Raw genomic sequence first — 123,707 nt, forward strand, 5'->3', positions numbered from 1 at the left:
AAGTTGGGTCGGAAAAGCAGCATTTAAGTTTAAAAATCGAGTCTGAATAAAAAACGACGTAACATAGGAAATCAATTCTCCAATTTATTCCTATGAAAGAGGGCTACAATCTATCCGATTACCCTCCCAGCCCGTAGAAATTGTGCACTTTCATGGAGGTCAATCAATACGTGAGAAAATCAGTATGGCTTATCAGTGCTATAGCCTTAGACTTGCGTTTGGGTGCAGTTGGGTCGCATTGCACGGAAAAATGAGTCACGAGAGGAGGTTTTCCATTTGACAAATATATTCCGCGTCCACGAATAGTTTAGAGTGGTCCAAATATGGACTCAAATTTCATTTTTTACACTGATTTGTCAATGAAGAATAAAACTTGTAATCTCTTCGTCTCTGCGATGGCTTAATGTGACTCATTTCCTTTTAGTTGAGCACGGTTAAGTTCATCATTTACACCGAGTGTCATGGATAAGAAAACTTCAAATCTCTTTTACTCTGTAATAGTTTAATTACTTGGTACCTGCGGCCTGATTGCTGAAATTTAGTGTTTGTCGACCGAACAAGACGTGATTAAGGAGAATGGAGTTACGTGATTAGGCGGTGCTCTATGAGTTGGGCGTCTTCGTCGTAAAGGGTATGCTCAACGATAAATAAAGGCACTTCTCGAGTAGGCGATAGTTTATCCATCCTTTCAAATCTCACCCTAATCAAATCCGTACGACTCAGAGCACGGACCAATCATGTGACTCCATTCTCTTTCATTTTGTCTTAATCGATCGTCGAACACAAAATTTCAGGCTGCTGTTTATGAAACTGGGCTCCAGAGGAAATTGTTGACGCAGTCGTCACATCAAAATGAGAATAAAAACAGAATCTTCAAACACCGCGATGCTTGGACGTATTTTCAACTCAAGCCATCGATTTGCCGGTCAGCGAAAACTTTTAGGAGTAACTTGTGCGAGGAACTATGTCTATCTCCGCCTAAACGCGGAATCGAATTTCCGGCGCATTCCCTCGAATCTCATCAACGATCGGCAAACTTGGACGCCACTCCATCACCAATACAGTCTTACCCCCAGCTCCCCCTTCCACCATGCCCGCCGCTCCTGGTAGTCGGATGCACCTCCCATCGGTTGCGCTTCCCGTATCCTGCCGTCCTACGCAATAACCCCGTATGTGCATTGAAATGTTGCCGTATCTCTTCTGAAAAAACAAATTCTCTGGGAATCTTGAGTATAGTTTTCCCTTGAATTTTCTAGGTTGTTTCAGTGGCAACGGGTCTGTAGTGCAAAGAAGACACAGCCAATTAATCGGTTGGACATTACGCTTTAAAATCGCATGGAAATCACGTTATGCATTTACAGTTCAGAGACCCCACATTCGCTGATACATTCGGTCGGGTGCGTGACTTTGGCCCTTATCTAACCTCCCTAACCTATCCTAACCTAACCTAATCTAAACTAACCTAACCTAACCTAACCTAACGTGACCTAACCCAACGGCTGGGTGGATGCATCGCAGGTGGATGCAACGTCCTGAGCCCCATTCGGTCCACATTCATTAGCGGATGTCACACAAACAAACCGTACTATCAATATATCAAGGTCAAATGCTGTGATTGGTTCAAGTAATCGAATAAACCAATCGCAACACCTGACCTTGATGTCTTGATCGTGTGACAAGGGCTATTCGACGTAATCGGGCGAGGCAAGAGTTAAGTTAAGCATCAAGTTTGCCAAATGATGACTGGTGAAAGCCTGGGTGGGCGCTTTGCCATGGGCGATTTTCCTCTAATTAGGCCAGGTTTGCTGAACCTGGTGATATCGATGACTAATTTGAAACACGGCTATGGACGTTATTTAAAGATTTCGAAAGATTATTATCGACATGATTATTTCTTAATGACTAGTTTAGAGACTGAAATTTTGATTTTCTTAACATATAGTCTACCTAATTTTGAAATTTTGAATTATGTCCCGTACCCAGAATGCATTGCGCCAAAGTCGAGGATCCACCTTGAACAGTCAGCAGGAATTTGGGGTTTTTGAGGTTCACCTTTTTTTTCTTACCTCACTTCTCTGGAAACTGTGGCGTGCCATGCTTTGCAATACATCGATTGATCTGCCATTTCAAGCTATTAAAAAGGATCGATTAACACTGAAATAATCGATTCTTCACCACAACTTCGAATGGGGATATAGCGATAATCGATCATCAATACCTCGCCCTTGCTTGAAAATTGATGCCTTATGGTAAGAAATGCGGCAACGTCTGGCTGTTGATACGCCGTTTCTCCACAGCACGGCAGTATTTGAGCGGCAAAGAAAGAAACCGAGATCAAACTGCTGTTTGCTGAACGTGAGGGGGGCCGCGGGGTAAAAGATGGGGGATGAAATTACGACGGGGGGGAATTGCTTCCTCCGCTGCGGACGCGACGCGACGCGGTGTCGCCGAGGGGGAGGGGGTTGGGGCGCGGGGGGTTTTGATAGGGGGAGAGGCGGACATACGAGCGACGAGCTGTTCCGTTGTTGGGTGTTGGTAGACCTGATTCGGAAATGCAAATACGACGCGACCGGTGGAGGCAGTGGACAGTTTGCTGAAACGAGACGAGGACGAGAACGGACGCCGCCATCCGCCATCCGGCATTGCCAATTGGACGTATTTATGCTAAAAGGAACTATGTTGCACGCAATCCCTATGTACATAGGTCCTTTTTGCCATCGATGCGTCCAATTTGAAACAGGGAAAGAGCTTGGATAGCACACTCAAAAATGAGTGGCTTGGAGGACAAGGCGCTGAAGTGCAGTTTTTGAAAAGATTAAGATCGCTGAAAAAAAACCCCGGTAGATTTTACCATACTCTGACATGGTGATACGAGTATGGTAATAAACACCAGACTCTATAGTAGCAATTATCATATTATGGCAAGTATCAGTAGAGTTCTGTCGAATACCAATATAATTCTGGTTATTTTCACTAAATGGTATCACTGTGCATAAAGAAGCAAGTAGACTTATAGTTGATGTTACCATACTTTTTTTTTACAATGATAGTAATAATTTCAAGTAAAACTAGTCCCAATGCATATTCTGCGAAAGTTTCGCTCAAAAGTGCCAATTTTCAAGCATCAAAAAGTCAGTTTGAACTTTCTTTCCGCCACGTGGCTCCATGCGTTTTCAAAACTTCAAACACGTATTTCTCGAAATGGCACAAACTGCATTTACGCGCCTTGTCCACCAAGCCCCTCAAATAATCACTTAATGCCGTGCCGGCTAGGGGGTGACCGAATTCGTATGCTAATGGCATTAGCAGGTCGCAAAGTTGCATTTGAAAATGCATTCCTTCACTCAAAGATGTTTGTAAATATTCTTTTGAAATTGTTCGGCACCTTTTGGGCGATTTCGACCGCGCAAAGCAGGACCAAGCAAGGAGGAGTGCGTTAAGCAGAAAGGAACTAAGCCGCATCAGCTCTTGCCAAATTTAAGTGGGCAATTTAATTTTTACATATCAAAACGGTTGTGCGGATTTCTGTGCATATTACAATGCATTTTCTGCATAGTGCGAAGCAAATTCTTTAAAATTGTCGAAGGAATCCACTCAACAGTTCTCTCATAAAAACTGAAATTGCCAAATTGACTTTGGCAAAAGCTAGTGTGGCTTGGTTTCTTTCTACCGAGCGCAGTCCAAATAATCACTTAATGCCAGTTCGGAGTTATGAGAATTCGCGTGTCAAATCACTATTGGCTTAAAAAAACACATATTTGAAGAAATCGTTGTCTCAAGGAAGTGTTCGTGCCTGACTGACTACTAGGATACGAGAAAAAAACGCTTGGGAAACTGCCATTTTTGGCGAAAACCCGTGAGACCACCAGCCAAATGCGCTGTAAAACAAGGGCTAAACTTCTCTGCACATCCAATTTAGGATTTAAGCCTCACAGACCGGACACTCCAGAGCTACAGAAGACAATTTTTTTTTTTTTTTGGGGGGGGGGGGGAGGGAGGGGGTGTAAAATTATTTTTAAATTGAATCCTCACGTGGGGCAGAGAATGTCTCTTGACGGTGTCCCTCTCTGAAATATTCAGTGTTAAACGTAGACTCGATAATGAGCTAAAAAGTTAGGTAAAACTCTGGAACGATGTAATTAAGCACTTCGGCCGATCCACCCCTTGATTTATAGGCGACGCCCCACCGACGGCAAATCCGTCCACGATGGGAGTGATCCTCGCTTTTAATATGTGATACGTCTTAACAAGTCAACGGGCACGCGATGAAGATTCTTGTCACGATCTGAAAGGAGGATGTTGTAACTCATTATTCGCAACGAGGCAAAGGAGGGATCGTCAAAGGGTGTGCAGGGAATCCAAGAGGGATATGATACTGGGAGCTCATCGTATCCCGTTACGAATTGTAAATATAACATGAATTCGTCGCTTGGCTGACATGAGGGTGTAACTACATTCTGCAATGAACCCTGCCCTCCATAAAATTCAATGTTTTTCCGGGCTCATCTCGATCTTTGGTTAGAGACGAATTACGGGGAAAGAGCCCCGCTTCCCGCTATACCGTTTGATCTGCAGGTTAGAGAGGAGCGCGATACTAAAGCCACTACAACGTCAAAGGGTTTTCCCGGGAATAACGGAAAAGTACCCACTTTTATCGGAAAATTTTTCGCATCTCGGTTTCCTACACTGTTTCACTCTGCCAGGGCCGCCTCCAGGGTAAATTCGTCGTCGCCCGGACGAAGGAACCTAACGGTGCCGTTGCGTGCATTGCAATATATCGATTGATCTGCCATTTACTCCTATGGAAAAGGATCGATAAACAGGGTGTTCGCAACGAACACCGCAATAATCGATTCTATACTATTAATTCAAATGGGGAAATATCGATAGTCGATCATTCACGCCTCGCCACTGGAGCGTAACTCCATTCTAAGGTTGCTAAATTGGCTTAAACAATTAAGTTATTCTATAGTAATGTACCTGTTCAATTTTCATCCAAAATTTGTCTTATTTTTACATGAAATCTGAGGGAAAATCGGTGAAATTTTTAGTTAGAAAGGCCCAAAATCAGCCCGGTTATAATACGCTAACTATGAGGGGAGATTTGACAAAATTAACATTGAGTTACGTTCGTTGGGGAGAAAAACGACGAATTGTCACCCACACAAGCGGCGAAATGGGACACCCCCCCCCCCCTTCGTACAAATGAAAAGAGGGGGGGGGGGGGAAAGAAGGAGGAAAAGGAGAAAAAGGATGAAAAAGAAGAGGAAGAAGAATGAGAAGATAAGAAGGTAGCAAATTAAGTAAAATCATGAAAAGGAGAGAAACATAAAGAGAAACAGAGGGGAGAAAAAAAGAGAAAGATCAGGAAAGAATGGAAAAAGAGGAGAGAGTACAAGAAGATAAGGAAGTAGCAAAATAAGTAAAAGCTGGAAAGGAGATAAAGAAAGAAGAAAGCACATTCAGAATAGGACGGAACAAAAGAAAGGAAAAACAGAAAGAGGAAGAAGAAAATGAGGGATTAGAGGAAGAGAAGTTGAGAAGTAAGGATAAACAGAGAGTAAGATGCAGGAGGAAAGGAAGAATGAGGAGAATGAAGACAGAAAGAAGGAGGAGGGGAAAAATTAATAAAAAAGGTAGAGGAATGAAGAAAAATCAGGGTTGGGAACATACGAGAATCACCCCTGGTTAAGACAGATAGTAAATCCAACGATATCCGTCCGTCCGCCCTTATCAACATCGAGTTGAGAGTGGTAAAAAAGCCAAGGAATAAGATCTGCTGCCGAGTAGCGAAATGCGGGCGTGCGCAAAAGACATAACTCAACGGAAAGCCGGCTTTCTCAACTCCAATACTTCACACTTTTAAAGTCGAAACCGATAATGGAGAAGACACTCCAGTTGTGTTGGCAGTAAAAAGGAGAGAGAGGGGTGGAGGAGTTGCAGGATGCTGACCGAAAGATGGAGAAAACACGAAAATTAAAGGGGAGCTATGAAAACCCTGGCCAGAGGAGAACTCATAAATATCGCCCTGTAAGGAGTTGAGATATTGTTCGCCAGGTTGTCGTGCAGGGCTTTAGTACCGGGTTTAAAACCGCCAATGGACGATGTTTGGAGGTGATCAATATGAGCATTATGGGGGAAAACATTCTAATGTGTCATTTATCGATGCCGAACTGCGACGCATCTCCATTGCGATGTTTCAAAATGTCCGTTCCGTTTCTATTTTTTCGGAGAGAAACAAGCTAATTTATACAGAATATTCTGCCAACAGAGGAGGAAAATTAGAGAAGCTTTTAAAACGTTACGGTAATCTAAGTAACTTTTCAAAGAAAAAACAATGTACAAAAAATGCTTAATGCCTTTAAATGCTTCAATTATTATATATACTTAAAAAAATTTGGAGCTGATCCATATGCTCTGGTGCTATTATTGGCTGTAGAGACCGAGTAGTTAATTAAACGACGCACAGTGGAGCGAGTCAGTCAGAGAGGTCGGACATGAAATTTTCGACTAAAATTGCAAATTTTGATGTTTACTTCGTCACATTTTCAACTTCAATGGGTGCATCTAGAAGGAAATTTCACAAGGAAACCAACGGAACCACTTTTAGAACCTCAAAGATGTGTATAAACGGAGTTATGAGCGCTTAAAGTTTCCAAATTCTGTCCGACCTCTCCTATTGACTCAATCCACCGTGCGACGTTTGACATCATCCATGTCATCGCTTGTGCATTCCCTTAAGTTTTTCGTAAACATCTTTAGGAAAGATTAAAAAATCCTTACAAGTCAAGTACGGGAAAAATGCATTTTCATCGACGAATTTCTAAACTTAAAGAGGCCGAAGCCCGGCGCAACGCGTTCACTGTTGAACAGAATACAACTATTTGCGCATAATGGATGCCCGCATTGCATATTCAAATCATTGAAGGCGTTTTCGCTTTCCCAACCTTCTATACATTTCAGAAAGCGACAGAAAGCGTATCTCAGAAATACAAGTATTTGGGCTTGCAAGGTGTCCGTGTTGCACGTTGCATGTCCAAAATTGAAGGCGTGATGCGTGCGTTCGCAATTTTTCGGTCTACGCTCTTTGCTGCAAGTGGAGCGTCGCCTCTATTCGAGAGAAAAGATGAAGAATGAGGATAACGTCTTCTTTCCCTATGTCTGTGTTGCCCACGTAGCCGTTGAAGCATCACTGTAAATAAGACCATTGGAAATAGATCGAGGGAAAGGACCCGCGTTGATGACGGCGCAAAGATGCAACTATTTGTGCTTGATGGATGTCCGTGTTGCATGTGCAAAATTGAAGGCACCAAGGCATGATGCATGAGCTCGCAATGCTGTGATCTAAACTCTACGCAGTTAGTATAGAGTTGCTCCTATTCAGAGAAAAAGAAACTAGGCAGTATTACGTGTCTTCTTTCCTCGACTGTGTTGCTCACTCATTGTCAGTCTTTAAACTACCACTTTAGCGGGCCGATTATTGAAATTGATCGACAAAACTATAGACAAAGAAAACAAAAGGGATATGGTGGAATTCTATCGGTGGAAGCGGGTGACTGCAATGTACTAAGGAGCTAAGTGGTAGATTAACTAACGGAATTCGGCAAGAGACCCGACAGTCAGTCCATCATTTTCTCCCTTAGTCTGTCAAAACCACCAGTTGCAACCAATAGGATCGCTCCATACTCCCTATGTCTTCTATGTCTGTAGCTGTGTATATCAATTCAAATGATCAGTCTGCTGATACATATAAGACTAGCGGAAAGAAACACATAATGGGAACAGAACAAAATAAAGACGCGATGGCGATGATTGATCTAAGATTACAAAAATACGATACAGCTGCATTTAAAAGCAAGGGAATACTACGGGTTACGTATCCTGGCTCCTATACCGCCCGATCCCCATAGAACGATTCGCGCGTCTTAATGAGGTAATCTAAAAAAAGCGGGCTCATTTAGAGACTGTCGCCCGTCGATAGCAGCAAAAATCATGGAAATCGGCACAGTAAGTGGTAGGACTAACTGTGCCAAAATGTAAATTGAGGCGTTCAAAAAGCTAAAAGTAATGGGCACTAATAAATTTCTTTCTCATACTAAAAATGAAATCTTCTATACACTTTCCTTGTATTTATCTTCGAATATTTCGCAAAATTTGATGTACGATTTATTTCAGTGTGTCGGTAAGTTTTGAAGAAAAATAACTACAACTTTCCTCAAAAATAAATATTTTGGCGGAGGCGCGAATTTTGTAGCCTAGGCCGTAAAATAAAAAGTAGGCATTGCGGTTAACTCCCAACTTCCAAAGCAAGAGATTTGCGATGTGTTTTTTGTTCTTCATTCAGAACTTTGTCTCCTCATCCGTGACTTATGCTCATGTCGAGACGGTTGGGGTTCAAACCGATAAAAGTCTAAAAATGGTAAACCTAGTAGATTTTCGGTGCAGGCCAGTATCGATTAATCTGCCATTTAAACCTATGGAAAAGGATCGATGAATAAGGTGTTTGCAGCGAACACCTTCATAATCGATTCTTTACTGTGGCTTCAAATGGGGATTTCGAAAATCGATTATCACGCCTCTTCACTGTAGCAGGCTCTTTCTTTTGTTTTAGAGCTTCTCTTAAAATTTCGAAAACGAGAGCGCTCGGCAGTTGAGCATCACGACTGAATTGAAGATAAGGCAAACGTGACGTTCCGTTTGTCGAGCACTTTGCATTTTTGCTGAATTGCCTTTCACCTGCTTTCGTATAGCTTCCCTCTAAAAATACCGTAAAAAGAAATCGCAGCGGGTCGTCCACCCCTTCCCCCTCTCGCCATTTAACCACCCCCGATTTCCCGGCATCCATCGGCGAAGCACCCTGCACTCTGGATTGTGGTGGAAACTGAATCGCTCTCTCAGAGATCAATCCAACTGCTACGCGTAAACTTCAATGAAGAAGAAAGAGAGGACCACTAGAGACGGGAACCAGGGAGGCTCTTGGATGATACCCTTGTTGTCAGTCCAGCAAGGACCGTAAGTTAATAAGGGATGAATTAATTGTCATCCACGCAAACAGCAAAGCCGCCTCTTTAACAAAAGAAAGGACGGAAGAAGAAAAAGATAATAAGAAGGAGCAGGTAAAGAAGAAAAGAAAAAGCACACAAAAAGGAGAAAAAGAAGCAGAAATAAGAGGAAACAAAAAAACAGGAAATAAAAGAAGAGGAAATGAAAGAAGATTGGGAAGCGAAAGAGTAAGAAGATGAAGAGAAAACAGAAGACGTAGAAGGAGAAGTAAGGGAAGAAGAAGAAGAAGGCGACAAAGGGGACGAAGCAGAATTAGAAGAGGCAGAAGATGCAGAATTAAAAAAAGAAGGAAAGAGGAAATATTAGAGGAATAAATATGAGAATCTCGAAGAATTTGAGCAAATAAAAAAATGTGAGAAATTTTGGCGACTGTTTGGTGCCCCCCGCGAGGAACGCTTTTTATGCCGCTCGGAGTCCTGCTTCGGTGGTTCTACATTTCCAGCCTCGATAGAGATAGAGAGACTCTCGCCTCGGAAATTCAAGCGTACTTGCGCCACTGCATAGTAGAGATACGTATCTAAATCTATAATTCCAAACATTATGAGAATCCTTCATGCTGAGGTAGTTTCCAAGAATTTTCAGGGGCCGAGTATGTAAACCGCAACTTGTAGCCGAAAATTTAATACGGAACTTGGAATTTCAGCTTATTATATTTCTTCTTTTTTTTCCTCCAAAATTCCGAAGTCAAATTGTCAGACCTCTTAGGAGTTAAATGAGTAGACGCTCGATTAGATAGCACGACGTTGGCAAGAAGGGGGAGGGTTGAAGAAGTCGTTACCTTGAGGGGCGCAGATTTTGTGGGTTAGAGGCCGTTCCTAAATTACGTGACGCCGTTTGTCAGCACTTTTGACTCCCCCTCCTCCTTGTAACGTTTTGTGACGTACGTCCTCATCAGTTAACGGTTAAACATTAAGTGGCGTAACGCTCTCCTCAACCCCCCCTCCTCCTAGAGCGTTACGTAATTTAGGGACGGGCCACAGAGGGTCGAGTCAACAGGAGACGTCGGACAAAACTTGGAAACTTTAAACGCTTATAACTCCGTTTATTGTACGGTGGCTAGTTGCAACTTAGTGGCAAATCGTGATACAGTTTAGCGGTTTTCAGGGGTCAAAGTAGATGACATTTTAAGAGTTTTGAGTCGAAGAGGCATTTCGAATTTAGTGGCAGATCCAAGATGGCGGCCATTCAAAATGGCGCCCGGGCGCGTACTTTGAGCCGCTATAGATCGAGATCCACTGAACCGATTTAATTTTTCTTTTTTTTTTTAAAAGATAATTTAAAGGTAAATATAAAAAAATTACAAAATTTTTGATTTTGACTATGTACAGGGTGTTTTTTTCACAAAAACCGGTTTTTCAGAAACCCAAAAATCGTTTACATTTAAATAACTTTTCAGGATGGGCGTATCAGCAATTTAAGATGTGTTTATTCTGAAAGTGCTTGTTTTTAGCTTTCCAACGGTATATTACACTATGGGTCTGTAATTAACAGTTTGCGTAATATCTTAATCCGCGCGGCGGCGGCACGCGATGGACCTCCGAAATAGCAGTGTAGCGCATACCCCATATCGCTCTAGTTCCGCTTCTACTGAACTGATTTCAGATTTTTTTGTTTTGTTCGGAAGGAGTATCAACGGAGAAATTTGAAGATAGCTAAGGAGGGTCTGAGCCCCCGACTCCTTTTTTATTCAATATAGAAAATGTCTATTTTTGTGCTATTCAGTGTTTTTTCCTTCTGGTACGTTGGCTTAGTGCCAAAAAAGGGCAAAATGCTGCAAATCGTGTTATACCACTTTAGGAGGTCAAACAAGATGACATTTGAAGAGTTTTGAGTCGAAGGAGCATTTTCAAAATGGTGGCAGATCCAAGATGGCGGCCATTCAAAATGGCGGCCGGCGCGTACTTTGAGCCGCTATAGATCGAGATCCACTGAACCGATTTAATTTTTCTTTTTTTTGTTTTAAAGATAATTTAAAGGTAAATATAAAAATATTACAAAATTTTTGATTTTGACAATATACAGGGTGTTTTTTCCACAAAACCCGGTTTTTGTGCATTGATAAAAAAGCTTTTAACCCATATATCTTTTAAAATCGCATTATTAAGGCCCCTTTAAATACTCGCCATGTAAAAGAGCGTCTTTTGAGCTTTCCAACGATATATTACATGATGGGTCTATAATTTAAGGTTTTCGCACCACTGCGATCCGCGCGACGGCGGCACAGCGCGGGCCTGCATAAATTAATCCAGGGGCATATGTTGAAAAGAAGCCTCCCGTGGAATAGTGAATGGAGCAAGTGTGAAAAGTGGCCTAATCTCTTCTTTTCGATGTGCAGAAAAATAATTTAGATGTTGTCTAGTTCAATTTTGCGTCCAACCCCTCCAATTCAAGATGGCGGCCAAAATGGGGGCTCGGGGGTTGAAGATGTTGGAATTTGTTTTTGATGCCATGTAAGGGGTCTATCACTATGTAACTCTGGTCGTAGAGTCCGAATTTGAGGTCCAAAATTGTCTCCGGCTCAAAGGGATGCCCAAAATCCAATATGGCCGCCAAAATTTCCACGATAGGGTCAAATCTCCCAAAGTTGCGTAAAACTGCCAAGTAGTATATCTTTCTTAGGGTTTTCTGGGTCGTAAATTTCACCGATGAGGTCAGAATTTCACTACAGGTTTATTGAAGCCCAGAAATTTCAAAATGGTGGCCAACATGGCTGCCGCTCAGATAGTGAGAACGGTAGAGAAGTTACCATGCATACAATGATGAATTTTCGTGCATGTTATGAACCCCGCTGATTCTGTATGTAGTCATCAAGTACATTGGAGTGGTAGTGATAGTTGTCTGTAGTACATCTAGGACATGCTCAAGAACGTATTTCCTGATTTTTCCTAAAGAAGATACTTTTCTCGCTTGAAGGACAAAATACACAATTCTGAATACAAAAGTTACCCTTGGGAGTTCAGCGGACAAAGGGGGATTCCAACTTTGGAGAGCGGGATTCTCACCACGATTTTAATTTTTTTTTTTTTTTTTTTTTTTTTTTTTTTTTTTTTTTTTAAATAAAATCAGATAGTAAGCTCCGATTTAAGATAAATCGATACCAATTCCACCATCAGCCAATCCCGCAATGACAGAAAGGTAACTTCTCTACCGTTCTCATTATCTGAGCGGCAGCCATGTTGGCCACCATCTTGGTTCTTAGAGAACTTTTATCGGCCTTTTTCGCTATTTGGACCTCATTTGTGGAATTTGCGACCCAAAAATCCAATGCAGGGGCACCTCACTCGAGGATACGAGCCTCAACAAAATATTTCACTCCGCAACGGCAGCCATATTGGCCGCCATTTTGAAATTTCTGGGCTTCAATAAACCTGTAGTGAAATTCTGACCTCATCGGTGAAATCTACGACCCAGAAAACCCTAAGAAAGATATACTACTTGGCAGTTTTACGCAACTTTCGGAGATTTGACCCTATCGTGGAAATTTTGGCGGCCATATTGGATTTTGGGCATCCCTTTGAGCCGGAGACAATTTTGAACCTCAAATTCGGACTCTACGACCAGAGCTACATAGTGATAGACCCCTTACATGGCATCAAAAACAAATTCCAACATCTTCAACCCCCGAGCCCCCATTTTGGCCGCCATCTTGAATTGGAGGGGTTGGACGCAAAATTGAACTAGACAACATCTAAATTATTTTTCTGCACATCGAAAAGAAGAGATTAGGCCACTTTTCACACTTGCTCCATTCACTATTCCACGGGAGGCTTCTTTTCAACATATGCCCCTGGATTAATTTATGCAGGCCCGCGCTGTGCCGCCGTCGCGCGGATCGCAGTGGTGCGAAAACCTTAAATTATAGACCCATCATGTAATATATCGTTGGAAAGCTCAAAAGACGCTCTTTTACATGGCGAGTATTTAAAGGGGCCTTAATAATGCGATTTTAAAAGATATATGGGTTAAAAGCTTTTTTATCAATGCACAAAAACCGGGTTTTGTGGAAAAAACACCCTGTATATTGTCAAAATCAAAAAGTTTGCGATTTTGTTGTATTTACCTTTCAATTATCTATCAAAGAAAAAAAAGAGAAATAAAATCGGTTCAGTGGATCTCGATCTATAGCGGCTCAAAGTACGCGCCGGCCGCCATTTTGAATGGCCGCCATCTTGGATCTGCCACCATTTTGAAAATGCCTCTTCGACTCAAAACTCTTCAAATGTCATCTAGTTTGATCCCTGAAAGCCGCTAAACTGTATCACGATTTGCCACTATTTGCCCTTTTTTGGTAATTACCCACCGTACTATTATACAAAACTTGAGGCTCGAAAAGTGGTTTCATTGGTTTTCCCGTAAAATTTTCTTCCAATAGCACCCCTTGAAATTTAAAATATGTTGAAAACATCAAAATTTGCAGTTTGAGTAAAAAATTTCATGTCCAACTCCTCTAATTGACTGGATCTACTGTGCGGCCCCATTCCTGCCCTGTAAATTTAGGATTGGCTCATATGTTTGAAAAGCCTTAGATCTCGGCGAAATTCAGTGTCGAGGCCCTGGCGGGAATAATATTCAAATTAGGGAACAACGCCGATGAGTAATTATTGATAACAAACTTTGGCTAAACTGCGACGGGCGGATCATCATGATAAGTCCCGTCTTGCGCCTCATTTTGCCACTGTTGGCGTCATCACTGCTAATCCAATTTCCCGCGCTACAGTTAGCACACCTCGGAGCGAACGCCGCCATCGTCTCCGACATCTCAAATCAAACCTCGAGCTTAATATAACACGCAACGTAAACGCTTTATGAATGAAGTCGCCGAAAGCGCCTACAACCCGCCTCAAAGTCCGCTCTGCTGACTCGCCAATCAGTTCCAGCCTGGGAATTGCGGTTTGTGTTTCACATCGTCGCCGCTAGACGCGCACCGAAAAAAAAGTGGAATTTCCCACTTCAGCAGTTATTTTAGCAATGCCAAGATGTAAAACTAAATGCTGCGGCGGGTAATTCAGCATTTTATAAGTTCTCGCACACTTTTTTTACATCCTGAATGTTATATGGACGTATTGCTGTCAAACGGAACTAAGCGGCATAGGGGGAGGAAGGTAGAGGGGGCAGGGGGGCTTGGATTAACGGCAGAACCGGGCGTCGAGCTTATTCGGTCCTATACTCGCAATGCTTTTCCATGGCGCTTAGTTCCGTTCGACAGAACGCGCTATCCGGCATTCTAAATTCCTCAAAAGGAACTCAAATTGGCGCTTAGTTCCGTTTGACAGAAATACGTCCATATAACATTCAGGATGTAAAAAAAGTGTGCGAGAACTTATAAAATGCGAAATTACCCGCCGCGCGCCGCAGCAGTTAGATTTACATCTTGGCATTGTCAAAGTAACTGCAGAAGTGGGGAATGGACCACTAGACAAGGTACGAATTTAAGCATTCTGATACATGTGTCTTAACCAGAATTTCACGTAGAACACGGTTCGCGCAACGAAAATTACTGAGACCAACTCCTAACGAAGCTATTAACATTTTTATTTTACATTGGTTACGAGGAATTTTAACTGCCCGCTCTCAAGAAACTCAAAGCTCTACGTGAGTCAAATCGCGCACTACAACGGTTTCAGCAATCTTCTCAATCGAGCAATGTTCATTTCCTACCATGTGTTTTTCAAACTATAAGTAATTTGCTACTGCTGAGCCAAAGTGTCAAGTTTGAGTTTGCCAGGTAATTTCATCGCAGAGATGTTCATGATAACATTTGCGAGCGATGTGAATCACGTAGAGCATTGAGTTTTCATGAGCGGGTGGTTTGAATTCACGCACCAAGAATCGTTAATATCTTTGGAAGGAGTTGATTTTGGTAATATTCGTGTAATATTCGTCTGTGCGCATCGTGTTTTACGTGAAATTTTGGTGAAGAAACATGTTTCAGAATGCTGAAATTCGTACCCTGTCTAGTGGTCCATTCAGCATTTGAAATAAGCTCTCGCACACTTCTTTTACATCCAGAATTTTAAATCAAATTCACTTTCTTTTCGGTGTGGAAAGATACTCATCAAGTTGTTTGCGTTGGTTATAAGATAGTTTTCCAAAGGTTTAACGAAACATGCAGCAAAACGCAACAAATCTCTTGTTTCACGTGTAAGATAAAAGGAAAAAATTGAAAATTAAATGCAAAAGAAGAGAAAGAAAAGAAGCAGTTTCAATATGTGAGTGTTGACGGAGGACGCGCTCATAATTTTTGAAGTCTGTATTAGCTGAGGGTAAAGTGATATTGGAAATGAACTTAAAATAAATACATATTTTGTTTACAAGGATAATTACTTCTGGAATACCCAATACGACACTCCAGGCTACGTCCGTTATCTTGAATTTAGGAACTTTAAAAATTTGACTATAAATTTGAGCTTCCCGTCAAAAAATACCCCCCGACACCGAGTTTCACAAAAATCGATTGAACAGGAGCCGATATAGCATTTACTTGCCAAACCTACAAACTGACGAAAATTCAAGGAGAATTTGGAGAAAAACAATTTGATGTGTTTCCATGTAGGATATATCTCCTAAAAAGTAATCCTGAGATTTAAAAAGAAATTTTTTCTTTGTAATACTAATTGAATATGCCCGAGTTTTATAATTCTGATCGGTCACAAAGCTCGGGGAAGGATGACAACAGAGTCAGGTTGGGTTAAGTTAGGTCACGCAACTAAACTAACTTTCCGGCAAAGCTGGAAGTATCACTCGAATTGAAGGCGCCCCAATCCTGAGCCTGGACGCATTATTCCGACAACCTCGCTCAATAGAACTTTTTAGGCTCCTTATCTCTATCAGTACACTATGGGCAGCCATGCTACGGAAAAAACCGCTACGGAAAATGCTACGGAAAAATTATGGATAATTTGACGTCTTATGTGAATTTCTCCTGATCGCCGTAATCGGTCCGATCGTGACTTTTAAATACAACCGACGAGTGTCCCTCTCTGACCGATTTTAACGAATATTTCGGTTGCAACTTGTAACAACTTAAAAAGCACCAGAGTTGGCCAAGGAACGTCGCCAGACCTTGAAATCGTTTTGTTTTTCGTTACCGAGCAAGTATCAAAACAATTCCTGATTGGCCGTCTTGTCTTGCATGCGGAGACAAATCTGTCCCTTTCAATTTTATCGTCACAGGTAAACTTTTGAGCGTTTCTGAAACGCTCCGAATTGAGACGGAGAGTGATGTGTGCTACATTATGCAATTGGAAACCACAATTTCTGGCTCAGTTTCGAAACAACGTACCTACCGTTAGTTCCCCTATGCACATGCACTTTTTTACGGATGAGCCAGAAACTGTACAGGTCCAGTTGCACGATCAAATTAAGCCATCAAACTGAAGCTCTGATTGGTGGAGAAAGACCTGAGGTGCGAGGATGCGACCAATGAGAGGCCCAATTTGATGGCTCAGTTTGATCGTGTAACTGGCCCTTATTTACAAAATGAATTTCATTTCATGCTGAGAGAAGACAGACGACTCACCCTGAGAGGAAAGACGAGCGTGCGTGTTGAGTTCTGGGTCCAAACGACCGAGCCGGTAGGGAGCGCGGGCATCTCGCAGTTGAGCGCCTGGATCTTCTCGTCGAGCGGGCTCACGGGGGGCTCTGGGGGGGCCTCCGGGGGCACCGAAACCCCCAACACGGTTCCCGTTTTCGGGGCCGCCGACGGCAGCTCCGCGGTCGTGGGGGCCCGCGTTCCCTTCGTCGGCGTCGTGGCCTCCACCGTGGCCTCTTTTGTGGCCGCGATCGTGGCCGCTTTGACGTTGACCGTGGCGTGCGACGTCAACTTGGAGACCAGGAGTGGAACCTGCGTGGATGCCGTCGAGAGCGGTTTCCCCCCCTGGGTGGACCCGGGTTGCGGCGAGTGAGTCGTGTGGTCGACGGCGAGTGAGCAGTGGAGGACCTGAGTTAGTAGGAAGAGGATCGTGCGGCCGTTCATGGCTCGGTATTTGTCGACCTCCTCGGATTCCCTCCCGAGGCGATTCTCTCCGATAGTGCGCCAACAGTCCCCTCTCGCACGACCTGGAACAAACATTTAAAAAGCTACAAAATGTGGCCCGAACTGGATGTTACAAGGTGGTAAAACGGACGTATTTCTATCAATTAGAACTATAAGCAGGTGAGAAATATAGGGTGAGCTCTAGAAAGCTGGATAAGAAACAACGTGGTCGGTGTGCGTGATTCCCTTTGAAGAATTGGAAAAGCGGGATTTTAAATTCAGCAAAGAGAACTATGTGCCAACTGAATGCGGGACTCATGAGCCGCGGGCATGCGGGACGAGAGCGCTGCGGACAGGGTTCATGAGTTGAAGCGCCGCACGATCGGCAGCGGGCGTGGCTTTGTTACCGCTGACGTCACTGGCGCTTATAGTTCTCATTCACGACTACGGCCAGAGAACTAACGAGCACACTCCATATTTCTCACCTGCACATAAATCTGTTTGTTAGAAATACGTCCCAATAATACTGGGTTTACACTAATTTGTAGAGAGAGCAAGGCCAGAAATTTCTAAAAGTCCCCCCCTCCCCCCCCCCCGGTCTTATGCTGATACTCATTTGAGCTCAGAACTTTTGACGCTCGTGAAAATTTCGGAACTTTCTGGCCTTGCTTTCCCCGCAAAGCAGTGAGGACCCAGTTGGCATCGCTGGCTCGTTGATCAGAGGGTCCGTTCTACATAAACGTTTGACTGGGATAAATATATCTTGGAGTGTTTCAATTCGCACCCTGTCCAGTGATCCATTGTTACAAGTGAGGAAAGGGGGTGAGGCATAAACTCTTTGGGAGGAAAATGTCTTAAGGATACTTGAACGCTCTCTACCGGATTTTCTTCAGCTTTTCGCAGTGATACAAAACAAGTGTGTACACGTGAAATTCAGAGAGTGAACGTGACTCAAGCTCAAGTCGTAAGCACTTAGTTTCCCGGGACAAGAGCATTTAAATTTCATGAACAAGGCGCCTGAGTTAGCCACATTCACTTGTATCTGTTTCTTTCACTCAGAATGCGGAAACACTCTGCCAACGTCAGTGAGTTTGATAGTTTCAACTGAATCGTAGGAGGGACCAAAACCACAACTGCGAGGATCGTTATTTTTTTTTGGGGGGGGGAGGGGGGGCTAGAGATCCCTAATTCATCCCTGACGACGTTGTTTTCTCTCAACGTCATGTTCTTGGCACTGCAACCTTCAAGCCGCCATAATTCCGATGTGGAAAAATGTGTTGACTTTTTCACTCCCTGGAGCTGGACTTTTAAAAGAAGTAGATCCTTTCTTTCGATTTACGTCGTGGAAATCGGTGAAAATAAAGTACGTTTCGGCAACCTGATTTCCGGATAGGTATCGGACAAGGGCAATTCATCTCGAGCGCCGTGCCTACTCTGCGCGAAGAAGTTGCAAGTGTGCAAACATTTTATTAATTCTAAAACAATTAAAAAGCGACACAGTTTCCCGCAAGTTCGTCTTTTGTTCGGTGCCTCTCAGCTCGAGATCTTGAGGCGACCCACCTCTCTAGCGGGCTCTTTTCGAGGAGAAAGCAGAGGGAAAAAAGAAAACTCAAAAAGGCAAAAGAGTGAAAAGAAGAACTCACTAATTATTTCAAGAGCGTTATCGACCTCTCACATGCTAAAATGGTCCTCCACCACAATTCCTTACCAGATTGTGCGCGGTTCGTCATTTTTAGTGCACTTATTTTCAGATAGAAATAGTTATATTCATTTTAAAAATGAAACTTTGCAAGTCTATTCTCACAGTTGCCAACTTTCATTGCTTCGACCTCAGAAACTAGTCGACTATTAAAAGTTATCCGTTTCTTTTTTTTAAAATTGGCAATCTTCTCGTTATTAGCTAGTAGCAGGTATACTACTACATCGTTAAAAATGCATGCTGATGCACCTTAACAGTTCTCTTTCTACCGATGAACATTATTCTGAATCCATGGGTATCTGTTGAAGCGTGCTCATGATTTAACGGACCTAATAATTTACATTTTGTCTCATAATTTCCGCGCTAAAATTTCTATAAAACATCAGGAAAATCAAACAAAACCCATATTAAATCAGTAGATTTACAAAACCATTTCATTGCATTCGTTGAGATTTTTGTTTGTTTGATTGTTTGTATGGTTGTGTCAGTAATTTTCTCCAAAGTAAGAGCATGAAAGACTCTTAGCATTAGGTTTGATTATCCGTTCCAAAATATACGAACAAAAAAACTTATTAAAGTATGACAACTAAAATAACAAGTAAACTACCAAATCGAAGGAGATAGCGCCACATGATGTATACGAGAAGGAACTTATTTATTAACATTTAATTGTTTCACAATTAGTAAATTTTAACATTCGTAAATAGAAAATTCGGAAAAGTTGGCATATACAGGCGTTTATTTATCCATCCATCGACAGCAATGTGAACATTCCTTAGAGGTACCTAAGTGTCACAATTGCAGATTTTAGTGAAAGTTACTAATTTTCATTGGAGGCTGCGTTATTATAATTGAAATATTTATTTGCAGAATTTAAACAGCTGAAGCCAGAGGTTTTAGTTGCCTATATTTACGACGTTATAAGGTTCAGGTTAGAAATGTTCTTTTCGTTTTTTGTTTTTTCCTCTTGCGAATTTGCTCTGTAATTTGACGAAAGTCTCCACAAAATTTCTCTGTAAAACATGCACCCGCCTCTTATAGATTGTGTAAAAAATGGTCAGATCAATCCTCCAATTTTACTATACAATCAAACCTCTGCCGTTTTAGATCCTATCAATTCCATTTTCAGTCTCGTCAGATTCATCTTTGTGATTTGAGAGCAATTTTTCCTTAAATTGTGTGGCAAAAAAATTTAAATCGTCGGTGAAATCATTCTTTACTCTTGATATTTTATCAGTCGGCTCTTTACTGTTTCAGAGGAGGAGCTAAATTAGTGTAGGTAATCAAGTGGTTCACTGTGATTGCTTAAACGACGAATTTCAGAGGAAGGAAGGCACCGATTGAAAATGTATTTAAATTTGTCTCTTGAGGAGGTTCCTGCCGACCAAACAAGCAGTCCTCTGATCTTCAAGAAAAAAAGAGAGAAAAAAAATTGGGTCCCTTTCACTTAACACAGTCCGCTTCATACGCAGTTTATCAAAAGGACCGTGAACTGATTAAACCACATACCTCGGTTTGCGATGCTGCAAATTTACTGTTCGACGGGACGATTCTTTACAGTCATCACTAGGGAATCGCTGCAATTTTACATTACCCTATCAAGTATTTCCTCCGAAAATCTCGTGGAAACCTGCGGGAAAATTTCAAAACAGGAAATGTGAGCGGGAGCTCAGAAACAACGGAATCGGGATACGAATCCTCACTGTTTGAGGGACTGATAAACGTGGTTACGTACCGAGCGCTGAGTTAGCGGGATCTCAGGGACATCCGGGACGCGTGGCTGCCAGAGACGAAGGGACGCCCTGAAACACGGACCAAATATCGACTGGCCGGCTCGCTTGGCTCACGGGACCCTGCTCAGCCCTGCTCCGCGATGCTCAGCTCAAGACACACTGCGACTGCACAACCCTCCCCCTCCCCCCCCCTCGTGCCCCCTCCCCGCAACCCATCCGACGGGAGTCTGTTCCTGCTCCCCCACTCGCCGCGGGAAAAGTTCGTCCGGAATTTGCTTTCATCGCAAAGTGAAAAAAAGGCGAATTTAAGTCCGGAACTGGGATTTTATATCAGTCGGTGATTTTGGATCAGAGCCAGGAGTGTCGTCATGGGTGGGGTCAGGGGTCAGAGTGGGGGGTTATTCCCGCTACCCAGTTGAATCGGAGATTACGCATTTTTTCTGGCAGGTTGTGATTTTGCACTCGTTTTTTTTTTCTTTCTTTTCTTTCTTGTCTTGTGTTTACTTCTCTTAAATGTATAAAGGCGCTTTCATAGCGCTCTCTGGCACTCTGCGATACCTAGCCGCCAAAGTCCCCTGTCCTCCCAAAGCCCTTCAGGGAGTTGGCAAACCCTCATTTTTTCTATAACCCCCTATCATCACCCTTTCACTGAGCGTCCCCTTCGTCTTCTCCCAGGAGGAACCCGATTAAGCGTCTTCTTCGGCAGCCTTTCGTCCGTCATTCTATTGACATGGCCATGCCAGACCAGCTGTCTGGCCATGACGTCGAATATGATGTCATTTTCGACTCCCATGATCTGACGCACTCTTTTATTGCGGACCCGATCTCTCCTACAAATTCCTGCAGACCTCCTCCTTTTCTTTTCCCAAGCTATCAGCAAATGTGACTAACATTCATATATGATATCCATGAAAGGAACGTGACAAGTAAAGTTCAACTCTCGAACTGGTTTTGGATATCAGGACTTAATGAATTTGCTGAAAGATTAAGCGTTCAAACTTCGCATCCACTCTTGTCAAGGGATTTTGTATACTCAAAAAAAGAACGAGAAATTTCAATTGCGAAAGGGCAGTTTAAAATTCGATACTCTTAAAATCTTTAAAACGCGCTTTATTCATTGAATAACCTTTGTCTCTGACTGGTTGTTCCAGCGATGTCAATGAGTTCAAACTAATTAAATCATGACTGTGCGGGCGAAAATGCGGGGAGCTGGGGGGGGGGGCTGCCCCCTCCCACTTTTCTTCTCTTCCCTTCTTGAGAAATGTGAGATATTTTGCTAAGTACCTAATAAGTGCATGACTTATCTTTCATCTTGGAAATAAGAATTGGACCAATTGTTTGGTGACAAAATGTCAAAATTGCTCCTGAAATGACTCGATTTTTCAAAATTTTCCGGGTCAGGCCCCCAAACTGTCTAATGGAGCTATAAAAGTGTGCCGTATATGCAGACAGACCCCCCCCCTTAATTGAACGTTTTCTATGCCTCCTCTGACCCCCTTGATGAAGCACCACTTTGGCCCTCCGACAAAAAGCACCTAGTTTCGCCCATGGCTTCTTGTAATGATTCTTGTGAGGCAAGTCTGGCTATATTCTCGGATTTTTCATTAGCCGCCACGCATGTAGAGAAAAGAGTCGTTCTTTCAATGCCCGTCGTGGATTTTAGGTCCCACCTACTTCTCTAATATGTGGCTAAAATGTTATTTTTTTGCTGAGAAATAGCATACCAATGGTGAATTGTTACCCGCAGTGAAATAATGGAGATATTGCATGTGTGAGGAATTTGCGATTTAACTGTTGATTCTTTTGTAAAAGTTCGCGAGAAACTTGGTGCCACTGGTTTTCTCTGAAATCAACTCCCAAGCTCAAAAAAACTCTCAAGTTGAGGCCAAAATGGAGGGGATATCTCACCCTACCCTGAGAGTCCACCTCTACATCAAGACAAACTCTCCATGCAAAGATATGGAGCAAATACATTGACAGGGCTACCACTTTATTTGGGGAATCTAAAACTGAAAACACGGCAACCCTGCTAATGTATTTGTTCCCTATCTTTGCATGGAGAGTTTGTCTTGAAGTAGAGGTGGACTCTCAGGATAGCGTGGGATATCCCCTCCATTTTGGCCTCAACTTGAGAGCTGTTTTTGAGCTTCGGAGTTGATTTCAGAAGAAACCAGTGGCACCATCGTGTTTCTCGCGAACTTTTACATAAGAATCATTAATTAAATCGCACTCACACATGCAACATCTCCACTGTTGCTATAAATGTAATGTTGTAACTACTACCAGAAAAGTATGCGAGACCTTGGACTCGCCACGAGAATCGTAGTACCAAAGGTTATTATTTCTCCGTGTGGCTCCTCCACAAATCGTCGCTCTCCTGACGTAAGGGCGTACCTCGGTTTCCACATGAACCCCAGAAAGCATGGATTTATAAGGAAAACAGGGCTCACGTCGAAATTGAAATACAACCTTACGTCAGAGAGACGACGAAATGAAGCTTGTGTCGACACCTAACATCACCGCAACTGTTGAAGTTCACTTTCAAGGTACTTTCTAACGAAACCGTGAAAACTTGATTTTGTGTTTAACCAAGTTAAATTAACTATCAACACATTTGAAATAAAATAATCTGTAGATAAATGTTGACCCGTTGTGTTAATATTACCACCTTCTGCATATAATTTTCGAGACGGATCAACAACGTTTTGAAAATAACTTAACAGTACTAGGGCACTGACTGATGTTGACCACCCGTGTTTGTCAGTGTCGTTGCATCAGTTGAGATTGAAGGCGATTCATGTCTCGTGAGAAATGAAAAAGAAACCCAAGCAGTGGCTACCAAGCACAAATGGAGCGGATCAAATCAGTGAAACACTATCATCAACATATATCACCAACCGAGACCTCGAGTTCCACCGAGACATCTCACTATTCCTAATGTACGCTGATCTAATGAACTCACTTTTTCACCATTTTAGTTAACCGGTTGCAACATGAGAGTGGTTTGTACATATTCATTGAAATGTGATTGCGAATGTCACAAATCACTTATCTCGATTGCAACATTTTAAAAATTCTGCTTTTGTTGGAATTTTAACAAAATACCGGGCATAACAGGCTATTGTTTGAATTTCGGGATGGGGATAGGATCAGTAAAAGATCCAACTAACAATTTTTGTTGGTTTTCCTTTGACAAAATACAATTTTCTTGGAAATCTGCAACACTGCATATAGAGATACGTATTATGCATATGCGACTTTTACTATCGCATTGTAAATAACGAAATTATCTTACAGAAGAACTCTAAAAATACATGAGGATCTTCTTGACGTTCGAGGCAGGCCCGCCACATCCCATCTCGGGCCCTGGTACCAGTTTTAAGGTCCGGACCCCAAGCACGGAGGGGGGGAGGATCCGAAGGGCATCCCCCGAGAAATTTTAGAATTTATCCGACTAATCGGACGCATCTTGAAGCTTCCATAAAGAATTTTTCCATTAATTTCTGCGGAATAATTATGCTTTTTTTCTACTTTCAGCACAAAATACATGCTAATTGTTGCATTCAAAACATCTGGAAAATTTTTATTTTTTGGGGGGGAGGGGGGAGCAAATGATACTAGTTTCAGTTCTAAGAGGGCCAGGCCCCCCTGGACTCCCCCTTATTCGTTTGTCTATGGCAAGGGAGTTGAGCCATGAGCCATTGAAGATAAACATTTTCCAAGAAGTAATCTTCTTTGAAAATTTAAGACGAATTCTACAGTGCCCCAGCGTGTTTCTGAAAATCTATTCACCTTTTGCGAAATTTTTAGGGTAAATTTTTCACTTTTTCCTACGAAACAAGGGTTGCAAGTAAATTCGTAGTGGTTTTTCACGGGTAACACGGGCTCCATCCGGGGCCCGGGCCCCGGTATCAGGGACCCAGTATCCCCCCCTTGTGGCGGGCCTGCCTTCATGCACGCTGGGCTTGTCGATTTCCTCTGAAATTTTTACAGTGGTGAATGCATAGCTGAAGTGCGCTTCAGCTAGAATTGTATTTACAAATGGGTGGTTTTTCTACGAGGATTAAAAATAAACAAGTGGCACGGAATATAACAAAAAAATATGAACCATGCAAAACGATAATCCGGGTAAAACGCCTTCAAACGTGGCGTGATACCTCACGCATTCCGGAGAGTTCAAATAGTTGTATCATTGCGCCTCAGATATGCGACGGAAGATTACAATTGAAATAGCCTTCATGCACGCTGGCCTTTTCGATTTCCGTTAACATTTTTGTAGTCATGAATGCGCTTAAGTGCGCTTCAGCTAGAATTGCATTTAGCGAATGGGTGGTTTTTATAGGAGGATTATAATTAAAAAAGTGGTTAGAAATAGAAACAAAATAATATGAACTATGCAAAACGATAATCCGGGTATCGGAACTAAGGTGTTTTGAAAACGCCTTCAAATGCGGCGTGATACCTCACGCATTCCGGAGAGTTCAAATAAATGTATCATTGCGCCGTATGAATGTGACGGAAGATTACAATTGAAATAGCCTTCATGCAGGCTCGCCACATCCCATCTCGGGCCCTGGTAACAGTTTTAAGGTCCGGGCCCCAAGCACGGAGGGGGGGGGGGGGCCGAGGGGCATCCCCCGAGAAATTTTAGATTTTATACGACTAATCGGACGCATTTTGAAGCTTTCGTAAAGAATTTTCCCATCAATTTCTGCGGAATTTCTGCGGTGTTTCTGAAAATCTATTCACCTTTTGCGAAATTTTCAGGGTAAATTTTTCACTTTTTCTTACGAAACAAGGGTTGCATGTGAATTCGTAGTGGTTTTTCACGAGTAACACGGACCCCGGTACCAGGGACCCAGTATCCTCCCCCCTTGTGGCGGGGCTGGTTGGAGGTGAGGTCTGCAACCGAACCTTAAATTTCCAGATCGTATTATCTAACGTTACCCTATAAAATTAATGCAAATTGTTTAGTTTTAGTTTTAAGCCATGCAGATAGATACAAGGAAATACTTGTAGTAGTCACGTTATATTTATATAAAATTCCTTTAAAAAAAATTCCAGTTAGGGTGATATTTTTATGTTGTTTCGAAAATTTTACAAGAAAAAAATCTCCTGATTCAATCGGATTTTTACTGAATCAAAAGGAAAACCCCTTAAATTAAAAGGCTTTGGCTCTCGAATCAAGAAAAAATCCAATTAAATCAAAAGTAATTTTTCTTGTAAAGACTCCCAAGAGTCTGTACTTTGGATCCAAGAACATTTTTTTCTAGTGCGTTTTTGAGCAGCTTGCATTGCTTATTTTAGAATTGAAGGCGAACTGGTTAGAATGAGTGTGAAACAGTGCACTATTATTAGACAGTAGTCAATTAACAAGCGTATATTATTATTATTTTTTTACTAAATCAAATTTTTGTATTCCTGAGGGAAATTTAAACAAATATGAAAAATGGAAATGGTCAGGTGTGTTTCCCAAATTGTTTTTCGGGCAATGTTTACCTCAAAACTTACTCCTTTGTTACATCTCATCCCATTCTGATATTTTAATTTTTTTTTTTTTTTTACTCTTAAATTAAAAAATAATGATTTATGTTTATAGGTACTCATACTTGAATGTTTGTATTGTTTTTTGTATACTTGTTTTTTCATTAATAAATACGATCTTGGTCTTTAAATGTATTTAAAGTATACTATACTTGCTCACGACACAACAGAGATACCTCATTTATTCATCAAAAAGTTGCATTTTATATTCTCATTATCCAGAATCTGCATTAGAATTTCTGCTTTAATTCCTTGTTTCTTTAAAGGAGGTATTCTGAAAAAAAAAGGAGAAAAAAAGTTTACTTGATAGAGGAAAAACGGATGACCTTTACAATTCAGCACTAAAAATCCTATGCCAGTCGCCATCTGCGATCCTTTTTTCATTTCTAATCAATGGGCCTGTTGCGCTGGTCTTAGAATCGTGTTTTGATGCTTGATTCTTGTAGATTAGCTGAAAATAAGAAGATCTGTCTAAACCGCAACTTTCTACGTTCATTATTCATAGAGATATTGCCCTTTAAAAGATCGGGTTTTTTACGTCATCCACCGTGGTAGTGACGCCTTTTGTTTCTTCCACCATACTTCCATCGAAGTTTCACGTTGAGAAACCGGTGCAAATGTGTGTCTTCCGGAGTGATGAAAGCATAGTGGAAGAAACCAAGGGTGCCACTACCGCGGTGGATGACGTCAATTACTCGACATTTCAAAATGCGATATCTCTGTTAATCAGGAAGTTGCTGTTTGGACAGATTTTACTATTTTTTAATAATCTACAAGAATCAAGCACCCATCAAAACACGAGTCTATGGCCAGTGCAACCGACTCATTGGTTTGCATATCTAAAATGTTATCACCGTAAGAGGAAAAAATAAAAATACGTCATTCGCATGACGTGTATTCCATGTTGATCAGTGTTAAATGTGCATGTTAATATCTCGCTTGGGAATCGATTTCCGAACCCTCCGTTGCGTGAATCGCTTTCCACGTATTTTGAAGAGGAAGCATAAAACGTAGAGTCTCAGCTCATATATTGTCTAGTGGCCCATTCCGCATAGAACCGAGTGGAATCCAAAATCTTCCTCGCTGATTCACAAAACTCCATACTGCGAGCAATCCGTCGACTATTAATTGTGTTATTATTGGAAAATAAGTTCCACTCGGTTGCTCGCTCCAAGGAGCCGAGCGCAGCGCCTTGAGTCACTGCCCGAAACAGCTGTTCCGGGTCGACAAAGGCCCGCAAGAACAGGGACAAAAGCCCACCTCTAATGGCTCTCTGATAGCGACTCAATGGCGAGAATATCGCACCGGTTCCGAACTAAAAGTCAATTCGGAGTCCATTCAGCTACTGGCACACGCAACGCCGGGACCTTTTTACGTCTATCACGAGCCTATTTAAGTTTAATAAGGGGCTAATTAGGTAATGGAGTGGAAGGTGGAAGGTGGGCTCCATCGCAGACAGGCATCCACGACTTCGAGCATTGTCACAATCGTCGCGATAGGTTTTTTTGGGGCTGTCCATTCGATTCTTCCGCGCGATGTCGACCGTTTTCTGAAAAAAGAGGGGATTATAATAAAATCAGCCAATCCCGTGTTTTATTAAAAAAAATAAATTAAACAAAAAAAAAATTGGAATGAATTTAATGCCGCGCTGTGGAGGAACACAGTACCTATGAGCTTTTGAGTGTTGCCAAATTTCTCTAAATAAAATAGTTATTATGAGGAAAGTTTTGAATATTTTTTCTAGCAATATTCGGGAATTGAAGATGATCAAGTTGCAAATAAACCTCTCTGCAGAAAAATTAGGGTATCTATTTTTGTCATAGTTTAAACAGCTAATTTAATGTTAACAAACGACCGTGAAACAATGTTTTTTTTTTTGTTTTTTTTTTTTATAAATTCCAAGAGTTATTATTTCACCGTCAATTCTTCGTCGTCGTTATGTACCTACGTACAATTTTGAAGATCTTTAAATAAGTATAATCATCACTCGTCAGCGGTCATTGAAATGGCTGCCAAATTGGCAACGCTGTGTTTCATGGTTTCAATTTTCTGCAGGAATTTTCAGGCACTAATGCAGAAGATGAAATTCGTCAATTTTTGAACACAGAATCTCTAATGTAGCATTTATCTGGGCTTGTTTCCGGTAAATGGATTTTTATGAGGCTTTTTCAGAATGCACAATGGAAATTCAAGATTTACTATCGGGTAATGTTGTCTGCACATGTCACATGAAAACAATACTTCATGGCTGAAAAGTCGGGAATAACTCTTACTTGCGGTCGTGTGCAGACGGTCTTCCTGTGCGAGGAATCTGCCTTTCTCATTTGAAGGCAAATGATCTTAAATCGACTGATGAGACTTTTTGTCAAAATCATTGTATGGCAGGCACTTGAAAGATGACAAAATTCACTGTCTCAGCAATCTCAGCTGACGTCGCGTCGGACAAAATTTCGAGCGATTACGTTGATCAGTATACCTACTAATAGACAGGGTTGAATTGAAAGCCTCAAAATGAATTTTCTCCTCTAGAGTGCATGCATGGGCTCTTATCATCGAAAATTCCAAGCATCGCGCATTAGTGAAAATTTGACGTTTTTCGTCTACACTAGAATTGGTGAATTTAGACTACCCGCTCGCAAAAAAATTAAATTAACGCAGGTGTGGTCGGCGTCAGTGTTTGGTTCGACAAAAACGTTCTTAGTCTCTAATTTGTAAAACTCATGATCCACTGGGGAAAAAAACACATTGGATTTAGAGTCTAGACTCTTAAAAACATCGACAAGGAAAAATACTCTTGATTCAATCAGATTTAAGCTTAAATCAAGAACCCAGCCCCTTAATTTGAGAGGATTTCCTTTTGATTTAAGCTTAAATCTGATTGAATCAAGAGTATTTTTTCTTGTCAATGTTTTCAAGAGTCTGGACTCTAGATATAATGTGTTTTTTTCCAGTGTCCTTTCAAGAATTAATCCGCTTACAGAGAAATAATCGCTCCATCATAAAACGCACTCATATTAATGTAGTGCTATGTGTGAATCACGCGGATTTACGTTTTTTCTACGAGTGGGACTCATAAATTGCTGTGTGTATTGCGGTCAGACCTTGTTATTCAATCCAACCCACGTTTGACCATGCACTGGAAAAAGAAGAATCTTAAATTTGCCGCCAAGAAGTATTTCTTCTTAAATCAAGAATTTTGCTGGTTAATATTAAGCTACTTTTTTGCTTTACCCGAGTATTATTTTTCTTGAATCAAGAAAAAGTCAGCTTAAAGCAAGATGAAGAAAATTCTTGGCGGCAAATTCAAGAATTATCATGCTTGATCCAAGCTACTTTTTTTTCAGTGTGGTATCATTTGAGAAACTTACATTTATGAACAGCCAGTGACTTTTTCAAGCCTGAAAGTTTGGCTAAAATTCGGGGTTTTACCGTCGTATGGGAGTATTAATGGTAAAAGAAACTATGTTGCACATAAAAAAATATGCATTTAGTTCCTTATAGCGTGAGTACGTCCATATTTACGTCAAAAAGCCTATGCGCAATAAGATTTGGCAGCCCAACCAACTTAAAAAAAAAATCGCTCCACTTTCTGAAGCTCCATGCACCGCTTTCTTTTTTAAACTCAATTTTTGAAGTAATTTACATGACCATTGAATCAATCTTTCTACTACTGTAAACCGTCACGAAGGAGAAATTGCAGGCATCTGAAGTTTTGTGAATTTTGTGTCTAAGTGGAAACTACTGAGTGAACTGAACACAAGGATACCCTTGGTTCATAAATTGAACAATTATTGGAGCAGACATGACAAAATGACATTGTGTGTTAAAAGGAGAAATAATGCCAGATGACGTCTTTAGGTGGTGCATTTTTTCACTTTTAAATATATTTTTATACTATTTCCCGTACCAGAAAAAAAATTATAAAAAATACAGCGAAATTAGTTCTTTGATTGCTCTAAGATCAAGGAATAAACAATATCTGCGTGCAAATTCTCCATTTTAGCCTTTAAGGTTATGCCTAAGTTAATTTAAATGCCTCTTATCTCCAAAAAAAAAACCTTAAAATTTTGATATCAGGCACTGAACTTTCGTTCGCACGAGCCATTAAGTTTCCGGTCCACGCAACTGAAGTTTTTGGTCCATGCAACTGAAAGGTTCAGTTGTAAATACAGAGCTTCGGTTCAGGAGATTGAAGTCTCCTATCGAAATACACTGATACTAACAGAATTTGCAGTTACCTGAACTGCAATTTGGACCCGATGACCAAAATCTTCGGTTACCTGTACTAAGAACTTCAGCGTTCCGTATGAACCGAAGTTTTCTCTTCGTGCACTGCCAAGTAAAAGGGGTAAAATGTTGTTCCACGTTCAGTAAGAGGGAGGAAGCTGAGGAAAGAAGAGTATTATATGGACTATATTTTGTTATTTGGAACTATAAATTCTAGCTCGCTTTAAAAACAACGCATGTGCCATTAGTTTCCCTTTGCACATAAGTGTTTTCCCAGAAGAGACAGAATGTATAGTACCAAGTTGCAAAATGCAGTCCATATGATAGGACACCAGAGGCGAGGCGTGAATATCGATTATCGATTATCGATCTTTCCCCATTTGAAGCTATGGTAAAGAATCGATTTTTAAGGTGTCCGCTGCGAACACCCTACTTATGAATCCTTTATCATAGGTTTACATGGCAGTTCAATCGATATTTTGCAAAGCACGCCACGCCACTGTAGGACACCCTCAAAATAAATCGAGAGTAGCCTTCAAGAATAACAGCAACTGCGGCATCCTCAGAAGTCCTGCAGAAGCGTGGGAGGGGTGCTCTGCAGTGTTGAGGAAGAACGCCGTGTAAACATTCGAAAGTTGCCAAATTTCCACGAATTACACTTGTTTTTGAGGAAATTTATTCATATTCCTCCATGAAATTTCCAGGTATTTTAGATCAAATTGTGAACCCAACTGTCTGAAAAATTTGAAAAAAAAAAAAAAAAACATTCAAAATATTCCGGATAAAGTCGCCTTTTATCGAGGGAAATTTGGCAACATCGGAAGGCTCATACGGCGTTCTTCCATAGTACGGCAGTCTTATTGTTGGTGCAGGTTATCTCAGGTCAAGATGCGTGACACGCGGCCAGCGTTGCGCCCCCGGAGGCGCTCTGGCAAAAAAAGCGTATCCTAGCGGGATCTTGAAGCAGGGTTAAGCGGTTTTGGGTTCGAGCGGTATCGCTGGCCGTGGCCTCCGAGGGGGCATAAATCCTAGCGGAGATAGTGTTAAATAATGGGCCTTTTGAGTACATTCGGGGGTATTTATCGTATAATGGGAGCAGAAGAATTCGCCCCTACCTGCCGAGCCGCGAGATCTTAGAGACACCTTTTTCGGCGGATCGGGCCGGCTCCCGCGCGTTTTGTGTTTGTGCATCCACCGACTCATTAGTTTCTGATTGGTTACGTTCCATCCCAGAATGTGCCAAGACGATGTTGCCGCATTGCCCGAAAAATTGCGCACCAAGGAAATTGCACTGGTCAAAAAAATTGTCTTTTTATAGATTCGCGCAATTCATGGTGATCGGTTCGGGGTAGATTTTTAGCGCTGATTCCGAAAATCACCTCCGTGTTTCCGGGTCAGCTCAAGTTTCCCGGAAAAATCTGATTTTTTCTTAAAAATGGAGCTTTTACAGAGGAAAGGTGGTCATTTTCGGGATCAGCGCTGTAAATTTCGCTGAAATCAGTCGAGACATTGCAGGCAAATTTACTCGTATTGGCCAGTGTTCCATCGTGTGTCCATGTGCAAGGGGTGCGTAGTATGAGATTCGTGGTATTAGATGCGCAGTATGGTGCGTAGTATGATACGTAGTACGTCATTTTAAATGTGCCACGGCACTTACATGTATTGTCAAAAGCGCCAACAGGGTGTCTACAAGTCCGGAATTTCCGGAAATAGTACTGATTTTTTAAGGGCGGTCCGGAAGTATTGAAAAAGTGCGAAATTCCGCTAGAGGGTCCGGGTTTTTTTTTTTTTTTTCATTTTTTGTCATTTTGGTCGCAATTTGAGCGAGAAATTTAAATGTTTGAAATTTTCCGAATTCCGTTAATTGGAAGTACTGACAAAGTACTGAATTTTTCTGTTGAAGACGTCCTGAATTTCTTGGGTATGTACTGAAAAAGTACTGTAAAACTACTGATGTTTGGGCAGCCTGTTTTAGTAAACACCCTGGCTAATTGCGGCTTGTTATTTGTGCTAATTCAGTCCGGAATGTTTTTTCCACTTAGAATTCTTTTTTTTTTAAAAAAAAAAGAATTCTAAAGTTTTCTTTTCTTGAAAATTTGAAAGGCTAAAGCATGGATGGTCCAATCCCGTGACGATGTCTACTGACACTAAATAGAATCTCTAGACGGCTTTATTCCGAATCGGAACAAAAGCCCATTGATCAGCAATGAAAAAAGAGTACATAAATTTAAAATCTTTAAACCTTTTGTTTCCTTCAACTTTCCTTAAAAACCTGCCTTTTCATAGACAGTGTCGCATTACTTCAATTTTTACCTTACCCGGCGGTGAGCCGCAGCACACGGAGAAAAAAACTTCCTGCATGGGACCCGAAGTTGAGGTCATATGGATCTCTGAAGTTTTCTGATCACGCATCCGAAAACTTGAGGTCGAGGTGCCGAATTTCGGGTCAGACATCGAGGCACTTTCGGTATGTACCGGGGTACTTCAGATGTGTGACCCGAACCCTTCCGTACTTATCGAAGTACTTCAGATGTCTGACTCGAACTTCGGCAGCTGGACCACAAGTTTTTAGATACGTGATCCGAAAACTTCAGAGATCCATATGACCTCAACTTCGGGTCCCACGCACGAAGTTTTTTTCTCCGTGCACAAAGCGGCAACCTACTTCGGACGGTCCCTTTGGCTCATCGTCTTCCTATTTCTCCACTTAGCCACTCTCACGCCAGGTGTGTTTGCCTCTGGTAGGTGTGACCCTCATTCGTTATCCTCGAAACAGGATCCCATCGATGAGTAATTGCGCGATGTTATTGTATTTCCATTCCGTCTTCGTATCTTTTTCGGCTCGTTCCAACGCGATTCTCCTCTCGTAATTTATATTTTTAGCACCCCCGATCCCCGACCTCCCCCCCCTGCGTCCGAATGCAATGAGCCGATGGTTTATCAATTAAGGGTGTATCGCCCGGTCCTCCTCGCGCCCCTATCAATCCGCTAGGTGATGATGCGATGACGCCCACTAAAAACATCGCTTAATCACCATTCGGATGCCCTCAAGTTGTTCCAATTTCACAGGAAACGAAAATGAGCATCAACACATCTCGTATTTGAGGCAAAGGCCGAGGTCACACCATCGATGTTTCCGTCAAAATCTCAAGGTTATTTCTGTATAATTCAAAAATTGACGTATTTAGATCTAGAGGAATTATATCCACTCTCACATGAGCCCTGAGTGCATGTGTGAACTTCAGAGGCTGAAATTTTGAATCTAGACCCAAAAAACATTTTTTTTTCGTTGTGGTGTAGCAATAAAAATCTAAACTAAAATCTTCACACTTTGGCGATCGACATGTGTGCACTTTGGAGGCTTTGAATCTGAAATTTTGAATCTAGACGAACAAAAATGACATTTTTTCCCGTTGTAGTGTAGCAATAAAAATATAAACTAAAGTCTGTGGATCCACTCTCAGAGAGCGCAGGCTCCCGAGGGTGAAGTTCATTGTCAAACTGGAAGGTTCATTTGCCGGCGTCGATAGTGACACCTAGGGATGAGCGCCAATGTCCCGAAAGCATCTCCAGGTGAAATTCTAATAAACGGGACAAATAGCCGAAGATACAGGACCGAAGAGGCGTCGATAATCCAACGAGCATTTCGAACGTGTCCAAGCGAACGTGATCGGCTTTGCGCGCATCGTTTTCTATTTTGGAGCGTCCCCATCCCTGTCGACTATCCCGACCATCCGCTCATCGCTGGCAACTCACCCAGAAGCCTGTATTATCTGCAGCCACTATCATACAACGCTACACACGAGCCAGCGCCTGCAATGTTAAATCGTTACCGGTAAATACCATCGCTAATAAATATATAGGGTTTTATATCCAGAGATCCAAACCATGTGGCCAAAGGATTTCATGTCCAAAGGCATGTCCAATGTCCATGCGTGTTCGAACTGTGCTGATTGATATGGATAATCCAATAATTAGTTCTGTGATTATTAAATTATATAACTATTCCTGTGATTAATAAAATTATAAAATATGAAATGAAGTGGTTGTCTAGATTGTTCAATCCTTTAATTTTTGTCTCATGCTTTATCACACTGGAAACAAAACACATTGGATCTAGAGTCCAGACTCCTAAAAACATCGACAAGAAAAAATACTTTTGATTCAATCGGATTTTTGCTTAAATCAAGAACCAAGCCTCTTAATTTGAGCGGATTTCCTTTTGATTTAACCTTAAATCTGATTGAATCAAGAGTATTTTTTCTTGTTAACGTTTTCAAGAGTCTGGACTCTAGATCCAATGTGTTTTTTTTTTCCAGTGCATATTCCCCGTTTTTTAAAGAATTTTTCTTCAGTCCATAACGTAGCGGCTCGATTGTTGAATAGATATCGATTTACCATGATCGATAGAAAGCATTGCTAAGATATGGATTTATCCGTCAGAATCATTCGATAAACGACTCAAAAATCGACCCACAGGTAACACTTTTTGTGGTCTCCTCCTGTTGTTTTCTCGCGGTGACAAAATACACCGCTACTCTCTTCTGCCTAATCCCACTCTACTCATTGACATCCCCTTAAGAAAACCATATCTGTATAGGCCTTCGGTGGCTCTGGGCATGACTGAGTGGGATAAGTGAACCGTGCTAAATACTAAAAGACACGAACCATGACACCTTCTCCAGTTCTCGGGCCTAATTTTGGCCCACTTCCACTTTCGCCTGATTACACAGACCTCAACCAGCTGCTTACTAAGATCTTTGAATTTCCTAGTAACTACGAGACGAGGGAACTCAGGCGAGAACTACACGAGTTCCTGTTTTTTTACATGCGCCAATAGTAAAATATCTGCTGGTATACCGCATCGGCTCATTTGCAAAATAAAAAACTCAGCCTCCGGTCCGCAAATCCAGAGGAAAAGTTTAGATAAGATCTTTCTTATAATGTCATATCGACGGTGAAAGTCGGCAATCACATAACTCGGTTTGCGACGTCGCAGACTTCCTGTCATACTTTATTTTTTAAACGGAAAACCACTCAACGGTAATTCTTTGAAACTGCCATGATATTTCTTCTATGTGCGAGGAAAATTCTGTAAAAACTTCAAGGAATCATGTCCATTTGTTCTCCTTTAAAAAATAACATAGTTGCGGAGATTTTCAGACACCGCAAACGAGTTATGTGATTGCCGACTTGCACCGTCGATATGTACGGTACAACAATCAAATTACATTATTTTTAAAATTTTTATGGAAATAAGCACGAAGTCTCTGAAATAATGGACATTTTGGGCATCTTTTTATTCTGTAAAATAACAATCTGCAGTGTTTCTTGAGTGACATTTCAAAGAAATGAGATTTTCTGCAATCGATGTAACCACCTTAGTTGCTTCAAGCAGTCAAGCTTAAGTGTGTTATTTTCCCTTTCGATCCGTTATTTTAAGGCTATATTTATCAGCTTAGAGTTGAAACAAAAGTTGAAGATACAACATCGCAGGAGCATCTGAATGGGATACTAAAATTTTTATTTCACAATAAAAAACATTTATTTTTGAATACAAAGAACGACCATTGAATATTTTTCAGAGAATCATTCCTTGAATCAACTGGAACTTGAATGCCACCGGACACTTCCGTATTTCTTTTACAAACGACTGTGATTAGCTTTGAAACAATCTCAAATTATTCAGCGGAAAATCTAAATTAAAATCTACTAAAGTGCTCCATAAAAAGTATTAATTATCTGCTTCGACCCGTCTCAAACTTTCACTCTTATTGATATTATATATACCTTAATTATTGATATATTATACACAAAGAAACGCTGCAGCGAAAATTCGCCTTAAAAAAAGTTAATCACCATTAAGCGACCGACCATCGTTACACTTCACTGGTCATCCCAAAGTATATTAAAAGTTACTTCGAGAGGGAAACAGCGTTATAGACAGAGCAATTGAAGGAATACTCAGTAGATAAATTCAAACGTGATCATTATGTGATCAAGTGAGCCAACAGCATGATTTTCCTTTTTTAATCAGTATCTTATTTTAGGAGTAGAGAGTTCTCTCTTCTTATTCATTTGGGGCCGGTAAAAATATGGCACCATGCTCTATGGTGTGAGGTCAATAATTCTGTTGCTAACCGAAGTCTCTGTTGCTAACTGAATTCTTTCCCTCGCCTTTCTTGATGAGTCACCTCAAATCAATAATGTAGGCGCCGAGATTCTTCATGCGATGACAAATTCATGTCCTGCGCTGTCAAGCGTCCGAGATGTTCCTCAGCAAATCTCGATGCGCTCTTGACTCATTCTTATTTTATCCTTCTTACTTAAAGCATCTCTGCTCCAAACCCAGGGTTGTGCCCTCAAGCACTATGCCACAATTTAGTGGTTCCGATTGAGTCTCGTTAAGGCTCCGGTTACCAATTTAGTAACTGCGACGGAGTTTCGTTACAACTCAAACCTCGACGGTGTTACGTACAACACAAATAGTCCGAGTACTTTACACTCACTTCGTTTTACACGCGTTAAGTGTTAATTCGGTGGTAACACGTAAGTTACATTCGGACGCGTACGTTACACGCAAATTCGACAGCGTTCGTTACACGCAAATCCGGCCGCGTACGTTACACGCAAAACTTCAACATCTTCAGTTTATGGTGCGCTAAGGTTAAAACATCTCATCATCCTAAAATCCTTCATTATTTCCCATATCTTTCCTCTACCAATTTTTCCATTCCAATTTTCATACTAAAATTTCCGTAACCAATTTATCTGTAAAAATCATTAATTGTAACTTCATTTATCTTGTAATATCTGTAATACTAAATCTGTATTTTCCTCAATATACATAGCCGAAAGACTTCAAACGTACTGAGTCCGACTCTTCATTTAATTTCCCTTGAATTTCCTTTATCTAGAATAAATTAGGTAAGAAGGTGAAAGTTGTTTTGGTTGCAGTTCATTTCAATCCATCATAAATTTCTATTAAACTCATCATATTAATTAAAGGCAACCCAAACATCTTCTCACAATGGGACGATGGAGGGATCAAACCTCAAGTAATAAGGGAAGGCGCGGTTTAAGAGGAGGTCATTATGAGTATGTAGAAATCAGTAAAGATCCAATTTGTTTAGTGAAGAGAGGAATCTAGAAAAGCGAGAGGTAATTTTTCAAAGGAGTGAATGCAGTTGTGATAATGCCCGGTAGAGAGGAGAGAGCTATATCCAGAATTCCAAATTCAGCCACGAGTGATTTATGAATAACCACTTCATGCGTACTTTTGCCCGCCATTTCGCATGAGATTCTTAACTATAGAACAAAAAACGGCCGCGAACTACGGCCTTTCTCAAATTTTAGAATCAGTTTGGCACCTCTGAATGGTGTATCAAACACAAACGGACAATGGTTTGTCGTAGCTGCAAATACAATTTTATAGACCTGACTAATTCGAGGACGGTGACGTCGAACGGTTCATTATATTTTCCGGGGCCTTTTCATTGACTCGATCTATTTTGTGGCTGTTAACCTTTTGACAAATATTAGCCCGGCCTTTTGTCATCCAGGGAAGTCACTCGTGGATTCCGTGACTCATTCATTCAAGAGGAGCATCTGCTGTGGCCGTGCGCCAGACGAATCCAAAAAACCCTAAATAATTCCGATGGGCGAGAATTGCAAGATGAATGTATTATTCTATCTGTTACGGCAACCTCGTCTCTTGACTTTCCTTTCACGGCCACGAGATGACCGCTTAAGAAAGAAGAGGAAGTTGGAACTCGAATTCTATTTTTCGCGCTCCGCCCTCTTAGTTTCTCATCGAAAAGTCGACCTTTTCAGGCCAAGAGCATTCAAAAATAGGAGCTATTGTGCTAGTTTCTAAGATGCAGCCTTTAGCCTCACGATTGCCTCTTGTCATAACTGGTTATGAGCTCCTAAACGTGCCTCTTGTCGTCCAATTTCGAGGGAGCAGTCGATACGCAGGCATGTAAAAGACTGCAATAAATGTGTTTGTGTGTACTTAATGAGGTGTTTAACAAAACTCACGACTGTTCATATGGATATCTCCCGAGTTGGGGGTGCATTTAAACTTCTCAGAGCTTTAAGACCGAATTCATACTTGTTCCTTTGAACAGATCCTCTCCTTAGGAGGCACTATATGGTTGCCAGTGATTTGAGGAGACCTTAAGGAGATCGTCAACAGAGCATCATAAAAAGGACAATTTTTGCAACCGTCGAGTAAAATTCAGTTGCGTTGGCGGATCCAGCAAATTGACAACATTTTTTATCTCCATTTAAACCTATGGAAATGTATCAATTCTTAGAGGGGCCAAATGCTCCGAGAAGAATCGATTATTTAACATAGATTTTAATGGAGGGAATCCGGTGTTGCCAAATTGCTGGATCCGCCTCTGTTCAGTTGTAAAACTCTGGAATATGGATTCTTGCGGAGGATAACAACGATTTGCCACTGCAAAAAGCGCACTTAATAGAAAAAATTTTGTGATTTTGAAAACTTTGAAGCAGGTGCGAACCTACCTTTACATTTACAAAACTTCCAATATATTTTCCTACGTATTTTGTACTGACCTCTGAGCATTTACATAAACCCGCCTTATAGCCATGTAGAGCCTCTTAAGGAAAGGAAATTTTTAGGGAACAATTATGAATATGGCCCTGAAAATCGATATCTTTCAATGGCAGATCTAGAGAGAGGCTGTGGAAGACACTGTTAATCTCCCTGGGTGTACTTCGAAGAAGAAACCTCTTCAGTAAACAATTATTTAGAAATTCAGCACGTTAACTCGTTCTCACTTTAGTTCGTTGTTTTGGTGGAAATTTCCGCATTTAACTCTTTTGACCGAATGTTTTTCTCCAAAATGCAGACTCATGAAACGCCCGTAAATTTTTTTTACACATTTTACAATTTAAAATTTTGGAACTTAACTTGTAAGATTTTTTTTAAGGAATTTTATTGTACGTTTCTTTGGGATTTTAAACAAAAATTGGAAATCATAAAAATAAACTCTTTTATACCTGTTGTATAAGTTCTCTACCAGTCATAAAATTTACCAGTATTTGACACGTGCTTCCAGAAGTTTTACACAAGCCTTCGTAATGAGGAATGTGTTACAAAGAGCAATCGTAATTGAAAGATCTTGACAAAGAGCAAATTGAGAGGAACTAACAGTTTTTTTGAAATTCTCGAGAGACTCAATTTCATTTTGCTCTAAGAAGAGGAGGAGGAAGAGTGCGGTGGGTCAACATTTTTGAATTTACATACATACATATGAGTCGCTTTTACAGCGCTCTTCGGCGCTCTGCGACGCCCAATCGCCACAAAGCTCGGTGTTCCCACAGGTCATCAGGAGTTGACACTCCCTCATCTCACTCAACACCCCCTGTCGCCAACCTCTCACTGGGCGTCCCTACGTCTCCTCCCAGGAGGAACCCAATCAAGCATCTTTTTTGGCAGCCTCTCTTCAGTCATCCTATTGACATGACCATACCAGACAAGCTGTCTGGTCATGACGTCGAACACGATGTCATTTTCGACTTCCATTATCTGACGCACTCTATCATTACGGACCCGATCTCTCCTAGAAATTCCTGCCGACCGTCTCCAAAAATCCATCTCCGTTGCTCTTAGCATATCCTGTGTCCGTTTCTTCAGCTGCCAAACTTCACATCCATATGTTAATATACTTTTGACTACAGAGTTGTATATCCTCCTCTTGTTATCTTTGGAAATCCGCTGATCCCAGAGGATTCCATTTACATCGCTATAGCCTTCCTTGCCAAGGTGTTCCTTTCCTGATAGCTTGATCCGTCCTTCCATCCTGGGTCAACCGCACTCCCAAGTACTTAAAGTGCTCGCAGCCTTTGATCTGCTGCCCATCCTCCAACTCAATGCTTTGCTGATCACCGCCAAAAGTCATCTTCTCAGATTTGGATGTGCTGACTTCCCAAACCCCACTTCCGATATTCTTCTACTAACTTGCGCATCATGTACTCCGCGTCATCTTGATCTTGAGCAACCACAACCTGGTCATCAGCAAAGCACAGAGTGAACAGAGTTTCAAGATCATCCAAGGGGACACCCATACCAGAGCACTTCCGTTTCCATTCCTTTAGCACACACTCGAGGTAAATTTTAAATAATGTTGGCGACAAACAACATCCCTGTTTTAAACCCTTAGTCACATAAAAACCCCGCATAATGTATAATAATGTATAATAATAATGTAAATGTAAATGTATAATAATGTATAATAATGTCCCCGTATAATGGGGATCAACAACCTGACCTCTCGTCAATCGTTAACATCTCTGCACCGCAAATGAACATTTTGCAATGAGGAGGCACAAAAAAACTCGCCATAAAAGCACCTACTTACATTGGGAAACTAATGGCGCATATTTTTTTTTCTAAAATAAGGCAGATCATCATATCGACGGTGTAAGTTGGCAATCACATAACTAGGTTTGCGACGTCGCGTCGCAGACTTCCTGTCATACTTTATTTTTTAAACGGAGAACTACTTAACGGAAATTCCTTAAAACTGCGCCGTGATTTTTCTTCTCTGTGCAAAGAAAATTCTGCAAAAACTTCAAAGAATGACGTTTATTTGTTCTCCATTAAAAAAATAACATAGAGGCGGAGACTTTCTGACACCGCAAACGAGATATGTGATTGCGGACTTACGCCGTCGATATGTGTTTCATTCTCAAAATTTTGTTGCAAAGCCTCTGCTCTGTGAGTCTGTGATCCTTTTTTAAATAATGGATTCGCATTCATTTGAAGAGAGTATTCGGGACGAGTCAAGAATGCCTGGTAGCCATCGAGGCAGGAAATCCTAGGCCAAGGCGACCATTACAAAAGCGAATTTCTTGCCTGCGGCGTATTTATCTGCGGAACGACGCGCAAAAACGCTACCCTTTTGGGTGTCATAATCCTTGCCGTATTGTCACCCGGTAACAGATGAAAACGACACCCGAATCTTTATCTTTCTACAATCGCCGGTCAACCCTACCGTGGTCCTCATCCACTGCCAAATTCCTTGAGAAATTGGTACATTTTGGAGGATCAGGTCCATAAGGAGTACTTCAATAGGAAGTACCTCACCTCTAGAGGCTCCACGTCCGCGATTTTTAAGGTTTATGATGAAGCTCCAAAGATGAAAAAGGGCCTTGCTTGCATATATTTCAAGAGTGCAAATAGAGGCTTCTTCCGCACAGTGGTGTGGCGTGAATTGCGATATATCGATTTTTATGCCATTTAAACCTATGGAAAAGGATCGATAAACAGGGCGTTCGCAGCAAACACCCTAATAATCGATTCTTTACCATAGGTTTAAATGGCATAACAATCGATATATCGCAATTTACGCCATGCCACTGCTTCCGCACCATCTGGAGACGTCGCACAGTGGATCGAGTCAATCAGATAGGTCGGACATGAAATTTTTAGCTAAAACTGCAAATTTTGATGTTTAAATTGTCACGTTTTCAATTTTGAGGGGTGCTTCCAGTAGAAAATTTTAGGAGAAAACCAATGGAATCGTTTTTAAAATCTCCAAGTTTTGATTTAACGGAGTTGTGTAAGCTTTTATTGACTTGATCCACTGAGCGTCACCATTTATGTTTATCTTCGCAGTATCCACAAGACTCAGAGCCAATACATTTCCTACTGAGGTACTTACTCTTCTGAGTCCCCTTGGGCAACGCCTCTGAATAGCTCACAAAATCGCGAAATTGAATTTTTGATGAAAAAAAAAAAGCATCGAGGAGTTTCTATAAATTCTTTTGGACAGAGTAGGCCTAAAAATTTTAAGCCAAACCAAGCTTCGGTAGTTTGAAATTTACAAATGAAAAAACATAATTTCAAGAAAAAGCTATATGCGGGATATCCATAAAGTACGGGACGCTCCATAGGGGACGAGGGATCCTCATAAGTCTGTGACCAAACGTCACATGGGTGAGGGGGTGTAAAGTGTAGCGTTACGTAGAAGCACGAATATTTGATTTGAACCAGTACGTACTATTACGTTTCCCCCTTTTTTTTTATAAAGTTTTATAAGCCAGTATTTTGTCTTACTCTTTCGTGGTTCTTGAAATGCAGATCCCGTTCTCAGGTGAAAAAGAGGTTGGTTTTTGAAGCAAATGTCACGTATTTATTTTAGAGGTGTCAGGATCTGGACCAACGTTACGACCGCGTCACAAGGATAAGTAGGTGTCAAAAAATCGGAAAAATTGCGTCACGTTATTAAATATGGACAGCCCCTTTAAATTCTACTGTATTCCAAGGCACGTTGTAGGTGAGTTGTAATGCATAATGCAACTTTCAGCCTTTTATCAGCACCTGGTAGGCTAAAAAACCTCACAATTTATCCTATAGTAGAATGTAAGTGTTGTAAACAGGCCCGCCACATCCCATCTCGGGCCCTGGTACCGGTTTTAAGGTCCGAGCCCCAAGCACGGAGGGGGGGGGTCCGAGGGGCATCCCCCGAGAAATTTTAGAATTTATACGACTAATCGGACGCATTTTGAAGCTTCCATAAAGAATTGTTCCATCAATTACTGCGGAATAATTATGGTTTTTTCTTCTTTTTTTTTCTACTTTCAGCACAAAATACTTGCGAATTGTTGCATTCAAAACATCTGGAAGATTTTTATTTTTTTTTTGGGGGGGGCATATGATACTATTTTCAGTTCTAAGAGGGCCAAGCCCCCCTGGACTCCCCCTTCGTTTGTCTATGGCAAGGGAGTTGAGCCATGAGCCATTGAAGTCGAGGATGCCCTGACTGGAGACTCTTAGCATCTGACGACGGAAGAAAATGAAACGCAGTTACTAAAAATATCCCTCTGTACTAAAAATCTTGAAAATAGATAGAAATGTTCCAGGAAGTATACTTCTTTGAAAATTTAAGAAGAATTCTACAGTGCCCCAGCGTGTTTCTAAAATCTATTTACCTCTTGCGAAATTTTTAGGGTAAAATTTTCACTTTTTCTTACGAAACAAGGGTTGCATGTGAATTCGTAGTGGTTTTTCACGGGTAACACGGGCTCCGGCACCAGGGACCCAGTATCCCCCCCCCCCCCTTGTGGCGGGCCTGGTTGTAAATCTCGCAACTGAGGATGCCGATTGGGAGTTTCTTAGTTGAGAGGATGAAAGGGAGCGAAAGGACCCCCTTCGTGTGGAAGATATCATGGTGAGAGGGGGTGGAGGAGCGGCACCCTTTCACCCAAACCCTTCCCGCAGCTTTGTTCGCGTTTTTGGCCGGCTCCGTAAACCCGCTCGCATACTTCACATAGATCACGTATGCATCTTATCTTAGAGATACATCACCGAATGGTTGCTCAGTAGCCTAATACTGCACCTGATGACCAACGACTCGCAAGAAGATCGATGTATGTTGATAAGGAATGTTTGTCTTTTGCGTGGCTTACACGATAGAATTTTACTCTTTGCCGGTACATCATGCTATAAGCAAACTTTCGTTCGCCAACCGTTTACAAAATCCGTAAATAGTTGTTTTGCGCGTTGACGAAGTTGGTAATTTCATCGACCAGTCAAAGCCCGCTGGCCTGTTTACGAGACTGTTGATGGGTTTCACTCCCTCAGCCAGAATCGTCAACAGGATTGATAACTTGGTCCGGAGCACGTTTACGAAATTGTAAGCTGTTGACGAAAATTAAATTACACTTAATCACGGGTGATTTGGCGGGGAAACCTAGGCCACGCCCATTTAATCACAGCCGGAGAATGAAAATTTGTTTTGATGACGTATTTCGTAAACTGTTTACGGATTTCGTCAACGCTTAACGAACGAAAATTTGCTTTTCCTCGTTGATTACTCCATCCAAAGAACACAGACAAAAGAAGGGAATAACACAAGAACGAGGCTGGTAACAAAAATTAAAGATAAACCCGATACGTTTGTGCAAATTTCTCCTGGGCATTGACCACAGTAAAGTACATAGTTACGCCCCGTCGGAGAAATTGCCCACCAGCGGACTGCAGGCAACTTTTTGCCCCGTTCGCGGACTGGCCACCCCCGTTGCTCAGCCCCCGAACTGTCCGATTTTCTTGTCCAGCCCATGAACTGGGCAGCCAGTCGCAGGACTGGCCGGTTAAAAGTCTGCAAATTACGCGATCGGTCATTAATTTTATAAATTCATCTGTACGCCAACCGACCGATGACCCTCTATGACCGATTTCTAACGAATATTGATTCTCGACGAAACTTAAAATTAACAAAACAATTTACAGGTTGTATGAAAGTAAATTTGACGATTTACATATTTTTTTATTTTTCTCAGGAATGTTTGTTAAAAATATACGAGTTGTTTTTTTAATTTTGCTTTATCTTCAGCATCTTTGATGCGTGTGTTGCATACTTAAAAATTGAAGGTGCCTCCACTGCCCTCACTTCTCCAATCTTATTAGGCATATTTCAAAAGTTGGAAATTAGAAAATCCAAGTAAGGCTGAATATTGTCAACCAATCAGAGTGTGGCACTTGTATACTAAAAGTATTGAGCGATGCCAGTGATTTTCTTACTTGGACACTCTGTTCAAGTGCTACAAGTAACAACTCCCGACTCCCGTGTATCTCTGAAAAGGCGAGGAAAGCAAGGGCGCCTTCAATTTTTGAGCATGCGACATGCACATCCGTGAAACACGATAAATGCATCAAGGCACAATAAGCAACTTGATACAAGACTATGCTAAAAAGATCAAAACTAAATACCCGACTCAAGGCGATTGAAGCCTGAGGGTTTCTGCGCATAACTTAAAAGTTCTCAAATAGTGTATTTATACTCAGTTGTTAATTGTCCTTTGTATCCCTTGATAAAACTAGGGGCCGGCTGATCTTAGCGCCGGCCGAGCCTTTAGATAGCAAGTCAGCCGAGGCTAAAAAAGTCATTATATTTTTTATGTATTGAAAATACTTTTACTATTTCATTCACGTATTGTGTGGAATTCTGTAATTTTTTTAACGTACAACCACTATAAGCGCGAGACATATTTTGAAATCAGTTTTTTGCGTCTTCATTTCATTGAGTTGATTTCGTACTTTACTTAAAAGGTAAAAAACTTATATTATTAATTATTAGATATATAATGATCAAGATTATGTTCATCTTATGCTGGAAACTGGTTCAAGTACGGTTGAATTCAAATTGGACGTATTTAGGTATGTCAGAAAGAACTAAGTAGATATAAATAAAATAATCACTTTAATGCGAAGGAACTTTGTAAGTACATACAGTTTGTGCGCTTCATGATCCCTTTTAAGCTATTAATACATCCCACTCTTGCAATTAGTTCAACAGCCATGCCTCGTATTTTTCATCACTTTAAGTTCGTGATAAATTGGAGTCCCACTTATTTTCATAGTTGATCTTGTTTGACACGTACGTACATGTCAATTTTCACTTAGGTACTGCAAGATGCAAGGCTTGACGAGAGCACTAGGTACTGCTTACTTTCCTGTCTCAGCTGGCAACTTGAAATCATATGTCAAGCTCTCTTTGAAGGTTGCTTACATTTAAATTTTGACTGTATTATGTTTTTTTCTCTCTTCCTGCGTCACTGAACTTTATTTTTTTATCGAATCGCTGAGTTTGGAGGAGGGAGAGCACAAAAATGACGCACTCAAGAATAATTTCGTCTTCAAAAATCAAAATCTTAATAACCTACAATAAATTGTTGAAGACAAAATTTAAGGTTATGTAGTGGCCTTGGAGACCATGAGTGAGCTGTGCAAGTTTGGTTTGTTTACCCTCATGGTTCAAGAAGGCATCACCTCTACTCATGGACAAACGATCCATCATCACATTCATATTGGATATTATCAATGTGAGTTATTGAATTCCTTCCTTTTCTGACCGTCATTTTGTGATCTTTCTTAAGATTCATAGGTCGATATGTATGGACAAATTTTGCAAGTTACTCGTTCGCGGTCAATCCAAATGCTACCTCATGGCTTAAATTTTATGTTGTTTGTCCTGAGCCACCACGAAAACTTGGCCTTATATCGAAGGCCTTTGAATTTGAAAAACGAGGAGTGCCATGAATTTGTGCTATTTTGTACCGCAAAAAATTCGCATCAAATTTTATATGAAAGAATAAGGCATATGCGCTTGATACAAAACTAATTTGAATCGAGACACGACATATAGAAATGGCACAGGTCCAAAAGCTCATGAGTCCTGGATTTCGTTGTGAATGACTCCAATGGCGTGACTCATGAGGTTTTTTTTTTTTTTTTTTTTTTTTTTTTTTTTTTTTTTTTTTTTTACTTGCGCCCTTTCCACTTTTCTTGATTCATTTACCTAAAATGTGCAACTTTTTTGTCGCGTAACACTAGGCTGAGAGTAACTTCTGCGTACCCATTGTTCTTGTTCCAGGGAAGAGTTTTCTAGTTCAAGGCGTTGAAGCTGTCACAAATGGGACATATTGGGCATTCGGAATCATCATACTTGGTTACTTATTCTATCTGATATTCGTGAGACAGGTAAATGAATCATCGGTCTGCATATCGTTAAAACTAAACTCAAACAACAGATTCATGTGACTAAGCGCTCAATAATTACTTTGAAGGCTTACTTTGTGTATAATAACAGTATTGATAGATCAAACCGCCGCACAGTGGATCGAGTCAATGGTAGAGGTCGGTCATGGGCGACGAAAAAAAGTCGGATTTTAAATATTTTTTCTAGGTTTTCTGGTAGTTAAGCTTCTAAAATGGTATCCATGGTTCAAGGGTCTTTGAACCCTTCCGCTTTGACATGCGGGTTGCCTAAACTGACATTGCACGTGGTATCAAATTTGCCGTCTGACAAGGTTTTATTTCGCTTTTGCATGAGTTCTGTGGCAGATAAATCAAAATTTCAATTAAACATGCTTATTCTCCTTCCCTTAAGGATTATTTTGGTATATCATTAATGTGCATTGGCATATTTTTAGGAGGACCAAAACCACCTCCAAAACTTGCGTTAAAAAAAACTCAAAAAAATGTTAAGATAGCTCGATAAAAAAATGTCCACAAGTGTCCGCAAAATCCTTTGTTGAGTTGCTTCCTGTACACTATCAGGAAAGATATTGTGTAATAATTAGCCGCTAATATCCGCTAATTTGCGAAAACAGTTCATTTGAATGATAGCAAGTCACGCCTGCTGGGAATCCGATCTTGCTCTAATGTCGTCAATAAAATCGTGCATCACACGATATCCTTCAATCTTGGTAAATTTTCTACTGATTACTGATTTTGGCTGATTTGTTAATATTTTTACGAGACATTAACCTCCTGTTAGTCTATGAAGCTAATTCGATCAGTGTTATACTGTGTGATGAAGTTTAAGGTGTATGTTTTGCGCATTGTATATTTCACGTGTTCCGTTTCTTGCAAAATTTCTTCAACATACCTAGGACTCTTCCATGAGCTCCATACAAATAAAAATCGGTTGTGGGTTGAAAAAGAAGAACTAGACATTTCTTCAAGAGACATTGGTCCTTCTCAGAGGTTCTTCAAGGGAAAATCCATTTATTCTCAAGAAAACATACATATAAACATTATTTCATTCAAAATTCGGAAATCTGTTAACTGCACGAAGTCTGGCCTTCTGAAGAGCTACTAAACTATGAAATTTTATTTTATTTATACTTTTGCGTGTCTTTCCCATTCAGGTCGTTGCTAATTTATCCGATACCAAGAATCCCTTCAAAAGGCTAGAAACACCACTCGAAGATCCGAACGTGTCTGCCGATTATGCAAACAGCACATCATCTTTTTTCACACCTGATTATGAGGCTACACCATTCACCGTTCCCTATGTTCCTTCTTTCACGCTCAGGTGAATAAATCCACCCAATAATGTGTTACAAAAGTAGTCTCTTTTAGCATGACATAAACAATAAAATTTTAGTTTTCTCGGCATATAAACATAAAACGCACACAAAAATTAGAAACGACCATACGCAAAACAAGATATTGTAGAGAAACTAAAAATGTTCTGTGAAATGGGTCCCTGGTTCGAATTCATGGTTGCTCCTTGAACAACTTTTCACTCTTGATGAAAATCATCAAGAGGACAATTTTTGCGAGTGAAATTCATCATTATGTGTTTGCAAATGGAATCCTGTAAGGAGGGGATTAAAATGTTTTATCGCTTCGAAAAATACGAAATATAGAAGAATAATACATTTCGGGGTTTGCGAATTATGAATTAGGCCACTCGAAAAACGTAGACCTTCTTGCTTACTAGTTTAGTACTTTCCAGAATGGTAATCATTAAGTAGAATTCCTTTGAACGATCCATTTAAAAAGCAAAACTGCTTGGTTTTACGCAAGATTTGATCCAGGATTTTTGATCCTGGCGGAGCTCCACGATGGCTGTTTCATATATGGACGTATTTATGCTAAAAGAGACCAGAGATGGGTAGGAAAGAAGGGGTGTGCTCGTTAGTTGAGGGCCGTAAGAATGAATGGGAATTTTAGGGCATCAGTGACGTCAGCATCGACGCCCGCGGATCTCTTTAACCCATGAGCCCTGCCCACGGCTCATGAGTTGGCATTTGTTGGCCCTCAGCTCCTTTTGATTGAATGTATAATCCCACTTTTCCATTTTGACAAAAGGAATCACGCTCACTTTAACATTGTTTCTGACACTGGAAAAAAACACATTGGATCTAGAGTCCAGACTCTTAAAAACATCGACAAGAAAAAATACTCTTGATTCAATCGGATTTTTTCTTAAATCGAGAACCAAGCCTCTTAATTTGAGCGGATTTCTTTTTGATTTAAGCTTAAATCTGATTGAATCAAGAGTATTTTTTCTTGTCAATGTTTTCAAGAGTCTGGGCTCTAGATCCAATGTGTTTTTCTTTCCAGTGAATCCAGCTGTAACGGGCAAACCCCATCTTTCCCACCCTTTTAGCACAAGGTTCCATTGGACTGCATTTTGCATTTTGAGCTCTGCAATTTCTGCCTCAGTTTATAAACCACCATACCAAACGTATTTAACATTAGTTTTCCTATGCTTGTAAGTGTCTTTACCGATTTGCCAGATATTGTAGTTCCGCACTGCTAAATTCAGTCCAATTGTTTCCTTCTCAATTTTCGCAGCGCGGAGGATGCGAAGCTCATGCGACCCTCTTTACGGCAAGTTTGGTCGTTCGCCCGCGAGCCAACGAGGGGGCCGAGCGCTCTGGAGATCCTCAAAGCGGAGATCCAGGAGTCGCGGAGACTGCGCCACCAACTGGAGAGCGACCTCGAGAAGATCCTGCAGGAGAACGAAGGACTCGCCACGGACAGGTCTGATTGGGCCGATCACCTCCTCCAATTCAAAGTCAACAGGACAACGCTCGCGGAGAGGCTCACCGCCAGCAAAAACAGGTAACACTGCAGTGGCGTGGCGTGAATTGCGATATATCGATTGTTATGCCTTTTAAACCTATGGTAAAGAATCGATTACCAAGGTGTTCGCTGCGAACACCCTGTTTATCGATCCTTTTCCATAGGTTTATATGGCATAACAATCGATATATCGCAATTCACGCCACGCCACTGTAACACTGTCTTCCACGGGACGGGATTTGCCCCAGGGAAAAATCTCACTTGCAAAGTTGGGGGAAAATACTGAGCTAGACAATACTAATCATAGTATCAAGCAGAGCCCTTGTGGGATCTTAGGAGCGATTCAGAGAGAAGGAGAGGAAATGTCAACGTCGCAAACGGAGATACGTGGTTTTACACTTTGGCCGTCGACACGTACAGCGAAACATAGTCACACCAGAGCGTATCCACGCTAAAAGGAACTATGTGTATAGAGTTTGTGTGCAGCATAGTTCCTTTTAGCAGAAATGAGGCTTGGTGTGTAGAAAAGGCATTTCATGGTTGCAATGCTTCGGAATCTCCAGTGCTAATTTTTATTTTAGGGAGGAAACCATTGGTGAATTTTCTGAACTGTGCGTTTCCAGCACTGTAAAAATAAAAAGAGTTTTCATTAAAAGTTACAACAAATTGCATACCTTTGCTTTCATCATAATGGATGAAACGTTACCGGAGATTTTGAGAGAATGCAACCAAGAAATGTCCTTTCTGCACCTAGCGATTCTAATACGTCCATCAGTACTGCCGTGCTAAGAAAAAATGCCGTATGAGCTTTCAGATGTTGCCATATTTCTTTCAATAAAAAGTCAAGTTTACCGGGAAAATTGTGAATATTTTTTTTCAAATTTTTCAGGAAATTTTCCTCGCGATTAAATCTTAAATATCCCTATACAAAACTTTTTTCACAAATAGATGTTTTATTCGAGGAAATTTGGCAACTCTCGAATGTTCATACGACGTTCTTTCTTAGCATGGCAGAGTAGTCATCATTCATTGAGAAAATGACTCTTTGAAAATATATCAGCGGGCCGATTATTGAAACTGATAGACAAAGCTATAGACAAAGACGACAAAAGGGATTTGGAGGGATCCTATTGGTGGAAGAGGGTGGTGGCAATGGACATAGGAGGTAGGTAATGGACTAACCAACGGCAACCCACTAAAGACCCGACAGTTGACAGTTGACTAAAGACCCAACCATGTCAACCAATAGGATCGCTCTATATTCCCTAAGTCTTCTTCGTCTATCGGTTTGTCTATCAGTTTCAATAATCGCCCCCGGATTTTCTAGGCTGACGGCATCATCAATCGCGGACCACAAAATTTTGGAGCACCGCCTCGCCGCATCCAAAACCGAAATCCAGGAGCTGCAACTACAAATCGACGAGCTGAAAAGCGAGAAGCAGTCGGCCATCGAGATGGTCAGCAAGATCCTCTTCCGACCGAACTCTCCCGGCCATCGCCTCATGCTCGGCCAGCACGGGTACCACCCTTCCGGAAATTACCGCAACTTCGCCGACGATGACTTCCGCAACTCCCACCCCGGCGCAGGTGCGCCCAAGTCCTCCATCTACTTGGGCTCAACGTCATGCGTCAACTTCACAATTTCCAACATCACTGAGCCCCCGCACGAGAACTGCTCTGGTCAGTTCTGTAGGAGCTCGAAAGTTCCGGAGAACGGCATGTCTCCGGATCCGCCTCGGAATATCGATCCGGTTGGAGTGTATGGTCCGAATCATACTTGGAGACCACATCCGAATCTACTCCGGAAGAACTCGGATGGTCCCGAAATCTGCGTCTCTCCGAATCCGCTCCGGAACCGTGTGAACTTGAAAGTTGCAGAAAGCGACATTTCTTTGGATCCGCACGCGAATGGTGCTGCTTGTCGTCCGGATCCTGTCGGTAGCTGTTCTAGCCGGAGGCAGCTTGGATATGGAACCATCAGACCGCAGATTTACACCGGAACAACTCAATCCTTGAGAATAATCCGGATTTGTACCGGAGCGTCGAAAATATAAATGTTATCGTTAACTCTTCCGGGAACTCAATAGAAGTTGGAGGAGCTGATACGGCGCGGAAACAGCTATTGAGTATAGTGGATCCATCAATGTCGTTTGGGGTGGAGAGCAGTGCCTTGGGCTCAAGTTTTTGTGCAGAGTTCTGCTGCAGTGAGAGCATCGTCACACATTCTTCGAGCTCTGAGGAGCCTGATCGTCCGACTGGAGAGGGATCTGTCCAAGGTACGATGTTATTCCTACATGGGTCAGCGGGCTAATATTTTTTTTCTTTCTTTTTTATTTATTTATTTATTTATTAGATACATGGGGGGCCACAGAATATATACGTATCAATCCTATTAATCCTAACGTAAGGGCTAATAATTGAAATTGATAGACCAAGTCATAAACAAAGAATACAGAGAGAAAATGGAGTGATGGCGACAAATGGAGACAAAAGGGATTTGGAGGGATCCTTTTAGTGGAAGCGGGCGATTGCAAGGGACAAAAGAGGCGAGTAATATAGACTAACAACTAACGGCAACCCACGAAGGACCCAATGGTTAGTTCATTCATTCCCATTTGTATATAAAAACCACCCGCACTGAAAAAAAATTCTCGGCGTTTTTACCAAGGTCCGTTGGTACCTTTACCATCTCACTTTTTTACCAATTATTGGTAATTTTACCAAGACAGACTGGTAAGCTACCTTAAAACCGGTATTTTTACTGTTTTTTCTGGTAAGAATACCACTTTTATTGGTAATCAATTCCCGGTAACTTTGCCATTTTATCTCGGTAATTCCACCACAGTCGATAAAAGATATTGGCGTTTTTACCAAGATCCGGTAAAATTACCGAGAAAGTTCAATAATTTTACCGAGATTTCTCGGTAAAATTACCAATTCCATAAACGGTAATTTTACCAAGAAAAAACTGGGATCAAATAGAATCCTGAATTCTTGGTAATTTTACCCTTTTCTTAGTAAATACACTGAGATTTTTTTTTCAGTGCGTTTGGCCCAATAGGATGGCTCCATTTTCCTGTCGTCTTTATTTGTAGTTTCTTTACGTGGAGTCATGAGGTCGAAGCACAAAATGTCTCGTCAGTATCAAATTATGTCTCAGTCGTGGTATACGTTTTATAAGGGGGGAACAAAAACAAAACAAAAAAGGTGCATTTTTAGAATCGATTATATTTCATAAATTTAAATAGCGAACAGTTTTGCCAACTTGCAAGAATCGCCGCGTTTCCTCGAGAGTATTAGTAAAAAAAAACCCACAATGAGTCAAAATAATTTTCGATGAATATCGAAAATCGCCTGATTTCAACTTTTATATTTAATTTTCTTGATAACCCGATTGATTTCCAGTTGATGTACGAGAAACAAAAGCAGACACTCAACTCGAAAACCATCCTCGGGAGCAAGAGGGAAATGATCCATCTTCAGAGGTCATTGGGGACGGTGTGACCCCTGAGAGACCCCGTACTTGCTCCGGTCCTGTCACAGGATCTCCTCTGTTTCAGCAATTTCTCACGAGCTACGTCAAGAATGCTCCACCAGAATAAAACATGGCCGGCCCAGTTACCTTCATGCCATTTCTATTGGCAATACTTCAACATCCGCCACCTGTTCACGAGTTTTCTAGTCACTGTGTAGTAAAAAAAACTAAGCCAAAATCGATTGTTTTTATTTTATTTCTTTTTCCTGCATGTTATCACTTTATGATCCATTCCGGGAAGAATCAAAATGCAGGGATCACTTCAGAGACTTTAACACAAGGGAAGAAAAGTAGGCACGCCGACAATCGTAAGTTCCTTAACGCATGGAGACATTATTATTTAAAAATTTGATTATGCTGAACCACACGAGGGATCACCAAGATAGCAAAATGCAGGAGTCACCTCAGAGACTTTAACGCAAGGGAAGAAAAGTAGGCACGCCGACAATCGTAAGTTCCTTAACGCATGGAGACATTATTATTTAAAACTTTGATTATGCTGAACCACACGAGGGATCACCAAGATAGCAAAATGCAGGAGTCACTTCAGAGACTTTAACGCAAGGGCAGAAAAGTTAGCGCACCGACAAACGCGGGTTGCTCAACGCATCATGGAGACCACATTAATATTTGCTCATCGTACTGAATCACACCAGAGATTCTTAGATCATGGTACACATTTCGTCACCTACCGGCCAAAGTATCACCAGCGCCATGCGACGTTAAAAAATTCCCGCCGCCATTTTATTTTTTTACCGAAAAAATTGTTCAACGAAGCTGTTCGGAGATTTCACTGAATTTTCCGTGTGCTGCCGACAAAATTCAGTGAAATTTTCAAACATATTCAACCAGCGATTTCTCAGTAAAAAAATAAAATGGCGGGGAAAATTTTTAAACGTCGTATGGCGCTTGTGATACCTCGACCGGATGGTTACGATTTCCTTCTTGCCCGTAACATCGATCGAGGGAAACATGATTTGCAATGAGTGCAACTCGTTACAGCTGCAAATGTGGCAACTCTGCGACAGAAAAAAGATTGTAAATATTTTTTAAAAGAAAACTTTGCTAAGCATGTAAAATTACGCCAGACAGTGTATCCGTAAACAAAGATACTTGACGGTAAGATTTTATGCTTTGCGTGTAACTTCGATCGGCGGAAAATACGATTCGCAATGAGCGCGACTTGTCATGGCTGCGAATGCGGCAAAGTTGCGAGGTGGAGGCGAGAGGAAAACTTTTTAGGGTGAACTGTGCTAATTACGTGAAAACACCCAAAAAGTTGTGTCCATGGACAAATTTTCAGATCTTTGGCGGCAGGTCTTCGTGCCTCCGGTGCCACTTCGATCAGCGAAAAACGCGATTTGCAATGAGTATACACCTGATTATACAGTTAATGGCTTCATTGAAAAATAAAAAGGAGTCTTCGGCAAATTTTTCGGAGGAAAACTGTGCAAACTACGTGAAACTTTGATAAAAGTTGTGCATTTAGACAAATTTTCAGACTTTTAGCCGCACGCGTTCATTCCTTGCGGGCTCTGTCTAGTCGCCCCAAAAAGCAATTTCATCTCAAGTCGATAGTCGGAATCTGTAGAAATCAGAATCATTCTTTGGACTTTTTCATGGGCTTAAAACACATCGGAAAGAATGCGCTGGGCAGTAATCGTTTTCTCAATAAGCAAAAACGATTGAGAAAATCAACTTTTTCCGAAAGCTTCCAATTTCCTGCAGCAAATTCAATTCTTAAACATTATAATTAATTTCGGAACCTCAAAAAGTGCTCCAATTGCGAAAAAAACTGGAGAAAACTTTACATCAGAGTCCGATCCGGCAGGGTTCATTCATTCCAGCAGTTAATCAAAATATCAACGCGCTTTAACCCTTTTGACACCAAACGAGACGAAGCAACCAAGGAAAGGATGCTGGAGCTGCCCAAAATTCTGGGAAAAGACTCAATTTGTACGGAATTAAAGTATTTTCCCCAGCCGTTACGCATGTGTTCCTATCAAGAAAAACTACAAGGTAAAATTGACGAAAAAATTGTAAAAGGGGAGACAAAAATGAAATATAAATGCTCAATGCGGAACCTCAGAAAATTAAAAACTCTAGATGCAATTTGAACGAATGTTCATCAATTTACCCTTAAAAATATCCTCTCTAGCCGCAAACGATTCCGAGGAAATTTTTTTTCTCGGCCCACCCTATTGTCCATGCACATCAATTGGTCTTTTCAAATCACCCAATAGCCAAGTGTTCTACTTTCTTAAAAATAAAAAAAAGACGAAGCACAGCTGAAAATCCATGACACGGCGGGAAGTCCTAGTGGGTGGGTGTCCCTCTGTCCTTTCGGGGCGCCTCGCTGTCTGCTGTGTCCTCGACGAAGCGTGACCCGGGGATTTTTCGGAGGTTTTCTCCTCTTTATCTTCCTCCCAGGGCAGGTGGCCGCGTGGCAGTCACGCCTCATTCATTCCCTCTTTACTCAATCCTCATTCATTAGCTCCTCCATTCATGGATCGACTCTTTTAACCGCTCATCGGGCGATCGGACCGCCAACTTCCCGATGCGCCGGAAACTCATGGACCCTGGCTCCCCCTTCAACGCGCGATCCCAGGGCTCACCAGTTTCCTGAGCTTGGGATCGTGGCGCGAGACCCACCACCGCGCGGCTCGGTTTTGTGAATGAATGAACTCTTACTACGCCCCCCCCCCCTCTTCCTGCCGACCGTTGCTCTTTATCAATTATCAATCGGCTCCCGCGTTTTTTGAGGCGGTAACTCCATTATCACATGAGCCCTGGAGAGCGTGGAGTGGTATGTACCGCAGGGTGTACGTTCAACGCGTAGTGACGACCTTCTGCGGGCGCATAGGTGAATCGGGTACCTGCTTTCCATATTCTCTCGTGCGAACATCCAGGCTTTCAGGTGCGTATTGTTTAATCCTCTTCCCCTCCCCCTCATCCTTCCTTTGGTTGCTTCGACTCGTTTGGCGCCAAAAAGGCTAAAGCGCGTCGATATTTTGATGAACTGCTGGAATGAATGAACCCTGGCGGATCCGGACTCTGTGAAGGGCGATGAGGCAGTGTTGCCGACTCCCATACTGCCGTGCTTAGGAAGAACGCCGTATGAACCTTTAGGCGTTGCCAAATTTCCTTAGGTAAATTAAGAATTTTCGCGAAAAGTTGTAAATATTTTTCTTCCAATTTTTCAGATAATTTTGTTCGCATTTTTACCTAAAATTCTTGAACAATTTCTCGGAAAAATATTCATAACTCCCCTCAAAAATAAATATATTTTCGAAGGAAATTTGGCAACTCTCGGATGTTCATACGGCGTTCTTCCCTAGCACGGCAGCATAGTCCTACCCAGCTTGAGGAACGAAAAAAAATTCGGCTGCATGTAGTTTAAAAATCACCACTATCACTATTTTCACTATTTCTATTTTTTTCTGTACTATAATCAGCTCTCTTCACCCCTAATTTTTCATGTTTAGTTCGAGTCCGTTCTGCCGTACTACTTGGGCGATTTCCGGTTTTTTTTTAAAATTGTGGTTTTTCTATTAATTTAAGTTACTCCTGGCCTAACTAATTGACGTAATAAGACCGTATTGTTTCAAAATGTACAGGATGATTTTAACAGTTTGATCTTCCGTGTTAAGCATTTTTAATAGTGAACCAACCGGCCCCCCTCAAAATTCGCCCACTTTCTGCCTTTGCCTCATGCTTTTCTATTTTTTTTCTGAGAGCATACTGATTCTTTCCCGATCAACATTTAAGGATGATCCTCAAGGCTCCTTCGTAAACCTCGTTTAAAGTGATTAATGTTCCGAAATGAATGGTCTCCCGATGGTTGTATTTTTGTGGCGCTACATGAGTGTGCCAGTGTGGCTGTACCTAGAAGGTTGTGATGTGGATATGCACCGGAAGTGAAGTCACTTGATTTAGACCATTCACTGGACCACCTTGGGCTTCATTCACGGGTCTGAAGAGGCCAATCTCATTTCTTCTCCTGGCCCTTCATCCTTGCAGGCAACGCATCATAATGATCGAGCATCCCTTTCAATCGATGGTCATGTTCGTCAGTTGGCACCATTTCCCTCGATTTTCTTCCGCTTGAATCCATTGTAACTTATCAACTCTCGATGAGACCTGTCTTGATACATATTAATTGTTCTAGGCACACTCAAATATATGGAACTGAATGTTGCTAAGAGACTCACTCAGCGCAAATTATTTATTGAACAATATTATTGTGAGGGTTAATGCGACTATTGTACGAATATGTCCAAAGAGCTCCACACCAAATAGCTCTACACAGCTGTATTTCACACAGCGTGAAAAAATGGTAAATTCTACCAGTCTTCAAGACGATTCTGCCAGAGGAATGATTACCCGTACCAGTATATAGTAACCTTTACCTTTTTTCTGGCAGAATTGACTCTGAATTGACGCTGTGTGAAATACAGCGTGAAGGAATGGTAAATTCTACCCATCTTTTTTTCAGTGCATCGTTGATATCATTTCAGGTACACAGTAAAAAAGGTTATTGTTTGTGGTCACTGTTGGGTACTTTCAGTTACTTTTTTTCGGTCAAATCAATCGGACGGGCTCGTTTGATCGACCAAATGTATGGTTAAGTTGACAGGAACCGTAGGTTACTCTGAGACATCTAGGAATGTAAGAAGTGTCCTGTTGAACTAATGTACTCTAGTTTCTCTGTCACTCAGAGTTCACGACGAGCAAATGGCGAGCGCGTTGGAGTATGCCCAATGTATCACCAATGCGATCCAGATTCAACCCTGGCGGCCCGCACATGCATAATTCTTGACGAAGTTGTAAATTTGCAACGCAATGGTTTGGTTGATGCAATCAAAAGTTTTGGTTGATGCATCAAGTTTTGGTCCATGCAACCCAAAGAAAAACCAACCGAATTTTAACCGCACGATTAAACACTTTATCAACGGTGCAAGTCGGCAATCACACAACTCGTTTGCGGTGTCTGAAAATCTCCGCAACTATGTTATTTTTTTAAAGGAGAACAAATGGACATGATTCCTTGAAGTTTTTGCAGAATTTTTTTCGCACATAGAAGAAAAATCACGGCAGTTTTAAAGAATTACCGTTGAGTAGTTTTTCGTTTAAAAAATAAAGTATGACAGGAAGTCTGCGACGTCGCAAACCGAGTTATGTGATTGCCGACTTTCACCGTCGTTATGTTTTACTTTCCATACTAGCACAACATGTCGGTTACCATGTCTTGCGGGTAGAGTTTACACTTGCATACTGATTGCTCCTTTACAGTGCGAAGAATGCTTTGTTGGCTAGATGAGATTCAACCTGATTTTAGACTGCAAAAATATCAAGCATGGGAGAAAAGGAAGTGAAATTTATTATTTTTTGTAGTAGAAGTTATATCGTTCTCTCTGCTCTCCTTTTTTTAGTCAGCAAATGCCTCTGGTCCATTATCCAAAATTTCGAATCATGAAACAAGTGCATGGACATTTAGATGTCTTTGTGTTAAAATGAGCTATGTGAAAATGAGTTGAACGAAAAAAAAACTATGTGCATAGGATTTGCATGTACTCGTATCATGGTTGTTTCTTTCAATCGTATTCATTTTTACATGATTCTCCTCAGCATAAATATGTCCATTTGACAACCAGGCGCCTTTAAACAACTTGTTGCCTCACCGCTCTACCTTTGATGAGAAAATGACACGCCTACTTCGCGTTCCTCTTGTCAATCCACGGCACGATTCAATAATTTTTTTCCTCTCTTTTTTTACCGCCTCGCTCCAACTGTCTCTTTAAGACACTACAAAGCCTCATCGTCGATTCAACAGTTTAACGGTCAAATTCTAAGATTTCAGAGCTCAACGGCTTCTTTTATCCGGTTCCGTTCGTCACACTGAGGTACCTGATATCATGGACACACATTTGAAACCTCCTATCAGCTCGGAGAAATCCATAGCGGATACGTGTATTATGCAAGAAGCCAAAAGGAGTTGGTCTCTTTCCGGCCATGGCGATTCTTAAAAATGGGAAACTCTTGCGTTTTATCCATTTAAATTCATATACAGAATCTATATTTATTGATGCGGGTTGCCTTAGGTAGAATCGATAGTCTATATCATCTTAGTCTAGAATACAAAATCTTAAGATTAACGCGTAACGCATAACGCCCGAGGGGTGAAGCTCTCCGTGGTAGGGGTGGGGGGCGTCCCCTAGTCATTGATGGCGGACTTAAAGGGGGGGGGGGAGTTGGTACGGAATCATCTTCCATAATGGAGGCCTAATCATAGCTGGGATTAAAACATTATGAATAGGGATTATTAAAATAACGTACATGATACACGTAAACGGCTTTGAGGAAAAGTGCATGCAGCACAGAGACACATTTTTCCAGGAGAGTGCATTACATCAAATTAAGTCGGAAAAATTCAGATAATCGTTTGGTAGGAAACATTAATTAATTAATCAATCGGAATACAGAGTCCGTGGTTCCTCGTGGGTCAGGAGCCCTGACTAATTTTTAAAAATATTCAACCGTAAGACTTGTTGTACAAAAAGCACGAAAAACATCGCGACGACTTTCAATCCATCATTTATCAAGGATATTTTTGCATCAGAGAAAACGTAAAACACGTCTTAAATCTGACTTCAGCTCATCGTCAGTTTGCCTTTAGTTTTCCTCGTAGGCAACACAAGCTCCCACGTGGCCGCATAGAGGTATCACTCTCAGGTATCAATCTTTCGAAGAGGAAGCAGGAATAATTCACCAAGCGTGGCGTGGAGCAGTGACTTGACCCCACTGTCTATTTGCCTTCAATTTTCAAGGTAGGCAACCCGAGCTCCCACGTGGCCGAATAGAGGTATCACTCTCAGGTATCAATCTTTCGAAGAGGAAGCAGGAATAATTCACCAAGCGTGGCGTGGAGCAGTGACTTGACCCCACTGTCTATTTGCCTTCAATTTTCAAGGTAGGCAACCCGAGCTCCCACGTGGTCGAATAGTGGTATCACTCTCAGATGTAACGATTACTCGAGGAAAGAAGCAGGAATCTTTCTCTAAGCCTGACATACAGCGCTGAAATACCCTCGTATTTTTTCAATTTTTGCGAGATATATCGGTGCTTACCACTTTGAAATCGCAGTTTGGGGAAAAGGTGTATTCCAAAATTGCTGTATTCGTGTATCGAGGCATTGGTAGGACCAAGAAACAAATGATATCGTAAAAATATGAATGGTTGATTTGAACAAATCATGAAAACTGATTTTGACAGGGGTGACTAATTTTCTCTCGATTGGACTTGGGCTGCTTGTGCAAGTGATAATTTACCCACAATCAGAATAATTTTCACAGAGCCAATGCTTTTGTCATAGGTATTTATGAATCTTAAGATAATTCATTTGTTCTGTTATCACAATCACTGTAATTAAGAGTATTATTAAATTAATTTCAGATGAAATTAATTGTGGAACTGTTCGAATTATTCCAATAAAAGCGTAAGCTTCTTCCTGCTCTATTTGTCACATTTTTTTAGTCATTTTGCAGAGAACTACAACTTCTAGCTCATCCATAGAAGCACTTATCTGCACGAGGAAGCTAATAACAAATCTTCTGTGTTTCTGAAAGGAGACAGAAATCGTAGTTCTTTATTGGAAAATGTGGCCCAATTAAGTCCTTTGATGAATTGGATTTTGCAATAAGGAACTACAACTTCAGGCTCATCCACAAAAGCACCTATTTACATGAGGAAACTTTTGACATATATGCTGTTTCTCGCATGAGCCAGAAAATATTGTTCCAAATTACAGAGCGCAGTCTAATTATCGATTAGTCAGTCGACCTGTAAATTTCGATGAATCGAAGCCATCGATTGCCAAAACTGGACGGAATACTGATTAGGACTAATCGACCAGTAAGATAATCGAACGACACAGTTTGTTTAAACATCGACCAATTGAGATTTTCCAAACACGATTTGATGAAATCCGAGCCGAGAAGGGCTCCAGTGGCGCGCGCCAAACGAGATGAGAGAGAGAGCATAGGAACACTTTCCATTTTTTTACACAGCCGAGGAAGAAGTGCGCCCAGGCCCACCCGCCTCAAAGGACCGGAAATTCATTCATTCGGCGAGTGGGGCCCCATTCCCGAAGGAATTAAATTTCCCAAGGTCGCGCGCCAATGAAAACTAACCTGCAGCATTACCCCGGTTCCGATTTCTCAACTCTCCTCTCAGGATCCTCAATCCACATCCTCCCTCAGATAACGGCCTTTAACGGCGATCCCTCGCAGTGGCGTAGACCCGGGGGGGGGGGGGGGGAGTCTAGTGGGCTGATCATTGAAATTTATAGACAAAGTTATAGACGAAGAGGATATACGGAATATGGAGCAATCTTATTGGTTGAAATGGGTGGCTCCTATAGACTAGGGGAGAATTTGATGGACTGACTATAGGGTTTCTTGTGGTTTGCCGTTAATTAGTCTATTACCCATACCTCTTTTGTCCATTGCAACCAACCGATTTCACCAATAGAATCTCTCCATATACCTTTTGTCTTCTTTGTCTATAGCTTTGTCTATCAATTTCAATAATCGACCCCCTCCTCAGCCTCGTTAATTGAACCTTCTTTTTTTTTACTTCCGCAAGGCAGACATAAAATATTATTAGGGTAGGGGCATACGCAAAATAATGTATACCTTCCCCAAAGAATTCCCAGCAACGCGACTGATCCCTCGGCGCAGCGTGTGCTGATTGGTCTCGTGGGAAATCTAAGAGTCGCATGCATAGTCGTCCCCCAAATAGCTCATATTCTGGGAGTGGGGAGGCTCGTTAAAAAATCCTTCCAAATCGTTCAAATCCAACGATCAGTTGAAGGGACCAGATCATTCAACTTTGTGCGATCTGACGAAAAACCCGTTCAAATTTGAACGATCTGGATCGTTCATTTTTCAACGATCTTGAATGACCCATTTTTCTCGAGCCCTGACGTCTCATTTCTTTTTCCCGATCAAAAACCCCCTTCAAATTGGACAGGCGGCAAATTCATATCCGTCCGGTTACATGGATCTTCGTCAGCTCCTGGTTTTGACACATCTAGATTGGCGCAAAGTGACGTTTGGCAAACCTTTAGGTTTGTCTGTAAATTGAAATTTTCCGGGTGCAGCGATGGAAATTTTACGGTAAAGTCTGCCTGAATTTTTAAAGTAAGTTCCTAAGTTTAGTAACAGGAACGTTTAAATTTGGATCAAGTTGAACAGAAGCGCTCCAAGTCGCATTAGGTTTGAACCGAGAAAATGAGGTTTGAAGTTTTATTCCTTTCTAAGACTCAATGTTTAAATATTTTTTCGCGGCTTTGGATTTTCGATAGGAGAAAAGGTGCGAGTAGATGAATTTAAAACTACTCCAAACTCACATTTCCCTACAATATGACTTCGGCATTTCTGTTCTACTGGGTCCGATTTATAATCCTTAGGCGAATCCAGGAGGCGGGGGCGGTTAAGGGTGCCCGGTTTTTCAGTTGGCTCGAAAAAAGGAAGAGGAATTAAAGGGAAGAAAGAACTATGAAATGAACGGAGGAGAGAAGAAGGAAGGCCGCTTATATTTGACAAGTATTCATGACGAAATTTACTCAACTGCATATTAGTTAAGATGCTTCAAAATTTCGAAAAAAATTTGGATGAAGCTCCCCGGACCCCCCCCCCCCCCAACACCCCTCCGCCCCTTTCGGTCGAAGCGTTTGGATCCGCCTATTTCATATTCCCAGCAAACTTGCAATACTTGACCTCCGATTACACTTGTGTATGGAGTTGTTCACAATTGATTTGCCAAATCCTGCGATTCGAATCCTTGTATTTTCGAGTTTCTCTCTCCAAGGAGTGGCGCACAGTGGATCGAGTCAATCTTGAGGTCGGACATGAAATCCTTTACTAAAACTGCAAATTATGATGTTTATTCCGTCACATTTTATATTCTTAGGCATGCCCTTAAAAGAAAATTTCACGAGGAAACCAATGGAGCCACTTTTAGAACCTCAAATCTTCATATAAACGGAGTTATGAGCTTTTAAAGTTTCCAAATTTTGTCCGACCTCTCCCATCGACTCGATCCACCGTGTGTTGTTGGAGGGGGACCCTTGGAGGGGAGCATCAAGTGAATAACCGTCCATCCTTTGAATAGAGAAAGGGACACCTCCCCGAACCACCTCGAACCTACCTGTTGCAATCGACCTTCCTAGCAGCAGCCCTAGGATCACATCTCCTGATCCGTCAGTCGTGTTGAGGATTCGAACCCAACCAGTCGGCGCATCGAGAGAGTCTAACCTGACGCGGATATACTCGCGATCGCTAATTTAAAACTTTTGTCATTTTCGCAGTGATCGTATTGGGAACTTTCATTTTCACGTGAACAGATATCGATTGCTTTAAACTGCAGTTTTATTTATACCTGCGCTCATCAACATTTGTACCTGGCGCTTTTGAGTTTTTACGCTTACAATAAAGAACTGCGAGCGTATAGTCAATGTGTTCGATTAATTATTCAATTTAATTGTTTTTTTAATTACTGTCGAGTGAATTGCGATCTGATCAGTGTTTTCGAGATATAAAGTGAAGGATTAAAGCTTGATTATGGAAGTTTCGTCCACGATTCCCAACGCCAAATTGACTTGTTTCCCGGAAACCCGAAAGGTAACCATCACCATCTTTCTATCCATTCGTTCAAATTGACAGGTTGCACCAGGAACTAACCGAGTCGCATTATGGATAAAAATTTATTTTGGTGCAGATCTGAATTTAATTCGTCGTAGACTTTCTCCTGTCGAAAATTTAAAGGCGAGAATTAATATACTCGACTCGAAAACATTCGTTAACCTCTGTCCATAACATTGAGTCTTAAGAGGTAAAGAAACTTCAAAAGTCTTTTTCTTCTGTTAAACTCGGTTCAAGTATAAATCAAAGTCAGAGAAAGTCTCACATTGAGAGAAGTTAATAAAAAAAATGATCTTACTCGGAAATATTTTCCTACTTTTGCCCATAAAACCAAATTTTTAAACTTTTACCCTGCGTTTAATTTTCAAGTTTGAGGATAAAATGAAGAAAACGGTCAATCCTCAAGTTTGCTGATAAGATACATTCGACGATAGTAACGTTCCAGATGAAGTTAATTAGATAAATGTTTTTAAATGAGGCAAATTCGTTAATAAAACTTAGACTGATAGGTGCATGTGTTTTGTGTTGTGTTGAATTCTGACTCGTCGCGAGCGCGCAATCATATTACAGTCTTTTTTTTATTTGCTCAGTTAGGGCGCGAAGCGGTCAGGATCGTACTCTCTAGTTTACAAGAATGGTAATGTTTGTGAGCAACGTCCAACAATAGGCATGAGTATAATAACAGTTCCTTACTTCCTCGAAAGTAAACAGTTAGGTCAAGTTACCAGCACTTCGATACATTTCAGTTTCTTTGTCTTCAGGAAATCGACGGTGTAAGTCGGCAATCACGTATCTCGTTTGCGGCGTTTGAAAATCTCCGCTCCCATTGTATTTTTTTTAAATGAGAGCAAACCTACATCGATCCTTGAAGTTTTCGCTGAATTTTCTTCGCACAGAGAAGAAAAATAACGGCAATTTTCAAGAATTGCCATTTGGTAGTTATCCATTTAAAAGATAAAGCATGACAGGAAGTTATCGAACGTCGCAAGTTGAGGTAGGAGGTTGTGGACTTACGCAGTCGAAATGCTTCATTTTCATTACAGTGACGTTTTCCACTCAAATGTTTACGTAAAAGATACTGTGACTACACCAATGTATCACGTATGCATGTATCTACACAAAGAATTTCGGGGCACGAGGGCCATGGGCAATTTTTTTCTATTTTGCTCATAATTTTTCAAGTAGGCATAAATTATGTGTACATCTTGCGTGCTGCAGTAGTTTTATGTTCTATAGAATGTGCTTTGTTCCGTCTAAATTGCGTGACATAGGCAGTAGAGAATGTTCATGCTTGTTTTACTAATATATCGCATTACTATGATTTTTTAAGTAGATAAACAGTAATAATTTCATCGATTTTTTTTTTTTTTTTTTTTTTTTTTTTTTTTTTTTTTTTTTTTTGTGTAGAAATATTAAGTGAATCCGTGCAATCGTATTCGCAACAATTCCGAATGAAAATCTCCCCATCCTTCTCTGAAGACCATAAAAATAGACGTTGATGGTTTCTAACTGTATTCCGATCATCCTGATATCTCTGAATCACTTTTCGTGTCGCAGAAAGTCGACTGAAAAAAAAATCTCGATGTATTTACTAAGAAAAGAGTAAAATTACCAAGAATTCAGGGTTCTATTTGATCCCAGTTTTTTCTTGGTAAAATTACCATTTACGGAATTGGTAATTTTACCGCGAAATCTTGGTAAAATTATTGACTTTCTCGATAATTTTACTGGACCTTGGTAAAAAACGCCATTATTTTTTATCGACTGTGGTAGAATTACCGAGATAAAATGGCAAAGTTACCCGGAATTGATTACCAATAAAAGTGGTATTCTTACCTAAAAAAAAAACAGTAAAAATACTGGGTTTTAGGTAAGCTTACCAGTCTGTCTTGGTAAAATTACCAATAATTGGTAAAAAAAGTGAGATGGTAAATGTACCAACGGACCTGGGTAAAAACGCCGAGAATTTTTTTTCAGTGTATACGTATACATTTTCTGATATATTTGTATGTTTTCTGTTCAGATCCGGAAGCCATTGATGGAGAAAAAGAGGAGAGCTCGGATTAATGAAAGTTTAGACGAACTAAAAAGGCTAATATTGGAGAGGAAATCTGAGGTAAGTTAAATTGCTCAAAATTTCATTCACACAGTATTGTTTAATTATAGTAAAACTGGAGTCCACCGGTGATTTAGCGGTGGGTAGAATTTCAAAAACGTAAAATTAATGCAATAATTTGCAAGCAAAAATGCAGCAATGTAAAATTATACCGTTCGTCAAGCAGCAATCATGGGTCCCATTATTGGATTAATACACAAAATTATTAGCTTTCATTTCATAAAATCAGGCCGTTTTTGTTATTCCCCCGTTAAACAGTCCTATTCAACATTGATCTCCACACAAACTCGCACTAGAAAGTCCTCTAAAACTGCTGGGTAGAGGGTCGTATTTACGAGTGGCTTATTTTTCGTGAACTGCATGGATTTTCAATTTAACAGTCCTTGAAGAATTTTGTGAGAAACATTATGAGACTACAAATTATTCTTTAAGATCACTCTTCAAGCTGAATAAATGGTTTTTCAGTTAAGTTCCTAGAAAAAGAGTCAACCTCCTCTGTAGGAATATCTAGAGTAATTTAATTTATATAATAGAGGACCCCGGTCACCTTAGCCGGAAACTTTGAAAGCACCAAAGTTCATTTCCTATAACCGAAGTTTTTTCTTCTTCGATCCTTCGAAGTTTTTTGCATCCGTATTTTGTGATGCTACCAGGGGAATTATAACAGACGCTCAGCCTCTAGTACTAAGTTTTTGAATTGTATCATATTTCATCCAACTGAAGAAGGCTAGGTTGTTTCCAGCCGAGACGTCTTGGTTTACAAGTTTGGTTCTAGCCTTGTTGGTTCTAGCCTTGTTAGAGTCCGTTTCAGATTATTTTTCCCCTTTTACTGTATGCTTGGGATAAGGAATGACGTACAACAAAGGTGGGAAATCAATCTGAAACTGGCTCTACTCGCGGTTGTACTTGTTTAAACTTTTAGAATCGCGCAGACTGGCCAAACTTTCTCCCCCTCCCATTATTAATAAAGAACGCAACGGAGACTGACGAGAAATTTCTTTTAAAATGGAAATATTTTTTAATATGTTGCTTAGAGTGGGAGGGGGGAGCTTGACCCCCCTCGACCCCTCTCGTAAGATCGTGTGAGGAAAGTTTAAATCCCCTCCCCTCCTTAAGATCCTAAGCCTTAAACAGCATTCGACTCGAGGCCTAAAATGTATAAATGAGCAGCCTTAAACAGCATTCGACTCGAGGCCTAAAATTTATAAATGAGCAACATTGCAGTGCTGATAGTTCCTTATTGCAAATTGCAGTTAAATTGTACTGTGCCCAACATTTTGCACAACTTCACCCAATGGAGAATTCGCAAGTGTCTGAAATTTTTTAAATTCCATGTTTAAAATGAAACTGCTAAAAAAAACTGGGCACGAGGATATCCTTGGTTTCTAAATTGAACAATTATTGGAAGAAAAATGACAGAATAACCTTATCTGCCAAAATACATGTGTATATTTACGTGGAAAATGCCTCTAGATGACGCCACAAGGCAGCACATTCTCTCACTTTTAAATCTATTCTTCTCCAATTTCCCATTTCAGGAAAAAATTGTGAAAAATACTGCGAACTCAGCTTATTAAGCACTTTCACTCTGAGAAAAAAAACTTCGTGAGTGGGGCCCGAAGTTGAGGTCATATGGATCTCTGAAGTTTTCGGATCACATATCTAAAAACTTGAGGTCGAGCTGCCGAAGTTGGGGTCAGACATCTGAAGTACGTCGATATACAACCGAAGGGTTCGGGTCACTCATCTGAAGCACTCCGGTACATACCGAAGTGCCTCGATGTCTGACCGGAACTCCGGCAGCTCGACCTCAAGTTTTCGGATGCGTCATCGGAGAACTTCAGAGATCCATATGACCTCAACTTCGGGTCCCATGCACGAAGTTTTTTTTCTCCGTGGCACATGCAGCAATAAAATTGTTTAGTGCAAATTATCCATTCCGTAGAATTGTTTTCTTATTTTTCACTGACCCCTCCTTCATTCTGATCTCCAGGACAGCCAGAACACGAAGCCGAACAAACTGGAGAAGGCGGACATCCTGGAGATGACAGTGCGCCACGTGCAAAGACTCCACGACGAACTGGAAGAGCTCCGGAGGTCGATCTCGACGTCGCCGAAGCAACCGACGCCCGAGGAGATGGAGAACGCCCGCAACGCGATGATCGAGAACCGAAGGGGCGCCCTAACGGCGAAGGTGGCGCCCGTCAGCCGCCACCACTACGAGGCCGGCTACAACGAGTGCGTCCGACAGGTCATCGCCGCCAGAACCAGGAGCGACCTCGACGAGGGCGTCCTCCACGATCTGTCCAACGACCTCAACAGTCTCCGGGAGAAAATCCAGTCGCACGATTTCCGGGATGCGTCGGCCAAGTGCTTCAGCTCCAACGGTGTCCGTCCCAGTGTCGCGAGAAGTGGCAACATAGTTTTCATCATCCCTGCCACGGATATCGACAGTAAGATCCAAGGACGGTGTCATGGGGATGTCCGCAGGGCGGATGACACGCGCATTCAAGCCAAACAAACCAAGATCAACATGTGGAGGCCTTGGTGAAGTTCGATGTTTTATTTGTGCGATAGCACTGAGTTATATCGAATTCCTAAATTGGACTGCGTTTAGCGGAAAGGAACCGAGCCGCATCAGCTATTTTCAAATTTCACTGGGCAATTTAATTTTTTGCGAGAGAACGTTTGTGCCGATTCCTTTGGAGATTTTAAGGAATATGCTTCGCATCAAGCAGAAAATTCACTGAAATTTGCGACGGCAAAAAGTTGCACATCCGTTTTCATGCAAAAAATTAAACTGTCCAGTTAAAGTCAATAGCTGATAGGGCTTGGTTCATTTCTGCTTAACGCGGTCCAATTTTAACCAAAATGGTTAAAATTCACATCTTTATTACATTAGGACCTTATTCATAGTCTTTCCTTGAACAGCTCCTTTCCTTAAGAAGATCCCATTCGGTTCACTTTGTGATTAAGGGACCATTTACAATAGAATCATTAGAGGGGTCATTTTTACCTGCCTCGAGTAAAATTCAACAGAATGACTTTGGAATTCAACCCTTGCAAGGAATTAAAATTATTTGACTTTGACTCCACAAAATAAAATGACCAATTCTACTACCTAATTTTATAAGCTACCATTACATTCCCAAACTTTTCTACTTTTTTTCTTTTGGATGATACTTTTTTTGTGTCTGCCTAGTTACAAATCATAGTGATCCTTCGCATCGATCAATTTCAAATGTATTGTGTTGAATTTTACACCAGAGTCGAAAAAATAGTTCTTTTTTGATACCGAGTTGAAAACCTCTTTAATCATATAATGTAAACCATGCAAGACCTTCAATAGAAAAGAGGTGTTTGGCGAACAACTATAATTACAGCCCTTCATAATTGATCATCACATTGATAAAAATCAGAGTTAGAAGCTGACAGTTGCATTGCGGCGGTATGCTAATGCGCGGAGGACATTTTATGTCGCAAAAATGTAGGGATGTGCTTATCACGCCAAGTTAAATTTCAGTTTTGGCTGCGCACACTCACTTATAATTACGTAAATATATCTGATTACCCTAGCCAAAAATGTCTTATTACTATAGGATGCGTTGAGCAACTAAAATTTCAATTCTTGTGGTAAATTGCTTCCTTTGAGCGACGATAATTTTCATCAGCGTAACAAAAAGCTGACAAGAAATTTGTTTTCTTTACTGTGATGAATCCGTTTTTTTTCTCAGTATGCACTGAGCAAGCCAGATTTGAAGAAAAAAAAAGTGCAATTGTGGTTGGATCATCAGTAGTGTCACATTCTCAGTTTTGAGCGACGAAAATTTAAAATTACATTGGCTGTGAAAATTCAATTTGTGTGTAGGAATAAATTATTGTGCCTATCATTTTGATGTTACTATGTATATAAACAAGAGTTTATGTACAAATTCCATTCGTGCAGATGCATTATTGAACAAGTGATATATTTTATTGTAATTAGTGTTTATGTAATTTATTGTTTTATTTATTGATTATAAGTTGAAAGTTTAAAAGTCGACACTTTTTTCTTTCCCTCCCACTTTTTTTTACTTGATCATTTTCAATACCTCAACCTCGAGGCTTTTGCATGAAGCATTGATTTCATATTAATATAATTTCCGCCAGACAAATTTTACTCATCTTGAATCAGTTAAGTCTTTTAAGCGATCAGCAATTTTGCTATATTTTGATCCCTCTCTGTTTTCGTGGTTCCCATCTTTAGTTGCTAGAAATCGTCATTTTTGATCGTATTATCACTAACATCATTGATGAAACATAAATTATTTATTTACATAATTTTTTTTTCTACTTCTGAATTGGACGTATTTCTGTCAAACGGAACTATGTGCATTAAGACATGAACCCTGAGGCCCATACGAATATATGCATAACAGGGCTCACGTCATAATGCACATAGTTCCGTTTGACAGAAATACGTCCAATTTATCTTCAAGAGCGAAGTAAAAATGTACTGAATCAAAAAAATATTCCCTTCAAATTCAGTTCTAGCAATATCTGATGCCATCGCCCGGAAATCAGAGAGGCAGTTTTTCTTCTCATTTTTTCCTCTTTTGCATTAGCGCCAAATTGATGCTTATTAGGGGTGGTTGCAAAATCAAATATTCGAACCGCTGAGTTAATAAAGAAAAAATAAAAGTCAAATAAAACACACGTTGAGAATGTAGAAACTCAAATTTTAATAATGCTTGGTCTCCGAATTAACATTAAAATTAAACATCTATAGTATTTTAATCCGCCTTCCTCCCGAATGGAACCAAACAAATGTTTATTACAAACTATGAGTGACGTAAAGAATTGAGTGTTCCGTAAATACTAAGTTGCAGCAGCGTCGAAGTTCAGCAAGAATAAGTCGATCATATTTTGAAGAAACAATTGGACTGCATTTTGCAATTTGGACCTATAAATTCCGGCCCGGTTTAAAAACAACGTATGTGCCATTAGTTTCCTTATGCACATAAGTGTTTTTTCGGATGAGCCAGAATTTATAGGTCCAAATTGCAAAATGCAGTCCAATTGGTTTCACCCTTCGAGTGATGCATCAAACAGCATAACTGGACTACATTTTGCAATTTGGAACTATAAATTCTGGCCCGGTTTAAAAACAACGTATGTGCCATTAGTTTCCCATGCACAAAAGTATTTTTCCAGAGGAGCCAGAATTGCAAAATGCAGTCCAACTCTTATGAGAGAAAACTGGGTCCAGGACGGTTGAGCTTTTTCTCTCTTAGAGATCCCGATCTTGAGATAATAAGATCCCAGTCTTTGACTGACTTTATGAGCGCATGTTGGAAAAGATTACCAACACTCTCAATTTCATGTCATAATTTGCACTTTAAAGAATGTACATACGTCGATTTAATGATGGGGTGCTACAAGAAGAAAAATTTCCAAAACAATATGCCCTGAGCCATTGCCCCGTTCGAGAAGTAAAAGTGAAGTAAAAGTTCGATTGTTCGAAAAGTAAATCTTACATCTGTGCTCTGCGACCTGCGGGCCGATTATTGAAAGTTTAAAGTAGCGCGATAAAGCCATCAAAATGCGATATGTTGCTTGTAAAGATAAGGCTTTGTCTTGTCGTATCGACATAGATTCAATAATCGGGCCGCTGGGAGCCTTAAAAGTTAACAGCCACAATTACTTTGGTTGAAATGAAGCCGTTCAGAAGGGGCAACTTGCGGAAGGGGGGAACTTCTCACATGTCACTGTGTCATTTCCCTCTGAAAGGATGGATTGTATCAGAAAGGGGGCCAGATCGAACGGGAGGTGAAACAACCTCTTTCACTGATTTTATTTCTGATCAAAGGCAAAAAAAGCGTCATTCTTGGACGGGTAGATCACAGTCATATTCTTGTTTAAAAAATGTATTGTTTGTATCAATTGGACGTATTTCTATCAAACGGACCTAAGCGCCATAGGGTGAGGAAGGTAGAGGGGGGCTTGGATTGGCGGCGGAATCGGGCGTCCGGCTCATTCCGTCCTATACTCGCAATGCTTTTCCATGGCGCTTAGGTCCGTTTGACAGAACGCGCTATCCGGGATTCTAAATTCCTCAAAAGGAACTCAAATTGGCGCTTAGTTCCGTTTGATAAACATACGTCCAATTTTGCAGCCTTGAAATGGCAAAAGGACAGGTTCCTTCGTTCGAGAAACGACGAAGCATGCGGAATATGAGAAGAAGACTTGATTTTTAACATTGAGGCTTTTCATTTGAAGACTTGAAATATTTAACTCCTTTTTCTCGACCTCCTCTAAAGATGTGGCGTGGTTCCTCTCTGCTGAATTCAGTCTATCAATCACACTTACAAATTACACGCAAAAAACATTCTGTAGATGAACCGTATCTCAGATTTCTCACGAAATATCAAGAAACATTGTGTATCTACAGCCTATAAGAATATCTCGTCGCACACTAGGTATCAATAATTGTGCGCCTTAAAGTAGCGGTCCAAGCTTAATCAAGTAAAATAGTAAGTAAAAATTAATGTGTTATAAAATTATTATATAATTAATACATTATAAGTAAGAGATTTACACCTACAGATTAAGAAGCAGTCAAAGTATCCAAAGTACATTTTGAACGGAGCAACATTCTTACACCGGTTCGTTCTCGGTAAAAATGAATGATTACCTAATGAAATTCTACGAGTACTATCACGGAAAGACTAATGGGGTTTATTCCTCCGTCAAAACTTAAAACGGATATACCTCCTCAGAATATGAAACTATAGTCTGCAATAATGGGTCAAATGTTTCAAGTTTATTTCTTCGTAAGTTAGGTTTGCCTTCAATTTCGAGTGATACTGTGCCATGCACGGGTGGTCGAATAGCTGCTTCGCGCTTTTGTACGCTAAGTATAGGTTGCGTTCATTTTTATTGATATTCCATAAGCGCCTTACTACCTCTGATGTGCCTACGGGTGGTCGGAAAATTATCCGTCGGTAACATGGCCGGATTTACTTACTTGCCGCCCATGGGCCGCCTATATTTTGCCGCCTCCTTCTCATTCGTTTTGAAACATCAATAAAAACCATCAAGTGAACGTGCCAGCGGGGGTGGGGTGCATAAGACGCGTTTACTCGTGTTGGAAACATTTTTTGGGAAAGCCCTGTCAACACTACTAGCAAAAATTCACCAAACTTTGCGCGAACGTTAAGTTTCGTAAACCTATCTCTGCGTGGACAAGGCCTTCCATTCATGAGAAATGAACGAAAAAATTATGAAAGAACAAACATAAATGTAGTTTAATGATTTTAACTTCCGCCGCCGCGCCGCGCAGACCGCACCGTGTTTGGAGCAATGCGCGAAGTATTCCGACAGTTTTGTAGGCGCTATGAGTTTCACGCCGACGACCGTTGCTGAACGCACTGTGTTTGACGCAATGCGTGAAGTATTCACGCCGTCTTGTAGGCGCTATGCGTTTCGCGCTGACCGCACTGTGTTTGGAGCAATGCGTGAAGTATTCATGCATTCTTGTAGGCGTTATCCGTTGCACGCTGAGCGCAGTGACCGCACTGTGTTTAATGCAATGCGTGAAGTATTCGTGCAGTCTTGTAGGAATGTACGCGCTAATATGTGTTACATGCCGACCGCCGCGCCGAGGGCTTCTCCTTTTCATCTCAAGTCCTCGTCAGCATTTCTCTCCCAGTCGCGCCGTTCCTGGCCAAATTGCGTGTTTGGTCTCTCTCATAACTCGATTAATTAAAAGTGCTATGGTGCTGTCTCTTGTAACACCGAAAGACGACAAAATTAGAAATTATACTATACTCTCAGGAAATGAGAGATTTTGTTTGTAGTTTTTTTTCTAAATCCGATTTTTTTTATACCTACATTAAAAAAAATTGCAAAATTTGCCGCCTCCTAGATTTGCCGCCATGGGCCTCGGCCCATGTGGCCACTCCCTTAATCCGGCCCTAGTCGGTAATGGGGAAAGGTATCACATATCGACGGCGTAAGTCCGCAATCACATATCTCGTTTGCGGTGTCTGAAAATCTCCGCCTCGATGTTATTTTTTTAAAGGAGAACTAATTGACATCATTCCTTGAAGATTTTGCAGAATTTTCCTCGCACAGGGATAAAATCCACAGCAGTTTTAAAGAACTTAGTTAGTTTTGTTAAAAAAATGAAGTATGACATGCAGGATGCAGGAAGTCTGCGATGTCGCAAACCGAGTTATGTGATTGCCCACTTACACCGTCGAAATATGGAATTTAATTTTCGGGATGATGTTCACACAAACGAGATAAAATCATTTTATTTCTATCTCTCCTTCTCTTTATTTGTTAAGCATATTGAATTCTAGTTTTTTCGATTGAAGACATTGTGCGGACACCGCGCGCTCCATGGCCGTGCCGAGAAAAGTCCGTAAATTCAAATTTCCCGCTTCGAACTTCATAGCACTTACCGCTGCTGGTGGTGGAAAACTAAAGCTAGCTTGACTGACATCAAAGAAGAAGAAGAACGTTAAACAAAACACTGATAAAAATTCCTCTCTTCTGCCATCAATCTTCGCCAGTTATTTGTTAAATTTTGCATTCACCGACAATGGAAACCTACGAAAGTGTACTGTTAATCAAAAGTGAAGCATTCGTTTTCAAAATTCCACCCAGAGCGAGCAATAGAGGATACAGGTAATACTAAATTCTATTGTGCACGTCCACGCAACACCAAGGTTAGAAATTGTTTACAAAGAAAATTTTGTAACCCAGTTTCATCTCACCCCTTGATTTTTCATGTTCGCAGGGCCTCCGACTGGAATTTACAGGAGCCTCAATGGGTCGGACGAATGAGACTCGTTGCCAAAGGCAAAGACTGCATATTGAAATTAGAAGATAAGATGTCAGGTGAACTTTTCGCTCAATGTCCCATTGATGTCTACCCCGGCCCAGCTGTCGAAGCTGTTGCTGACTCGTCCAGATACTTTGTCTTGCGAATTCAAGATGATAATGGTATGTGCCTTCCTCTACGTCTAATTGTGCTGGGTACAGTTCCATATTTTTGAGTCGATCAAATTGGCACTGATGTGGTTCTCTTACTGAAATAGTCTTATCAGCTATCCGTGTCAGCTTGTTGGTGATTTTACCCTTTGAAGCTGTAATTGAGATTGTGAATACTTATGGTATTTAGAGAATTGGTCGACCATCCAGTGATATTTATGCCCAATTTTTAGAACCTTAGCTTGCGCCGAGAGTAAACGGAAGAGCGGGGTAGAATAATGCAGTCTATGGTAGAGTCCACTCGACAAATAAGTTCAAGCACTTTCAGACTTCGACAGAAGATCCATCCTCTTGTTTTTCGCATCTAATTTGCATGTAAAAGTGACACTAGACGACTGCTGTCGCAGTCTAGAAGATCATTCTTAAACTTATTTGGCGTGCACTTCAGTGATGATTGGTCTCCCAATCATATCTAATTTTATTGTATTAGGTGATTGTTTTTGTTCCTTGCTCTTTTCTTTTTTTCTCTAGGCTACCCCCGCAACATGTGCTTTTGAATAGTCTCCAGTGCTCAAGTTTTTTTTGTTTTTTTATTTATTTTTTTTTTATTTTTTTTTTGTTAGTATGTTTTTCTTTTAATTAAAAAAATATTCTAAAGAAAGTATATTAGAACCACCTGTCCTAACAAAGATCTGATTTCCCAGCTCACTCTCAATTAGATGGTGGGATAGTCTCACTGAAGGTGTCCTATCGTACTACACCCAGTCAGAGTGTAAGAAAGTTTCTTAGTGCTGGTAATACTCGGCTGTGGATGCGGTTAAGATCTTAGTTTCACATTACTTTTTCTCCATTTTTTTCAGGTCGGATGGCAAACATTGGTCTAGGATTTGCAGACAGATCTGACAGTTTTGATTTGAATGTAGCACTACAGGATCATTTTAAGTGGCTGAAGAAAACTCAAGAAATAGAGCAAGAAAAAGAAGCGCCAAAACCAGAGCTAGACCTACGTTTCAAGGAAGGCGAAACCATTAAGATTAACATGAAAATCACTGTGAGTAAATTTCTCGCTGACTTCTCATTAGACAGAAAGTTAAAATGGACTTTATTTTAAACTGATGAACTGCTATGCCTGGTTCATCTTAGGTACAACGTTTGACCAATTAGTTTTCCTGTGCAGGTAAGATAATAAATAATAATATAACCTCCCGGCAATATAGTTTGAACTATCTCGTGTGCTCAGCAAGAAGTAGGATTTCGGAAAAATGGCGGTCCGGTCACTATGGTAAAGCGCTTTTTAATGGGATCATTATGTATTCTTATATGTGATGTTGCCAAATTTCTACATTCATCCACAGTGCAAGTTAAGTGCATGTCGGCCTCCTATGGTGTAGTGGTTGTAGCGCTAGCTCTATGATCGGGAGGTCCTGGGTTCGATTTTCGGCCAGGCGACCCAAGTTTAATGGTCTCAGACAATGGTTGCCTGGGACTGGTTGGTAGGGACGGAGGGGGGATGGGACTAAAGCGCAGGATTAGCCCTTGTGGGCTATTTGAAGTACCTAGTAAAAAGGAAAAAAAAAATTCTTCAGCCTTGTAATTGGTTCTCTAACATTGCAGATTTCCTGTCATACTTTATTTTTTAAATGGAAGACTTCAACAGCAATTCTTGGAAACTGCCGTGATTTTTCCTCTGTTCGCAAAGAAAATTCGGCAAAAACACTCCAGGAATGAAGTCAATTTCTTCTTTAAATAAATAAAATAGGACCCAAAATTTTCTAACACTCTAAACAAGATACGTGGTTGTGAACCTACATTGTCGTTCTGCTTGTCTTCCTTAAGCGAGGAATGCAGACTTTCAAGTCTCTTGATATTGCAGGCAGAATTGTACCGTTTTTATCCCAAAATGCTAATTTCTAACTTCAAATTTTCTTGTTACCCTTTGCTCTCACTGATTTTTTTCAAACTTTCAAAAGACAATTTTCCAAATCTAATCGAAGTAATTTGATAATAATTAGACTCTAGGGTTTTAAAACGAGTCTTAAGTTTCATAATATTGTCTTGTTAAAAGTACACGATTATTATTTATTTATTTAATTTTTTTTTCAAATTCACTAAACTTTTTTTCTCTCAGTTTACTGTAATATCTTACATTCTTGTACCAGTGGCGTGGCGTGCTTTGCTTGCTATCGATTGATCCGACATTTGAACCTACGGAAAAAAATCGATTAACAGGGAGTTGGCAGCGAACACCTTGAAAATCGATTCTTTACCATACCTTCAAATGGGAAAGAATCAATAATCAATCATTCATGCCTCGCCACTGTCTTGAACCTAATCTTTTTGTGACAAAATAGTGTAAAAATTTGAAGGTAAAGTGTTGTGCTAATTCCTCTAATCATTTCCACAGAAAAAAGACGGAAGCGAAGTAAATAGTAAACCTAAGAATCGGCCAACATCATCAGGTGGACTACTGCCACCCCCGCCAGGCGGAGTAAAAATCAACCCTCCCTCTCAGAATTCCTCTCCCTCTCATCATGCAAACCCAAGCAGTGCAGCTGGCTGGGGTGACTTTGCCAGCGCCTCCAATCCAAGGTGAGTTCTGACAACAAACCACAATATACATATTTTGTTCCCATTACAATTGTGTTGAAGTAAAAAAAAAAACAAAAAAAAACCTGTTAAATGCATTCAAATATTTCAGATTTTGAAAATGTCCTTTGCACTTTTGTCCAAGTCAGTTGAACATATCTCAGTTGACGCCTTAGCAGTATTTTTTTAAAAAATTTGAAAAACAAAATTGATTACTATGTGTTCAGTTGCCGCGGAGGAAACAATCTGGAAAAGCTTTGGAATGTCTTAGGTGGTTAATTTTGTTCCCAACATTCTCATGCATCAATTAATTTATAGCCAAGAAAACAAAAAACTGTCTAATTTCATGTTGGAAGTGAAGGTTGTAAATAAATTATGATTTTCGACTTCTTCATCCTCAGCGGAAGAATGAGTGATACTGGTGGGACCAAGCAATGAATAAACGTATAATTTTCACAAGTTCCAGACACAATACAGAGACGCTTTTTAAATAAGTTTATTCTGTGACGGCAGGTCTTTCAAGACTGACCTGCCGCCGCATCTCTTGAGTGGCGGCTAGCGATGCGTCTACCTTCCCCCTCTCTTTGCAGTCGTGCCTGCGCGCTGCTATCTTCTCTCTCCTCTCTCTTTCTCTGCTTGGAAGAGAGCCGCATCACAATTCGTTTTTACAAAAATTGCTGAGGAAAAAATAATGCAAAGACTTTGCTTGTACTTTCAATTTCAACTCTTAATAAACTTCTCTCTCTCTTCTTCTACTCTATCTCTTAACTTCTAAGTCATAGGAACAAGATGTTATTTTTTTAGTGCCTTCCTATCAGCATTGGAATTTCAATCAAAATGAGGATTTATAATGCAACTCAATGGCTTATCGATGGTGAAACTGCAACAATGCGCAGCTTGAAAACATGATTTTTCAAGAAAGCAAAATATTATTTCATGTTCCATGTATTGTTGTAGTAAGGAAATAATTTTCTGACAGCTCATTAATGTAGCTGACTCAAAACTTTCAAAAATCGAGGCTTGCCTTTTTGCAGTAGCCCCATCATTATGTTGCTTCAGCTATGGAAAGGCAAACTTTAGTTGATCTTTTTGCATTTTTGATGTACGTATCTCTCTTTTTTTATTTAGCTAGTAGTATCATTCAACGATTTCTGAGAGTTTTTTTTTCTTCTTTCAGTTCAACATCCAATCAGCCCTCAAGCACAGCAACTACTCCCAGCAATCCTAATTGGGTACAATTTTAATCTTCTTTGATCTTGAATCATCGACTCTATCTCATTACTAGGTAATAGTTAAGTTGATCAGCTCAAGCACACAGATTTGTCTTGTTTGATGTAGAGTTTAATGGAAATATCAGAGGTATTAATGATAAAAAAGCAATTCAATAATCTAACGCTAATAGCAGATTAAAAAATATCATCTCTTGGGCATTTTTTCCTCCTTTTTTAAACAATGGCAAGTCCCTCCAAGTATTTCTTTCAAATTTATTTTTTCTTTTTAATATTTATTATAGGTCATTCTTAGATGAGTCTTCTTGATAACAACTTTAGAAACTTGTAGAGAGTAGCCAATAAGTTTGTTTTTCTTCTTCTTTTTACACACTTCAAATTCTTTATTTTTAATCATAGGCAAATCTAACATCTATTTACAGTTGTGCTCCTTGCTACACTATCTATTATCAATGAAATACATATCTGCCTCAATCAGAATTTGTACCGATTTCCTATGTTTGCGTCTCTACATTGACCTGTCTGTGTGCCTTTGCTGAGAATAAGGATGAAATATGTATAATTTGCAAGTCTCTATATAGTAATATTTACATAATTTGTTTATTTGGAAGTGTAACAGTATAATCAGCAATTATTCAAAGGCGCAAGTGTACTTGTGAAACAGTCACCTAGGAAACCCTGCCCAGCTCTGTATAGCATTTAATCTCTGTGCTGCTCATACATCATTTCTCATTTTTGGTGAATTTCCAAGTTCATATCAAATCTCAGCTGCAGTCAGTATTTTTGTTGCTTTAGATGTTTCCGCACCGAAATCTGCCAAACATCAATTTATCAGCGGTTTTTGTTGAAATTATTCTTGTCTGTTTGTATGGGATCTGTAAAGCATGTTTCATCAAATTATTTTGTTATTTTTTCTCAGATTTTGTTTTCTAAAATGTAAAATATTTAGATGGTAAACTGTTCAGCGAAAATTATGGTTTGATCTCCTTCTAAAACTTTAAACTCTACAGTTGCAGAAATTTGATGATTAGATTTTGTTTGTCTCTATATTTCTGTTTTTATTATTTTTTTGTTCTTGTGCTTCCCTTTCTTTTAAATTTTGAAAAAGGGAGACCTAAAATTGTACAACCAACAACACATATGTAATATTCAAGCAATTTCCGATCATTGCATGCTTGATCTGTTCATTATTCACTTAAAAAAAAGAAAAAGTTTTGTTAAATTTAAAAATTAGCATCAAAGAATCAATTTCTATCTTTATTTTTTCAGAAATTATCACTGTTCAACGTGTGGATCATAATTTTTTTTGTGTGGATTCATCTTTTGCATTTATTGTTTAAATTTAACTTGCTGATGGGTATCAATGCTCATTTTACGTCTATTTCGTGCCTACAGAGTTAAAAATGTTAGCAAAACTGAATGATCCTTCGTTATGTTTTCTTCTAGGCTGAGTTGAAGTTGTTAATGTTAAAGATTCTAAGATTAATGCACAGAGATTATTCTTTGTTATATTTTTGTTATATCATTGTACATTGATATTAGTTAATTACATATATGAAATGCAGAGAGGAAAAGTTTAGCGAAAAATTCCCAATCTGTATTTTGAGTCGCAGCAATCAGTTGGTAGTCAACACCCACAAACTATGAACTTTCTCTGAGGTGGCTCAGCAAAATATCTTATTTGTTAATCCAGCTGAAACTTACAGGAATACAGCTAATTCTCCAACTTCTATGAAAATCTACATCCTTTTGTCAGGCAAAAATTGGCAGTTACGTCTAAACTTTTTTTCTCGGTAAAATTGTTATAATACAATATTTTTGATTTAAAAGTCTGTAGCATTTTAAAATCGTGGCGAAATGCTAATATTGTTTTACTCTGTTTCTGAGTGTTCCTGGGGGAGCGGAATCTGCTTTATCTAGCTTGACCTTTTCAAAATTGAAAAATTAAATTAGAGGAAAAAAAAAAACATATCTTGTGAAAAATCACAAGTATGCAAAATTTGAGAAAATCATTCCTTGTAGAAGTTTTAGAATCGCCTTAATTTAAAGTCTGTATACTAAAAAGACTAAAAGACATGGGTATCATTACGGTATCGTAATTGAGAAATGCCAGAATAAAATTCCCACACAATAAAAAGGAATCGAGATACCTCAGAATTTTTTCTCTAGGGAGAGTTTTTATGTCTGCGCATCAAGAGATTTTGGAAATTTTTAAATTTTGAATCATAGTAACAGGGCTTTTTCTAGATATTCTTAATGGAAGCGGATTTGAAAAGCCAGGGTAATTGTTCAGGCATACAAACTCTGGAAATGCTGAATTTGAATAATAAGGTCATAAATACAGTAAAGACTCATTAAAGTTAAGTATGCATTTTTAGCTCAGACTGCTTAGAGCAAAGTCTCTCTGTCTCTTCGCAAAAAATACTTGTTTTGAAGAGGGAAAAACTGAATTTCTGTAATCACGACCCAAATTAGGCCAGGATTTTGCCCCTTGAATTAACAAAGAGCAGCAGATTTCTCCTCCCTCTTCCCTAAGTGATGTATTATTTAGTGTGTATTTTAACGAATTAAATGTAGTTTTAAGTCAACTTGTAAAAGTATAAATTTTATTTAGGCTCAGTTATCTCTTCAGTTCAAGAAATGTAAGGTCATTGTTGATACGTTCAGTATTATTTCCTCTCCCTTCTGCAGAAATTTTTGCTTTTCATTTTAGATGGACCGAGGGAATTCTTCATCACCAATGTGCCAATACTCTTTCTTAATAATAGCTTCTTTAAATTTCTGCTGGAAGAGGATCCCTTTGTGGAAAATCAGTTAACATAATCGACTGCATTCCTGCAAGTTTAATGTTTTACCATGTATTTCATTACAGACCTCTTTCAGCCCCAAAGATTTGTTAGTTCACACAAGATTTCATGTTGCCGACTTAACACTAGTTTTTAAATCATGTTCAAGCAGAGGAGCAAAAGTTATTTTTCTTGTTGTCAGCCTCTTACATCTCTTAAAGTTGTTCCGAACCTTTTGAGGTTCGGAAAGCTACATTTCCATAGGTGCTTTGGCACCTATGGAAATGTAGCTTAAAATATAGCACTTTTTATGATCCTCTGAAAATCTTTAAGTATTGAGGAAGTGATAAGAGTCCCCTCGCTCAGTATCATCATTACTTTGATCTTTTTATTTCTGTTTTGTTGTATGCCAATAATATTCTGCGTTATCTTTATTATATCACTCACATTCCACTAGATTACAGTTGTATAATACTTTGTAGAAAATATTAAATCTACACTAGCAATCATTGAACTAAAAATGTCACTTTATTATTTCTCTTTTTTAGGCTATGAAATGAGAGGTTCTTTTTGAAGATCAAACAACGAATTAACTGAGGTGTCATTAATAAGCTACACTGCAAAACTGACCCATCAGAGAGATATGTGCCATCAATGAGCTCCTAGTTTGTGCATAATTTGAAAATGCAATAAGAACCTCGATACGCCATGTGCTTATCTTTGCTGTTGCCGTAGGTCAGCCCAGGCCCGCCACATCCCATCTCGGGCCCTGGTACCAGTTTTCAGGTCCGAGCCCCAAGCACAGAGGGGGGGGGGGGGTCCAAGGGGTATCCCCCAAGAAATTTTAGAATTTATACGACTAATCGGACGCATTTTGAAGCTTCCATAAAGAATTTTTCCATCAATTCCTGCGGAATAATAATATTTTTTTTTCTACTTTCAGCACAAAATACTTGCAAATTGTTGCATTCAAAACATCTGGAAAATTTTTATTTTTTTTTTGGGGGGGGCATATGATACTATTTTCAGTTCTAAGAGGGCCAGGCCCCCCCTGGACTCCCCCTTCCTTTGTCTATGGCAAGGGAGTTGAGCCATGAGCCATTGAAGTCGAGGATGCCCTGACTGGAGACTCTTGGCATCTGCCGACGGAAGAAAATGAAACGCAGTCACTAAAAATATCCCTCTGTACTGAAAATCTTGAAAATAGATAGAAATTGTCCAAGAAGTATATTTCTTTGAAAATTTAAGAAGAATTTTACAGTGCCCCAGCGTGTTTCTGAAAATCTATTCACCTTTTGCGAAATTTTTTGGGTAAATGTTTCACTTTCTCCCACGAAACAAGGGTTGTAGTGAACTCGTAGTGGTTCTTCACGGGTAAAACGGGCCCCCTTCGGGACCCGGGCCCCGGTACCAGGGACCCAGTATCCCCCCCTTGTGGCGGGCCTACCTTCATGCACGCTGGGCTTCGATTTCCTTTGACATCTTTGCAGTCATGAATGCGCTTAAGTGCGCTTCAGCTACGATTATATTCAGCAAATGGGTAGTTTTTCTACTGGGATTCGAAATAAACAAGTGGCACGGAATATAGCAAAAGTATATGAAATATGCCGAACGATAATCCGGGTATCGGAACTTGAATGTTTTGAAAACGCCTTCAAATGCGGCGTGATACCTCACGCATTCCGGAGAGTTCAAATAGTTGTATCATTGCGCCGTAAGTATGTGACGGAAGATTTCAATGGAGATACCCTCCATGCACGCTCGGCTTGTCGAGTTCCTCTGAAATTTTTGCAGTGATGAATGCAGAGCTGAAGTGCGCTTCAGCTAGAATTGTATTTACAAATGGGTGGTTTTTCTACGAGGATTTAAAATAAACAAGTGGCACGGAATAAAGAAAAATAATATGAACTATGCAAAACGATAATCTGGGTATCGGAACTTGAGTGTTTTGAAAACGCCTTCAAATGCGGCGTGATACCTCTCACACTCCGGAGAGTTCAAATAGCTGTATCATTGCGCCTTAGAAATACGACGGAAGATTACAATTGAAGTAGCCTTCATGCGCGCTGGCCTTTCCCATTTCCGTTGACATCTTTGCCATCCACTGCCACCATGTCTCACAAAAATGAATCAAACAGGATCCGAGATAGCATTTTATGCCGCATCCAGTATATTGGATTTTTAAATTATGAAAATTTGAGTTGGAATTCAAGGTTTCCGTCAAAAAATGCCACCTTGTACCGAGTTTCAAGAAACGCCCTGGAGTACATTGACGACGGCAATCGTGATCTTCTGCCATCAAGTCGAGGCGAAACTCTTGAAGGCGCTCTGAGCAACTATATCACCTCGGAAGTATTGCACAGTATTAGACGAAATTGAAGGCGCACTAACGTAGGCAACTTGACTGGTAGTGTTTATCGTACGATATGCGACTCTTGTTCGATCAATTTTTTTGAAACTCAGAACCACGTGGTGTATTTTGACGGATCACCTGAATATTAACTAAAATTTTCATAATTCAAAAATTCAAGATAGTGAATGTGGTCTAAGATGCTACCTCGGCACCTGTTCGATTCATTTTTGTGAGATTTGGGCAATGGATGCTTTTCACGTAGAGGTCGAATTTTCATTCAAAATTTTAAAATTCAAAAGTCGGAGATGGCGGATGTGGCCGAGAATGCTATCTTGGTGCCTTCGAAATTATCCGACTTTGAAATAGAGGTATCTATCCTTTTCAAGGTCAGTTTCAAATCGATGTACTCTCAGCTAACTTAAACCTCGATATCGGCTCGCTCTTCAACCGTTATGAAATGAATCTGTTTGTTTGATTTGTATTTTTTTTTTTTTTTTTTTTTTTAAATTATTCATGTGTTTATTTTTATTTCATTTCCAACAAGAGTCGCATATCGCACAATCCATAGGACTCTACGGATGCCAGTGAATTTACATACGTTAGTGCGCCTTCAATTCCGTCTGATACTGTGCAATACTTCCGAGGTGGTACCTATAGTTGCTCAGAGCGCCTTCAAGAGTATCGACTTGATTTGATGGCGGAAGATCATGATTGCCGCTGATATTACACTCTAACGCGCGCGCAGTTACACATTTTCTCATTACCGACGGCGAGATAAAAAACATCTTTACCTCGATTTGCGACGTTGCAACTTTTTCACTGTCTATTTTGAATGAGTGAAGGAACATGAGAAATTTAAAATCTGCCGTAATTTTTCCGAGATGTGACAAAATACATTATTTGGATTACATTTTGCAATGAGGAACCACTATCTCTGGCTCTCCCATCAAAGCACATATCTGATCTGTGTAGGGAAACCAATGGCATGTTGTTTCTAAAATGGGCCAAAAATAGTGGTTCCTTATGGCAAAATGTAATCCATTTGAATGTGCTACTATCGAGCTGATCATAACAGTGATTGTCACTTACTACGTTACGGTGTCTTCTTTGGTACCTCTTCGGGCCCATTTACGTCCAGAGTTATAACATTTCGGGTCTGTTTTTGTTCGTTCGAGGATTCCTAACTACCACTTCTTATTCTCCTGTTTAATTTAAGCATAAAGTTTAGACATTAGACTGAAATGAAACATTCAAATTCAACAGTCATTGTTTTTATCAGCTCGCTTGCAGCACATTCAAATAATGCTTTTTGTCATAACTCGGAAAAATTACCTACGGCTGATTTAAAGTGTTCGCGTTCTTCTACCCGTTCAAAATAGGCAGTGAAAAAGTTGCAAATTGTGGTATGTATGTATTTCATCTCTCCGTCGATGATGAGAAAATGTGTAAATCCACATGTTCTGGGGTGTAATGTCAGCGGCAGTCGTGATCTTCTGCCATCAAGTCGAGGCGATACGCTTGAAGGCGCTCTGAGCAACTATTCCACCTCGGAAGTATTGCACGGTATCGGACGAAATTGAAGGCGCACTAACGTAGGCAAATTGACTGGTAGCGTTTATCGTACGATCTGCGACTCCTGTTCGCTCGATTTTTTTAAAACTCGGTGCCAGGTGGCATTTTTTGCCGGAAAACCTGATACAATATAAACTAGGCATGAACCAATCATCGATTCATAATAATCAGTCGAGCGCATAATAATCGATTACAGTAATCTATTTACAATTATCCAATTAATCGTCTAATCGATAGTTTGTTTACGATTGATCAGCAATTTGAGATTATGTTCAAAAAACGTGTCCCAGCTCCAAAAAATCTAACATTCAAAAGATTTTAGTGGTCAATCCAGCCATTTTTAGCACTTTTCGAAAACAGCGATTAATTATCGATTATCGATTGATCGATTATTTCGCTGTCGATTGATCTCTCTCTCCCTCTCTTGTTTTTACAGCTTTTTTCCCAATTTTTGTGCCATTGTTTAATGTCTTGACCGATTAGCTACATAGTTCGATTACCGATTATCGATCATTCGATTATTTAAATAATTGAGCATGCCAACGATAGATAAAGACGGCAAAGGGAAAATGAAGCAATCCTGTTGGTGGAAGCGCGCAGGTGGTTGCGATGGACAAAAAAGACAAGTAACGAACCGGGACTTACGTGGGACCTTATAGTTAGTCCATCATTTTCCTCCTTAGTCTATAGCAGTCATCCGTTTCAACCAATGGGATCGCTTCATTCTATACCTCATACCTCACGTAGAGTCCCTTTATACCCAGAGTTACGACAACTCGATTATCAGCTGACTGGCAGCCGTCCTTGGCTGGCCATGGAAGCCGAAACGAGTGCACCCTAACGAACGATATTGAGGGATAAGGATCAGGAATCCTGCGATATCTGTTACACAAAAACAACAACATCAACAAAGTGATCAATTAAAAAGAAAATGAGATTGGTTTGTGAATAATTTCTTAATCTATTTTCATTTTGGACCTATGGAAATAACAATTTACTCTTGATAAACCACAATTAGGTAATATTTTCATTATTCTTGTTCACATCCGAAGTACCGCCATCTTGGTGCACTCGTTTCGGCCTCCATGAGCGAGAACCAATCAGAATTGGATTTTTTTTTAGGCCACTTTCAGCCCAATCCTGGCCCAACCAAAAGTGAGTTGTCGTAACTCTGGGTATAAAGGGACTCTAACCTCACGGTGCACGCATTCCGAAGAGTTCAAATAGTTGTATCATTGCGCCGTAAGAATGTGACGGAAGATTTCAATGGAGAAAGCCTCCATGCACGCTGGGCTTGTCGATTTCCTCTGACATTTTTCCAGTGGTGAATGCATAGCTGAAGTGCGCTACAGCTAGAATTGTATTTATCAAATGGGTGGTTTTTCCACGAGGTTTAAAAATAAACGACTGATACGGAATAGAACAAAAGAATATGAACCATGCAAAAGTATGATCCGGGTATCGGAACTTGGCTGTCTTGAAAACGCCTTCAAATGCGGCGTGATACCTCACGCATTCCGGAGAGTTCAAATAGTTGTATCATTGCGCCGTAAGAATGTGACGGAAGATTTAAATGGCACGCTGGGTTTGTCGATTTCCTGTGAAATTTTTCCAGTCGTGAATGCATAGCTGAAGTGCGCTTCAGCTAGAATTGTATTTACAAATGGGTGGTTTTTCTACAAGGATGAAAAAACAACAAGTGGTACGGAATATAAAAAAATAATGTGAACTATGGAAAACGATAGTCCGGGTATCGGAACGTTGCTCATTTGAAAACGCCTTCAAACGCGGCGTGATACCTCACGCATTCCGGAGAGTTCAAATTGTTGTATCATTGCGCCTTAGAAATGCGACGGACGATTACAATTGAAATAGCCTTTATGCACGCTGGCCTTTTCAATTTCCGTTGACATTTTTGCAGTCATGAATGCGCTTAAGTGCGCTTCGATACTAAAATCGTGCGCTAAATTCTAATGCAGATTCTGGATAATGAGAATATAAAATGCAAGTTTTCGATGAATAAATGAGGTATCTCTGTTGTGTCGTGAGCAAGTATAGTATAATTTTAATACATTTCAAGACCAAGATCGTATTTATTAATGAAAAAACAATTATAGGAAAAACAATACAAACATTCAAGTATGAGTATAAACATAAATCATTCTTTTTAAATTAAAGAGTAAAAAAAAATTAAAATATCAGATTGGGACGAGATGTAACACATGAGTAAGTTTTGAGGTAAACATTTCCCGAAAAACAATTCGGGAAACACACCTGACCATTTCCATTTTTCATATTTGTTTAAATTTCCCTCAGGAATACAAAAATTTGATCTAGTAAAAAAATAGTAGTAATTTACGCTTGTTAATTAAGCGAGAATGTAAGGTATACAGCGACACAATGATTTAGTGTCATGGAAAAATGGAAAATGTTAAAAAGAAAAAAAATGAGGAATTTATTCAAAACTATTTGCACTCAATTGGTAATAGACTGTGCTGAATTTTGATCAGGGAAAACAAAACTCTATTCCATGAGCTTTGAAATTCAGAAATGATAAAAATATAAATTTGGAACGACGACAGTAGGTACACCTTGAATCATCTCTTCTCTTTGCCATGGTGCAGAAACTTGGCAAGTATTTACTTTAAGGTAGAACCCTACATAAAACTTAAAGATAATAACAATTAAAACTACCTAAAACTTTAAAAAAATTAAAAGAAACTCTTTGCACATCTAGAACAGAGGAGAACACCATTGGCGAGACTAAGGCTAAACTTTTGCAGAACTGCTAAACTTTAAAAAAAAAAGGTGATTTTTAGGTGAGAATGTGATAAAGGAACCTTTTTTCTTCTTAGCATCTCCATAAAAAATGTAAATATTGGCACAATAGGAGAAAAAACTCAATCATAAATCCGATCAATAGTGGTTAATAGAAGGAGCCCAAGCCTGAGAGGTTTCATTTGCCTGAATCGCTGTAAAGCTACTTAAAATAATCCGTTGATATACTACAAAAACTGCAAATTATACAGTTTGAATTTAGGAGGAATATTCTGTGAAAATTTGTGAAAATTACCAGACATTTTCGATGTAAAATTAGCTGATTCCAATTAACACAAAGGTGATTTGTCGGATGAAGTTTTGAGACAATGCGACACAATCAAGCCTTTCTGGTTTTGATCCCTTCAAATAGAGCGTATCACAGGTAAAAAAATTAATAGGCACTTATAAAAAAAATGGAAATATTTCCCCTTTAAACTATCTTAAGGTATATTATGAGATGAACTGAACGCAAGAACTTTTTTCCTCCTTTATCGAGTTAAAAGTTAATCGGTGGTCCTTAGGTATCATCTGTGTAGTTTTTTGACGTTGATCGCGTCCAAAAGATGTCACTTGATTCCTTTGTCCTTGCTACTCTCAAAATTTTCTTATCAATGCGATTAATGCGGCATAGACTTGCAAATACTTGGTCAAATCAATTACATAACTAGGAAAATATTGTACTTTATAGGTCCAACATCGAAACCCTTGGGTAAGGAGAGAGCAATTGCATCTTCCTAAAATAAATGCGACACTCTATTTGATGATACTCAATAAATTGACCGTTTCCAAGGCGCCCTCTAGCTCCGGGTTGTCCGTGAAAAACTTCAGAATTTTTTTTAAACCGTCTGGTTCGACGTCTAGATTGCACAAAGGCATTTTGTACTTTAAAAGCAATCTATACACGACCGGATGCAAAATTTCATTCTCTTCGTCGATAATATATATAGGGCGGCATAATAGTAAGTGTTCAACGATTTTATTTAAAGCCAATTCGTCAGCTCTAGCTAAAATTGCTACATGCTCCGCAACATCGGCCTCAATCCTACTACTTACGAACTCGGCAAATTGCCGCGGAAAATCCTCCATAAGTAGAGCTACACATTCATTCTTGCCGTGCGACAGATTTTCTTCTTGACTGATAACGCTTATCGCAGAGGGTTGGTCTATGACTGTCTTATAGAACTTGAAACATTCCTCCAAGAACTTGGGAATGTCATCGTCGATGATAGCACGATCAAAGTTAAAAGTCTCCGCACAGTTTTCTGGTCGAATAAGCTTAAAAAAACTGACTAGTCTATGGACCAGAATTCGATTACCCCAGACAACTTTATCGATTGGCCATATCCATTCATTTCCGAGGCTGTCAGCCTTAAACGTAGTGATAAACGTATTTTCTGCGTGTGAAGCCAGGAATTTCAACCCACCCAGCCCGATCCTGTTAAACTCGACGTTGAGTGAAATCAACTTTGTGCTTTTGAGACAGCGAGCAAGTGCTACCGCACCACGATTTGTGACGAGGTTTGCCGAAAGATCCAGGTCAATAATTTTAGTGTTCCCTAGACACTGAGTCAATATTTCCACTCCGTCGTCTTTTAAACTGGTGTCGGACAAATTTAAATGCGTGATGGCGCTAAGCACTAAGTTATCCTTCAAATACATGGCAGCATCCTCTAAAAAGTTGGAAGCCAAATTCAAATGCGTGATGGTTGAATTTGCGAGACTTCTAGAGAACTTTTTTACGCTCAAAGGTTCCATGCAATTTGAGCTAACTCCCACTGACGTCAGTTGTGAATTGCGCGTATTTTCCAGGAAGTGCGAAAAACAATCCCCTATATAACCGATGCGTTCTTCCCCGGGTTCAGCAGCTACATAGATCTTTATGCTTTTTAATTTGGAAGGCACTATACTGTTTCCCATAATTTCCAGGGCTTTGATTGGCAGCCTATTGCCTAAGAAATTGACCTCAGTCAAATTTGTGTCCTTTAATGTGCGTGAAAAAGCCTCAGCTGTCCGCGTCTGAAGGAGATTGAATGACAGGTCTAGTTTGGAAACTTTCGAGCCTTTTAAGCCATCCATCAGTTGTTCTCCTTGCTCATCTTGTAATTTACAAAACTTTAAGAGTAAAGTCTCTACTGAGGATTCTTTCAAATTTCCAGTAAAACAAGCCCAGTCGTCTCTCGAGAGATCACAACTAATACTGGCGAGGCTCAAAAATTTGATTGCGCCCGATTTTAAGCAGCTCTCAAGATGACTATATGATAGATGACTACCTGGCAGGTAATTTAAATTGATTTCTAAATGAGCAATTTTTGAGTGTTTTAATTCATTCAAAAACACGGTTGTGATCGACGTGTTTGAGTGTATTTTAAGGCTTTCGAGAGTTTCAGCCGCTAAAATTTCTAGTTTAGAGTCAAACAAATGCATATTATAGCCTCGAATTGGAGCACTCAGGCTAAGGCTTTTAATCGATCTGTTCAAAGAGTGGAAAAATGAGGGCCATTGCTCCTCAGAGATATTTTCGACATGTAAGTTTGTTATTAAATTCAAAGGTAATGCTTGAATGAGTTGAGGTATACTTGAGATACGATTGATACTCAACGTTTCAAGACAACATTTTGCCAGACTATCCTTAAGTTTTTCGACATCATTCGAGCTCATTTTGAATATTGCATTGGCATTGGCGTCGGCGTTACAGCCGTTGATGGAATGAAGGCGAGTGATGCGCGTGTCCTTTAAAATCGTCAGGAGCTGAATGAAGCAGTCTGCGGCCATGGAACATCCCTTGAGGTCAAGTTCCTGAAGTTCAGTTGTCTTGAGCAATTGCAAAGCTTTCGAGTGTAAACTATTTCCCCCTAGATTCAACTTAGTGACTGCCGAGGTGCCGACGATTTCCAGAACTTTTTCACATTGATCGCCGGTGAGATCTCGGTCACTCAGGTCTAAAAAAGTCACCTGAGTATCCTTTACGTACCTTTGAAGAGCGCTGAGCCAATCGGAAAACTCGGCCTTTTTGCGGGATTCCGGTTCATAATTTGATGATTTATCATCCTTCAAGTCTGACATACTGAGCGCAGGTCCTGAGAAAAGAAAGAAGTATACTTAGTTTAAATTTTTCTGGAAGGGGTACTCTTTTGACTGAGAGGTAAATAAAATGACAAAATACATAGGTAGCCCAGGGGTGCAGAAAATGCCCGATCACGCCCGGGCGCGTGAAAATAAAGAAAGTCCTCGATTTTGAGGAAAGACCAAAAAAATAAGGGTAGAAGGTAAAATTTTTGAGGGTTAAAAATACTGCACGTCTTCGTATCCCGTCCGCGGAGAAGATTCTGCACCCCTGGGTATTACGGAATAGTGCGGCGCGATTAAGAGAGAGGATGTTTAAAGTGCCTAATTTTCCTCTTAACCATGAGACATTCTTAACACCCCTTCCCCCTTCCGACGAAAAATTTCTGACTACGCCACTAAACGTGCCCAAGAAAATTAAACTTCTCGAGGGGAGTGGGTGGGTGGGAGGAGGGCTGACTGCACCTCCGGCGATCAGAATGATTCATAATGTCACTTCGCAATCTCTCACTGTTAACATGTTAAATAATCTCTATTTCATGTCATATCTAGCGATTTTAAGATGAAGTCCACTCTGAGCTAAAAAAAAAATTGATATCACAACAATAGTTTTATTTTTATGGATCATCAAACAATACATTAAAACACGCTCATTTATGATAACTAGTTAGGTACTTTTTAACAAAGATTGCCAACATTAAAATTGTGACGAACAACTTTTAACTAAAAGAAGACCGCGCGACCACTCCTGACGTTTCTTAAATTTCAAATTGGCTATGTCTCTCCCGCTACGGCTCTTGGCCAATGGGAGCTTGTTGAGGCAGCTAGTACCTGGTTTTGCCGGTAGGCACCGTTCGAATGAGCATGCATAGCTTCATTTGTAGCCGCTTGCACGCTGTCTGCATTACTCTGTCCTCACACAGAGAAACAAAACATAACCTAAATATGCTACAAACAAAGGTTCATCCAACATCCAACGTCAGACGAACCGTGAAGTAAGTGCCTGTGTACTTACCGTTAAAAAGTTAGCTGATCTTGAATCCTTAGCTGAGCCGTTCTGTCGTCACCGTAAGTAAACATCCATGAGAAATCTGATTAGTTCTCAAGTGGTGAGTAGAGGTTGTGTGATCTCACTGTGAAAGCGATGTGAACACGGATGAAATTATTCGACAGGCGACACACACGCAACGTCTGAGTATGATAATTGCAAAATGTTTAACGACATGTACATTTTTGTCAATTCGGTTGATTTGAAAATCTCAGAAATGTACGGTACGGTGACGCTCTCGTCCTAGCATCGAGCCCCTTAAGCAGTTAAGCGGCGGAGGGTGCACAAGGAGGGTGGACTTGTCTCCGGGGTGGGATGGACAGACAACAGAGTGAACAGTGCAGCCCTCTTGTAGTGGTATTCGTAAACTTATTGATGTGTTAGTTAGTTTCTTCATCATCAGAGTGAGCTAGCGTATCCGGTGAGCCCTCACTTAGTTAACCCGCCCAATTCAAATGGGCCACTTGCCAGGGAAATCATCGGAGCGGCACTAAACACGTTGCCTTATCCAAATATTTCATGGAGACCCCGTAGACAATCACAGAGATGTCCAAACTCAATACAGAAATTGGCGCTTATGGTTTACATTAAAACCGGGAAATTCAATTTTCCCGTTCTACTCGGCTCAAATCGGCCACTAAAAACAAACTAATCGTTTCGTAAATGATAGAGTTAAGTTCCCCAAAAGTTTACTTCTTCCGTAACTCACAATTCTTCTGGCATATTTAAAAACATTCAGTGCCTTGAGAAAATATATTCCATCGCACCACACACCGAAATTAATTTAATGCCCGGTTTAACTCAAGTAAATCGTATACTTTCGTCAGGCGAAGAGCATGAATACAAAAAACAACAAAAAAAAACAAAAAACAAAAAACACCTAAAAATACAAAAAATACCTATTTCTCATGCTCACCGCACCAAATAGGTATCAGAATACCTCAAATATAAACGACCCCCCAAAAATGCAATAGATGCAAAGAAAGAAAAAAAACATCTATTTACCCGAAATTCTAGCCACCTATCCAAATTGTTCAGCTACCTGGCGCATACAATATCGGAGGAATTGGATGTGGAGAAGTGCTGAATCACACTGTAACGTATCAGTCACGTCGGCGGTTTATTTTTTCACTCAAAAATGATCTCTATTCTTTTATATAGTATTTGTTTGCGGTTTGTGACTTTCCCCAGTAGTTTATCAGAATTTCTCCTACTTCGTTTTGAAACACGCAGTGGTAGGTAATTACACGCGTAAGCTTTTAGGTAAAACTATGCATCTTTGCAGTACAATTCAGCCACTCTATATCTGGTCACTTCAATTCCCTTGGACTGAAACTCGCTGATCGACGGTACAATCTTAACGGAGGCAAACATTTTCACTATATTGTCGTGAATTGACTAATTAAAGCATGTGAACCTCAAGACTACAACTAGGAATGTGATAAAACTCGCATTATAGGAAATAGCCCCCGCGTAAACACTATACGCATATAAGCAGCCCTCTGGATATGAGAGTAAAAGGATGTGAAACGCATGGTACCAGGTAGTGGTAACGCATGGTAATAGTTGTTACTTTCAAAGGATCTTCAGAGGCGGACCCAGCAATTTGGCATCGGGCCCGATTTCCTCCCAAGATTCCCTCCTGGAGGATCCGATTCCCTCCCGCTGATGACCTGTAATAAAATTAAGTGGCAACGCCGCATTCATCATTCAACTTACAATTTCCTGATTGGCGCGCTGTTTCCCGTTGGTGTTTCAGGAAAATTAGATTCACAAAATTAAGATGATTTGATGAAGAAAGTGGGTTAGGTTGATAGAAAGTTCCCACACACGCACTAGTGTTTTGCTCAAAATCTCGGTATCCGAAGGGTTCGTTTTTATGAAACTTTTACATTTATTCACTGTGCAACACCACCTTTTGTTCCCGTCTTTCTAAACTTTCTGAAAATAGAACTTTTGATTGTCAATAACAATTAAATCTTTATTACGTTCACTTTTGATTTTTTCGAAACCCGGCGATGCCATGGTCAGACCCGCCACATCCCATCTAGGGCACTGGTACCAGTTTTCAGGTCCGGGCCCCAAGCACGGAGGGGGGGGGGGGGGGGTCCGAGGGGCATCCGCCGAGAAATTTTAGAATTTATACGGCTAATCGGACGCATTTTGAAGCTTCCATAAAGAATTTTTCCATCAATTTCTGCGGAATAATTATGTTTTTTTTCTACTTTCAGCACAAAATACTTGCGAATTGTTGCCTTCAAAACATCTAAAAAATTTCAATTTTTTTGGGGGGATATGATACTATTTTCAGTTCTAAGAGGGCCAGGCCCCCCCGGACACTCCCTTCGTTTGTCTATGGCACGGGAGTTGAGCCATGAGCCATTGAAGTCGAGGATGCCCTGACTGGAGACTCTTAGCATCTGCCGACGGAAGAAAATGAAACGCAATTACTAAAAATATCCCTCTGTACTGAAAATCTTGAAAATAGATAGAAATTTTCCAAGAAGTATACTTCTTTGACAATTTAAGAAGAATTCTACAGTGCCCCAGCGTGTGTCTAAAAATCTATTGACCTTCTGCGAAATTTTTAGGGTAAATTTTTCACTATTTCTTACGAAACAAGGGTTGCATGTGAATTCGTCGTGGTTTTTCACGGGTAACACGGGCCCTCGTACCAGGGACCCAGAGTCCCTTCCTTGTGGCGGGCCTGCCCTCATGCACACTGGGCTTGTCGATTTCCTATGACATTTTTGCAGTAGTGAATGCATAGCTGAAGTGCGCTCCAGATAGAATTGTATATAGCAAATGGGTAATTTTTACAGGAGGATTATGAATAAACTAGTGGTTAGAAATGAAAACATAATACCATGAACTATGCAAAACGATTATTCAGAAATCGGAACTTGGCTGTTTTGAAAACGCCTTCAAATGCGACGTGATACCTCACACATTCCGGAGAGTTCAGATAGTTGTATCATTGCGCCTTAGAAATGCGACGGAAGATTACAATTGAAATAGCCATTCATGCACGCTGGCCTTTTCGATTTCCGTTAACATTTTTGCAGTCATGAATGCGCTTAAGTGCGCTTCAGCTAGAATTGTATTTAGCAAATGGGTGGTTTTTCTACGAGGAATATAATTAAACAAGTGGTTAGAAATGGAAACAAAACAATATGAACGACGCAAAACGACTATTCCGATAAAGGAACTTGGCTGTTTTGAAAACGCCTTCAAATGCGGCGTGATACCTCACGCATTCCGGAGAGTTCAAATAGTTGTATCATTGCGCCGTAAGAATGTGACGGAAGTTTTAAATGGAGATAGCCTCCATGCACGCTGGGCTTGTCAATTTCCTCTGAAATTTTTCCAGCGGTGAATGCATAGCTGAAGAGCTAGAATTGTATTTACAAATGGGTGGTTTTTCTACGATGATTAAAAATAAGCAAGTGACACGGAATATAACAAAAGAATATGAACTATGAAAAAACGATAATCCGGGTATCGAAACTTGGTTGGTTTGAAAACGCCTTCAAATGCGGCGTGATACCTCACACCTTCCGGAGAGTTCAAATAGTTGTATCATTGCGCCGTAAGAATGTGACGGAAGTTTTAAATGGAGATAGCCTCCATGCACGCTGGGCTTGTCAATTTCCTCTGAAATTTTTCCAGCGGTGAATGCATAGCTGAAGAGCTAGAATTGTATTTACAAATGGGTGGTTTTTCTACGATGATTAAAAATAAGCAAGTGACACGGAATATAACAAAAGAATATGAACTATGAAAAACGATAATCCGGGTATCGAAACTTGGTTGGTTTGAAAACGCCTTCAAATGCGGCGTGATACCTCACACCTTCCGGAGAGTTCAAATAGTTGTATCATTGCGCCGTAAGAATGCGACGGAAGATTTCAATGGAGAAAGCCTCCATGCACGCTGGGCTTGTCGATTTCCTCTGAAATTTTTGCAATTGAAAATGCATAGCTGAAATGCGCTCCAGCTAGCATTGTATTTACTCATGGGTTTTTTTTCTACGAGGATTAAAAATAAACAAGTGGCACGAAATATAACAAAAGAATATGAACCATGCAAAACGACTATTCCGATAACGGAACTTGACTGTTTTGAAAACGCCTTAAAATGCGGCGTGATACCTCACGCATTCCGGAGAGTTCAAATAGTTGTATCATTGCGCCGTAAGAATGTGACGGAATACTTAAATGGAAATAGCCTCCATGCACGCTGGGCTTGTCGATTTCCTCTGAAATTTTTGCAATTGAAAATGCATAGCTGAAGTGCGCTCCAGCTAGCATTGTATTAAGAAATGGGTTTTTTTTTCTACGAGGATTAAAAATAAACAAGTGGCACGAAATATAACAAAAGAATATGAACCATGCAAAACGACTATTCCGATAACGGAACTTGCCTGTTTTGAAAACGCCTTCAAATGCGGCGTGATACCTCACACATTCTGGAGAGTTCAAATAGTTGTATCATTGCGCCTTAGAAATGCGCCGGAAGATTACATATTAAAAAGCCTTCATGCACGCTGGCCTTTTCGATTTCCGTTATCATTTTTGGGTGGTTCAGCGGGTGGTTATAATGGACAAATGAAGTGAGTAATAGACTAATCAACGGCAATTCACGAGGGATCGTGTAGTCAGTTCATCATTTTCTCCCTTGGTCTACAACAATCACCCACTTCAACCAATGGGATCGCTCAATTTTCTCTATGTCTTCTTTGACTATCGCTTTGTCTATCGATTTCAATAATCAGCCCGCCGACCTACGAAGTTACTCATTTATATTACCAATGCAACTTGTCCAGGTAGCTTTGTTACTCGCTTAGATTCACGCATGCCCACCTATGCATGTGGTAGAATTAGTGTCATTATGTACATCTCTGGTGACTTAAACGCCGGGGGTAAGAAAGTAAGCGACAATTTCAAAATTGCAATGATCACTTCAGACTAAAATTGAAGACTTTAAGCCAAAAAATGTGTGACGATTTTTGGACATTATTAAGAATTTACAGCTCATAGTGACGTTTCATTAAAATATTTCATAGAGAATGAAATATGTTTACGTTTTGACAGTCATTCAAAAGTTCAATTGTTTTCCGAGTTTTTTTATGACGATTCCTTTTTAAGACAGGTACCTACCAGTTTTTGATAATTTTGAGGGTGCCAAGATAGCAATCTGAGCCACTTCCGCCATCTTTGAGTTTTTTCAAAAATTTTTTCAAATTTTTTTCAAATTCAAAACTTACGGAAAATTCAACCTAAAAGTGACAAACATCCACTGCCACCATGTCTCACAAAAATGAACCAAACAGGATCCGAGATAGCATTTCAGGCCGCATCCAGTATATTGGATTTTTAAATTATGAAAATTTTTAATTCGGAATTCAAGGCTTCCGTCGAAAAATGCCACCTTGTACCGAGTTTCAAGAAACGTCCTGGAGTGTATTGATGGCGGCAACCGTGATCTTCTGGCATCAAGTCGAGGCGAAACTCTTGAAGGCGCTCTGAGCAACTATATCACCTCGGAAGTATTGCACAGTATCAGACGAAATTGAAGGCGCACTAACGTAGGCAACTTGACTGGTAGTGTTTATCGTTCGATATGCGACTCTTGTTCGATCAATTTTTTTGAAACTCAGAACCACGTGGTATTTTTTGACGGATAACCTGAATTTTAACTAAAATTTTCATAATTCAAAAATTCAAGATAGTGAATGTGGTCTAAGATGCTATCTCGGCACCTGTTCGATTCATTTTTGTGAGATTTGGGCAATGGATGCTTTTCACGTAGAGGTCGAATTTTCATTCAAAATTTTAAAATTCAAAAGTCGGAGATGGCGGATGTGGCCGAGAATGCTATCTTGGTGCCTTCGAAATTATCCGACTTTGAAATAGAGGTATCTATCCTTTTTAAGTTCAGTTTCAAATCGATGTACTCTCAGCTAACTTAAACCTCGATATCGGCTCGCTCTTCAACCGTTATGAAATGAATCTGTTTGTTTTGTTTGTATTTTTTTTTTTTTTTTTTAAATTATTCATGTATTTATTTTTATTTCATTTCCAACAAGAGTCGCATATCGCACAATCCATAGGACTCTACGGATGCCAGTGAATTTACATACGTTAGTGCGCCTTCAATTCCGTCTGATACTGTGCAATACTTCCGAGGTGGTATAGTTGCTCAGAGCGCCTTCAAGAGTATCGACTTGACTTGATGGCGGAAGATCACGATTGCCGCTGATATTACACTCTAACGCGTGCGCAGTTACACATTTTCTCATTACCGACGGCGAGATAAAAAACATCTTTACCTCGATTTGCGACGTTGCAACTTTTTCACTGCCTATTTTGAATGAGTAAAAGAACATGAAAACTTTAAAATCTGCCGTAATTTTTCCGAGATGTGACAAAATAGGTACATTACTTGGATTACATTTTGCAATAAGGAACCACTATTCCTGGCTCTCCCATCAAAGCACATATCTGATCTGCGTAGGGAAACCAATGGCATGTTGTTTCTAAAATGGGCCAAAAATAGTTGTCCCTTATTGCAAAATGTAATCCATTTGAATGTGCTGCTATCGAGCTGATCATAACAGTGATTGTCACTTACTACGTTACGGTGCCTTCTCTAGTACCTCTTCGGGCCCATTTACGTCCAGAGTTATAACATTTCGGGTCTGTTTTTGTTCGTTCGAGGATTCCTAACTACCACTTCTTATTATCCTGTTTAATTTAAGCATAAAGTCTAGACATTAGACTGAAATGAAACATTCAAATTCAACAGTCATTGTTTTTATCAGCTCGCTTGCAGCACATTCAAATAATGCTTTTTGTCATAACTCGGAAAAATTACCTACGGCAGATTTTAAGTGTTCGCGTTCTTCTACCCGTTCAAAATAGGCAGTGAAAAAGTTGCAAATTGTGGTACCTATGTATGTATTTCATCTCTCCGTCGATGATGAGAAAATGTGTAAATCCACATGTTCTGGGGTGTAATGTCGGCGGCAGTCATGATCTTCTGCCATCAAGTCGAGGCGATACGCTTGAAGGCGCTCTGAGCAACTATTCCACCTCGGAAGTATTGCACGGTATCAGACGAAATTGAAGGCGCACTAACGTAGGCAAATTGACTGGTAGCGTTTATCGCACGATCTGCGACTCCTGTTCGCTCGATTTTTTTAAAACTCGGTGCCAGGTGGCATTTTTTGACGGAAAACCTGATACAATATAAACTAGGCATGTTCCAATTATCGATTCATAATAATTAGTCGAGCGCATAATAATTGATCACAGTAATCTATTTACAATTATCCGATTAATCGTCTAATCGATTGTTTGTTTATGATTAATCAGCAATTTGAGATTATGTTAAAAAAACGTGTCCCAGCTCCAAAAAATCTAACATTCAAAAGATTTTAGTGGTCAATCTAGCCATTTTTAGCACTTTTCGAAAGCAGCGATTAATTATCGATTATCGATTAATCGATTATTTTTCTGTCGATTGATCTCTCTTTCCCTCTCTTGTTTTTACAGCTTTTCTCCCAATTTTTGTGTCATTGTTTAATGTCTTGATCGATTAGCTACATAGTTCGATTACCGATTACCTGGGTCAGCCTAAGGTAACAGCAAAGACAAACACTACCTTATCAACAAGTAAATGTATGCCGCCTGAAGGCTTAAATGCTTAGCAATGTTTCAAAATTTCAGCTGACAACTTATTTCTTTCTTCACAAAGAGATGCATGTTTCACATGAAACATTTGAGAAAATTTTCTTCAAATTGTTAAGGTCATGTGCTACTGTCTTTGAGTAAATGAATGAATGGTCAAATGAAGCTTTGCAACGCAAATTAGTCTCTCTGGCTCTCTTCCATTATGAGAGGAAATAAAAACAGATTGTTATTTATGCCAGTGAAAATGGTTTTTATTGAGTTATCAATATGAGGGAAGCACAAATGAACTCGTGAAATAGAACAATTTAATCAGCATGACATGAAGCTCACATTACTGCTGTAGACACAATATTAAATAAAAGTTCACTTGCTCAAAGCAAGGAATCAATGTCGAGCCTACAAACTCCATTTTTTCAGACATAATACTTTTTATGTAAATAAGAAAACAAAGAATTTTAATTACTAAAAATTCAAGTGAAAATTCACTTGAATTCGGACATGCACCTCTTCCATTGATAACAAAAAACAGAAAATTTTACATACCTATTCAGTTAAATACTTGTACCGAGTTTGATACTAAAAGTTGATTATTTACTTGACTTCCGCCATATATTACGTAACTAAAAGATGCAAAATTGGTCCCTGTAGTAAGCGCTTACTATAAAAGAAAATCAAAGAAGCAACCTTTTTTAACCGTTCAAATTTTCTAAATCTTGCATTTTGGTAAAAAATGATAGCTGACGGCAGATGGTTGGCTAAAAATTTAAAAATGGCACATGAAGACTTACAGTAGTTCTATGACAGCTAAATACTAATACTAAAAACTTACAAGTACTTGTACTTAAAGACAAAAACAAAACAGATATGCGAAGTTGTTAACAAAACAAAGAAAAAACAAGAACTAAATACTAGCACAACCATGTTTTAAGCGACAAAATATCACATTTCACATAGAACTCAACAAGAACATTACCTTGGCAATGTTTACAAAATGCAGATGAAGGCTTTATTAAAGAAAACTAGAAGATATTAAAAGAATTGGGAAGAGAAAGAGGTGAGATTCTGTCAAACTTTAGTCTGAGGAGTAAAATTATCAGAGCAAACTAGTTGAAAGATAAAATGATCTAGAAACAGGCAAAAACGTCATGTTAGAAAATCGAATCACCCACCTCTCATCAATACCTGACTTTCGAGTAAAGAATCAAGACACAGCTGAAGAGAGTCTGTAATATTCTTTGAAACATTTCAGAACATTTTACTGCAGGATTTTTTTCATTGCACTGAGCAAATTTGAAAGAGTAAACCACAAGCCGAGGTGAGAAGTAAGCCTCTCGGCTTGTTTCCTCATTACGATTTCACGTAAAGCACACAGAACATATTAAAATCTCCCTAAATTGTGTCATAGAGAAAGAGTAACATTTCTTTCCTACAACATATACGATACATTCAAACTTCCTGCCTGCGAAAAAACCATAATCAACGGAGGTTACATTAGCCATTGACAACACCCTATACGTTAAGCAAATGACAGGAGCTCAGTTTAATAGCTATTCTTTTTCCTCCTCTGATACATGGTGCCTCTAAGCTTGTCAAATAAAAGTCACCACACAGGAAAGTTCTTTTATTGTATAACATACTGAAAGTAGTTTAGAGCTCGATTTGACTAGAATAAACATGGGCACTTTCAGAAAGAACACTGTGTATATCCTCAATTATGAGTTGATGACTTTGAAAAGTTTAAGTGCATCTGTCGTATTCTCTGTAACATTCCGATGAGAAAACATAAATTCTGGCGCAATAGGTATTCTATCTTTTACCATGTCTAGGGGTCCATTTTCTAATAAAGATCAGCTTAAATTGATTTCAAAGAGGGAGGAATCCCTTATGTTCCAAAGATGAGGTCCAACAACCTATTTTCTAAAGATCTCTCTTTATCCGTGGGTATAGGGTAGCTGGAAGAGATTTTATGCCAAAGCATTCAAAATTGAGCAATAAACATATCTATCGTGATAAAATGCATCTCTGCTCACAAATAAATAGAGGCTTCCTGGACATCAGAAAATGTAAAACGACCTTTCGCACAGATATTCACTCTTACTGGTTGTTTTAACATAATTTTTTTTAGAATATTCATATACAGTCCAAACAGACATCTTTAGCCTATTGCAAGAGTGCTAAAAAGGGCCTTTTATACTAAACATACGACTAAAAACAAAACTAAATATACAATCCAGGGTGGTGGGCCTTTTACTTCACTTTAAAAGTTACTATTTTTACTATCTCTCGGTTGAATTGATCTACAAATTTAAAAAATTGGCCTGCTTCATGCAAAATCAGCCTAACTAAATTTTACGTTACCTAATTCCCCCTCAAATTATATTTTTCCGACCGAAAAGGAAACAACATATGGCTTTGAAACAATCCATAAATTTCCTCCTGATTATGATAAATACACTGATGAAATTCAAACTCGGAGTGTTCCATATTTTTCTGTTAAACAAATAGGTAATCTATGATGCAGCTGATTTAATTTTGAGTAAGGTTGGCTTGATTAACCTTGATGTTATCAAGGCAGCAGATCATGCGCTACTAAAACTACCATGTCTCCTCAGGGAACTGGTATACAGCAAAAAAATAATTTCAATGTATATTTGTTTGAAACATTTTCTAGATAATATGAAGAACTTGGACTTAGTCTCACCTGCATCATTCATTTCCCTCCAGTAAAATTGGATAATAAAGGCCTTTGCAGGGGCGTGAATTGAGCTAAATACTAGTATTTACTTTGAGCATATCATTAGATCTGCAAAAATCACCGACTACAAAGGATCAAGCAAGGTTACGAAGCATTACAATTGGAGGCATTTAATTACAGGATGAGGTCACTGGGGGAATCATCATGGTTTAGAGTGTTATATCCACTGCTCCTCCGTCTCTCAGCCTGGATTGCAGCCAATCTTAGTGAACTGTGAGTTATACCGTAGGAGAAGTAGATTATGAAACCTGCCAACAAGATGCAATGGTAAAATGATAGACAATGATATAAAATAACATATTGACAGTGAAACTTCGGATGCGGGCATCTCGGTTTGCGGTGTTGCAAACTTCCTGCCATACTTAATCTTTTTAATAGGAAACTACTCGACGTCATTTCTTGAAAACTCAGGTGATTTTCCCTCTCTAAGTGAAGGATCTTTTGTGGAAATTTCAAGCCATGAGGTCGGTTTGGTCTTGATTTAAAAAATGAAATAAGACTAGAGATTTTGAAACATTGCAATCTAGAAGCGCGTGTGTGCAGTTTGACCGTCCATATAGTATTAAAATATGCACAAGTGTAACAATAACGACACTTCCATTAATTTCTTGAGTTGATTACAAAACTGAGTCAACGCAAAGCGCAGATTGACATTTTGTCAAATTTCTTTTTTCTGTAATTTAAAGTTTTCATTCAGATATTTGCACTACAGGAGCAAATCAAGCGATTGACACTCCCCCCCCCAAGAAAAAACCTCTGAGTGTTCACAATTTGATCTCCACAGGCTGGTCATGCAGTCAGCAACTATCATCGAACAAAGTCAGGAGGCCTTAAAATAGCTGTAATATGGATGATAGGAACTTACCGACAAAAAGCCAAGAGAGGAACCTGATCCACGTGTCCACGTCCAAGAGCAACATCAGATACAGGTTGAACATAACGCTAATCGCTGGTAAAATCGGCACAAATGGGACCTGCAAAAGACACATTTAGAAGTTACTAGGCTTTAGCATCTCTTTTATTTTGAATGTATCAAGGTGTAAAGGTTTTGAGCATCAGCCTCCATATTCTGTCTGAAAATTTGGGGGAAGAAGGGTTCCAGTATTGATTGCTCAATCAATTCACAAAGTTCCAGGAGAGAGAGGCAAAATATATTTTTTGCATCGTGTTCTTTCCAGATTTGACTCACAAGCAAAAATTAGCGTTTTCTTTACCCATCGATTCAAATTTTTTTCTCATCAAACAAACCGAAGCTTACACTTGAGCCAAAATGGGTAACAAAATTGATCAAAGGGTGCTTTACGATTAATTTATTTTTTATTCTAGCCTGCGGAAGTTTTCTTGAATAGTTTAGGAGTGTGTACTAAGCAAGAGATATTGTAGATTTTGGTGGAGCAGATTTACAGTTATTTGTTGGGCGGCCAATATTTCAGTGGCCGATCTGACTTAAATTGATGTTGATTTTTCTGCCTGAAGAATGTTTAAATTCGCAGATTTTTAAGTACACTAAACATGCTATTTTCTTATTTACAAGTTAATTTTGGACTTCGTAAGCATAGCTAAAAAGTTTGGTGTGAAACTGTAATGGTAGAACAAGCTTAGCGTGCTTCAATTCTTCCCTTATTTAGTGGTTCATTCTGCACCTACGACACTGTAATCTAAATTCGTTTGATTTTAGCATGGATTTTTTGACGCTTGAGAAAAAGTTGAACATGTAAGAATTGGAAGAATGAGATTACCTTAAACTGAAGCTCAACCAGGGATTTAGGTTGAAGACTTATTGAGAGCAGCAGGAGAGCCATTGCTGCCATTGTGATTGTCATGTATACTACAAAAGTTGATGAATCCAGAGATGTGTTGTAATTGGTCAGCGAAATTAGTAACATGGAGAGAATAACTGAAAAATTGAAACTGACAGTGTTATCTTCTTCATCTAATATAAATGACAAGGATACAAGTGAAAAGTTCTCTGTTATAACTAAAAACTTTTATGTATGGCGTCAGGAAAGGCAGTGGATGCACGTTACCAACAATTTGACTTATCTAAGGAGATATCAATGACTAAAATCTGAGGCCGTACGTCCCAAATGCGGTACTTCCATATTTACAGTTCATATTTTTATACTTGGAAAGAAAATGAGCTACATACATAGGTTGGAATTTTTTAGAGATTATGATGGATAGTTTTTCAATTGAAAAATAAACTGATGTCATTAACTGAAACGTGGGAGTTTATCCATTCATCAATAATTATTAATTTTCATAAGATTCAGAAGATAAACTGAAGAAAATTTGTGAAAATTGAGTGACTACTGAAAACAGTAATGTGTTAATACAGTAGCAAATGTGGCCAAAAGAGGAGAGAAAGTTCAAAACCAAATTAAACATGAAGAGAAAATGGCAAATGTATGTTTCTTGGTCAATAAAATAAAGTGATGTGACATCAAGGGAACAAGCTACGTTTGAACGACAACGTACATGCTACTTCGTTGCTCATTGCCAGCAATACTGTTGGTTAGCTAAGGTACCCATTTGGTACCTACTAAACTGACTAATTGGAAATGAAGGAGATAACAGTCCTATTTGAAAGTTTTTAAATAGAACACTTCATTAAATTCATACCGACAAATTGGATCACCTCACTTGTGATACCTAAGTTATGGCATTAGGCTGAAGGATGTCTTTTTTCAATTTTCTAGTAGATCTCTATAATCTAGTAGATCAATTAACTTCAGTACTGTGAATTTTAAAAAAAAAAAAAAAAAAAAAATCCAATCTTTGACAGGTTTTTAAATCGTCACTCTTTTTCCCATAACTTAAAAAATTGCTGGAGGCATATATGTTGAGTTACATTAAAAGAATTGGTAAAGAGCTTTTTGTACCAACAACAGGTCATAAAATTTAGAGATCTCTATTTGCAATAATTCTAAAAGAATGATTATTTGTTTGACTTGACTTGACTTGACCTGTTGAAGTAAACAATTGAAGACTAAGCTTGATATACTGACCAAAAATAATAGTTTCAACGGTAACAATTGCACTGGACAGGTAGGTGGGCCGCATATTGTTGTTCCAATTTATGAGCTGCGAAAAAACCTTTTGGAAAGTAATTTTTTCACCAAGAGTGGTCAATCTAGTGGACTCTACATACTCTGGATGAATTAAAACTGAATTTTCGTCCGGTTCATCTCGATACCTGGAAGAGGAAATTAATAATCAGAATCTAAGGTGACACCAATTCAATGAATTTCAAAATGTTTTATTTTTTAAAAGCTCAAATCCTGGAAAATTAGATTTCCTTACTACGATTGAAGCTTTGATAGATTAAAGACTTTAGAGAGCCAAGTCAATCGAGGCACATGCAACAGTAAATCAAGATTTTTTGGGGAAAAAATTGATTACCTACTATTTCCACTGTCAAATCAGATTTTAGGGGAAAAAGAGACAGGAAATTAGGGATAAAACCGAGTTTTCTCGTTGAATGATTATGGAATCTAGATTTTGCTGAGATGAAAATAAGATATTCAAATAAAGGACTACCTACATTAATTATTCATACACTTATAATTCATATTTTGATCCATCTAGGAATGATTAAAATTAAGCTACGATTGAAAATCTGTTTGCTTTTCTTTAAAGCACAATTGAATCGATAAAATCACATGCAATGAGGAAAAGTTCCTCTTTGTACTTGGATTGTTCCTGCTAAAATTTTGAAAACTACTGTTTTATCTGTTTGATCACATTGAGTTCCTGGAGTTTTCTACTTGTTTCACAATATAAGTCCATCAGGTTTCTTTAAGTTTTTGCTTTTAAAAAAATAGATACAAAAAAGTAATTAAATTAAACAGCACCGTTAAAATACAAGGCATCCCAAATGAAATGCTAAAAAACTTTAAGAATCAATTCCTCAGACCTATAGAAGACTGTTTTGGTCTATGACATTTTTTCGTCTGACCCATTTCAAAAAATTTTTTCGAGGAACACCCCTCCCTCTCCAATCTCCATGGTTTTAGTTTTTACTTTTTTCTATAAAGAACATATAAATCCCAATACCTGTCAGCCTTATTTTTCTTGTCGTTTTGTTGATAACTAAATTATGGCTACATTACTATGGCTACGATTTAAGACATCAATTTTTTTCGGGAGACTTTGAGGGGCCACATTCCCCCTTAAAGTAACTAAAAAAAAGAATATCTTGGAGCATTATAGTATCATTTTGGTCTAAAAAAGATGTAGGACACCCTTTACTTGCACATTAAAATACAAAAGTAAAAAGAGAGAGAGAAAATAAAAAAGACAAACCTCAAAATTAGAACACAAACAGCGACAAGTGTAAATGCCAGCAAAGTTCCAATGGACATCAAATCAACCAGCTGCTTGAGATTAAAGATACCTCCCAACACTCCTGAAACCATCAGACAAACATAATCAAAGCTCAATTTCAAAATTATTATATTTCTCAAACTTTGGTACTTCTTGCTTCTGAGCAAATGAGGAGCTACAACTTTTGGCTCATCCATATAAGCACGTTTCTGCATGAGAAAACTAATGACACTTATGTTGTTTTCGAGAGAGTCAAAAATAGCAGTTTCTTATTGACAACTGTGATCTGAATAATGTGTAATGAACAGCCATTAGAATTCAGCCGACGAGTAAAAGATAAATGCCTACTTACCAGCAATAATGGATGTGACCAGTGTTGCGGTGAAGGGTGTTCCAAAAGCTGGATGAACAGATGCCAGGAACTTATACATCAACCCATCATTTGCCATTGAATAAACAACCCGAGGAATTGGCAGGAGTGCCCCAATCAAACTGGAAAATGAATGAGACTTCGGTTCAACTTTTATCAAGGATAAAAAAATTAAAATTCTTCTTTTCCTTCTTGGGGGCTGTTCCTGTGTGATCCTGAAAATTGGATTTGTTTAAACCTTCCCCTTCAGCTCCTCATTCAGACAATCAGACATCTCATCAGACATTTGCAAATTATAGGTCTCTTTTTGAATTTAAAATAAAATCATCAAATAAATTATGCTGCGTTGGAAACCTAGACATGTTATTTTGTTTATGTTTCTCACTCATCGTCACTTCTTGTGATGATTAAAAATAAAAGATTGAAGTGAATCCTTTACCTGGCAAAGGTTCCAACTATGCCTCCAACAGTGACAATCCATTGAACCCAAGGCCACCCAAGTTGACTGAAGACATATGGTAATGGAGCATTGACATCCTAGAATAGAAAAGTACAAAGATTACTTCAGAAAATAAAATACAGTAGCATTAACAAGTATTACTGCAGTCAGAGAAAAACAATTTCAAAACATTATAATGTAACTTTGAACTCACTGATAGACTGCTTCTCACTTTTTATACGAAAGGCGAATAATGCTTTTACTTCATGGAGACGGAAACTTAGAGAAATAATCTGCTCTCAAGGATAAGTTTTTCATCAATCATTCACTTCAAAAAAAAAAAAAAATCTTGGATCCCACTTACAAACTTGATTTACAGAGGGAAATATGAACGACAAGTTTCCGAATGGCACAATAAATTTCTTTTGAACTGAAATTTTGCTAAAATATATTGTAATTTCATATTTCATTGTAATTTTCATTAATTTTTTCATGTATTGTAATTTAACATACATTATATATTTCGACGGTGCAAGTCGGCAATCACATAACTCGTTTGCGGTGTCTGAAAATCTCCGCAACTATGTTATTTTTTTAAAGGAGAACAAATGGACATGATTCCTTGCAGTTTTTGCAGAATTTTCCTCGCACATTGAAGAAAAATCACTGCAGTTTTAAGGAATTAGCGTTGAGTAGTTTTCCGTTAAAAGAATAAAGTATGACAGGAAGTCCGCGACGTCGCAAATCGAGTTATGTGATTGCCGACTTTCACCGTCGATTTGTAATTTCATTCAAACAGGACTGAATAATCTGTTTTAAAAGTATTCGTGGAATTCCTATAAACTTTCTTCAGAAAATTTCCTTAAATTGATAGCAATTTTTATTGAAAGCAGTATTTGAAGATAAACGAGCGTACCTGTAAATAGTAAGGCCACATTAGGGTCAAAACAGTAGCAACTCCACAATACAAAATACAAATGATAGTCAACGAGAGAATTATTGACAAGGGTAGAGCTTTTTGTGGGTTCTCTACCTCCTCACCTACAAAAACAAAACACCATCGTTAATTACGCTTTAGGCAGTGAAAACTTCTAAACTTGTTCCTTTAAACTGTGTGTAAAATGCTTTTATTAGCTTTGTGACGTTCTATTAGAGAAAACGGACTATTTTAAATTTGCTCAACTTGTACGGCGAAGACTATGTCATTTCCTTAAAAAATTGGATATCATAAAAGTGAATTGAGGCATCAAGCGGTTGATATTTCATTTGGTGAAATACTGTCCTGAAAGGAGAATGCTACAACTTTTCCGTCAATCTCTTGGCAACAGTCTATTGTTGCAAACACAAGCGTATTTTATTCAAAAAAAGAACTTAAATTCTTCATTCCAACTTGGTAAAAAATTTGTGTAGTTAGTGTAGTGAAAAAAAAACCCATTAAAATATTTCCCTTTCATCTACTGACTGGAACTAAAAACTTACCTGTGGTGGTAATACAATCGAAACCAACAAATCCATAGAAACATGTTGCTGCTCCTGCTATTGCACCTGTGACACCATACGGAAAGAAACCACCAACGCCAAAACCAGGGGGCACTTCTGGAGGCTTCAATGCCCAGTTGTGAAAGTTAGCTACAATCATAACAAAGGACTGATTGATAACTTGATGCATGATTAATTTTCCAGACAGAGAATCACCAATCATTAGAGGTAAATTAACGGAAGTTATAAAAAGCTCAAGCTCAAAAAGTTGTTTGCATTACGTGAAACATATTCTAAAGTTTAGAAGGTGGACCGTCACCTAAACTTTAGAGCAAAACGGATGGAAAAGGACCCTACAACAAAACAGCCAAATCGGCCTAAACACGGAATCGTACGATTTTCTCAGGGATGATAGAGGGTCTTCCCAGACACTCAAAACTGGTCATATTTTTTGCCTAACTCCCAGGGAAAAGGGGGGAGAGGGGGTCAAAGTCAAAACCTTTAAATTAGCATAACTTCTCAACGGTTTGTCGTAGAAAGATGATCTTGGTGTCAAAATTTCCAGAAAAATGAGAGCTTTCAGAATATATGTATGAAATTGATTAAATTTTAAAATTTGACCCACTTTTGGGGCATTTTACAAGGTCCCCCTTTCGTAAATTTTCGTTTTTTGAGATTTTCGGTTGTTCGGTTCGCACGGATCAAAACAAAAACAATTTCAAATAAGAGTAGAGCGTTTAAGCTTTAAAAGAAGCCCAAGATGATCTTGGGGAAATGATTAGAAGCGGAGTTATGAGTCTTCAAAGTTGACGCGGCGCGCGGGAACCTTGTATGTTCCGAGTCTCAAGGTCACCTGCGCGCCCCGGATTGCCTGCAGGTTGCAAGTTTTTGTGTTTTTATGCCTCTGTAGGTCATTTTTAATGTAAATCATTCAATGAAGATAGAATAATCGAAATTTTTTAATTTTACGGGAGGAGCGAGAGGGGGCTTAGAGTATCAACCATTATGTCCATCATACCTCATTAAACATTTGCTGACGATGACGATTCTGCTCTTATAATTTAGAGGAAACCATGGACCCTCAGTTCAAATATACGTATGATCCATACAGAACTGAACCATTTAGAAATTATAACCCATTGATGCCAAATTTTGGGGTACCCCTAATTTTAAAATATTTTAATTGAGCTATAAGCTACAGCGCTTGACGGAACTCACATGGTAAAGCCAAATAGTTTCTCGTTGAAGCAGACGAGCTTTGAGCTTCAAAACAAGTCTCAGTTATTCTTGAGGGGGCTATTTGAAACGCAGTTAAAATTTTTTGACGTTAATGTGGTGTGCCTCGCCGAAGGCCCATTGTGTAAAATTAAAAAATTCTAATTAAACTATCTTCATTGAATGATTTACATTAAAAATGACCTACAGAAGCATAAAAACACAAAAACTTGCAACCTGCAGGCAATCCGGGGCGCGCAGGTGACCTTGAGACTCGGAACATACAAGGTTCCCGCGCGCCGCGTCAACTTTGAAGACTCATAACTCCGCTTCTAATAATTTCCCTAAGATCATCTTGGGCTTCTTTTAAAGCTTAAACGCTCTACTTTTATTTGAAATTGTTTTTGTTTTGATCCGTGCGAACCGAACAACCGAAAATCTCAAAAAACGAAAATTTACGAAAGGGGGACCTTGTAAAATGCCCTAAAAGTGGGTCAAATTTTAAAATTTAATTAATTTCATACATATATTCTGAAAGCTCTCATTTTTTTGGAAATTTTGACACCAAGATCATCTTTCTACGACAAACCGTTGAGAAGTTATGCTAATTTAAAGGTTTTGACTTTGACCCCCTCTCCCCCTTTTCCCTGGGAGTTAGGCAAAAAATATGACCAGTTTTGAGTGTCTGGGCACTTCTGGAGGCTTCAATGCCCAGTTGTGAAAGTTAGCTACAATCATAACAAAGGACTGATTGATAACTTGATGCATGATTAATTTTCCAGACAGAGAATCACCAATCATTAGAGGTAAATTAACGGAAGTTATAAAAAGCTCAAGCTCAAAAAGTTGTTTGCATTACGTGAAACATATTCTAAAGTTTAGAAGGTGGACCGTCACCTAAACTTTAGAGCAAAACGGATGGAAAAGGACCCTACAACAAAACAGCCAAATCGGCCTAAACACAGAATCGTACGATTTTCTCAGGGATGATAGAGGGTCTTCCCAGACACTCAAAACTGGTCATATTTTTTGCCTAACTCCCAGGGAAAAGGGGGGAGAGGGGGTCAAAGTCAAAACCTTTAAATTAGCATAACTTCTCAACGGTTTGTCGTAGAAAGATGATCTTGGTGTCAAAATTTCCAGAAAAATGAGAGCTTTCAGAATATATGTATGAAATTGATTAAATTTTAAAATTTGACCCACTTTTGGGGCATTTTACAAGGTCCCCCTTTCGTAAATTTTCGTTTTTTGAGATTTTCGGTTGTTCGGTTCGCACGGATCAAAACAAAAACAATTTCAAATAAGAGTAGAGCGTTTAAGCTTTAAAAGAAGCCCAAGATGATCTTGGGGAAATGATTAGAAGCGGAGTTATGAGTCTTCAAAGTTGACGCGGCGCGCGGGAACCTTGTATGTTCCGAGTCTCAAGGTCACCTGCGCGCCCCGGATTGCCTGCAGGTTGCAAGTTTTTGTGTTTTTATGCCTCTGTAGGTCATTTTTAATGTAAATCATTCAATGAAGATAGAATAATCGAAATTTTTTAATTTTACGGGAGGAGCGAGAGGGGGCTTAGAGTATCAACCATTATGTCCATCATACCTCATTAAACATTTGCTGACGATGACGATTCTGCTCTTATAATTTAGAGGAAACCATGGACCCTCAGTTCAAATATACGTATGATCCATACAGAACTGAACCATTTAGAAATTATAACCCATTGATGCCAAATTTTGGGGTACCCCTAATTTTAAAATATTTTAATTGAGCTATAAGCTACAGCGCTTGACGGAACTCACATGGTAAAGCCAAATAGTTTCTCGTTGAAGCAGACGAGCTTTGAGCTTCAAAACAAGTCTCAGTTATTCTTGAGGGGGCTATTTGAAACGCAGTTAAAATTTTTTGACGTTAATGTGGTGTGCCTCGCCGAAGGCCCATTGTGTAAAATTAAAAAATTCTAATTAAACTATCTTCATTGAATGATTTACATTAAAAATGACCTACAGAAGCATAAAAACACAAAAACTTGCAACCTGCAGGCAATCCGGGGCGCGCAGGTGACCTTGAGACTCGGAACATACAAGGTTCCCGCGCGCCGCGTCAACTTTGAAGACTCATAACTCCGCTTCTAATAATTTCCCTAAGATCATCTTGGGCTTCTTTTAAAGCTTAAACGCTCTACTTTTATTTGAAATTGTTTTTGTTTTGATCCGTGCGAACCGAACAACCGAAAATCTCAAAAAACGAAAATTTACGAAAGGGGGACCTTGTAAAATGCCCTAAAAGTGGGTCAAATTTTAAAATTTAATTAATTTCATACATATATTCTGAAAGCTCTCATTTTTTTGGAAATTTTGACACCAAGATCATCTTTCTACGACAAACCGTTGAGAAGTTATGCTAATTTAAAGGTTTTGACTTTGACCCCCTCTCCCCCCTTTTCCCTGGGGGTTAGTCAAAAAATATGACCAGTTTTGAGTGTCTGGGAAGACCCTCTATCATCCCTGAGAAAATCGTACGGTTCCGTGTTTAGGCCGATTTGGCCGTTTTGTTGTAGGGTCCTTTGTTGTAACACAGGAATAATATACTGATTTTACAATTTCGAATTGCAAAGACTAGCAATATTCTGATAACTGATTACAAGTTTAAAAAGATTAAGTGAGCAGAAAGAAATAATCCTCGTTTTAATTATCTGTTCTTGTGGGACAATGATTGTCATTCTTCGGCATTACTTTTTGAAAAAACTGTACCTAGACCCAAACTCAGAGGAGAGAGATGATGAGTGGGCCAGTATTTTTATTTTACAAAATTATGAAAAAATAATTCCTTAAGGATACTGTCACTTTTTCAAGGCTTCAACTAAAGCTCTACTCTATTACTAGGGCTCATTATTAATGAAGATTCCTTATAAATGGTGAATGGACGATGGTTTTATATGGCAATGTACCTTCAAAACATCCAACTCCTATGACGATCAGCATGACAGAAACATTGATCACCACCAGCACATTGTTCATTTGGGCTGACTCTTTAAGACCAATGCTTAGAGCAACTAAAAAACCAAAAAACGAACAGGTATTAGCTACAGCAATTTTTCGGGCGAAAATTTCAAATAGGAGACATTTTATAATAGGAAATTTCAAAAGGAAAAAGTCGAAAAATCAGGTTCATCATTTTCCCTGGAAGTTGTGTCTCCTCAATTCCTGACGGTTTACAAGATCTAAAAACTTACATAGTCCCAATTTTTTCGAATTTTATTTTTCACACAGTTTCCCCTGATCAAATTTCAGCTATTTGTGGTGGTTGTGACCATGAGACCATGTTGGACCATGGTCCTGAGTTTCAAAACAAATATGCAGCACCTGCCGCCATTTTTGGAAATGGAGCAAATGAGCATGAGATATCTAGTTTGGCTGAACAAACAGCATGCATGATTTCAATAAAAAATATATCAAATAAAAAGAACGAACGTGCCGGTTGTGAAGTCCAAAAGAACAGAACTATTACTTGCCAACTGATGTTGTCGCGATTCTCCAAAAACATCAACCTGGTAAATACAAATACTTCCTCCCACTTCAGAGCATCCCTGGACAACTCCGACCAAATTACGTTTGTGCTTCTCTTGCACTTTTTGGTATGAACATTCATCTCGATGAGTCTGGCTGTGACAATTGTGAGTTAACTTTTCTGAACACTCTTATCTGCTTGTGAACGAATTATACTGCGGATTTTTCATCTTTAATTTCTTGTTTCTCAAAGAAGGAATTTTTTATAAATATTTAACGATGCGTAACTCCTCGAAAAACGTTTTACTCTTTGAGTTGTATCAGTGCAAGCTAGGAACCATGGTGTAGGGACTTGTAACTGTCATGAGTTTGGCACTGTTCAAAAGGTAAAAATGATTGAAAAAACATGAATGTAAGGCAATTCTTTTACATAACTTTTCAGAGAAAAGTGTTTTCTTCAAATTTAGGCCAAAAAAATAGGAGTACCTAGAATACAATAATATGCTGATAAAATACTACGGACAAGAGTATCCCCTATTTCAAATTTTTGTCATTTTATTCTTATCAGTTCCAAAATGTATGCATGTTAGTAATTTTTGAATTGAAAAAATGTCTTAATTTTTCATATTTTCTGGATTCATCAGTATTCATCATTATTCTGGATCATATTTTCTTGTAACGAATAATTCAAACATCGCTTGGATTTTGAAAAAATTTCTCTTCAATGGCAGATTAACAGAAAATGATTAAAGTGATGATTCAGTGTTAAAAGCATATAAGTTAAGGCAAAAAAACTTTATGATTTCTGACTTAAATCTCGCTGTTTATGCTTGACATCTAAGAACATAGAAGCCGATGATATTAGAGTTTGGTGACACAATCAAATTTCTTGAGAAACTCTATGCCAGTCATTGAACAACTTGGAAAGAGTCAGTGGTTCCTTTTTTATTTTGACTTGCACTTGAAGGTATGTGGTTGGAAGTAATATTTCAAACAATTTATTTTTCCAAAATGCATGATGTACATTTTTTTCTCCCTGCTCAGAAAATGCCTCAGCAAGAATGCAATTCACAATGGCTTTTAAGTCACTGTTTACTCCCTACAATACACATTACAAAATGGTCAAGTCTTTATCAAATGCTTGACAAAAATTTAGAGGGAAGACTTTAGATTATAAATACATTTTAATGTGCCACACTTATCAAAATCATCGACTTATTTAAATATTTGGAACATTTGAATAGTGTGGGGAAGTGAGGGCATATCTATTTCTGATACAATTAAATAAAGCTAGCATTAGCATTGATACATACAGAAACCTTCATTTAGGTAAATGACAGAGATAAATAAAGAAATAAATGAATAAATAAAAAAAAACGCATAATTCAAATTAAACCTGCACCTTCAAGGAAGTATTTAGGGATGTTGATACTCACTTCCTAGAAAAATGCAAATGGCACATGTGAAAAAGTCAAAGTATGGAGACAAGAAGGGCATATTATCAATTTGGTAGACCTCACGAAAAGTTGCCTCCATTGTTCCATTAAACAAAGAGTCTAGGTAAACACTCAGACCTCGAGCGACACTGGATGCACCTGAGACAGAGGAAAATTCCAAGATATTTTTAAGGCTGATACGAGGAGGGAGAGGGGGCAGCGAGAGAAAGAAACAAAATAGTGAGGAAAAATCTAGTGGGAAAAATCAGAGAGCAGTACTGAAAACCCGTTGCTTGGCTGTCTAATTTAGTTAAAACTTGTATTTGTTCTAATTAGAAAAAGGACTACGCAGAGAAAATCAAATAATTTGTCCCTGGATAATTTTTTATATTATTTTATATGATGTTCTTTACAGACTCCTGAGCAGGAGGTTTTGATCAATTTTTTCATAATTTATCTTGTTTTGGAAAGACACAACAGAGTACGAAGTTATTTAAATTTTATTATACTGTATCCAACAGAAGAAGGCTGTGGTGTTCCGGCCGAAACGGCTTGGTTTTATTACTTTATTTTAGCCTTGCTAGGTGCCCGCTTTTCGTATGATTTTGTCTTGTCATGTGCTACTGAGTACAACAAAAATATCTCATAAAGTTACGTATATGCATGAATATTCGCACAAAAAGAGACCTCAGGACACAAAAATATCAAACCTAACCAGAGCAACTATGGTTTGAAGGCCACAACTTAAGAAATATAGCTTCTAGGAAAATCTACTTAAAATCCTAGTTTGCCATATTTGGGATAAATAATTGCTGGATAACTTTGTGCTGCCTATTGGAACAAAAATGAACTGGGTTACTTTCATTGAAATGAGAAAATTCAATTTTTTGCCCCAAGTCGACAAAAAATTATTTTTCTGGGTATTGAAAATTGTGCTTCCATTCACTAAGGTCCCTGTTCCCATTAACAGTTCCATAAGGGTTTATGGCAAAGTTATACCTTTTTCATGTCACTATCTCCAATTCATAGAATTCATCAATCCTGAGCATTATTAACTACTCAAGAAAATCTGATGATGAGATAAAAGAGATTACAAGAAACTTACCGAGAATATATTCCATGATGACAACCCATCCAATGATAAAAGCCATGAGTTCTCCGACGGTTATATAGGCATAGAGATACGCAGATCCAGCCTTTGGAGCTCTTGAGCTGAGCTCAGCATAACAGATTCCTGTGCAGAAAACAGAGAAACACCTATAATCTCTCTACGATGGGTTTACTTTGAAACGAATGGAAAAAATAAAAAAGGATGATATTCCACCACTCTCCTTCATAATATGTAAGCAGAGTTTTTTTATTTCGCATGAACAGTTGAAACAGTTTTCAGGATTGCCAGAAAAAGAAGCGAGCTGACATTAATGATACCAAAATTTTAAGACAAACCTAGAGACATCCTTGACTTTGTAAAGCTCCTTAAGCACTCCTCAGTTGTAAATCAATCCCTCCAGAGAAAGGTATTATCAAAAACCTCATGGAGGCACTTTCCCAAATTAAACACGTCATCTAATTTTAGGACTGATTTTAAAAATTTTATTCATTAATTAACAGATTAATTTACCTTAGCAAAATTTCATTTGTTTACTCAATCCCCTGTTGCTTAGGTTTAGGTACTTTCCTTTCTTTTTTTTAAAAAAAAAAACTTTGCTTGACTTTTTAAAAAGCATACAAGGTGCTTAAGATTTTTGCCTTTTGTGGATGTCTTAGGCAGACTTACCGGAAAGGACACATGCAAAGGCAGCCAGAACAAACGAGAGAACAACACTGGGACCGGCAACATTTTTGGCAACAGCACCTGGTAGAACATAGATCCCAATTCCAAGCGCACTTCCAATACCCAAAGCTGTCAGGTCATAAGTGGTCAAAACCCTTTTGAGTTTTGAATCCTCTTTCCCTGCATTTGTATATGTCTTCCGCTGCAAAAGTGAATCCCAATATGAGACCATTTTCACACATCACACCTGGAAAATGAAAATAAAAGAAGTTAAATAGAGATGCATGGACAGAGATTTCCAGATTAACATGAGAATGGCGTCATAGCAGAAATTCTAAACTGAATTCTTCGAATTTCAGAATCGAGTGATGGAGCAATAGAATGCAAAAACTATGCTATGCGGTTGATGCATGAAAATAATCACAATGATAGGTACGAAACAATGCCTAGTATAGTTTTTTCTTCCAATCTCACTGAATTAGGTAAAAATGTGAGGGACATTATCCTTGAATATTTCTGATGGCCTGACGAGAAATCTGGAATTTTCCTTCTACAACTTTATCGAAGACCATTGATACATATACTGGTATTTTGCTGTTTCTCTTCAGTCCAATTTCAGCGAACATAGAGCTGAAATTTTACATATTTTATCTGGTCTTAAAAAAATTAGGAGAATAACTATAGTAGGAAATTGAACATTTTTCACTACAATGGGTATTGAATAAAAGTATTTTCAAACAAATCACTTCACCCATATCAGCTAGATAGATATGTCCGTCCAAATGGTCACCAATAAAATAAATTTTATCGGTAAATTTGGGTCTATCATTTCAATTATTGTCTTAAATTATGTTAAACGATGCTATTTTAGTGAATATTTTACAATAGACAAGTTGCTCATACAGCTCTCTTCTTTTGGATCTGCCAAAACCCAGGTAGAACCTCAGGGAGGAAATAAGCTGATAATTATGTATTTAGCAGGAAAGCAGGGTTAGAATTGGAAGGGGGAAGGAAGTACAGGTAGGAGAAAACTTAACTCGTGGTAATCTGAGTAATTGCTTCAAAGATCAATAAAATGGATAAGAGAAGATGACCCCTGCTACATTTGATTTGAAGCTAATTGGATAATTACTCTTAGATAAGATAAGCTTGAATCAGAATCAATTTCTCTATGTTGAAATAGAAAATGATAAGACTCAATGAGATATGCCATAGGTACTGATAAAAAATATAAAAGAGTTCATTTACAGGTCAATGTTCAAAAGACACCATTACAATTTGGTACTACTACGTAAAAAGAGGCCAAGAAAAATATTTTGATTTGCGTAAAGAATACGTACTACAAGACGAGAGAGTACTTATTTTGCTTCAGAGCTGTTTTTGAATAGAATAAGATATTTCTCGACAGAAATAGACTTTCAGTGGAAAAAAATAATACAGACAAATACCACAGAAATTAAAAAACTTCAAGAAAGTCCCTAAACTGAAACAGCTAAAAGCAAATAGGTATCTTAAGTGAGGATGATTTTTGACAAAAATCCACACACAGTGGAAAAAACTAAGCTAAATTATTCGTCAAAAAGCATAAAAGAAACTATCAGCCCATGACACATTCAGTAAGATGAAAACAACCCTAAAATGCAGAACAAAGCTAAAAAAAAGTGAGAGTAACCTGAAACATTTTGGTTGATTGTGCAGCCCTTATCAATCAGAACAAAATTAAACAAACTGGAAAATATACAAATCAACAAAAATAGAGAACATGAGACAGAGAATTTTTTTTATATAATTTAATAATCTAAAAGTTAGAAAGTTTTTTCTTTGGCAGCACAGGTTCTTATATTTTAAGTTTTTTTAAATTATCATTTAAATAGTTTGGCCAAAAAATTTCGGATTCTCACTAAATTTTTCAGTCTTGTTTTTCAGCTTACAACCAACAAACCAACCAGCTTACCAACAGGGGTGAAGAAAGTTACAAGCATTCTCTGGAATTCCTTTGGCCTTATCCGATATTAGATAAAAATTCATAATCAGTTCCACCTGAAGACTTAAAAGAAAACCCTCCTTTTGACCCCTAGCAAATACGCTTGTCGACTACCTAAACACGCTAAAAAAACAAAAATGTTATGATCTAACAGGGTGTCTTGTTTTTACCCTTCTCACTATGGTTCTACCCTCATGTGCCATGTCTTGCGACTGCCCTAGTCCAGTACCGGTGGCTTGGAGAGAAAGTTTCTGATTCTATAAAGTCTAAAGTAATACGTAGTAATAACGTATGGTACATTAAATATCAACTCACAATTGATCCTGCACGAGATGAAGTCCGAATATGGGCCAAAGTCGAGTCTTGGTGTCAAATGTCGATTTATAAAGCCTTATCAATTACAGCATGGCCGCAAATTTCGGTCAATCTTACCGATTACAGGGAGCTGGAAACAAAAACACAGGGATATAAAAAATTTACATAGGTACCTAATAAATGGCACAATAAATACATTATAACATAATAAATTATTTACATGATATGTAGATATCGTAGAATTTGTTCAGTGAAGCATCACATTAATTCCATCAGGTAGTTTCATTTACTATTCTTCCTTTTCAGAAATATCTTGATCTTCAAATTTTTCATGAGAAAAATAGGTATACATGAGAACCAGGAGATATCACTTGAACAAGAGCTTTAGATCAAATGGAGAAGTCATAATCTAAAGTCAAATTTTTTTAATTTGAAGTGTGTTTTCCTCAAAGGAAAAAAATATCAATGTTTTCAGGCACCGACACTGTTTTCAGACAGTCCTCTGACGAGACCATCTAAAATGTAACCAACTGCTATTGATATTTTTTCAAGAGTGGGACACTCCAAGAAATGCTTGTAAAAATAGAATTTTCCTTAGAAGGTAACTTGTATAAAACTGTACAAGAAATTTAAATTTAATGCTCCTTTTAGAAACGTGAGATGCATATTTACCTTAGTACTTAAACCATGTTTTGAGAACTGTTAGGGACACACTTACCTTACGATGAGCTAGAGGAGGAGATGTTTTTAATCGAAAATTAAACCGTTATCACATCAAATAGTTACAGGAAGAAATAAAAACTGTTAACTAGGACACTCTTTCCTTTTTTTGGAGCAGGCCCCTTCAAACGTGACTGCGGATTAACTGTTCCTCCTTCCTCTAACACCCATGACTAGATTTGGGTAGAGTCAAGCCTATGAGGCAATGTAATTTCACAATGGACCATCAAAAAATCGTAGAGAGAAACTAGTTTTGGGAAGAATAGATGGGCCCATGCCCTCAGGGAGAATGGTGAAACTTTGACAAAATAAGTGAATATAACCTAACTTAAGATGCAACACACTTAGACGATTGCGATATACAAATGGACCTACAGACAGTGTAAAATTAGAGTCCTTATCACTTTAGCCGAACTCCGAACTATAATTTCAGTAGTTTCTTTAAGGAAAAAGCGAGGGAGGATAAAAATAGATGCTGATAAAGTCTTGAGCAAAGGGAAAGGGAGATAACTTACCTCAGCAAATGAACGACAGGAAGTGAAAACGTGAAAGACGGTCTGCAGAACTGAGGGAAATCCGCAAAAATCTTCGTTATCATTAGTTGATAACGTTCGCAATTCCGCAGTTCTTAAGATTGGCGAATTAATTATCTTTGTTAAAACGCAGGTGGGTTGTTACATAACACCATAACGGCGCAAACTACAAAGTACTATCCTACTTTTTCACATGATCTGGATCTAACGAATGAATACATGTGTGAGGAATAAAGTTGTGAAAATTACACCGAACAAAATGTAGTTAACGGTCATTGACACGTGCATGTTCAAACAGCAAGTGAACTATTCGATTCGAACTCTCAAAAAATAATGACCAAAACTTTACGTGCTTTACTGTTTATAATCAAGAATCAACTGGTGTCTTATCAGAACTAGGACAATGTAAACAATCTAGCATACCAACATTACGAACAAACTTGCACTTGTCTCTGAAAAATACTGAACACTACACACTTCCGAGAGAGAGAAATCGAATACTTTTTGCCTTAATATAAAAAAAAATATGTATTGCTAGCTTGAAAATACATGTAAAAGCGAGAAATTTGTTGAAAATCATTTATTAAAACATGAATAACTCTTTCATAAAGGCCCGTCACAGGTGAAAATCTAGTGTATTATTTGGTGAATTTGCTTTTTGAACGTAGCAGCGGGAGTTTTAAATTGCCGAATTTAAGATCATGAGGTGCTCTACTTTGTTTTCCCAGGTGAGTTTCTTTCGTTACCACTTATAGAATTTGAATGAACTGGTGCGTTAGAGTCTTCAGGGAAATTTCACGCTTAAATACATACAGGCTTGTAATGATTAAAACTAGACTCTCAGCATTAAAAGAAATAAAATGAAAGAGCTCAATAGTAGCTCAATAGGTGGGAACCCACCTACTTACTTGTATTTGATAATTTTTACTTAAATTATTCATTCATACATATTTAACTTTTAATACTAATACTTACTTAATTTTCAAATTTAATTACCTCTTTTCATTTATTAGTTTTAATTTTCATAAACCGCAAGTATTATTGTCCAAGGGTAAGGGTGAATATTTTCCGTAGAATTAAAAGGGTCTGGTAACAGTATTTGATGATGGGTAGTTATCCGTACCTCCGGAGTCCGGAGACGAAAAAAATAAATTTAGGCAAGGTCTATCGACCATGAAAAGTACACTGAAAAAAAAACTCCGGCCATGGGAGTTTTTTCTTCAGTGTAGGTATAGGTACCAGATACCTATTAGGTATACCATATACTCTGATGATGTTTGAATTTTAGATTGAATGGTCAATATCTGAGTAATGGTAAAATTTATCAACGTATAAAGGTGCGGATATTACTTTACTTTGCTCCGTGAAATTTACCCACTTTAAATAATTACTACCTATGAGGGTTTGCAAGGACTACATATCCATGACTCATAAAAGAAACTTTTCTAATAATAATAAAGGAACTCTCGCTGACATAACGAATGGACTCACTGAGAGATCGACTTAACCATGGGCGTACGATGGGAGGCCAGGTCCCCCTAGAATTGAAAATAGTATCATGGCCCCCCTGCCCCCCCTTCCCTAGAAATTCTAAGTGGTGGGAAGAGACCTTCGTCGAGGATGATTGTCTCACTTAACGTTGAGTCTAAATTGAAAACACCGTGTTCATTCACTTAGTATTTTCTAAAATTTTCATCATGGAGGCCTCAAAATGCGTCCATATAGAGTTAAAATTGAAAAAAATTCTGTATCTATTCAATGCAATAATTTGAAAGTATTCTTTGTCAAAAGTATAAAAATGAACGTAATTTTCCCGCAGAAATTAATGGAAAATCTGCGTCATGGAAGCCTCAAAATGCGTCCAAATAGAGTTGAAATTTAAACAGATTTCCAAAAGAGGCTTCCCAGAATCCCCGTGGTGGGGAGGCCGGGCCCCCCTAGCAAAATGACCTAGGCACGCATATCGACGGCGTAAGTCCGCAATCACATGTCTCGTTGGCGGTGTCTGAAAATCTCCGCCTCTACGTTATTCTTTTAAAGGAGAACCAATTGACATCATTCCATGAAGTTTTTGCAGAATTTTCTTCGTACAGAGAAGAAAAATCACGGCAGTTTTAAAGAAGTGCCATTGCGCAGTTTTCCGTTTAAGAAATAAAGTATGACGGGAAGTATGCGATGTCGCACTGAAAAAAAAATCTCGGTGTATTTACTAAGAAAAGGGTAAAATTACCAAGAATTCAGGGTTCTATTTGATCCCAATTTTTTCTGGGTAAAATTACCATTTATGGAATTGGTAATTTTACCGAGGAATCTCGGTTAAATTATTGAACTTTCTCGGTAATTTTATTGGACCTTGGTAAAAACGCCAATATTTTTTATCGATTGTGGTAGAATTACCGAGATAAAATGGCAAAGCTACCGGGAATTGATTACCAGTAAAAGTGGTATTCTGACCTGAAAATAACAGTTAAAGTACCAGTTTTTGGGTAAGCTTACCAGTCTGTCTTGGTAAAATTACCAATAATTGGTAAAAAAAATTGAGATGGTAAAGGTGCCAACGGACCTTGGTAAAGTATGACGGGAAGTATGCGATGTCGCACTGAAAAAAAAATCTCGGTGTATTTACTAAGAAAAGGGTAAAATTACCAAGAATTCAGGGTCCTATTTGATCCCAATTTTTTCTGGATAAAATTACCATTTATGGAATTGGTAATTTTACCGAGGAATCTCGATTAAATTATTGAACTTTCTCGGTAATTTTATTGGACCTTGGTAA

The 123,707-nt window shown here is 39.4% G+C and overlaps 6 protein-coding genes across 15 annotated transcripts in view; 3 read left to right on the plus strand and 3 right to left on the minus strand.

Moving 5' to 3' along the window:
- Nucleotides 1-20,631, minus strand: part of wry (delta and Notch-like EGF repeat containing weary) — a 113,403-nt gene extending 92,772 nt beyond the window's left edge. For 7 of the 8 annotated variants that reach the window (XM_019050558.2, XM_072306185.1, XM_072306186.1 and 4 more), the window contains exons 1-2: nucleotides 20,473-20,631; nucleotides 16,583-17,121 (exon numbers count right to left, since the gene is read on the minus strand). In XM_019050558.2, the coding sequence (XP_018906103.2) occupies nucleotides 16,583-17,038 (456 nt within the window). In that variant the 5' untranslated portion in view covers nucleotides 17,039-17,121; nucleotides 20,473-20,631. Of the gene's footprint in view, nucleotides 1-16,582; nucleotides 17,122-20,246; nucleotides 20,416-20,472 lie in introns of those variants that run through there. The other variant, XM_072306183.1, reaches the window with a different exon arrangement.
- A 24,864-nt stretch (nucleotides 20,632-45,495) lies between these two features.
- On the plus strand, nucleotides 45,496-53,315 carry LOC109036387 (uncharacterized). Its single transcript, XM_019050576.2, has 6 exons — nucleotides 45,496-46,099; nucleotides 46,651-46,757; nucleotides 47,930-48,096; nucleotides 49,368-49,637; nucleotides 50,926-51,874; nucleotides 53,004-53,315. Exons 1-5 carry the CDS (start codon nucleotides 45,991-45,993, stop codon nucleotides 51,650-51,652), a joined length of 1,380 nt encoding a protein of 459 aa, XP_018906121.2. The 5' UTR covers nucleotides 45,496-45,990; the 3' UTR covers nucleotides 51,653-51,874; nucleotides 53,004-53,315.
- Nucleotides 53,316-63,369: 10,054 nt separating this feature from the next.
- On the plus strand, nucleotides 63,370-69,989 carry LOC109036344 (enhancer of split mbeta protein). The gene is made up of 3 exons (XM_019050515.2): nucleotides 63,370-63,815; nucleotides 65,860-65,952; nucleotides 67,946-69,989. The coding sequence occupies exons 1-3, from the start codon at nucleotides 63,756-63,758 to the stop codon at nucleotides 68,501-68,503; spliced, it is 711 nt and encodes a 236-aa protein (XP_018906060.1). The 5' UTR covers nucleotides 63,370-63,755; the 3' UTR covers nucleotides 68,504-69,989.
- A 4,452-nt stretch (nucleotides 69,990-74,441) lies between these two features.
- LOC109036374 (NECAP-like protein CG9132) lies at nucleotides 74,442-80,713 on the plus strand. Its single transcript, XM_019050557.2, has 5 exons — nucleotides 74,442-74,625; nucleotides 74,738-74,943; nucleotides 75,792-75,982; nucleotides 77,336-77,520; nucleotides 78,695-80,713. Exons 1-5 carry the CDS (start codon nucleotides 74,540-74,542, stop codon nucleotides 78,759-78,761), a joined length of 735 nt encoding a protein of 244 aa, XP_018906102.1. The 5' UTR covers nucleotides 74,442-74,539; the 3' UTR covers nucleotides 78,762-80,713.
- A 6,781-nt stretch (nucleotides 80,714-87,494) lies between these two features.
- LOC109036385 (uncharacterized) lies at nucleotides 87,495-93,220 on the minus strand. The gene is made up of 2 exons (XM_019050574.2): nucleotides 92,356-93,220; nucleotides 87,495-91,354 (listed from the first exon to the last, which is right to left on the minus strand). Exon 2 carries the CDS (start codon nucleotides 91,338-91,340, stop codon nucleotides 89,031-89,033), a length of 2,310 nt encoding a protein of 769 aa, XP_018906119.2. The 5' UTR covers nucleotides 91,341-91,354; nucleotides 92,356-93,220; the 3' UTR covers nucleotides 87,495-89,030.
- A 7,085-nt stretch (nucleotides 93,221-100,305) lies between these two features.
- LOC109036372 (high affinity cationic amino acid transporter 1) lies at nucleotides 100,306-121,322 on the minus strand. 3 transcript variants are annotated; one of them, XM_019050554.2, is made up of 15 exons: nucleotides 120,914-121,322; nucleotides 119,679-119,808; nucleotides 117,383-117,626; nucleotides 116,711-116,839; nucleotides 115,606-115,764; nucleotides 113,611-113,715; nucleotides 109,452-109,601; nucleotides 108,889-109,013; nucleotides 107,973-108,070; nucleotides 107,516-107,655; nucleotides 107,143-107,245; nucleotides 105,846-106,033; nucleotides 104,577-104,734; nucleotides 103,703-103,811; nucleotides 100,306-103,085 (listed from the first exon to the last, which is right to left on the minus strand). In XM_019050554.2, the coding sequence occupies exons 3-15, from the start codon at nucleotides 117,609-117,611 to the stop codon at nucleotides 102,952-102,954; spliced, it is 1,827 nt and encodes a 608-aa protein (XP_018906099.2). In that variant the 5' UTR covers nucleotides 117,612-117,626; nucleotides 119,679-119,808; nucleotides 120,914-121,322; the 3' UTR covers nucleotides 100,306-102,951. The 3 variants fall into 3 exon arrangements, with proteins under 3 accessions (XP_018906099.2, XP_018906100.2, XP_072162292.1); XM_019050555.2 differs by lacking the exon at nucleotides 120,914-121,322 and adding an exon at nucleotides 120,397-120,806; XM_072306191.1 differs by lacking the exons at nucleotides 119,679-119,808; nucleotides 120,914-121,322 and adding an exon at nucleotides 118,283-118,300.
- Between the last annotated feature and the right edge of the window lie 2,385 nt (nucleotides 121,323-123,707).

The sequence above is a fragment of the Bemisia tabaci genome, chromosome 1 (assembly GCF_918797505.1).
Source record: "Bemisia tabaci chromosome 1, PGI_BMITA_v3".
Classification (NCBI taxonomy): Eukaryota; Metazoa; Arthropoda; class Insecta; order Hemiptera; family Aleyrodidae; genus Bemisia; species Bemisia tabaci.

Excerpts from the sequence above, each read along its gene's own strand:
- LOC109036344 (XM_019050515.2), top strand. The coding sequence starts at position 63,756 with ATGGAAGTTTCGTCCACGATTCCCAACGCCAAATTGACTTGTTTCCCG. Across the intron at positions 63,816-65,859 it reads GTTTCCCGGAAACCCGAAAG|ATCCGGAAGCCATTGATGGA; the intron begins GTAACCATCACC and ends TTTTCTGTTCAG. Across the intron at positions 65,953-67,945 it reads TATTGGAGAGGAAATCTGAG|GACAGCCAGAACACGAAGCC; the intron begins GTAAGTTAAATT and ends TCTGATCTCCAG.
- LOC109036372 (XM_019050554.2), bottom strand. The coding sequence starts at position 117,611 with ATGGTCTCATATTGGGATTCACTTTTGCAGCGGAAGACATATACAAAT. Across the intron at positions 115,765-116,710 it reads CATCATGGAATATATTCTCG|GTGCATCCAGTGTCGCTCGA; the intron begins GTAAGTTTCTTG and ends CCTCTGTCTCAG. Across the intron at positions 106,034-107,142 it reads GTTTGTGTTCTAATTTTGAG|GTATCGAGATGAACCGGACG; the intron begins GTTTGTCTTTTT and ends TTCCTCTTCCAG.
- LOC109036387 (XM_019050576.2), top strand. The coding sequence starts at position 45,991 with ATGAGTGAGCTGTGCAAGTTTGGTTTGTTTACCCTCATGGTTCAAGAA. Across the intron at positions 48,097-49,367 it reads GTTCCTTCTTTCACGCTCAG|CGCGGAGGATGCGAAGCTCA; the intron begins GTGAATAAATCC and ends CAATTTTCGCAG. Across the intron at positions 49,638-50,925 it reads CTCACCGCCAGCAAAAACAG|GCTGACGGCATCATCAATCG; the intron begins GTAACACTGCAG and ends CGGATTTTCTAG.
- LOC109036374 (XM_019050557.2), top strand. The coding sequence starts at position 74,540 with ATGGAAACCTACGAAAGTGTACTGTTAATCAAAAGTGAAGCATTCGTT. Across the intron at positions 74,626-74,737 it reads GCGAGCAATAGAGGATACAG|GGCCTCCGACTGGAATTTAC; the intron begins GTAATACTAAAT and ends TCATGTTCGCAG. Across the intron at positions 74,944-75,791 it reads GCGAATTCAAGATGATAATG|GTCGGATGGCAAACATTGGT; the intron begins GTATGTGCCTTC and ends CATTTTTTTCAG.
- LOC109036385 (XM_019050574.2), bottom strand. The coding sequence starts at position 91,340 with ATGTCAGACTTGAAGGATGATAAATCATCAAATTATGAACCGGAATCC.